At 45.1% G+C, this 114,331-nt stretch overlaps 1 protein-coding gene and 1 pseudogene across 2 annotated transcripts; one reads left to right on the top strand and one right to left on the bottom strand.

The window, feature by feature from the left end:
• Nucleotides 1–22,318: 22,318 nt before the first annotated feature.
• On the bottom strand, nt 22,319–97,435 carry MAVS (mitochondrial antiviral signaling protein). Of its 2 annotated transcripts, XM_077478004.1 has the most exons (10): nt 97,359–97,435; nt 72,068–72,196; nt 61,812–61,992; nt 59,200–59,579; nt 57,744–57,848; nt 42,958–43,050; nt 34,966–35,076; nt 34,696–34,779; nt 31,872–31,970; nt 22,319–22,948 (listed from the first exon to the last, which is right to left on the bottom strand). In XM_077478004.1, exons 2-10 carry the CDS (start codon nt 72,188–72,190, stop codon nt 22,328–22,330), a joined length of 1,797 nt encoding a protein of 598 aa, XP_077334130.1. In that variant the 5' UTR covers nt 72,191–72,196; nt 97,359–97,435; the 3' UTR covers nt 22,319–22,327. The 2 variants fall into 2 exon arrangements, with proteins under 2 accessions (XP_077334130.1, XP_077334131.1); XM_077478005.1 differs by lacking the exon at nt 31,872–31,970.
• LOC143979974 (U2 spliceosomal RNA) lies at nt 70,261–70,462 on the top strand (annotated as a pseudogene).
• Nucleotides 97,436–114,331: the final 16,896 nt, after the last annotated feature.

Below are 114,331 nucleotides of genomic sequence, written 5' to 3'. Positions count from 1 at the left end.
CACACCTTCCTAATACTGTGCTATACATCACACACCCTCCCATACTGTGCTATACATCACACACCTTCCTAATACTGTGCTGTACATCACACACCCTCCTATACTGTGCTATACATCACACACCTTCCCATACTGTGCTGTACATCACACACCCTCCCATACTGTGCTATACATCACACACCCTCCCATACTGTGCTATACATCACACACCCTCCCATACTGTGCTGTACATCACACACCCTCCCATACTGTGCTATACATCACACACCCTCCCATACTGTGCTATACATCACACACCCTCCCATACTGTGCTATACATCACACACCCTCCCATACTGTGCTATACATCACACACCCTCCCATACTGTGCTATACATCACACACCTTCCTAATACTGTGCTATACATCACACACCCTCCCATACTGTGCTATACATCACACACCTTCCTAATACTGTGCTGTACATCACACACCCTCCTATACTGTGCTATACATCACACACCTTCCTAATACTGTGCTATACATCACACACCCTCCCATACTGTGCTATACATCACACACCTTCCTAATACTGTGCTGTACATCACACACCCTCCTATACTGTGCTATACATCACACACCTTCCCATACTGTGCTGTACATCACACACCCTCCTATACTGTGCTATACATCACACACCCTCCCATACTGTGCTATACATCACACACCTTCCTAATACTGTGCTATACATCACACACCCTCCCATACTGTGCTATACATCATACCTTCCTATACTGTGCTATACATCACACATCTTCCTAATACTTGTTATACATCACACACCCTCCCATACTGTGCTATACATCACACACCTTCCCATATTGTGCTATACATCACACACCCTCCCATACTGTGCTATACATCACACACCTTCCTAATACTGTGCTATACATCACACACCCTCCCATACTGTGCTATACATCATACCTTCCTATACTGTGCTATACATCACACACCTTCCTAATACTTGTTATACATCACACACCCTCCCATACTGTGCTATACATCACACACCTTCCCATATTGTGCTATACATCACACACCCTCCCATACTGTGCTATACATCATACCTTCCTATACTGTGCTATACATCACACACCTTCCTAATACTTGTTATACATCACACACCCTCCCATACTGTGCTATACATCACACACCTTCCCATATTGTGCTATACATCACACACCCTCCTAATACTGTGCTATACATCCCACACCCTCCTAATACTGTACTATACATCACACCCTCCCATACTGTGCTATACAACACACACCCTCCTAATACTGTGCTATACATCCCACACCCTCCTAATACTGTACTATACATCACACCATCCCATACTGTGCTATACATCACACACCCTCCTAATACTGTGCTATACATCACATCATCCTAATACTGTGCTATACATCATACACCATCCTAATACTGTGCTATACATCACACACCATCCTATACTGTGCTATACATCACACACCCTCCTAATACTGTGCTATACATCACACCCTCCTAATACTGTGCTATACATCATACACCATCCTAATACTGTGCTATACATCACACACCATCCTATACTGTGCTATACATCACACACCCTCCTAATACTGTGCTATACATCACACCCTCCTAATACTGTGCTATACATCATACACCATCCTAATACTGTGCTATACATCACACACCATCCTATACTGTGCTATACATCACACCCTCCTAATACTGTGCTATACATCACATCAGCCCATACTGTGCAATACATCACACACCCTCCTAATACTGTGCTATAGATCACACCATCCTAATACTGTGCTATACATCACCCCATCCTAATGCTGTGCTATACATCACACACCATCCTATACTGTGCTATACATCACACCATCCCATACTGTGCTATACACCACACACCCTCCCAATACTGTGCTATACATCACACACCCTCCTAATACTGTGCTATACATAACACACCCTCCTAATACTGTGCTATACGTCACACACCCTCCCATACTGTGCTATACATCACACACCCTCCTCATACTGTGCTATTCTTCACACACCCTCCTCATACTGTGCTATACGTCACACACCCTCCTAATACTGTGCTATACATCACACACCTTCCTAATACTGTGCTATATGCCATACCCTCAGACACCATGCTACACATCACACCCTCCAATACTTTGCTATACATCACACCCTCCAATACTGTGCTGTACTGTCACATCCTATAATACTGTGCTATACGTCGCATCCTCTGACACTGTGCTACATATCACACTCTCCAATACTGTGCTACACATCACACCTCACATTCACTCCTTCCCTTGTTGCAGTAGTTCTGACATCAGCAATGTTGTGATGGAGGAGACAATGGACCACACATGTGGAGGGGGGTCTGAGAGCTCGCCCCTGTGAAGGTGGAGGTGAGCCGCAATGGCTGCAACATCCAGCATCCGATCAGCCAATGGCAGACAGCGCTGATCAGTGTGTTCTGGTGGGGGGGGGGGGGGTGTCAGAACACAAGGCACAGAGGGGGAGATTGGCACACTGTCATCGCTTAGTACGGGGGCCTCTCAGGTTTTTTTGGTTCTGCCCGCTGGGTTGTCTGAAAACAAACTTGTAACATTTTCCTAGAATCACCTCCGGCATGGGCAGTTTTTTGGTGAACTATGTCCTATCGGTGGAAGACATTTTTGTACCTCTCGAAGCCTGACTGAAAAGAGGTGGCATCATCCCGTTCTGCCTTTTTTGCTCGGACATTAATGCCCCGTAGACATGTGCGATTCGTTTCGTAGGAAAATTCGTAGGAATTTCCGGAAATTCATACGTTCGTACGAATCCGAAATACACATTTTTATGCATGCGAATTCCATACGAAATTTCGTTTACTAATTTCGGTTCCAAATTCATAACGAAAATTCGTAATTAATGAAAAGGTAACGAACCTAAAAGTTAAAACCCAGGAAGTCAGCACAGCACAGGGATGGTGGGAGCCCCTCATAATGAGCACAGCACAGGGATGGTGGGAGCCCCTCATAATGAGCACAGCACAGGGATGGTGGGAGCCCCTCATAATGAGCACAGCACAGGGATGGTGGGAGCCCCTCATAATGAGCACAGCACAGGGATGGTGGGAGCCCCTCATAATGAGCACAGCACAGGGATGGTGGGAGCCCCTCATAATGAGAAATTCATCATAACGAACTTTCCTTATTTTAACCACTTAACAACGGGCCCATAGCCGAATGACGGCTACAAGGCTGTTGCTTAACTCTGAGAGGCCGTCATATTTCCGCTCTCGCACGCCCCTGGGGCACGCACTGGAGAGCATCACGGATCACGGTACATCACGGCCGTTTACCAAATGACGGAGCAATCACTTGTAAACAAATGTTATGACGCCGGTTCCTCCCTCCCCTCTCTGTACCGATCGGTACAGCGGAGGGGGAGAGATCGGTGTCAGCAGCACTGTGGGTTGCATCTGCAGTGCCCACAGTGCTGCTCACCGACAATTAACCCCTCAATTCCCTGCCAATACTCTGCAATACCCAGCAATGTCCTGCTAATACTCTGCAATACCCAGCAATACCCTGCCAATAGTCTGCAATACCCAGCAATACCCTGCCAATAGTCTGCAATACCCAGCAATGCCCTGCCAATACTCTGCAATCCCCTGCCAATACTCTGCGATGCCCTGCCAATACTCTGCAATACCGAGCAATAATCTGCAATAGCCTGCAATACCCTGCCAATACTCTGCCATAAATTGCCATACCCAGCCATACTCAGAGATACCCTACAATACCCAGCCATACTCTGCAATACCCAGCCTTACTCGGTGATACCCTGCAATACCCAGCCATACTCGGTGATACCCTGCAATACCCAGACATACTCTGCCATGCTCAGCCATACTCTGATACCCTGCAATACCCAGCCATAGTCGGTGATACCCTGCAATACCCAGCCATACACAGTGATACCCTGCAATACCCAGCCATAGTCGGCGATACCCTGCAATACCCAGCCATAGTCGGCCATACCCTGCAATACCCAGCCATACTCGATGATACCCTGCAATACCCAGCCATACTCAGTGATATTCTGCAATACCCAGCCATACTCGGCCATGCTCAGCCATACTCGTGATACCCTGCAATACCCAGCCATAGTCAGTGATACCCTGCAATACCCAGCCATACTCGGTGATACTCTGCAATACCCAGCCATAGTTGGTGATACCCTGCAATACCCAGCCATACTCTGCAATACCCAGCCTTACTCGGTGATACTCTGCAATACCCAGCCATACTCGGCCATGCTCAGCCATACTCTATGATACCCTGCAATACCCAGCCATACTCGGTGGTGCCCTGCAATACTCGGTGATACCCAGCCATGCTCGGCCATGCTTGGCTGTACTCAGCCTCTGTATGTGGCCAGGCTCTGGAAGTCTCACACACGTGTTATCGCTGTACTCAGGCGGAGCAGGAGAATCTATTTTGGGGTGTCATTTTTGGTATGTACATGCTATGTGTTAGAGATATTGTATAAATGGACAACTTTGTATTAAAAAAAAAAAGCATTTTAACCACTTCCTGCCTGCCGGCCGTCATATGACGTCCTTGAATTTGTGCGGGGATATCTGAATGATGGGTGTAGCTACAAGCATCATTCAGATATCAGCTTTTTCAGCCGGCGATTCCCTACACCATAAGAACAATCATGGAGGCTGTTCCGCTGCTTGATCATTCTTACAGGAGGCGAGAGGGGACATTCCCTCCCCCCTCCCGCCGCCCTCTGGTGCTTCTACCGAATCGCCAATACGATCAAAGTCAGAATCGTTTTTTTATTTTTTTATTTCAGGCTTCCCAGCCTAGAGGAGAGATGCAGGGTCTTATTGACCCCATATCTCACTGTAAAGAGGACTTGTCATGCCATATTCCTATTACAAGGGATGTTTACAAGTGATCAAAAAAATTATTTTTGGGGAAAAAATGTCAAACTAAAATAAATAAAGTAAAATGAACAATAAAAAATAAAATTAAATTTAAAGCGCCCTTGTCCACATGTGCTTGCATGCAGAAGCGAACGCATACGTAAGTCCCGCCCACATATGAAAACAGTGTTCAAACCACACATGTGAGGTATTGCTGCGAACGTTACAGTGAGAGCAATAATTTTGGTCCTAGACCTCCTCTGTAACTCAAAACATGTAATCAGTAAAAAAAAATTAAAGCATTGCCTATGGGGATTTTTAAGTAGCGTCGTTTGGCGCCATTACACGAGTGTGTGCAATTTTGAAGGGTGACATGTTAGGTATCTATTTACTCAGCGTAACTTCATCTTTCACATTGTGCAAAAACATTGGGCTAACTTTACTGTTTTGTTTTTTTTAAAGCACAAAACAGTTTTTTTTCCAACAAAAACGCGTTTGAAAAATTGCTGTGGAAATACCGTGCGAGATAAAAAGTTGCAACGATCACCATTGTATTCTCCAGGGTCTTTGCTAAAAAAAACATATATAATATTTTTGGGATTCTATGTAATTTTCTAGCAAATACGTGATGATTTTTACATGTAGGAGAGAAATGTCAGAATTGTCATGGGTGCTCCAGAACGCCTGATGGTGCTCCCTGCATGTTGGGCCTCTGTATGTGGTCACACTGTGTAAAAGTCTCACACATGTGGTATCGCCGTACTCAGGAGTAATAGCAGAATGTGTTTTGGGGTGTAATTTGTGGTATGCATATGCTGTGTGAGAGAAATAACCTGATAATATGATAATTTTGCGAAAAAAGGAAAAAAAATCTTGATTTTGCTAAGAATTGTGGGAAAAAATGACAACTTCAAAAAACTCATCATGGCTCTTACTAAATACATTGGAATGTCTTCTTTCCAAAAAGGGGTCATTTGGGGAGTATTTGTACTTTTATGGCATGTTAGGGTCTCAAGAATTGAAATAGGCCTTCAGTCCTTCAGGTGTGATCAATTTTCAGATATTGGCACCATAGCTTGTGGACTCCATAACTTTCACAAAGACCAAATAATATCCACCAATTTGTACTTATTTTTACCAAAGATATGTAGTAGTATAAATTTTGGCCCAAATTTATGAAGAAAAATTACTAATCTGCTAAATTTTATAACAGAAACGAAGAAAAAATTTTTTTTTTTACAGAATTTTCGGTCTTTTTTCTTTTATAGCACAAAAAACAAAACACCCAGAGGTGATTAAATACCACCAAAAGAAAGCTCTATTTGTGTGAAAAAAAGGACAAAAAATTCATATAGGTCCAGTGTTGCATGACTGAGTAATTGTCATTCAAAATGTGAGAGCACCGAAAGCTGAAAACTGGTCTGGTTATTAAGGGTGTTTAAGTGCCCAGTGGTCAAGTGGTTAATGAAAAGTTTACGAATCCAATGAAAATGCGTATTTCGTACAAATCTGAATTGAATTTTGTACACGAATTACGTGTTTTTTTTTTCGGACGAAACAAAACGAGACTGTTTTTTTGACGGCGCCCATGTCTAACCCTGTACACACGATTCTAAAATAGGACGACAGATCGTCCCACTTTTTACACTTACTAGACGCAAGTCGCTAAAGTCACAAATTCTCGTACGACAGAAAAAAAAATCGGAAATGATGTGTTGTGTTTGTATTGTATTTTCCGACAACAACCGTACCGACTAAATGAAAAACATACAGTCTATATACAATCATACATTTTCCTGCTTGCCCGATCGAATAATAATCGGATGAACTGTCACGATCGGCTCTGAAAAGCTCTGTACTAATGATCCGATTATCGTACGATCGCGTAGAAAGCGGTATTTTTCGTCCGATGTTCGGAGCGTGTTTACAGACCATTAGACACTACGAGACAATTCTAACCCCCTCACATGCACTCTCTCCACTCCTGCAGTACCTCTGAGTACAGCGATGTTGTAATGGAGGAGATGGTAGACCACACATGTGCGGGGGGGGGTCTGAGAGCTCGCTTCTGTAAAGGTGGGCGGAGCCGTAATGGATGGGAGTGTCTTAGCAATATCCTAGCAACAAGACAGGATAGGGATGACACCATCTCTTGGAGCTTTGGGAGGTACGTAAATATCCTACACCTATATCAAGGGCAATATTCAAATTTAGTCAAAGCAGCACAGTTTGTTTTTATCTATAGACATATCTTTAGGCTGGCATATGCGGGCCAGATACCAGCTGGTATCGGCTGGTTCAACAGTAATTGGCTGACGTTTGGCCCATGTGTACAGCATCCTGATTGGCCTCTGCTGAACAAGCATGCTGGAAGACCACCATCCAAGCAATGGCTGGACAGCGCTGATTAGACGTGTGCATTGACAAAAAATGTGTTCGTTTTTGTTTTTTTCGGAAATTTGGAAATCCAAAGATTCGGATTTTCCGAATTACAAATTTTCGAATTTCCAGTTTTCCAAATTTTCTAATTTCGCAATTTTCTAATTTCTCAATTTTCGGAATTCAAAAATTTGTAAAAGTTCGAAAATAGGAAAAAAAGAAAGAAAATCGAATTCGAAATAATACCTAATAATAATTAATTATTTAATTATAGGTATTGTAATTTCCTTTCAAATTTGGTTGTTTGTGATAAATACAAATTTATCCGAAGTTACGAATTATCTGAAATAATGAATGCCGCATCTAAACAAATGGAATGGAACAAATTAATAATAAATAAAAATAATAAAAAGGTTGTGTTATTATTATTGTTATTTATTATTATTAGATCATTCCGTTTCAATCGTTTAGAGACGGCATTCGGTATTTCAGATAATTCGTAACTTCAGATACATTCGTACTCGTTATGTTCAATGACAGCCAAATTTGAAAGGAAATTACAATACCTATAATTTAATAGTTATTATTAGTTAGTTCGTTATTTCAGGTTTTGGAATTTTTGGATTTTCATTCTTTAGAATTTTCAGATGTTCATTCTTGTTTTCAGATTTTCAAATTTCCAAATTTTTGAATATTCAAATTTCCAAAAATGTTGAATTTCTGAAATTTTGAATTTCTGAAATTTCGAATTTCCCAATTTCCAAAATTTTGAATTTCTGAAATTTACAATTTTCCAATTTCCAAAATTTTGAAATTTCGAATTTCCGAAATTCCTAAATTCAGTCCACTTGGTTGAATGAAAAAAAACCCTTCTAAAGTGTACTTACTGTAGCTTTGCCAGCATAGGCAGTTTTTAGGTAAAGGTGAACTATGCCTTTAACCACTTCACCCCCCCCCCCCAAAAAAGAGCTTTCTTTTGATGGTGTTTGGTGCGGTTTTTATTTTTTGCGCTAAAAGCTATAGGCCAACTGACTAAAATCTGACGAACACCCCAATCTGCATTCCCCCCCTTAAAGCGGAGTTCCGTCGAAAGGAAAAAAATATTCTAAAATTTTAATATATGGACACTTACCTGCTCTGGGCGCCCGCAATGTCCTCACCCAAAGCTGATCCGGGTGGAGGCGCCGCCATCTTGAGTAAGAAACTCAGGAAGTGAAGCCTTGCAGCTTCACAGCCTGGTTCCCTACTGCACATGCGCGAGTCACGCTGCGCGATCTCACTGGTCCCTGCTGTCTTCTGGAACCTGTGTGTCTCCCAGAAGACAGCGGGGGCGGGGCCGGACATGGCATAGATTGCAGCATATACTGCGGTGATCTATGCCTGGAAATGGGAGCAAATACCCGGATTAGATAGGTATCTGCTACCCCTCCCCCTAAAAGGTGCCAAATGTGACAGCGGAATCCAAAAAGCGGAAGTTACATTTTTGGGGCATGTGGTTGAGGCAAAGGGGGTGTCCCCAGATTCAGATAAAATTCAGGCTGTGTAGGCTTGGACCACTCCAAAAACTGCTTTTTCTTGGGGATTGTGGACTAGTATCGCAGATTCATTCTGAACTTTGCTAGTGTTGCGGCCCTACTCACCTAGTTGCTGTGTGATCAACCTGCCCATAAAAAAGGAAAATCTTCCCCAAGTATTAATGAGAGTTGGGGGGGGCAGCACAGAGTGAAGCGTTTGAGACGCTCAAGGAAAAATTGACGTCTGCGCCCATACCCTTCCAGGTGTACACCGATGGCAGTCTCCAAGGCTTGGGGGCTGTAGTTGCTCAGGAGCAAGATAGGACTGAACGAGGGATGGCATATGCTAGACACAGCTTGCAATGTACAGAACGTAATTCAGCCAACTACAGCTCTTTTAAACTTGAGCTGTTAGCTATCAAGTCTCTGGTGAGAGGCCGGGTTGCTGAGAGGGCACCCCTTGCTGTGAGTGCAGCGTAACCCTGGGAGTGAGACAGGGAGTACGGTGCCCAAAGGTGCACGGGTTGCCGGATGCAGTTGCTGGGTAGCCGAGCCACTGGGGTGCGCATGTAAGTAGGCTGGGCAATCCTGCATGGAAGGGTTCCAGTGGAGCAACCAGGAGCAGGGTCAAGCCAGGCCATGGGTCATACACAACAGGTTCAATCCGATACGAGGTACAGCAGGATGAATCAGGAACAGAGTTGGTAGCCAGGCCAAGAATCAATACCGTGCGGACAGACAGAGGTACAGAAGTGCAGGTGGAAGTGTAGTCGAGTCCAAGCCAGGGGTCGGTGCAGGCGGAGAGCAGGGAGAGTCAGGCAAGCCAAGAAGTCAACAGGAATCAGGTAATCAAGAACAGGCCACAAGTACACGGGACGCGGGGAGCTGACGATAATCCAGCAACCTGTCAATACCATGTCTGCAACAGACTTAAATAGGCCAGCAGGCCCCAACTACTGTTGCCGTGCGCGCCTTCGCACGTTTGCGCACACGCCTGTGCGCTCTGGCGTGGCGCATCTGTGTGTGCCTGCCATATTGCACCGGCCTGTGCCCGTTGTCATGCACCTGTGTGCGCATGCGCCCAGGGGTTCGCCCAGAGCAACCATAACAGTTTCTGGCAGGATCGATTGCTTCCCTGACATTAGCGGTAGTCTGGGCAATGACCGAAAAGCTTGCTGAGTATTTGGTAGGTGGACAAGTGGACATCTATACTGAAAACAATCCTCTTGCCTACCTAGAAACTGTTAACCTTGGGCCTTGGAGCAACGTTGGGTGCAGTGTTACCAACTGCCCGTTGGGCAGCCCATAAATTTAAGCCCATTTTCGGGTTGCCCATTAAAGCCCGTTATGGGCAGTGGTGCTGGAAAAAATGATGGACGACCATGCAACTGCGCATGCACCACTCCGAAGCCCTCCGACCTCTGGAAGGCTTGTACACACACGGCCGGGCGGCACATGCGCAGTAACGTAATGGTGCCACCCGGCGCCATTTTTAACAGGTTCCCGGCGGGCAGAACTGCCACTTTTGGTCGAATTGCAAGCCGCAGTCCCAACCCTGCATGGTTCTCTTGCTTCTGGATAGGCCTTCAGACAGCCTAGCAGCCAGATGTGCCCGGTATAGGCCCCATCTCTGGCCTAGCAGCCCGGGCAGTACAACACACATCCACCCAGACAGCCGTCTAGGTGGCACCAAACATAGATCACCTGATGCCACCAAATATATAGACTCTCTCAGCAGGCCAATGGATTAAAAAAAAAACCCCTGCCCATTGGCTGGAATACTCCATATACCCATAACCTGACCTTGCCTTGCCCTTCTCGTATCTAGTACCACCAAGTACCCGGCCACCTAGTGGTAGAAAAGGAAAAGTGCAACAAGGCCAAATCCATAGATCTCTAGCAATCAACCAGGATAACTGTTCCTGCCAAGTAAATTTGTGAGGAGCAATCCTGCCACTCACAAGGGAAAAGCAGAGAAAACCACCCCTCTGGTGGTGAGCAAAGGAGAGCCCTTTGAATTACCGACCATGGACTTTCTGACAGTGGCTGAAACATCTGGGTTCTGCTATGCCTTGGTGTTCGTGGACCACTTTTCTAAGTTTGCCATTGTTGTGCCAACCAAGGATCAGACTGCCATTACCACAGCTAAACTGTTCTGGAAACATGTGGTGCAACCCTATGGGTGCTCCAAAGGGATTTTGTCTGACCAAGGCCCAAACTTTGAGTCTCAGGTGTTTTCTGAACTGTGTCGCCTTGGTGGCATTCGAAAATCTCACACCACCCCCTATCTACCCCCATGGCAATGGTGTCTGTGAGTGCTTTAATCGTATGCTGTTGGGGTTGATTCACACTTTGGAGCAAGAGCAACGACAAAGATGGCCAAAGTATGTCGGTGATGTTGTCTGGGATTATAATCAGACAGTGCATAGAGGAGCTGGTTATTCTCCCCATTTTTTGATGTTTGGCTGTTGCGCCCCGTTTACTTGTGGATTTATTATTGGAAACTCCAGAGCCCATCATATCAAGGATCCCTGATGTGTGGGTCCAAGACCATTGGAATCGCCTAGCTCGAGCTAAACAAATGGTGCTTGGGAGGCATTGGGATCTGGCTAACAAAAGTACTGTCAACTTGCTGCCACTAAAACCAGGAGACAGGGTCTTGGTGTGCAACCCCAGACACATTAGAGGCAACAAACTGAAGCCCAAGTTGGAGCCCTGTCCATATTGGTTTGAAAAGCAATCTTTTCCTGGACGGCCTGTGTATGAGGTTGTTTCAGAGAAGCCAAATGGGCCTTGCAAGAGAGTGCACCGTAACCTACTTCACCCATGTGTGCTCACTGCAGATTCACGGTCGGCTGAACCTGTTCCTGATTTTCCTCCATCTGCCAGATGGGATCCTCAATAGTGATTCAGCAGAGTGGTACCTACCCCCTCTGCCACAAATAGAGGAGTTATCCTCGGCTGAAAGAGCTACAAATAATCAGGCTCCTTCCATTCCTGTTGAAGCTGAGCCTTTTGTGGATGAAGTGTCGTCTGTTGGTTCTGATGTAGATGAGGAACAGTGCCCTGTGTCCCCAAAGGAAGATGGACAATTGCAAGTTCCGGTGCCTCGCTTTCCCACTACCAGGGGACTGAAACCTGTCAAGTATTCTGATTATGGGACTTGAACTGTTATGACTGTTTGCTTGTTATGCTATTGCTCTATTTAATTGCTTTTACCTAGGGGAATCCCGAGGACTGAATTTTAAGTGGGGGGGGGGGGGGGATGTAGGTATCCTCCTCACATACAGTTAGTTAACTGTGACAGGACAGTCTTGCTAGCTGAGAGGAGAAGTGGGACTACAATTGTATCATTCTTACTTTGGCATGCAGAAATGTCATATTATATCAGAATGTGTTTGTTTTCCTGCTGTTTTGTGAAATCCTGTTGAGGCTGTAACTTCTCTGAGCTTGTCTCCAGCAACCATCTTGGAGAAGCCTATGTTTTGATTGGTACCAAGTTCTCTCAAGATTTTGTCCACCATTTTCTGTTAGCTTATATAAAAGAGGGCTCAGCCGCCATTTTGAAGTGATGTGTATGGAATGAGTGAGGGAAAGATGCGCTACTTGTGAGGGAAAGATGCACTACTTGTGAGGGAAAGCTAGGCCTTACTCAGTGAGCGTGTTCCAGCCTACAGGGATTCTCATGAGTCCTGCCCATCAACACTGCTGCTGTGCTTGTGATAGAAGATCATCTAAGACAGTGGTGGGGTTGATTTACTAAAGGGAAATCCACTCTGCACTACAAGTGCACTGTAAGTGCAGACGCTGTAGATCGCTTTATATCTGAGGGGAAGCTATTAAATTGGGGGAAGCTCTGCTGATTTTATCATCCAATCATGTGCAAGTAAAAATGCTGTTTTTTATTTTCCTTGCATGTCCCCCTCAGATCTACATTTGACTGCACTTGAAAGTGCACTTGTAGTGCAAAGTGGATTTGCCTTTGGTAAATAACCCCCAGTGTGTCTTCCTGTCAAATCATCTCTGCGGCATCTGTGGAACCAGCTTATGGACACCAGCCTATGGCAAGTCATCAAAATGTGCCTTGTATACCACTGATGTGCCTGAAGAGAGGAATAATAACTACAGTGCCAGTATATTGAGCTGCATTCTTTATCTTTGGTGAATGGACTATGAATCTGTGCTTATATGATAACAAGAGAACTGTTTTCTCCACTTTCGTAAATATCATTTTCCACTCCGGCTTATCTGGCAATTAAAGTTACTTCATTTTTTATTATTTAAATGATTTATTTGGCAATATATACATACAGGGTATTCATGCATGTTACATAAGTTATACTTTGGCAGTAAAAACATGAAAACAGACATGGATAGACTAATTGGCTGATTCTGATGTAGATACCTGGGTGTGGCCTTCTTGTCAGGCCGTACGTCCTGGGGCTTTCAGGTGATACTTGTGCTATACCTCCGGATACCCTTAGATCTGTTAGATCTAGATTTAGGTGGTAGAGTTATGGAACCACCGGTCCCATGTTTTATTGTATTTGGTAGGACATCCTCTATTAAAATAAAGAAATTTTTTGTATCGGGGACTTCCATTAACTTAATTTTTTCACTCAGCCAGAGTGGGATGGATCGATCTCACCCATTTCCTTGCCACTACTCTTCTGGCTAAGAAGAGTGTTTCGTGTAGAAATATTTTTGTAAATTTATCTATTTCAGAGCCAGGAAATATCCCTAGTAAACATGGCTTTGGGTTCAGGGTGAGCCCATGCTATCATGGAAAAAATCAACAATCTGTTTCCGGAATTCCTGAATCATAGAACAAGACCATATTAGGTGGAGGAATGTGCCTGTATCCTGCTTATACATTGGGCAGGAGTTGGAATGATCCCTTTTTATATCTAGATATTCGGAGAGGTGTGCGGTACGATCGGTGTAGGATATATATTTGTGTCATTCTGTCAGAGAGCTTTGGGGATACTGCTTTACAGGTGTCTATGGCTTCGCTCCACTCCTCGTCCTCCATTACACCCACCTCCCTCTCCCAGCATGGTTTAATGTCATAGGCTAGTTTCATGGAGGAGGGAGTAATAAGCATATTGTAAAAGGACGATGTGAGTTTTTGGGGATCTGTGCTCTTTACTATGGCTATGATTGAGTTAGGGGAGGGTTGTGGGGCTGCATCTGGAAATTGTGCAAAGAGGGCATGTCGGATTTGAAGGTATCTGAAGAACATAGTATTTGGGAGTGTAAATTCTTCTTGTAGAGTATGAAATGTTTTTAAGTGCCCCGTCCGACAGAAGATGGTGTAGGTAGTGTATTCCTCGTGTGGACCAGATCTCAGGGTTAGGTATTGGGATAATTCAGGTAAGTTTTTATTGTGCCACAGTGGAGTGTAGTCAATAAGTGATATCTCCCGTCTGTAGTGGTATAAGATGGTATGTCTCCCGGCTGTTTGGGTTCCTCGTGAGCCCACTGCTATTGTACTAATAGGGTCTGTGTTGTGTTGTGTAGGTCTGTGGAGTTAATGAGTGCGCTCCAGGCTAACTTGTGCCTGTTGCTGCCGAAAACAAGTGGTTTAAGAAGGGTTTCGAAATATTTGAAAGGATTTGAGCGGAATGTATACTGGAGAGTGCCATAGAATAGATAGTATTTTAGGGATTAGAACCATTTTTTTTAAGTTGATACCTCCCCATATGCCTAATGGTAGTCAGGATCATATTTGTATTTTGGATTTAATTAATGTATACAGTGGTTCAATGTTGAGAGCGATGTAATCTGTCGGTGTTCTGGAAATATGAATACCAAGAGATACTTCATGGTACTTGCTCTGAGAAGGGGGAATTGTGTTTGTGTTTTAGAGGGTGGGAAGTGATCAATTGGAAGGATTTGGGACTTATCCCAATTGATCCTAAGGCCCGAGAATGATCCAAAAGGTTTGATTGTATCTAGTGCAAGTTTAAGGGAAGGGCCAGAATCCGCCAGGTATAACAGGGTATCATCGGCATACATGCTGATTTTCTCATCGAATGTTTCCTGTGTTAGACCCCGGATTTCAGAATTACTGCAAATGGAAATGGCCAATGGTTTTGCAGCTAGCGTGTATAGTAGAGGGGAGAGTGGACAGCCCTGACGCGTGCCTTTAGTGAGGCCAAACGTCTCAGACGGCCAACCATTGGCCACCACTCTTGCTGAGGATTCTTGATAAAAGGAGTCAAATCCATTTAATGAACTTGGTCCCAAAACCATATCCCTCAAGGCACCTCCACCGCCTTGGCAGTGTTGAGGGTCACCACTACGCGTTCACCTACGTTGTCGTGGGTGGCCTGTAGGTTAAAGTTACTTCATTTACAATACCACGCAGCGTGTTTTCCTCTATAATACATCCACACTAATTCCCCCGCTTACAAGGTTTTTATTGCTCCCATTAGGCAGATTCACCCTCTTTATTTTGTCCTGTTTACCATTAACATTGAAAATGAAAGTAAAGACAAGCTCAAATTTTAGGTTGTCCCCTGAAGAGTAATAGAGGGGAAATATTCCAATGGGGACACTAGTTCCGGTCACCTGGGGTCCCCAAAAAATCCCTTAATTTATCGGTATTATCTCACGTCCTGTTTTGGCTAAGGGACAGGAAGTGAAGTTAAACCTCCCAGAGTCTCCAATTGGACACAGATGGCAAAAAAAATAAACTGACAGCGGTAATAACCCTCCTTTATTCTAGCCAAAATGAAAAAAAAAAAGCTATACCTATAGTTCTACTTTTAGGGGGAAAAAAATGCAACTTTGAGGAGATTTCCTTCTCCGTCATCACTTAATTTTCCTTCGACTATAACCAAGATCGGAGAGGCAGAAGGGGGGGGGGAAAAAATCATTCAACTGTTTGATAGGTTAAATCTTTTAGGTAAATAAAACTTTGCCATAAATAATTAGAGAGCCACCGAAATTTCGGCTGGTGAAAATGGGGTTTTCAGCATTTTGCAGATACAGAAAAAGGTGCCGATAATTTACTTTTTTCTTTTTAAACTGACCAAGATAGCAGCCAGCAAGATTTTTAACACCACAACAGAAGCGCAACGGACCAGTGTGAAGACATACATAGAATTTAAAGTGATGCATTTTTCTTGAGCTTTTCTTGTGCTAAAGGTACTGAAATGGCTGACTATAACATCATATTTTTAAATTAATGGTATTAAAATTAAAAATATGAAATTTATAAAAATATAAAATTATATATGTTTTTTTTTTTTCAACTGTTAATTTCAGTTTCCTGAATTTCTGATTTCAGCTCCAAAATTTCCATTCAGTGCACCTCTAAATATAATAATTACAGGCACAGAGAAAGCAGTGATCGCAAATGGCTTTTTTTGTACTCCTTTACAAGCAAACACCATAAAGTGAACCTGATCTGCTCTAAATTACTTCTAAATGTAGCGCTACCTCCGCAAGGGTCGCTGGAACTTGCTTTCCCCATTGGTTTCCCTGACCTTTTAAGCCCCTCACTCCTGACACACTGGGTTCTGACATACTTCAAGCAAACATAAAATGCAAAGACACCAATAATTAGTAAGATTTGCAAGTCAACACTTTACTGGGAGAGTAAGTCAACCAGACTATAAAGGTTACAGGTATAACCCAATTTAAGTGATATTGCAGTAGAATGAGATCAGAACACACAATGAAGTAACAATAGCAATAAAGTCAAATAGCTATAATAATCAGGCTAAAACAGGATTAATGACCCTAGAAACAAGAGGGGGAAGATGAGACTTTTAGTCAGTCCACTCCCTCTAGGCCCTGATTCCACAAGAATTATGACATAAACAATATATGAGGTTTATGTAGGAGTTCCCCTTTAATAAACGGTTGTATATCAACAAGGAGGTTGTAATCTGCCACAGGCTCTATGAGTCTCCTGATGAAACAAGGTCCTTGGAGTATAGGTATCCTTGATCTTCAGCTAGCTATGGTGGGCCCCAGAGATGTTATTGTGTAGTAGCAGGCCAATCAGGCTGAATGTAACAGATGTTGTATTTTCCCCATCAGGTCAGTTGTAAAGGTGTCTGCATGCAGTTTCTTTTAGGTACAGTGTCAAGGATAAGATGGGTTTCTGCCTGCTCACCAATCTAGCCAAAACACTGGTACTGTGAGGCAGGATGTCTTTGCACATCTTCATGAATATGTGCTGCAAGTTGTGGTTCCTGACTGGCAACCTGTAGTCCCAGGAATCCAGCGATAACTGCGTGGGTGTGCAGTGGATATGAACCCTATCAGCGCCTTGTAATGCAGCCCTCATGGTGAAGGTGCCAGCCAACAGCATCTACAGTGACAGCCTCTTGCAGCTCTGAATCCCATATCCCAAGACAGACCAATTTATCTGCTTTTCCAGAATTCCTTTAGCCTTTCAGCACATTGAACTTGTAGTTTCAAACAGCATTAAAGTGGTTGTAAACACAAAAAAAAAAAAAAAAAAGTAATTAACCACTTTCAGACCGGACCATTTTGCTGGTAAATGACCAGAGGTCTTTTTACACTTTGGCACTGCGCTGCTTTAACTGGTAATTGCGCGGTCATGCAATGTTGTACCCAAACAAAATTTGCGTCCTTTTCTTCCCACAAATAGAGCTTTCTTTTGATGGTATTTGATTGCCTCTGCGATTTTTATTTTTTGCGATATAAACGTAAAAAGACCGCAAATTTTGAAAAAAAATGATATTTTCTACTTTTTGTTATTAGAAAAATCCAATAAACTCAATTTTAGTCATACATTTAGGCCAAAATGTATTCAGCCACATGTCTTTGGTAAAAAAAAAGTCAATAATTGTATATTTATTGGTTTGCGCAAAAGTTGTCACATCTACAAACTAAGGTACGTTTTCTGGAATTTACGCAGCTTTTAGTTTACGACTGCCTATCTCATTTCTTGAGGTGCTAAAATGGCAGGGCAGTACAAAACCCCCCCAAATGACCCCATTTTGGAAAGTAGACCCCCTAAGGAAATTGATAAGAGGCATGTTGAGCCCATTGAATATTTTATTTTTTTGCCTCAAGCGATTGAATAATGACAAAAAAAAAATTTTTTTTTTTTTTTTACACAAAGTTGTCACTAAATGATATATTGCTCACACATGCTATGGGCGTATGTGAAATGACACCCCAAAATAAATTCTGCTGCTTCTCCTGAGTACGGGGATACCACATATGTGGGACTTTTTGGGAGCCTAGCCGCGTACGGGGCCCCGAAAACCAAGCACCGCCTTCAGGCTTTCTAAGGGCGTAAATTTTTGAGTTCACTTCTCACTACCTATTACAGTTTTGAAGGCCATAAAATGCCAAGATGGCACAAAACCCCCACAAATGACCCCATTTTAGAAAGTAGACACCCCAAGCTATTTGCTGAGAGGCATGTTGAGTTCATGGAATATTTTATATTTTGCCACAAGTTGCGGGAAAATTACAAACTTTTTTTTTTTTTTTTTTTTTTTTCACAAAGTTGTCACTAAATGATATATTGCTCACACATGCCATGGGCATATGTGAAATGACACCCCAAAATAAATTCTGCTGCTTCTCCTGAGTACGGGGATACCACATATGTGGGACTTTTTGGGAGCCTAGCCGCGTACGGGGCCCCGAAAACCAAGCACCGCCTTCAGGCTTTCTAAGGGCGTAAATATTTGACTTCACTCCTCACTACCTATTACAGTTTTGAAGGCCATAAAATGCCAAGATGGCACAAAACCCCCACAAATGACCCCATTTTAGAAAGTAGACACCCCAAGCTATTTGCTGAGAGGCATGTTGAGTCCATGGAATATTTTATATTTTGCCACAAGTTGCGGGAAAATTACAAACTTTTTTTTTTTTTTTTTTTTTTTCACAAAGTTGTCACTAAATGATATATTGCTCACGCATGCCATGGGCATATGTGAAATGACACCCCAAAATAAATTCTGCTGCTTCTCCTGAGTACGGGGATACCACATATGTGGGACTTTTTGGGAGCCTAGCCGCGTACGGGGCCCCGAAAACCAAGCACCGCCTTCAGGCTTTCTAAGGGCGTTACAGTTTTGAAGGCCATAAAATGCCAAGATGGCACAAACCCCCCCCAAATGACCCCATTTTGGAAAGTAGACACCCCTAAATTTAGGGGTACACTAGTGAGACTAGGTAATAAATGGCGGGTGCCCTGAAACTATAAAAAAATAACTAACCAACCAGCGTCACCTGTAACAGTTATATGGTGATCACTGGTGAAAGGGTTAACTAGGGGGCAATCAGGGGGCTTTATGCGGTAGTATATGGGGGTCCCTGGCGCTATAAAAAGCTGCGGCGAACCTAAATACCTACTTGCCTAACTAGCGTCACCTGTGACACTAATACAGCGATCAGAAAAACGATCGCTTATTAGGCTGGGTTCACACTGGAGCGATGCGGGAACGCCACGAATGCGCGGCGGGTTCCCGCATCGCATGCCTCCCGGCGGCAGTTCACACTGCCCTATGCGAACTGCTGGGAGTGTCAGTGAAATGTTACTGACACCCCCAGATCAGTTCGCATATCGCAGTGCGATCTGCAAACTCGGATCGCATGGTGTGAACACCCATGCGATCCGATTCTGCTGCGGGCCAAAAAAAGGGTCCCGTGCGAATTTGCGGCGGGTGCGGCGGGTGTGGCGGGTGCGGCGAATGGCTGAACTCGAATCGCACAGAGATCGGATGTGATTTGCACTGCAGTGCGAATCACATCCGTTCTCAAACCGCTGCAATCTGAACCCAGCCTTAGTGACACTGGCGACGGGGGGTGATCACGGGGTTAAACCTTTATTGGGGGGGTTAGGGGGGTACCTTAGAACTAAAGGGGGCTAACCCTAACTGCCCTAACAGTTATTAGTCACAAATGACACCCGCCGGGTGATCAGGGGGTTAAACCTTTATTAGGTAATAAATGGCGGGTGCCCTGAAACTATAAAAAAATAACTAACCAACCAGCGTCACCTGTAACAGTTATATGGTGATCACTGGTGAAAGGGTTAACTAGGGGGCAATCAGGGGGCTTTATGCGGTAGTATATGGGGGTCCCTGGCGCTATAAAAAGCTGCGGCGAACCTAAATACCTACCTGCCTAACTAGCGTCACCTGGGACACTAATACGGCGATCAGAAAAATGATCGCTTATTAGGCTGGGTTCACACTGGAGCGATGCGGAAACGCCGCGAATCCGCGGCGGGTTCCCGCATCGCATGCCTCCCGGCGGCAGTTCACACTGCCCTATGCGAACTGCTGGGAGTGTCAGTGAAATGTTACTGACACCCCCAGATCAGTTCGCATATCGCAGTGCGATCTGCAAACTCGGATCGCATGGTGTGAACACCCATGCGATCCGATTCTGCTGCGGGCCAAAAAAAGGGTCCCGTGCGAATTTGCGGCGGGTGCGGCGGGTGTGGCGGGTGCGGCGGGTGCGGCGAATGGCTGAACTCGAATCGCACAGAGATCGGATGTGATTTGCACTGCAGTGCGGTGCGAATCACATTCGTTCTCATAAACCGCTGCAATGTGAACCCAGCCTTAGTGACACTGGCGACGGGGGGTGATCACGGGGTTAAACCTTTATTGGGGGGGTTAGGGGGGTACATTAGAACTAAAGGGGGCTAACTCTAACTGCCCTAACAGTTATTACAGTCACAAATGACACCAATGCAAAAAAAAAAAAAAAAAAATGACATTGGTGTCACTGTGACTGGGGGGCAGGGGTAATTGGGGGGGTGATCGGGGGGTAAAGGGGGGGTGTGAGTGTGCCTGGCATGTTCTACTGTGTGTGGGATGTGTTGGTGCAACTCACTGATCCGCTCTCCTCCGTGTCGGAACGAAAAATACCGACACGGAGGAGAGAATACATCACTTCCTCTCCTGTGTTTACATTACAGGAGAGGAAGTGATGTCACCGGGGATTTCTATTCGTCGGGAGCGATCGCGAGGGGGTGGCCATGAATGAATGGCCGTCCCCTCGTCCGGGATCGCTCCCGAACGAAAACCGACCGCCGCAGGCACCGGGCGGGGGCCCGATCGGGCCCCCGACCCGCGGGAGGCAAATCACGTACATGTACGTGCTTATGCCTGCCCGTGCCATTCTGCCGACGTACATCGGCGTTAGGCGGTCGGCAAGTGGTTAAGTAATAAACCCGAAAGACAAAAAAGCATAATGAGCTAGTATGCATCGCATACTAGCTCACTATGAAATACCTTAGATCAAAGCTGTTGCAGCGGTCCCTGCACACCGCTGTGACCGACGACATGTCTCCCAGAGTTATGTCCAGGTTTGCGGGCTCCAGCTCTGTGATTGGCCAGAGCCGCAATGACGTCACTCTCGTGCATTCGCGTAGGAGCCGCTTGTCACGGCATGGCTGCTGAAGAAAGGCACGAGCGGCCCGTTTCTTCAGTTTATATGTACCGATGATGTTGGCACATGTGGATACTGAGAATATCTCCTAAGCTGTGCAAGTTTAGGAGATATTAACGGTACCTACAGGTAAGCCTTATTATAGGCTTACCGGTAGGTAAAAGTGGTGTAACAGGGTTTACAAACACTTTAAGTCTAAGGTAAATCCATATCCCACAATCCTTTGCTATCACTGAATGACTTTTTCTCTGCATTGAGGAAGTGATGTGATTATTCCCCATGTTGAGCACTAGAGGGAACATGCTCCATGTATAGCATACAAAGGAGTGTCCCCTGATTGAAGGTAATAACTCAGCCAGCACTTGGCTACATCAAGATAACAAAACATCTAGAGTGCAGGTACCTTGTGGTGTCTGAAAGTTTTTGTGCTAGTCTTCGATCCATGTGTCAGACTGTACACAAGTCTTCAACCCCAAGTCGGCATTAAGCTACAACCCCTCACAATGCCAAGTCCTTCTCTCTGTCAAACTTCAGTAGGCAGTAAAGGCTCTGGCATTTGTCAGCTAGATGACGGGGCTTAGTGTTGGGACAGGATGGAGTTTAATCTTGACTTGGTCAAAAGCCGAGGCCAAATGTACATCCTGGGCTGAGAATCCAAAGATTTGCACACAAATTAACACAGATACTAGCGAACACCACTAGGTGCCTACACTCCATCATTTCTACTACCTTTAGAAGCACCATTAGAAATGTTAGAAGAGTTATTGTAACAGCAGAGGCTGTAAGCTCACACCCGTACCTGATTTTTCTTTTTAGCCTTCCCAAGGAAAGTATGAAAATAGTGACTTCCTCAGAGTCACTATTTGCATAACCATAGGCATGCCCCCTCCACCATTGTCCATGTCCATTCAAGTGACATGGCCCACAAAGCAGTGTATAAAACTAAGTACATGTTAAAATGATCAGAATCATAATGAATTGATTTAAGAAATTCTGCCGTGCCATTATGGGAAAAGAAAATTAAAAAGTGGAGTGTTCCTTTAGAGTCTTAGTTTTTGTATTTGAGCCATACTATATATATCGAAAGGCAAACAACAGCAGCTGAAAGTGCGATAACAAGGGGATCGTGCAGGTTGCTCTCCCTGGGCTTTTCTTTTTCTTTATTGGCCTTGCTGTCACTTGTCTCCCCGATTCCTGAGGTTCTTGTTCTCTTTTCCGGCACACTGTTTCCAGACATGAGGTCCACTGATGGGTTATCATTGTACTGAAGTCTGTAGTAACTCAAATCTTTGGAAATCTCAAAGCTGTCCTCTTCTGGCTGTTGTCTGCTTGGTTCCCTGCTATAAACAGAGCTAGAAGCTCGTGTAGGATCTTCAATTTCCTCTGGTCTCTTTGTAGGAGTGCTGCCTGAGCTTTTAATACTAGGTGTTCTTGGTAACACATCACGTGGTGTAGGACTTCCCTTGCTGGCCCTTGCGCCGGGTGATTCGGAAGAACTCGAACACTGTGAACCCCCATTGCTCGATTCATCCACACTTATCTCAAGTTCAGGCACCCTTGATAATGGAGGAACCTCAGTTTCTCTTGTGACATCTGCAAAGCCGGCACTATCATCCAGCACTCCTGGTTTGTCGACATTTGTTGGTCTACACGATGAGGGCTGCACGCTCTGCAAATGAATCACACAATTACATGAGCAGATCTTAACATTAGAATACATAATTGGAGAAATAGGCAGGCTGAAATACTAATGCCGCGTACACATGACCGGACTTTGACGGACTAGGTCCGACGGTCTTCCCGATGGACTTTCAGCGGAGGTCCCACTGACTTTCTGAACGAAACGGACTTGTCCACACATGACTGGACTAAGTCCGTTTGAAAGCCTGTTTGTTTTAAACGTGATGACGTAAACGGGAACAAACAAGGAAGTTCAATAGCCAGTAGCCAATAGCTGCCCTTGCGTCACATTTGGTCCATCGGACTAGTACACAGACGAATAGTTTGTTCCTGATTTTTAGTCTGTCGGACTTGAGTCCGTCGGATAGATTTGAAACATGTTTTATTTCTAGGTCCGTCTCACTTTTGGGGAAAAAAAGCTGGAGCCCACAGACGAACGAATTGTCCGACGGATTCCGGTCTGCTGGACTAAGTCTGCCGGAAAGTCCGATCGTGTGTACGCGGCATTAGGTTTTCAGGTGAATATGTTGCTCCAGGCTCTCTGCATTGCTTATAATATACCCAACATCCTAGAGAATTGATCAGGTGAGCTATGTGAATGGGGAGTATGAGTTTAGATTGGCTTATCCTTCTCTTGAGCACACATCATTTAACTAAATGCCTTGGCCCTTTTCACCCAGCATCGAAAGCATACAGGTCCCACACCAAAATCACCCAACACCACTACAATTTTTTTTTTAACTTGTGGACCCTTTCGTAGCCCCCATAGATCCCTTCTACCATCTATAGCAAGACCAGCAACTAATATTAAAGTGAACCTTTCATGACAAAAATACGCAGGCTACAGTTACTGAACCATTCTGAAAACGTTATTTCCCTGGTTATCATGCTTGGCCTCTTTCTTCAATACGTAGCGGACCTGAAGTCCATAAGAAGATAAAGGCTGACAACCTTTTCTTTGACTAACAAATTTGTTGCCGGTTAGTGAATAGTTAATTCTTTTGTCCAGTGGCAAGATATCTCAAGCACAGTATCCTTTGTAATAGAAGCGACTGTCAGAAATCCAAATAATAGTGTCACCCTCTCCTGATGGATTTTTAATTAAGTAGAACAGGGGTCTCCAAACTGTCTGAACAAAAGACCAGTTTACTGGCCTTCAGACTTTAGGGGGGCGAGACCGTGGTCATTGGGAGTAGAAATCATCCTGGCGTCAGTAGGCATAAACATCTTTGGTATTTGGATGTGAACAGTGCCCTATTGTTGGTGTCAGTGGGAAGAGTAGTGCCCTGTTGGTGTCAGTGGGAGGAATCCTACGCCATCATTGGTATGAGTGGGAGGAATCCTACGCCATCATTGGTATGAGTGGGAGGAATCCTACGCCATCATTGGTATGAGTGGGAGGAATCCTACCCCATCATTGGTATGAGTGGGAGGACTCCTACCCCATCATTGGTATGAGTGGGAGGAATCCTACCCCATCATTGGTATGAGTGGGAGGACTCCTACCCCATCGTTGTATGAGTGGGAGGACTCCTACCCCATCGTTGTATGAGTGGGAGGACTCCTACCCCATCGTTGGTATGAGTGGGAGGAATCCTACCCCATCGTTGGTATGAGTGGGAGGAATCCTACCCCATCGTTGGTATGAGTGGGAGGAATCCTACCCCATCGTTGGTATGAGTGGGAGGAATCCTACCCCATCATTGGTATGAGTGGGAGGAATCCTACCCCATCATTGGTATGAGTGGGAGGAATCCTACCCCATCATTGGTATGAGTGGGAGGAATCCTACCCCATCGTTGGTATGAGTGGGAGGAATCCTACCCCATCATTGGTATGAGTGGGAGGAATCCTACCCCATCGTTGGTATGAGTGGGAGGAATCCTACCCCATCATTGGTATGAGTGAGAAGAATCCTACCCCATCATTGGCATGAGTGGGAGGAATCCTATCCCATCATTGGCATCATTGGTATGAGTGGGAGGAATCCTACCCCATAATTGGTATGAGTGGGAGGAATCCTACCCCATAATTGGTATGAGTGGGAGGAATCCTACCCCATAATTGGTATGAGTGGGAAGAATCGTACCCCATCATCAGTGGGAGGAATAGTGTCCCATTGTTAGTGTCAGTAGGAGGAATAGTGCCTGTTGATGTCAGTAGCAGGAATTATGCCCCAATATTGGTGTAAGTGGAATAGTGTCTTGTATCAGGGGGAGGAAAAATGCCCCAAAGCCTGCATAAAGGCAAGTAAGGGGCTGCATCCAGCCCTCGGAATGCAGTTTGGAGACCACTGATGTAGAACATACCAACAGTTGTTGTCCAAGTAAAAGAGAGCAGGACCTTTATTGTGTCCATATAGGATGGGGCAGAGTCACACCTGCTACAATAGGGAAATCACATAGCTGGAGTCTCTGAAGCAGTAGTGGTCAACCCCACTTGATATAAGGACTTTAAGTCACTAAAGGGTGGCACACAACATTCAGTACATTTACGGCTACTGAAAGCTGTCAGAGATTGCAAGCATTCTATTGGAGTTGGAGATTAGGGATTATAGAGTACTTCAGGAGACAATTATGGACTGGAGACAAGTTACATGAGACATATATGGATATAGATCACAGCTATTACGGCTTCTATACAACTGCTGGCAATTGTGTGTCTAACAGATCCCTTAAAATATAAAGGATCAGAGGAAAAAAAGTGAGTGTGCTGAAAAAAGTAAGATAGTATAAAAGAACGACTAGAAGCCAGTTTAAATAATACTTAAACTGTCCTTAATAAGCATCAAAGCTAAGACTACTGGGACCCCAAGGGCCACACAAGTGCCAAAAGGGCCACATGTGGCTCCTGGGTCACAAGTTGGGCACCAGGACTCTAAAGTAATAAAAAAGCTGATGCAATAACCTAGTGCCCACCTAAAACTTCAAATTCTGATTAGCTTTTGGTATTGATATGCCCTTCTATGGTGAAAAATTAGGCCTAGGTACATTTTTCTAACATACACTATATTACCAAAGTATTGGGGCACCTGCCTTTACACACACATAAACTTTAATGGCATCCCAGTCTTAGTCCATAGGGTTCAATATTGAATTGGCTGACCCTTTGCAGCTATAAGAGCTTCAACTCTTCTTTGAAGGCTGTCTGCAAGGTTTAGGAGTGTGTCTATGGGAATGTTTGACCATTCTTCCAGAAGCACATTTGCGAGGTCAGGCACTGATGTTGGACGAGAAGACCTGGCTCGCAGTCAGCACTCCAATTCATCCCAAAGATGCTCTATCGGGTTTAGGTCAGGACTCTGTGCAGGCCAGTCAAGTTCCTTCACCCCAAACTCGCTCATCCATGTCTTTATGGACCTTGATTTGTGCACAGTGTGACAGAGCAAGGCTCTGTCCCTATGAAATTGGAGGAAAACGAGACGCAGACACAGAGTTTGCATATCTCCAGCCCTGTGTCTGGGTCTTGATGTTAACGAGCAGGGTGTGTGCCCAGCTGCATATAAGCCATATAAATGAAGGGCTGTTGGTGTGGAAGGAGGAGGAGTGTGAACAGCTTGCTGCTGGCTGAAGAGTGGTTTGCCCTGTGGGAGACTGTAGTCCGTGTAAGGGACTGGGAAAGGCTGACAACCTTGAGAGTCAGGAAGACTAAGGAAGTCGGTGAGTCCAGGGGGCTGGAAAGAGTTGACAAATCTGTTGGGAGCAAGCAGAGGAACTGTTGACAATTGAGAGCCAGGTGGCTTGGTATGTTCATTTGTGTGCTGAATGAATTTAAACCCCTGCGTGGGATTACTGGATGAACTAAATATTTTTGTTTTCTTATAATAAACGTGGGCTACCAGGCCCTTAACCATAAAACGCCTGCCTGATGTAGACTAAAACGTGCATCTACCAATTGTGCTTAATCACCCCAACATTACAAGTGGTGTTCGAATGCGGGCATGTAGACGGTGGAATCCGGGTCCTTGCTCCATGGTGAGTCGCATCAGGAACTACTGCTAGCTGTGTGTGGCAGCCAGGCGAACAGCATTGCGTATACGTTTATTTGATGGACTGTGTTGCATGCAGGTTGTGTACCTGTGAAGGAAGAATTAAACATCAGATTTTTTTTTTTCCTTTCTCTGCTGAGAACTGTTACAAGCTGCTGTGTGCATGTGATTGCAAGGATGAGGCAGTCAAAAAGCAAGAAGTTCATGTTTAATCAAGTTAAAGAGGATGTTGTTCCTGGCAGCCTGAGCCCAAAGGTGCCACAGCATGACGCAAGGAGGCCTCTGCGCTGCATCCGTTGTAGTGAGTGGGGACATGCTGTTGCCCATTGCCCCTTGTCACAGGAATGTTTGTGGAATAACCAAGCTGGATGGGAGGTTGATGAATTCTGGAGCTCATCTACTAATGATTGTGATCAGCTGTGTCCTCAGAAGTGGTATCCAATGGCAACGAGTGAGAGCCAGTCATGGAGGAGATGCCAAGAAGTGAGCTCAGCATGGTCTGAGAAGATGTCTCCACCTTGTAGGACCAGTAAAAAGGGGCCAGTGACATGTGAGACAGCGAATGAATGGTTCAAGCGGAATCGCAAAGAGTCGGGTGCACTGCAAGGGGCTGAGATCTTGGCCTCTGACTATATGCAACCCATGCAGCCTACAGAGGAGGTGGGAGACTTCCTTGTAAGATTTGAAAAAGTTGCTGTAAAGAGAAAATGGCCTAGGGACCGGTGGCCAAAACTGCTGCAAACCTTATTGCGGATAGAGTTCCGGTCGGTTTACCATTTGATGGATGGGGGCCAGGATGACTATCGCAAGTTTAAAGAGGAAATCCTTCTTAGAGGAGAGTTCCATCGTATCATGGGCCGCCAGCAATGCTCCAGGATGGGAGAAGTGTCGCTGGAAGTCCTAGGAATTGGAAATCCAGAGAAACGTAAGGTTTTCTGTCATGGCCACTTAGGCAAAGGGGTCAGTCCAGAAAGGAGAGTATATCAGCCTGAATCCTGCATGAGGTATAGCCAACCAGCTTTGGAGCGCAAGTCTGCAGTTACCCCTAGCAACAAGGATCTTGTGTTACCTACAGGGGGCGTCAGTGGGTCCAGAAAGGCTGCAGTTTTGCTCCCTGGCCACATGGGGGAGTCAGCCTGTGGAGACACCACACCAGTGAGACAACGCACTCAAGTGAAGGCTATGACATCAGCTGCAGGAACTGGTAAGACTGTTTCAGTTTATGATGCTGAATCCAGTGAAGTGGGAGTATGTCCAGTGGGGAGATCCGCAGTACAAATGGACATAGACTTTCTGCATTGTGCTACCCAGAGCAGTGGGGAGGCGCAGCGTAAAGCCCAACTAGACGCAGGGCTAAAGACTGAAAAGGACATGGGGACTCTGCATATGCCTGCTATGATCCAGCAGATGGCTGGGAAAATTGAGCTAGGGGTGACCAAAACAGTGCTGGTACCATGTTCCCTAGTGACAGCTGCTGCAGGGTTGCCCAGGGAAACTTCCAAGGAGCTTGCAGTGTTAGAGCAGAGAGTTTCCCAGGTCAGCTATGGAGCTGCCCAAATAGGCAAAAGTGCCCTTTACAGAGAGCAGGTGCTGTGAAGAGTCGCTCAGAGGTTATGGTGGCTCATAAACAAACCACAATAACAGCAGTTGTGTCTACATGTAATGAGAATGCTAATGATCGTACTAACAAAAGTGATACTATTGCTAAACGTGATGAGTGTAATGACATTGAAACATGTATTTCTTGTAATGTCATATCTGAGAGTGAGGTTGGTAATGTGTTCACTACCAGTGATGAGAGTAGGAGATCTCCCATGACAGGCAGAGGCACAGGATTGTCCATGGAAGTCTCATGGGGTTTCCATGTGTTGGAGTCAGAGGCTGCCCAGGATGGCTCTGGTGCTATGCTGGTGGAACAAGGGGGGACTAATTCACACAGTGAGAGCGAGTGGGCGCAGCCCCACAACCCTACATGTAGCCCAGTGGGCAAGGGGTTAATTCAGCCTGCAAAAGTTGAGTGTACAAAGCTGAATGTGTCTGTAATGCCACCAGAAAAAGGTGTTCAGAATGGTGTGCTGCACCAAGCTTTAGGTGATTAAGCATCACCCCAATGCAACGTTGATAAAAGTGTGGTGTTACAAAATGATGTATATAGAAGTGAGGAATGTGCAGTTAAAGCTAATGAATCCCAGGTTTCTGTGCGGCTTTCTACAGCAGGTGATGCAACACTGTGGAACGCCCATGGTGGAACCACAATGGACTGGGACAGCTGGGCCAAACAATTGCTAGCCATGCTGGATAGGGCTAGCTTAAGTAACAAGGGTGTGGACACAACTGCTATGCCAGACAGGGGGATCGCAGAGCCGCCGGTGGTTGAGGGCGTCCTGGTCCCTGCAAAGGTTGATGCCCTCCCCTCTGAAGAAACAGTTCAGGGCACTGGCATCGCAGATGTGTTGTCCACAGCTCCACAGCTAAATGATATGGAGTATCAAAGTGATAGTGTGACTTGTAATGACCTGCAGAGGCTCACCAACACTGGTGCAGAAGGGATAAGTGTGAGACATGTGTCTGACAGCTCTCCAGGGGAGCAACAAGCTGTGATGATGGGTACCTCCAAGGAGGATGAGGTCTCTTCAAATGTCTCACCCTCTCAACCTGCAGTCGCTGAGCCCCTCCATGTCTTGGACAGGGTAAAAGACCCTAGAAAGTTCTGTTGTTTAGACATGGGATGTTTAGAGATGACAGAAACCTTACTGGAAATGCTAGAGTTGGTAAAAATGAACTTGCTGTATACTTGGGTATCTCCACCGCAGTTGGACCAGGTGGTGCTGCGTAGCACCAATGGGTGGAGCCAAGTGGTACAGGCAGTGCTGGGAAACCTTGACCAACAGTGGAATTGGTGGGACCAATGGTTACCCATTTGGCACAGGATCTCCAGATTCTCTGTGAGCGTACTTCTAGTTATTGATTGGTATGGAAGGCACGCGAGAGAACTGCTTGAGATATCAGAGGTCTCTCCGTCTGATGCGGTGACTAGAAACATCTCTGCTGGTGTGGTCCGAGGTGTGGCGGAGCAGTTGTCAGTAGAGGGCGCAGATACTGCCTTACCCGCTAGGCCTCATGAGAAAGAACGGCCCAGAATGGACTCGGCAGTAGCAGAGATGCTTTCTGTCACTGGCCCAGAGGTACAAGTTAAGGTGCCTGGAGACACTGTGGAAGAAAGTGTTAATATTGGTTGCCATAACAATGTAATGTGTATACCTGAAAAAAATGGTTTATGCTTAGGTCAGGGTAGTTTGTTAGAACAGGTACCCATGGAGTGTTGGACAACGGGTGAGATGGAGCTGTGCTATGGTCCCGTCGGATGTAGTCCCTCCTCAGGTCTTCTTCTAACAAACACTGAATTGGAAAGCTGTGATCTGTTAAGAGTTCGTTCTGTAAACAATGATTTGGTTGCAGTGGGTACCAAGAGAAACTGTTTTAAACCTGAAATACCGATGGTGAAGGGTAAAATGAGTATTTGTAAGGTGAAAGGAGGGCTCAAGGAAGGCAGAGTTCCCCCAAGAAAAGTGAATAAGCCCAGGGACCCCAAAAGAAGAGGAAGGCTGAGTATAGGAAAATATAGGAACCTGTTAAGATCCAGGGGGGAATGTTCCTGGAAGCGCACCCGGAAAAAAGGTTGGGCCTACGTGGCTGACAGCCAGCACAGAGGTGTCCCAACCATCATGATGGGTGCTGGTGTTCCTCCCTCCGGATCGAAACAAAGGGGGGGGATATGTGACAGAGCAAGGCTCTGTCCCTATGAAATTGGAGGAAAACGAGACGCAGACACAGAGTTTGCATATCTCCAGCTCTGTGTCTGGGTCTTGATGTTAACGAGCAGGGTGTGTGCCCAGCTGCATATAAGCCATATAAATGAAGGGCTGTTGGTGTGGGGTGTGGAGGAGTGTGAACAGCTTGCTGCTGGCTGAAGAGTGGTTTGCCCTGTGGGAGACTGTAGTCCGTGTAAGGGACTGGGAAAGGCTGACAACCTTGAGAGTCAGGAAGACTAAGGAAGTCGGTGAGTCCAGGGGGCTGGAAAGAGTTGACAAATCTGTTGGGAGCAAGCAGAGGAACTGTTGACAATTGAGAGCCAGGTGGCTTGGTATGTTCATTTGTGTGCTGAATGAATTTAAACCCCTGCGTGGGATTACTGGATGAACTAAATATTTTTGTTTTCTTATAATAAACGTGGGCTACCAGGCCCTTAACCATAAAACGCCTGCCTGATGTAGACTAAAACGTGCATCTACCAATTGTGCTTAATCACCCCAACATTACAACAGTCATGATGGAACAGGAAGAGGCCATCCCCAAACTGTTCCCACAAAGTTTGGAGCATGAAAATGTTCAAAATGTCTTAGTATGCTGACGCCTTAAGAGTTCACTGTAACTAAGGGGTCAAACCCAACCCATGAAAAAACAGCCCCACACCATAATCCCCCTTTACCAAATTATTTGGATCACTGCACAAAGCAAGGTCCATAAAAACCATGGATGAGTGAGTTTGGAGTGGAGGAACTTGACTGACCTGCACAGAGTCCGGACTTCAACCTGATAGAACACCTTTGGGATGATCTAGAGTGGAGACTGCAAGCCAGGCCTTCTTGTCCACATCAGTGCCTGACCTCACAAATGCACTTCTGGAAGAATGGTCAAACATTCCCATAGGCACACTCCTAAACCCTCTGGGCAGCCTTCCCAGAAGATTTGAAGCTGTTATAGCTGCAAAGGGTGGGCCAACTCAATATTGAACCCTACGGGCTAAGACTGGGATGCCATTAAAGTTCATGTGCGTGTAAAGGCAGGCGTCCCGATACGTTTGGCAATATAATATATGTTTTTAAATAGAAGGAAAATAGGCATTAGCAGACTGGTCTCTTACCGACTCATATGTAGGTTGCTGCCGGTGCTGGTGTGCCGCTCCAGCATTAGCTCCAGACTCAGAACTCGACACCGGTGGACGCTGGGATGGTGCGGTGACCTTTATCACAATATATTTAACGTTATTACAGCAGAAAATAAAATGAAAGTCCAAGTGCAGTCAGAACTCTTTTACTTCTCTGTTTTTGCAATTTTGGATACAGTGGAAAAGGCTGCTGGGTTTTGGAAAAGGATTGGTGTCTGACCACACTGGGGAGATTTTCCATTACTTGTAATCTCATTGCTACCAGGACATGGATGGTGGGGTGTCCCTAAGGACTCGATCACCCCAGTCCCACTGGGCAGTATTGCCCAACACAGTCCCAAAGCAAATTCAGAGCAATTTGCATTATGTCCTATTTCTTCTGTTTGCACCAATGTGCCACATTGATAATTGTACAATAATGAAATAAAAATTAGGATAGGCCTCGTTTTTGCAAATCACATTCCATGTTAAATGAAGTATGAAGTCAACGTTAAAAAATGAAAGCACTGCGATGGGTACATGGGCAACATAAACCAGCTCACACTTCATCCACACCTTAATGTGAGCCCTCTGGTGTGAATTAGCTGTAAAACAGCGAGATACAAGCAGCCCTATTCATCGGACAGATTTTGGATATGTGTTTTTCTACCCTTTCAGCTTCATCCTTACAATTTTACAAATATTCGATATGAATATAGTGTTGGCATGTGCATGTTTTTGGCTGCGATGCTTCTATATTCTAACACAATGGGGGTTATTTATGAAAGGCTAATCCACTTTGCACTACAAGTGCAAAGTGCACTTGGAGGTGGATTCGCTATAAATCTAATGCCACGTACACGCGACCGGACTTTTTGACAGCAAAGGTCTGACGGAGTGAGTCCGTCGGACAATTCGATCATGTGTGGGCTCCATCGGACCTTTGCTTGCCAAAAATCCGGCAGACTTTAGAAATAGAACATGTTTTTAATTTTCCCACCGGAACTCCGCCGGACCGAGAAATCCGTTTGTGTGTATGCTAGTCCGACAGACAAAAACCGACGCTAGGGCAGCTATTGGCTACTGGCTATGAACTTCCTTATTCTAGTCCGGTCGTACGTCATCACGTTTGAATCCCTCAGACTTTGGTGTGATTGTGTGTGGCCAAGTCCGTTCATTCAGAAAGTACGTCGTAACTCCGCCAAAAGTCAGTCGGAAAGACCATCGGACCTAGTCCCTCGAAAAGTCCGCTCGTGTGTACGGGGCATAAGGGGTAGATCTGAAATGAGGGGACGTTCTGCTGATTTTATCATCCAATCATGTCTATGCTAAAATGCTGTTTTTTTAATTTTCCTTGCATGTCCCCCTCAGATCTACAACCTCGGGGGTTGTAAAGGTCATTTTTTTTTTCTTTTTAAATAACAAACATATTATACTTACCTCCACTGTGCAGCTCATTCTGTCCCTCGGCGGCTGTCTCGGCTCCCCCTGCAAGGACTTCTCACTCGCATGGTGAGGAGTGCTTGCGGGCGCGCTCCCATGATACAGCCGGCGGCCATAACCGCTCACTGTATCACTCGACCCCACTCCCCGGCGCACTGCGTGATTGGATGTGATTGACAGCAGCACGAGCCAATGGCTGTGCTGCTTGCAATCAATCCACTGTAACCAATCAACGGCCAGGCTGAGCAGCGAAGAAGATGTCGGAGGTGAGCTCGGCACTTTCGAGGGGTCAGGTAAGTAAAACAGGGGTGGAGGGAGGGAGCCGTCACTGTCGGATGGATGTATTTTCACCTTAATAGAATGCATTAAGGTGACATTTTTTTTACCTTTACAACCCCTTCAACATGTGTGCTTGAAATCTGGTCCGACGCAATGTTCTTAATAGACAACGTTGTCTCATTTTTAATTTCATTTAGGTGTTGTTGGTTCCAGTTCCTGTATTTCGATATATGATTGTGCATTATTTAAGCTGCTTGGTCCACCTGTGACTTCCTTTTTTCAGGGATTCCTTTCCTTGATTTCTTTTTCTCTGTATTTAGATTTTGAGTCACAGAGTCAGCAATATTAGGTATACTGCATCCACATATGCACTATTAATTTGTGGTGCAGTGTTTACACTTCAGTGAGCATATGGTATTTGCTCCCCTTGTTTCTATATATGCACAGATGCACAGGACTCTGCCAGGACCTAAAAAGGGGGCAGAGCCCTTCAGTAGATCTGTGCACTTGCCATAATGTTGGTTCCAGGGAGGGGGGGGGGGGGGTGAGAGATGTAGACATGGTGGGAACCCCTCATAATGGACACAGCGGGTGTACAGAACCCCGGAAACAGGTGGGAGCCCCTCAGGGGTACAGCCCGAGGAGGAAGTCAGCACAGGGATGGTGGGAGCCCCTCATAATGAGCGTAATGAGTCGACAACTGCCATACTGAGAAAGGTATTTTTTGCTTTTTAAATTCATCATAATAACAAACGTTCGTAATTGTTATGAAAAGTTAACGAACCTAACGAAAATTCATATTTCGTACGAATCCAAATTGAATTATGGACACAAATTACGAAATTACGAAATACGAATTAACGGCTAATACGAAACGGAACAAAACAAATTTATTGATGGCGCACGTCTAGGGGGGGGGGGGGGGGGCGGACAGATATTTCTCTTTAACAGACATTACTGGAGTACTGCAAAGAAGATGCACAAGGTCAGCAAAAAAAAAAAGGGGAAAACAAGTAGGATCAACATCTGCTATAACAAAACTATAATATGGCATGGACTATTTTGCAGTAAATGGTTGCAGAATTGACACGGTTCTTACCGGATTTGGGACAGATTTCACCGGGTGGTCTTGGCTAAAGGCACTTGCGGTATACTGCTGGCCTGGAGGAGGGGTAGAGGTATCCTGCGAGTAAAACAAATAGAGGTATTTGTATACAGTAGTTATTTATTGATAGAGAAAACAAGTAGTATGGAGCAGAGGTAAAGGGGCTAAGAAACCCGATAATGCATGGCACAGATATGGCACCTTGTAGAAGAAAGAAGTAGGAGGAAGGAAGGTTTGCAGGCTCTATCATGTTACACTTTTTACCTGTGAGTACCCAGGCACTCCTCTTTGCTGTGGCGGCGTCCAAGCTTTGTTAATTGCACCCATACTGCTACTAGGAGAGCTGAATGGACTGGACACATCACTTCCAACCACCTTTATAAAAACAGCAATGATGTCATTATCAAACGATAGCTACGGCAATCCACCTCTGCCCTCCTCTTGTTTGTTAGGAGGCCTCCCTTCTTAGCACCGTAATACTTATTTAAGTTTGCACAAAAAAAAAATACATTATGGCTTAATTTACACTTGCAATTGAGGGGCGGCAGTAGAAACTGGTAGTTACACAGTTAAATAGTAGGTGAGGTTGAAAAAAGACACAAGTCCATCAAGTCCAACCCATGTGTGTTATTATATGTCAGTATTACATTGTATATCCCTGTATGTTGTGGTCGTTCAGGTGCTTATCTAATAGTTTCTTAAAAACTATCGATGCCCCCCACTGCCTGTGGAAGGGAATTCCACATCCTTGCCACTCTTACAGTAAAGAACCCTCTACGTAGTTTAAGGTTAAACCACTTTTCTTCTAATTTTAATGAGTGGCCACGAGTCTTGTTGAACTCCCTTCCACAAAAAAAAGTTTTCTCCCTATTATTGGGTTACCAGTACGGTATTTGTATATTGAAATCATATCCTTTTTAGATTGTAATCTCTAACAAGCAGGGGCCTCTGATTCCTCTTGTACCAAACAATGTAATGTAACTGTAATGTCTGCCCTCATGTTGTAAAGCGCTGAGCAAACTGTTGGCGCTATATAAAACCTGTATAATAATAATAATAATAATAATATCCCCTCTCAAGCGTCTCTTCTCCAGAGAGAATAAGTTCAGTGCTCGCAACCTTTCCTCATAACTAATATCCTCCAGACCCTTTATTAGCTTTGTTGCCTTGTTTGTACTCTCTCCAGTTCCAGTACATCCTTCCTGAGGACTGGTGCCCAGAACTGGACAGCATACTCCAGGTGTGGCCGGACCAGAGTCTTGTAGAGCGGGAGAATTATCGTTTTATCTCTGGAACTAAACCCCTTTTTAATGCATGCCAATATTCTGTTTGCTTTGTTAGCAGCAGCTTGGCATTGCATGCCATTGCTGAGTCTATCGTCTTCTAGGATCTCCCTGGTCCTTTTCCATCCTAATTGAACTGGGTTTTTACTGCCCCGCCGCCCACCTAAGTTGCAAAGGTAGCCATACGGGGGTATACAGGTGCTGTTTCCATTGTGTCTGGGGGGCAGTGCAGCTCTGCACACACAACCCATTCAAGTGAATATGGAAACCGCGTGCAGTGCATGCATTGTGGTGCAGTGATGCTCAGCAGTGCAGGGAAACACTAGACATGTGCATTTCTTTTAGTTCCGAATTTGTTTATTAACAAATTTTGACAAATTCATTAATTCCAAATTTCGAATTTCGGAAAGTCTACATTTTGGAAAGTCTAAATTTCGGAAATTGTAGGAAATTAGAAAATTGGAAATTAGGAAATTTGAAAATTCCAAAATTTCTGAATTTTAGAATTTCGGAAAAAGCAAAAGAGTGAATGAAACGAAAACTTATGCTGCGTACACACGTAGCCAACTATCCGGCAGACTTAGGCCCCATACACACTATCAGATTTTCTGCTGACTTTTTCCTTCAGATTTACCAAAACCATGTAGTAGAAGGGCCTGCCTGATTGCATACACATTGAAACTCCTAAGGTTTGACCTCATATTATATGGTTTTAGTAAATCTGAAGGAAAAACTCAGCAGAAAATCTGATAGTGTGTATGGGGCTTTAGTCTGACGGACTGTCCGCCGGACTTTCCGAACGAGCTACTTGCCCACACACGGCACTTTTTCAGCAGACTAATACGGCGTACTAAGTCCACCGTACTTTTGAAATGAACGGACTCGCCCACACACGCGGACAAAAGTCCACTCATTTTGAGCGCGTCTCCAGGTATCCGGGGCCAGCGAAGGAGGCGTCGCTGGCCCCATCACCTGGTATGGACTTAAAGGAGAACCCCTACGCCGAAAAATCTGCGTTGGGGTCCCCCCCTAGGTCCACATCAGACCCTTGTCCGAGCACGCTACCCGGCCGGCCAGGAAAGGGGGTGGGGACAAGCGAGCATCCCCCCCTCCTGAGCCGTGCCAGGCCGCGTGCCCTAAACATGGGGGGTGCCTTGGGGAAGGGGGGGCCGCGCACCCCCCCCCCACCCCAAAGCACCTTGACCCCATGTTGATGAGGACAAGGGCCTCTTCCCGACAACCCTGGCCATTGGTTGTCGGGGTCTGCGGGCGGGGGGCTTATCGGAATCCGTGAGCCCCCTTTAATAAGGGGACCCCCAGATACCGGCCCCCCACCCTATGTGAATGAGTATGGGGTACAATGTACCCCTACCCATTCACCTGTGAAAAAAAAGTAAAAAAAAAAAAAAAACACAACACACAAGGGTTAAAATAGTTTATTGCACAGCTCCGAGGGTCTTCCGTCTTCAGGGGTCTTCTCGCCGGACTCCTCCGCTATCTTCTGCTAGCTCTTTTACTAGCGGAGGATGCTGTGACTGTGACATCATAATGGGCGGGGACATCATCGGGTGATGTCCCTATATAAGTCGCCGCGCACTGCGTCCCCATCATTGTGAGCAGAGACTGCGACGAGGCAACATCTGAAGAGAAGAAAAGAAGAGAAGAAGAGAACAAAAGAACAGAAGACGGCGACAGCGGCGACAGAAGACCGGGCCACCGCCTGTAAAAGAGCTAGAAGAAGGCGCGGTGGCCCGGCAAGAAGAACCGAAGAGGGGGACAGGACCCCCGAAGAGGGGGACAAGGCCCCCGAAGTCGGAAGAAGTGGGCGGCGGCGAAGAAGAAAGCCAGGCTCCTCAGCTAGTAAAAGAGCTAGCAGAAGATAGCGGAGGAGTCCGGTGAGAAGACCCCCTAAGACGGAAGACCCCCGGAGCTGTGCAATAAACTATTTTAACCCTTGTGTGTTGTGTTTTTTTTTTACCGGTGAATGGGTAGGGGTACATTGTACCCCATACTCCTTCACGTAGGGTGGGGGGCCGGTATCCGGGGGCCCCCTTATTAAAGGGGGCTCACGGATTCCGATAAGCCCGCCGCCTGCAGACCCCGACAACCAACGACCAGGGTTGTCGGGAAGAGGACCTTGTCCTCATCAACATGGGGACAAGTTGCTTTGGGGTGGGGGGATTGGACAAGGGTCTGATGTGGACCTGGGGGGGACCCCCATGCTGATTTTTCTGCGTAGGGGTTCCTCTTTAAGTCCATACCAGGTGACGGGGCCAGAGACGCCTCCTTCGCTGGCCCCGGCTACCTGGAGACGCGCTCAAAATGAGCGGACTTTTCTCTGCGTGGGAAAAGTCCGCTCATTTCAAAGGTACGGCGGACTAGCACACACAGGGCAGTACTGTCCGCCGAAAAGCGAGTCCGGCGGACAGATTGGAGTGCAAAAATACTTTCTTAGTCCACCGGACTTTTGGGTAAAAAAAGTCCGCCAGAGGCTACGCACGGGCAGATTGTCCGGCGGACTTGAGTTTGCCAGACTTTTCCACTGGATTGTTTGATTGTGTGTACGCGGTATAACACATTTTTTTTCAGTGCATGTCTAGGAAACACTAGTGTATGTAAACCGGAAAGCTGAAAGAGGTTGTAAAGGTAAAATTTTTTTCACCTTAATGCATTCTATGCATTAAGGTGAAAAAACATCTGACAGTGCCGGTGTTGTGCCATATAGTGTCCGGCCATCATATAGCGTCCCGACTAAGCTTCGGAAAATCTCCGAAGTTGAACGGCGCCTGCGCCGTGAGTGGAGGTGGTGGCCCCACCATCCAAGCGGACATAGGGTTGTGAATATTAGAGGGCCCCTCGCGGGCGAGCTTAGCTCGCCACGCTTCGGGCTCGGCCTCGCTGCGCTCGGCTCTTTTATATTCCTACTCTATGTTCACTTGGATAGTGGGGATGGAACCTGGACTCACGGCGCAGGCGCCGTTCATCCTCGGCAATTTTCGGAATCTGTGCGCAGTACACAGCGGACACTATCGGATGGGGGACCTTATATGACAAGACACCGGCCCCCCCAGCCCCCCATGTTTTACTTACCTGACCCCTCGAAAGTCCTGCGCTGGCCCCCAACGTCCTCTTGGCCGCTCAGCCTGGCCGTTGATTGGCTCGAGTGGATGGATTGAAAGCAGTGCAGCCATTGGCTCGCACTGCTGTCAATCACATCCAATGACGTGGCGCGCTGGCGGTGGGTCCGAGTGATACAGTGAGCGGCTATGGCCGCCGGCTGTATCACGGGAGCGTGCTCACAAGTGCTTCTCACCATGTGAGGGAGCTCGCATGAACGTGACAAGTACTTGCGGGAGGAAGCAGAGACAGCCGCCGAGGGACCCCAGAAGACCATGTTCAGGGCCACTCTGTGCAAAACAAGCTACACAGTGGAGGTAAGTATAACATGTTTGTTATTTAAAAAACAAAAAAAAAAATCTCTTTACAACCCCTTGAACTCAGGGAAAACATCTAAATGCACAGATGAAATATTGTACATGCATTGCAGCTAATTTACCAACAAAAATGATTTTTGTTCTGATCCCCATGACTAAGCTCCGGGGGGCGGATCAAAATGTGTTGGGGGCATGGCCTGGTCAGAGGCTGAGGTTGCCACTCCATCCATTCACTGCAGCAGGACATCATAGATGTGCAACTTCCAGGGGTCACCCTTCCTTTCTTGAACCTTTGCAGGAGCCAGGATGGTCTCCATCCCGTCTACATACCCCCTCCCTATGGAGCCTGAGCGGACCACACACTTTTCCCAGGGCACATTTTTGTTCTGTCCATCCAGTCCTGAGATTTTCACGGCTTTGATTATTACCCTGTACCAATTTTCCTTGGCTAAACTATAAAGATTCTGTAGATTTCCTGATGATCCTGCTTGTTTATGCTACCAATTATATCTACTGTATTTTACAATGTACCTCTAGAGGTGGCCATACATTTTAAGAATGTTCATTTGATTTTATAATCATCATTAGGGAGGTCAGATCATTCCAAAATCAAAATGTTAAAAGCAAGCGCAATTTTAAAGTACTTTTGAACAGTATTCATCAAGTAATCTAGTTTACTGCAAATTTTCATACGAATGTTTGTACAACCATTTTTTTTTAACCACTTCCCTACCCACACATTGTCATATGACGTCAGCAGATGGGATCTCCCATCCTGAGTGGGCGTCATATGAAGTCCTCGGCTTCCCGGCGGTATAGGAGCCGATGTGTGTGCCCAGCGGCCGCGATGTCCGCTGGGCTCTCGCAATCGCTCGGTACAGAGCAGGACCATGGATCTGTGTGTGTCTTGTCAGGGGAGAGCAAACAGACCGTGTGTTCCTAGTATATAGGAACACCTATCGGTCTCCTCCCCAGATCCGTCCCTTCCCCCTACAGTTAGAATCCCTCCCTAGATAACACATTTAGTCCCTTGATAGCCCCCTAGTGTTAACCCCTTCCCTGCCAATGACATTTATACAGTAATCAGTGCATTTTTATAGTACTGATCACTGTATAATTGTGAATGGTCCCAAAATAGTGTCAAAAGTGTCCGATATGTCCACTGCAATGTCAGTCACAATAAAAATCGCAGATCACCACAATTACTAGTAACAAAAAACTATAATAAAAATGCCATAAATCTATCCCCTATTTTGTAGATGCTATAACAAACCAATCAATATACGCTTATTGCCATTTTTTTCTTACCAAAAATATGTAGAAGAATACATATCGTTCTAAACTATTATTTTTTTATTTTTTTTAAATTGGGATATTTATTATAGCAAAAACTAAAAAAATATATATTTTTTTCAAACTTGTCGCTCTTCTTTTGTTTATACCGCAAAAAATAATAACTACAGAGGGGATCGAATACCACCAAAAGAAAGCTCTATTAGTGGGTACAGTGTAGCATGACCGCGCAATTGACATTTAAAATGTTACAGCGCTGAAAACTGAAAATTGGCCTGGGCAGGAAGGAGGTGGAAATGCCCGGTATTGAAGGGGTTTAAAAAATAATAATCTACAGATGAGCCCGATGTTCGAGTCGAACGTAAGCTCGACTCGGAACATCAGGTGTTTGCCCATTCGGCAGAATACTGAACATTATGTGGCGTTCGCGTCAAATTTGAATGGTGCGGAATGCCCCATAATGCACTGCCAGATGCTGTGATTGACTATTCATTTACATCGCAGGACACTTTTTTTTTTTTTGATAAAATGCCCTACAATGTCAATGAATCGTCAATCACAGCATCCGACGATCCAGAGAAAAAACAAACAAAAAAACTTTGCCTTGATGGAAGGTGTCCCCGCGACTGCCATCTTTACGCATTGACAAGGACAGAGCCACCCCGTGACGTAAACAGATGACTCTGCCCCCCCCGATGTCACATGACGTCAGAAGAGGGCGGGTCACTCAGTTACGTCATCAGGTGGCCCCGCCCTTGCCTATATAACAGCTGTCAAAGTAAAAAGTCGGCGGGACGACCCCCCATTGCGGCGGAGTTTTTACGTATTATTTATTTTTTTCTTCTCGGGACTGTCGGATGCCATGATTGATGATGGATTTACAATGCCGGACACTTTTTTTTTCAATAAAGGAATTGTGAATAACGGTCTGCTGTCGTTTTTTAACTTTGAAACTTTTTTTGGGGAATGGGTAGGGGTACAATGTACCCCATTCACATAAGGGGGCCAAGATCTGGGGGCCCCCTTTGTTAAAGGGGGCTTCCAGATTTTGATAAGCCCCCCACCCACTGACCCCCACAACAACCGGGCAAGGGTTACGGGGGATGAGTGAAAGAAAAAAAAAGTAGGTGTGGCGCTGTTCTTCTATGATAAAAACATATAAAATGTAAAGTGACTAGTGCTATAAATAGTATAAGACGATAATTGTGGTGCCTCTGGAACGTGGTTAGTTAAAAAAATATTGCTATTTTAATATGTTGATGCCAATGCAGTTGATCATATAAAGTACTATAGGGGGTTAAAACTCCTACTAATGTGTTTAAGTGGTGCTAGTTAATAAAATAGTGTAATATCTGTAATGTCACATTTAATTGATATGTGCAATTTAACACCCACATTAAGCATAGGGTCCACACGTCGAAATTATTATAAACTTTGTGCTGGTATAAACCTATCATGAAGTGATAAATACTCTACAATGCCACACTTAAAAGATGTGTGCAAATTAACATTCACATTAACCATAGAGTCCACACTTAAAACTTATTTAAACTTCGTGTTATTATGAAACAGTGATAAAGTGATAAGTGCTCAATAATTAAGTGTTCAGTGCTGGTTATCCACAAATAAAACGGTTGTATCTTCTCCTCTTAATAAAGTGTTGGCAGTGCAGGTGACAAATCTGTGCTCTTATTCAGAATGCACTCACTGGATACTTCTTACCCCACCTGGGGTACTAAACAGTCACAGTATTTGCCACTGTGTAGCACTCTGGGAGATAGGTCCTCATTTGTGGTATTGGCATTCCTCCATAGTTTAGTATGTAAAGAAGAGAAGGGTGCCCATAGCGCATTACCTCTTAAAAACCACATCAACATGAGGACAAGGTGCAAGCACCATCCCCGTGGCCTGGTACAGTTCAAGAAGGGGGGGGGGGGCTGCTCAGATAAGGGTCTGGTATGGATTTTGGGGGGACCCCCACGCCATTTTTTTTTACATTTAAGACTGGGGGGGGGGCGCACAAAGTTTCTTTTAATGATTTTTATCTATATTGCCGGGACCCGACAATACACTATAGCCGCAAGCAATTTTAAATGACATTTTTTCCTTTAGAAATGTCATTTTGCTGCGGTACTGTTATAAACTTGGGAAAGATTCGCTACTTTATAGGCACCTTGGTGGTTGCAGGAAATAAAATTGCATCATCTCTGGCTTGTCTTACAAAGAGAGAGGTAAAAATGTCTCACTTCTCGATTCACAGTAGTGTGCGGTAGATCATTGATGGCATCCTTCCTTGGAGTATTAACCACGGAGGTGCGCTTCTCCGTAGAATGAGCGACCTAGAATGAAATGACAGCATAGAATTCTTGCTCAGAAAAATTATAGTGGGAAAAATGATCCAGTGTTAAATGCTAGTAGCCAATCTGAAATTATCATTGAACAGTTTAGCACAGCCTAAAGAATGCACATATCATAAGGACATATCAAAAGGAACTCTCATAGCCTTTTGCACTGCAGCAACAAACCATCAGAAATGCATGTGTGGCACCAAGGGTGCAACTGTGTGATAGACATCCATATCAAAAGCATTATAGCCTATACTATGGAAAAGATGTTTGTGTACAAGAACGGGAGAGCCTTGGGCTTCCATAAACACTGGGATATCTGGAGAAACTCCCCAAATGCCTCTTCACATATATGATGTACAATTAACTCATCCATGATGAATACTAAATGACATAAACGTCTAAAGGGTTCCCCTCCATTGGTGATACTGATATTTACCCCAACCTATCAGAGAAGAATGTAGGACTATATATGACGAGAACCGCTAGCAAATGTGGATAGATCTATTCCTTATGCACGAGTTTCTGAGTTTGTTTATGAACTATTAACAATAAACACAAGTAGCTAGGGTTGCCACCTGTCTGGGATTCACCCGGACAGTCAGGGTTTTGAATCACGTGTCCAGGTTTCAGGCACACTGAAACCCGGACACATTATTCAAACCGGGCATTGGCTCAAGTAACCAAGATAGTTACATAAGTCTGTTGCCATCCAGGAGCTGCAGCTGGCTGTCTTGGGGCAAGTTCGGCATCACTGGGTGGCAGGGCGATGATGTCAGAAAGATCAATTTGGCCACACCCACTGTTCGCTGCAGCACGCTATGCACACCACATTACTACTCTCCTTGGGGCAACCAAAGGTGTCCCAGGCCGGCAAAGTGTTCGGGTTTGGCTTGAAGAAAAGGTGGCAACCCTACAAGTAGCTTTGTCATGAAGGAGCTCCTCAGCCTTCCTCCGGGGTCGGGGGTGGACCTCTCACTAATGTAGGTTTCAAAGCCTGCTCACAGTGTGCACCCAAAGGGGGTGACATGTTTTAGCTCACTGCGACACCATCTTATATTGCATTATCATAGTTGCCAACAGTCCCGATTTTCCCGGGACAATCCCAATTTTGGGACCCTCGTCCCGATCGGAGGTCCACGAATCCGGATTGGTAATGGTAAATAAGCTTCGAGAACTGAATTACTAAATTAATAAATAATTCCTATGTGATTATTTATATTATTCATCTCACTAAAATGTCTAAACATAATAATATGTAGCGCACTACTCCCTTGGGAGCTGCTGGTGTAGTTAAGTACTGCTGGTTTAACCCCCCGGTCTTCCACCCCACACGTGTAACAACAGACCCATTCAAACAGTTGAACAGTGAAGGTTTATTTTCTTGCTGCGGTCCATGGTGTTATCAGTAGTGCAAAGAAGTATGAGCTGCCTCTTCTTGTTCCATATTGAGTAGCTAAAACACTTTCCCTTAGCGAACTGGATGATGCCCCTCTGAAAGACAACTTGGTAAATTGGAATGCTGGAAGTCCCAGGCCTCACCTGCCTCTCTCGCCTCCTGCAAATCCTCGCCAGGCCAGTTCAGGAATGTCCAGGCGCCCCCGGTCTACTCCGTCCGCTTTGCAGCTACATCCCAATTCTTGTGCAATGATCCATCCAAGCCGGGATGCCTGGTTTATGTTCCCAGGGTTTCTGGTGCAGATTGTAGACTTGAACCATCCAGCTCTGAGGTCTCTGAACCCTCAGGCCTCCCAGTTAGGTTCCTGCTCTCCAGCGCTGGGGCCTTAAACCCCAGGCCTTTGAGACTGCTCCTGAAGGTCACATTGTGAAGCTTCTCTGGACCTAGTCTCTTCCCATCTCCCCCCAGGAAGCATGTGACCTCATTATATATGTATGTCCCGCCCCTGCCCATACAAATTAATGATTGGGCCAGGGCCATATACACTGCCAGCTCTTCAGTACCTGCCCTGCCTTCTTTCCAGAACATTACCCTGGAGAAGCAAGGGAGGTCTTCCAGGGTGGAGAACAGGTGGTCACACCCCCCTCTATTCTACTGCTCTTCCCAAACCCAGATCAACCCACCAGGGCTAAACAAAGAAACAGTAAGGCACTGGCAATTTCTCCTAATATCTACCTATTAGCACCCACCTAAAAGGTGGTGGGCGCTACAATATACTGTATAATGTTCATGCTGTGCACATGGGGATAGGAACATATTGTCTTATGCCGCGTACACACGACCAGATTTTTCGACAGACTACGGCAGTCTTCCCCACAGACTTTCGGTGGAGTTCCGGTGGACTTTCTGAATGAACAGACTTGGGCACACACAATCACACCAAAGTCCGATGGATTTGAACATGATGACGTACGACCGGACTAGAATAAGGAAGTTCATAGCCAGTAGCCAATAGCTGCCCTAGCGTCGGTTTTTGTCTGTCGGACTAGCATGCACACAAATGGATTTCTTGGTCCGGCGGGAAAATTTAAAACATGTTCTATTTCTAAAGTTCGCTGCATTTTTGTCAAGAGCGGGTCAGATGGAGCCCACACACAATCAAATTGTCCGACGGACTCGTTCCGTCTGACCTTTTCTGTCAAAACGTCCGGTCGTGTGTACGCGGCATTAACATTGCACTTGCATTGTGGCTCCTCTGATTTCTGTCACATGTGGACATGTGTTGGATAAGGAGGTTCTTGCAGAGCTTGAATTTTCCCTTGTGTGTGCAGAACTGCAGGCTTTCCCTTCATGCTCTGTGACACACATGACAGACTGCAGGATTATGTAGAGCTCAGCATTCAGTACACCTTCAGATAACATGCTAGTGTCCATAATGGGAATTCAGCACTGACAACAAGTGTTATATGTACTGAGAGGTATCTCTGGGAACAGAGCAGCAAACCATAATCTTCCAACATGTCATGTGTGACAGGCATGACAAATAACTTCAACCGCATATCTGTAAATACTGCTAGTGCTATGAGCAATAACAGTTTTTCTTCCTTCTCTCTCTCTGCTTGTTTTAGTAGTGAGTGAGCAGTAGGGGCCATAGCTATACCCAAGAGGCCCTAAAATCCAGCAATACTATGAAAAGTGATTTAAAGCGGAGCTCCACCCTAAAATGGAACTTCCGCTCATGGGAACCCTCCCCCCCTCCGGTGTCACAATTGTCACCTTTCAGGTGGGAGGAGGGGGGGTGCAGATACCTGTATAATAAAGGTATATGCACCACTTCCGGGCATAGATAGCCACAGATCCTGCGGCTAGCTACGCCACTTCCTGTCATCCCCCGCTGTCTTCTGCAAAACACAAGGATCCCAGAGACAGCAGGAACCGTCCGTATTGCGCAGTGCAAATCACGCATGCGCAGTAGGGAACCGGGAAGTGAAGCCTGATTCGCATACCGAAGATGGCGGCGGCAGCACCCAAGAGCCGATCGACAGATCGGCTTCAGGTGCCGACATCGCGGGCGCCCTGGACAGGTAAGTGTCCATGTTTTAAAAGTCAGCAGCTGCAGTATTTGTAGCTGCTGACTTAAAAAAAAAACAACAAAAAAAAAAAAAACGGCGGAACTCCCGCTTTATTGCCAGCTCCACTGCTGGGGACACCAGATGTAAAGGAGGGCTCCACTGCTGGGGACACCAGATGTAAGGAGGGGCTCCACTGCCAGGGACACAGATCTGTAAGGAGAGCCTCTGCTTCTGGAGGCACCTGATGTAAGGACGGACTCTGTTGGGGGATCCTGATGCAAGTACAGACTCTTTTGGGGGGACCTGATGGCATCTGGTGGCAGGCGATGTGGCAGGTGACACACTCAGGGGTCCCACTGGTTCTGGATTATGATGAGCTGAATGATTTCATTCTATATTACAATGTAATAATAGTAATAATCTACTTCAATCATCCTGAAACCATAACCACCATGGTGCCGGGATGATTGAAGCGCTAACACCAGGTATTTGGAGTATCTTTATCTGCTGATTTGTTAAACTCTGGAAAACACATTTATATTGTGGTGCAGGATCTGGGCCTGCTGTCCCTCCATCCCTGTTTCCTTCCCTCCTTTTTTCTCTCTCCCTCTCTCCCTATTTCCCCCTTTCTTTCTCCATCTCTCATTCATCTCAGACACTAACCACACCCCCATTTGAACTACGCCCATATAAACCACACCCACTGTTTACCATAAACCAGGCCCATTCTTTTGGTGCGATGCGTGCCACATTTTTATTTTTTACTACAAACGTATGCCCCCGCCCCCTAATTATAATGAATTAATGAATGAAATACTTGTATAGTGCACAATGCGAACTGAATCGCCTCTAGGCTCCGCCTACAGCCAAAAAAGTGTCCCTAAAAACTTTTTACAATGTTGGCAACTATGGATTATGAAGAGCCTGCATATGATTAGACATGCTTATACCTTGATAACCTACCTTGTGTTAATATCTTGTATACCTACTGTTTTATTTTGTACTGACTCCAACCAGTACTGTACTATCTAATGTAATAAAAAAAAAAAAAAAGAAGATTTATTGATTAACAATAGAGCATTAGAGCCTCTCCCCATGTATTTCCCCTCTCTATGGCAGTCTCTAGTGCAGAGTTGTCCAACAGGCCACCTACAAGACCTCCCATTACAATCCTCAGTGGAGTGTGAAGTGATTATCACAGCACTAAGCCAGATTGATCTCCTGCCCAACAGTGACAACATAGTTCCAATTTGGTTTGTTGCAAGTTGGCTGGTAAGTGAGCTGGGAATTTGTGTTTGTTTTTTGATATGCATAGCCCTTCCAGGTGCTCCTCACTGCAAAGGCCAGTTATAGGTTGCGGTGGTTGCCATTTGTTTATATAGTTCCACCTCCAACCACAGAGCCACAGCAGCAACTTTGGAGCAAGACAGACAGTAAATACTGAACACCTTGAAATTATGAAAACACAGGACCCACTGACACCAATGATGGGGCCTTTTTTTTTTTACTGCCCCTGACATTGAAGATGGGATTTTACTTCCACTGACACAAAAACGGGGCTCATTTCGCTCTCACTGACACCAACAGCAGGGTTTATTTTACTGCCACCAACAATGGGACTCATTTTACTTCCACGGACACCAACAATATGGTGCTTAGTCTATTTACACTGCCACCAACTTATTTTACTATGTAAAAAATTACTTGTGCGCTACTAGGTAAACAATAAGTGAATAAATAATATATTAAATATGCAAACAGCTGCAACTATGTATGCCATGTACACATGATCAGACTATCTGGTGGACTTTCCAGCGGAGGTCTTCCGGACTTTCCGTACGAGCGGACTTGCCCACACACGACGGACTAGATCCGGCGGACAATCCGCCAGACTTTTGGCAGAGGTCCACCGGACTTTTCAAATGAACCGACTTGCCCACACACGGAGTAAAGTCTGTTCAGGTAGACGGGACTAGCGAAGGAAGTCAATGTAGCCGCCTCCATCGGCGAGATTGACACCTTGCTAGCCCCGTCGCCTGGTATGGATTTAAAGGCTACACCGAAAAAATGGTGTGGGGGTCCCCCCAAAGACCATGCCAGACCCTTATCCGAGAACGCAGCCCGGCCGGTCAGGAAAGGGGGTGGGAACAAGCGAGCGCCCCCACCTCCTTCTGAGCCGTACCAGGCTGCGTGCCCTCAACATGGGGGGTGGGTGCTTTGGGGGAAGGGGGGGTCCTGCAGCCCACCCCAAAGCATCTTGTCCCCATGTTGATGAGGACAAGGGCCTCTTCCCGACAACCCTGGCCATTGGTTGTCGGGTCTGCGTGCGGGGGACTTATCAGAATCCGGGAGCCCCTTTAATAATGGGGCCCTCAGATTCTGGCCCACCACCCAATGTGAATGAGTATGGGGTACGATGTACCCCTACACATTCACCTGGGGGAAAAAAGTGTAAATAAAAAACACACAACACAGGTTTTTAAAGTAGTTTATTAGACAGCTCCGGGGTCTTCTTCCTACTTCGGGGGTCTTCTCATCGGGCTCCTCCGCTAGCTTCTGCTCTTTTACTAGTGGAGGAGCCCGGCTTTCTCCATCGCCGTCGTCTGGGAGTCTTCTCCTGCTCTTCGGTTCTTCTGCCGGGCCTCCGCTATATTCTTCCAGCTCTTTTACTAGCGTTGGCCCGGTCTGCTCTTTCGTTGCTGTCACTGCCTTCTTCTTCTTCTCTTCTTCCGATGTTACAGTCCCGGGGGATGCTGGGACTGTGACATCATAAGGGGCGAGGTCACCATGTGACATCACCTGGTGACCCCGCCCTTATGCATATATAAGTCGCCGCAGAAGAAGAAGGCGACAGCGGCGAACAAGAAGACCGGGCCAACCTAGTAAAAGAGCTGGAAGAAGATAGCAAAGGCCCGGCAGAAGAACCGAAGAGCGGGACAAGACCCCTGAAGTCGGAAGAAGACCCCTGAACGGTGGCGACGAAGGAGAAAGCCGGGCTCCTCTGCCAGTAAAAGAGCGGTAAAAGAGCAGAACATAGCGGAGGAGCCCTGCAAGAAGACCCCATAAGTCGTAAGAAGACACTCTGAGCTGTTTAATAAACTACTTTAAAAACCTGTGTTGTGTGTTTTTTATTTACACTTTTTTCTCCCAGGTGAATGGGTAGGGGTACATCGTACCCCTACTCATTCACATAGGGTGGGTGGCTGGAATCTGGGGCCCCCGTAGACCCCGAGAACCAACGCGCAGGGTTGTAGGGAAGAGGCCCTTATTCTCATCAACATGGGGACATGGTGCTTTGGGGTGGGGGGCACCCACCCCCCCCCCATGTTGAGGGCACGCGGTCTGGTACGGCTCAGGAGGGGGCCGTACTCCCCACTCTCTTTCCTGACCGGCCGGGCTACGTGCTCGGATAAGGTTCTGGTATGGACTTTGTGGGGACCCCCACGCCATTTTTTCGGCATAGGGGTTCCCCTTTAAATCCATACCAGGGCTAGCAAGGTGTCAATCTCGCCAATGGAGGTGGCGACATTGGCTTCCTTCGCTAGTCCCGTCTACCTGGAGTCACGTTCAAAACGAACTGACTTTAATTCATGTGTGGGTAAGTCCATTCATTTGGCGGATTTTGAGTCAAGACTTCTTTCTAAGTCCGCCGGATAGTCCGATCGTGTGTACATGGCATTAGTGATCTCACACTACAACAAAATTTATATTAAAAACAGTGGTGCACTTATTCTCTATACAAAATATTGTGGTCAATAAAACCAAAATATGGTATATAATATTTCCTAACCATATGCATTGGAAAAAAAAAAAAAAAAAAAAAACACGCAAAAAAGTAAAAAAAATAAAAAAAAAATAAAGATTTCACAATATATTTAAAGTTGATCACAGATAAAGTCCTGTGTTTGAAATAGGTCAAAGTCCTCCCAAAATTGACTGCTGCTCCAATGCATACCAATAGTAATATTTAATCCATGAAACCTGCACCTTCACCACCTAACCCGTGTATAATGGCCGCTCACCTTCAGGTTATGACCAGTTATGGTCCAATAAAGCCTTTGTATAATCCCACCATCTTAAAGCCTCGTACACACGATGCGATTGTTGGCAGGGGATTGCCTGTTGACAGACTGTTGGCCTAAAATTTGACCGTTAGTACGCTCCATTTGACAATTGTTGTCCAACTTTCTGCCAACAAATGTTGGATGGCATGCTAGTAAATTTTCAGCAGACATCGGTTGGTTGTTGGATTTTCTGATGGTCAGTACACAAGTTCGTCACACAAAAGTCGAAAGTACAAACACATGCTTGGAATCAATACTCACCAAACATGAAATTAGCAGAAGGGGCCCAAAGGTTGGTGCTCAAGAGCTGAAATTCCTCGTAGTACATCACTACGTTCGTGTTTGCTGGTTTGTTGGACGGACAATTGTGTACTGTTAGTATGCAAGACAAGATTAAGGCACATGCCCTTTTGACAAAAATCAGAAGCTTGGTTGGACAACAATTGCATCGTGTGTACGATCTTTGCACTTTTATTTCAAATTTTCCTTCACTTCCCCATCTTAGTCACGTTTGGGTCTTGTCTACTTTGCACGATTGTTTTGCACTAGTTTGTATTCACCCTTTCTTTCTTTTCTCTTTCTCTTTTTTACTCTTTCTATATATGGTGTTCCTGTTTGGTGTTGGTTTTCTCTCTGGGCATGTACTTGTTTATACTCTAACTGAGTGCAGCACCCTACTTTGAAATAGTAGGATTCACTGTGACGTACGTATACCCCTGACATGTGTATATTACTGACACTGCATGTGGGTACCTTCTATCTTTCTATACAGAAGTGATAGCTCCTAAATAGGGCCATTCTTTATATATATATATATATATATATATATATATATATATATATACATATATATATATATATATATATATATATATATATATATCTCATACTCTTCCTTTCTCTGTAGGTTGCCCGTCTCCCAATCCTGTTCATCCATACCCATACCCCCCTCCACTATTGTATTTTGGAGGTAGCAATAGGGATGTGATCCCTTGTAAGCCATTCACCCCTTGGATCCATTTTTCTTGCTCTCCCTTTGTGGTAGAGCTAGTCATTATTTTCCATCCGTACAAGATCGGCACATCCATGAAGGTTATGGGAGAAGTGACGGAGTCCTGTCCGGTCTTTTAAAGAGGATTCCCTTTGTGATTAATATAGGTATTTATTGTTACAATATACATTACTTGATCGCTAACTGTGCAATCTTACAAAGTTTGATGTATATTCTGCTTACAGCAGACCATCTTCAGCACAACACAGTGTATCATGTATGGATATATACTTATGCTTGTTTTTTCCCCCTTTCTATAATAGATAATAACCTTCTGAAGAAGACCCCTGAGAGGGTCGAAACGCGTAAAGGGTTTATATTATCTATACGCATATATCTTTTATTGTATTGATACTATGTTCCAAGCATTATAATTGTATGTATATGTGTACTTTTGCTTATACATGTAACACTATGCATTTTTATTCACATAGTGGAGCTCAATCCCTGACCACTGTAATCCTCCTTTTTTATCAATAAAATATTTATATTACTAGCTTTTTTGCAACATGTCAGTATCTCTTTACATTTAAATCTATTAGCTTCCACAGGTAATACATGCTGGTAAAAAGCCCCACCTTGGGGACACTTTTTCTTTTCTTTTTTGTTTGTAACATACCAGGGGTGATCAGCGCCCTCTGACCCTGTTTCTGGGGTGTTACCGTCCATTTTGTTTAGGGTCTGCAGGCATCCACCCAAAATGATCCGGATCTACTGCGGTCCCTGCTCCAATCAGCAAGCAATCTCTCACGTCTCACACTCGCATTAGAGACTCTTTCAACAGTGCATATATTTTTAAGACATTTGACGGCTACTCTCCTCCTTAACGTCCCTCCTGGTGTAGGAAACCCCGTAAATGATGTCACCGGCTCCACCCAACACATCGCAAAGAATTCATGTGACAAGTGACGCCGGTGACGTCATTTCTGGGGTTTCATACACCAGGAAGGATGGTGAGGAGGAGAGTAGCCGTCAAAGGTCTTAAAAATATATGCGGTGTTGAAAGAGACTCAAATGTGAGTGTACAATGTCATTTTTAATAAAAGTGGAAACTAATTTAAAGCTATATTGCGCAATGATATATTTTCATACATAGTTTGAGCAATTGTGAGACGTTAGAGATTGCTTGCTGATCGGAGTGGGGACCGCAGGTGATCCGGATCATTTCAGGTGGAAGCCTGCAGACAGTAAAGACAGTGGAATTATACAAAGGCCTAAGCCCTTGTACACACTGTCGGAGATTCCGACGGAATGTGTCCGATCGGACCGTATTGTCGGATAATCCGACTGTGTGTGGTCTCCATCGGACTGTTTCCGTCGGAATATCTGATGGACCAAGTTTTCCAACTGGTCTATAAAATTTTCCGACAACATGCTCCGATCGGACATACTCCGATCATGTGTAGCCTACTCCGACGGACAAAGTGCCACGCATGCTCAGATCAAATTCCTAGACCAAAGCTATTGGCTACTAGCCTGAACGTAGTCCCATCGTAACGAAATAATGTCATCACGTTATGTACAATCAGATTTTCCGACAACTTTGTCCGACCGTGTGTATGCAACAGTTTCGGACAAAATCCGAACAAAATCCAACGGATTTGGTTGTCAGAATGTCCGACCGTGTGTACAAGGGCTTATTGGACCATAACTGGTCATAACCTGAAGGGGAGCGGCCATTTCACTCGGGGTGGATGGTGAAGGTGCAGGTTTCACGGATTAATTATTGGTTATGGTTATGTTCTGTATGTATAAAATAGAGAAAAAAAGGAATGCAGATTTGATTTAGAAATTGGGCTGTTGTTTGAATTTTATTTGTAATATGAATAGTTAGAGATGTGTGTTATGCCTGTATATAAAATACTGTATTCCTGTGGATAAAGAAATAAAAAAACATATATATTATTATTATTAGCATGCACTGGAGCAGCAGTACATTTTGGCTGGCCAATTTGAAACACAGGACTTTGTCTGTGATGAACTTTAAAAAAATAAAATAAAAAAATAAATAAAAAAAAAACACTTTTTCACAAGAACTTTATTTTTTGGTTTATTTTATCATATTTATTTATTATTATTATTTTTTTGATCAAATGCATATGGCAGGTATATGGTTAGGAAATATTATATATCAAATTTCGTTTATGGACCACAATATTTTGTATAGATAATAAATACATCATTATTTTGAATATAACCAACTTATTTTACTGCCACCAATGAGGAGACGTGTTACTCCTATCGATGCCAACAATGGGGGTCCTTTTTACGCATATTGACATAAACAATGGGGCTTATTTTTGCTCAAACTAACACTGACAATAGGGCTTATTTTACTTTGACTGATACCAAAGATGGAAACTTCAGCGACGGTATGCAGGTGAGCAGAGGGGCCACTGAGGGTGGAGCTTCCTTATAGGGGGTTAACCCTTTTATAAGTATGTGTTTTCCTGGTTGTATTAGTATCCAAGCCAATGACCTGCAGTGTTCTGCTAGTCCTGTGGGCTCATCAATGAAAAGTCAAAGGATGATGACCCCAATGACGTATCACATCAATAACAAGGATAACAAGAGTGCAGACTTACCGTAGGGACTGAAACATCAAGTCCTATGAGCTCTACCCTACTAGTGACATAACTGCTAAATGCATTCAGGTTTTTAAATTTGACATACTTTAAACCTTTCCAAATGTACTTGCCAAATCCTTTTGCCACCTACATAAAACAATTTGTAGCCAGAAAGTCTTGAGCCCCCAACACTACCGGGCTCCATAGCATTTGCATGTTTGCTGTGACTATATTTATGCCTTATAAATAGAACTCTGTCAAGTACTGGGGCATATTTGCATCTCCAGGGCTATCAAGGTACTTGGGAAGATAAAATATGTACAGGCATCAGTGTTTATGAGAAGCTGAATTGAATGATTCTATTTTTAAGCAGAAGCCATACAACCTGCAAGATATCACAGCCAGTTCATAGACCCCTATGCTGGTAACACTCAGGTTATTGTGGACCTGAAAGGTGAAGGTTTAGATATGGTAACTGTGCTTAAACAGTACCCTGAAAAAATAAAAAAATAAAATGTACCTTTTGCCCTGAATTCTTCATAAAAATGCACAAACCTGGTATGTTATTGTGCATAGGTGCTCCTGTCTACAGTCTCATAGCTGTATATCTGTAATCTGTATTGTAAAATCTAAGGCACTGCTGCCTCTGACTGCTAGTCCCAGGAGAGTAGGATTGAGATTTGATCAATGTACTGTTCATTGGTTTTCCTTGCTGGAGGCTCTGACATAAGGAAGCAAAGCCCTGCCTCTACCAAGATGGCCACCTCCATACCCATTACACCCATTGCCCATTACAGATAAGAGCGGGTAAAGATCAGCTGCAGGGAGACCATAGGCAATATTTGTGACTACTCTATGCTTCTGCATGCTGAGGAAGCTGATATTAATACAGATCTAGGCGCTTAAAGCAGAGTTCCACCCAAAAGGGGAAGTTCCACTTGTCTGCCTCCTCCCCCCTCTGGTGCCACATTTGGCACCCTTTGGGGGGGTGCAGGTACCTGGTTTTGACAGGTACCTGCTCCCACTTTCGGGCGAGTTAGCTGCGGAAGATCGCCCCCCCTTCCCCCGCAGCCAGCCCAATGAGAGTGCAGCGCGCTTCGCGCATGCACAGTAGGTGTCCATGCTGTGAAGCCACAAGGCTTCACTGCCAGTTTTGCTTAGTGGAAATGGCGGTGGCAGTACCCCAGAGTCAACTGAAAAATCAGCTCAGGTGAAGACACAGCAGGATCCCTGGACAGGTAAGTGTACTAATATTAACCTCTTCCCATCCTGCGTATAGTCAAATGACTGCCACAAGGTGGCTCTCTCATCCTGGTCGAACGTCATATGACGTCCTCGGCTTCCCGGCCAATAGAGGGTGCGCACGTCACTCAGGAGCACACAGATCCACGTCCTGTGGTAAATCTAAAGGAAATTGGGAGCAGGGTGTGTGTGCTAATGAGATCATCTGGCAAACTGCTACTTGTGTCTTATTGGTTTTTACATCCTAAATCAAAATACCAAGAAGTCATGAATTTTCCTAACACACCAGAGACTAAAGGTAAGGCCTTGTTATAAAAATCAAAGAAAGCTTTTATTTTTCTGCAGATGTACAGTAGTGAGTGTAAAGCTTGTATAACAGTGCAAATTTTCTGCCCCCCTCAAAATAACTCAACACACAGCCATTAATGTCTAAATCCGCTGGTAACAAGAGTGAGTACACCCCTAAGTGAAAATGTCCAAATTGGGCACAATTAATAATTTTCCCTCCCCGGTGTCATGTGACGCGTTAGTGTTACAAGATCGCTCTCACTCTCTCATACTGGTCACTGAAAGTTCAACATGGCACCTCATGGCAAAGAACTCTCTGAGGGTCTGAAAAAAAGAATTGTTGCTCTATATAAAATGGCCTAGGCTATAAGAAGATTGCCAAGACCCTGAAACTGAGCTGCAGCACAGTGGCCAAGACCATACAGTGGTTTAACAGGACAGGTTCCACTCAGAACAGACCTCGCCATGGTCGACCAAAGAAGATGATTATTCAGTGTCATAGTCAGAGGTTGTCTTTGGGAAATAGCCATATGAGCGCTGCCAGCATTGCTGCAGAGATTAAAGGTGTGGGGGGGGGGGGGTCAGCCTGTCAGCACTCAGACCATACACCGCACGCTGCATCAAATTGGTCTGCATGGCTGTCGTCCCAGAAGGAAGCCTCTTCTAAAGATGATGCACAAGAAAGCCCGCAAATAGTTTGCTGAAGACAAGCAGACTAAGGACATAGATTACTGGAACCATGTCCTGTGGTCTGATGAGACCAAGACAAACTTATTTGGTTCAGATGGTGTCAAGCGTGTGTGGCGGCAACCAGGTGAGGAGTACAAAGACAAGTGTGTCTTGCCTACAGTCAAGCATGGTGGTGGGAGTGTCATGGTCTGGGGCTGCATGAGTGCTGCCAGCACTGTGGAGCTACAGTTCATTAAAGGAACCATGAATGCCAACATGTACTGTGACATACAAAAGCCGAGCATGATCCCCTCCCTTCAGAGACTGGGCCGCAGGGCTGTATTCTAACATGATAACGACCCCAAACACACCTCCAAGATGACCGCTGCATTGCTTAAGAAGCTGAGGGTAAAGGTGATGGACTGGCCAAGCATGTCTCCAGATCTAAACCCTATTGAGCATCTGTGGGGCATCCTCAAATGCAAGGTGGAGGAGCGCAAGGTCTAGAACATCCACCAGCTCTGTGATGTCGTCATAGAGGAGTGGAAGAGGCCTCCAGTGGCAACCTGTGAAGCTCTGGTGAACCCCATGCTCAAAAGGGTTAAGGCAGTATTGGAAAATAATGGTGGCCACACAAAATATTGACACTTTGGGCCCAATTTGGACATTTTCACTTAGGGGTGTACTTCCTTTTGTTGCCAGTGGTTTAGACATTAATGGCTGTGTGGTGAGTTATTTTGAGGGGACAGAAAATTTACACTGTTAGGCCGCGTACACACGGGCGGACTATCCGTCCAACTAAGTCCGTCAGACAATCCGACAGACAGTCCGTCCTACTTTAGAATGAACGGACTTGACCACACACACGACGAACAGACAGTCCGCTGAAAGCTTGCGCGATGACGTGTACGGCACGTACGACGGGACTAGAAATTCGATGTCCAATACACTGCAATGCAACCTTCGGCCGTGTAAATCCTTTCTGAGCATGCGCCATACTTAGTCCGTCGAACTAGCCTACTCACGAGCGGACTGTCCGCTGAAACCAAGTTTGGACGGACAATATTACGGATTCTTCAGTGTTGTCACATGAAAAGGTATAAATAAAATATTTACAAAAATGTGAGGGGTGTACTCACTTTTGTGAGATACTGTATATTGGTACATAGGAATTTAGAAAAAAAGAAAAAAGAAAAATGAACTTCGCCTTTAAGCTAGTTTCAGGTAAAATTCACTAGTTTCAGGTAAAATTCATTTAAAGGCTTTATAATAAATATATAACTGCATCACAGCCTATAATTCAGCTTTGACATGTCCTTGTCATTCAGATCTTACCTCTGGATTCTGTGACTTTTCTTGGAGTGGCTGTCTCATTGCAATATCCTGTTTTGCGGGGAGGGAAGATGCAACTGATGGATACTGCTCTGTGGGATTAGTAGCCTAAATTAAAATATAAAAATTACTTAAAAAGGAACACACATTCAGTTAAAGGAGAATTGAAATAAATAGGAGCCCATTCAAACATGCGATCCCGCAGCACACTTGCACTATGTGTGATGTATTGCAGTGCTATTCATTGTGAATGGCACCCCAATGCATTATACTGAAGATACAACAAATGACGCACCACTAAGCACATAACATGCACTGTGGTGTGCTGCAATGCTGAAAAAAAGGGCCATGTCTGTTTTTCAAAATGAACTGGCTGCCTGATTTCAATACACATTACCACACAAAGTAACACTTGTGCGTTAACATACCAATCAGCCCTAAAAAAAAACTTGACTATGCCCTTCACCCTATTGATGAAAACTGTTTAGACAAGCAGACCTCATATGCCACCAAGATCTTTTTCCTACTTGATTATTCTCTATAACCAGAGTGCATTAATAAGTGATAAGCTGAGCACAAACTGCAAGGAGATATGGGCAATGCATGAACTTTGAACCCGAAATGCTATGGGCAGTTGCCACCAATAAAAGGTCACGCTCCAGTAACATCACGTTCCTTTAAAAAAATATATATATAAGCTGTTGCATGCTGCAAGCTACTACCTGGAGATTAACCCGCTAATGCGTTTTACCCTCCTTCAGGTTCTACGATTAAGCCCAAAAATGGGTAAAACACATTTGAAGGGGAGTTCTCAAGGTGGGGGACTTTGAGCTTGCAAGAGCTGATATAATAAAGTTTTTTTTTTTTAAAAGACAGTGATGTTAATGGCGTGCAACCTATCGCAACTTGTGTGGAGTTCAAAAGGTGCAGGGGGTGCGAGCTCCTGAGGCTGGCGTGCCCACAGTCAAGGGGAAGGACCAGAGTTTGGCGCAGCAGAGATATTCTTTGATGACATTGTATATAATACCAAACATTTTAGTTTAGTTTTGGATAGAGTTGGGAAGAGTTAGCACCTCCATCAGGTTTTTATCGATCTCCATGTCTCTGCTTGGTAGACTCATCCTCTTTATTTGTCCCAAAGACCATTGTCATGGAACTAAAAGGGAGGGAAAAATCCAAAATTCTGGCTCAGTAGTAGGACATTTTTTTTTAAGGGAAACCTTGGTAAGGTGACTACTGTCAAAGAGGGGAATTCCATTGCGTCAGAATGATCTCCACTCAAGCCCTGTTGTGTCTAGAGACAGAAAGTGAAGGAAAATCCACCAATAAGACAAAGAGGGGAAAAAAAAATAAACAAAAAAAAACATGTTGGAGGTTTTAACTATTTTCTACTCCAAAACTGAAGGACGTTAAGGCTTTTGACATACTTTATTGCAAAAAGACCTTGAAAAGGACTCACCTCACTTAAAACGCCATGGCTTTCCACAAATAGTGGAAAGGGTGCAGTTTCTGGTACCGGTGTCTTAGATACGCCATCTGCTGATGTCCTGGTGTCCACTTCATCAGGCCGTCCAACAGCATGTGGTTTAGCCTGATATTCTGCAATCATTAGTGGATTTAGAGCCCTAGGTCGGGTGGATGGATCACTGATTTCTTGGGGCTGGACCCAGTTGGGAGTGGGAGATGGAGCTACTGGAGGACCTGGCTGTGGTTCTGGAGAGCTGGGATTCAGCTGCATTGGAAGACTTGCGTAATATCGTGTACTGTCCAATTGAGGATTGTCATAAGGATTGGGTGGTAGAGAATGAGGCGAGTAGGGAGGAGGAGGAGGTTCCCAAACTGAAAGTATATAAAATATACACACTTGGCTGGAGAAGTTAAAACAAAAACAAGTCTATTGACTTCAAACTTTTCAAAAATACATTAAAATCTTGGGTGAGCCAGAGCAAGGCAGAACTTTTAATAAAACATGGTCAAGCACACCCTATAAAGTTGTCTATAAAAAGTAAAGCCGGCCACTAAGTATACTCTCCGATGTAAATCTTTATTGGCTACAAATCAAATGACACAGTGTACAGACTGTGCCTGTTCACCTGATAGCACCCTATAAGGTCTTCTATACACTTTTTAGATATACTTAATGTATGCACTTGCTTCAGCCTGGGCTGCACATCATTGCTTTGGGCCAGCTTCTTGAGCCAATACTGGGACATGGCTGCATAATGTGTGCCAGCATATCCACTTGTAGTCTCTATCAGGGGTACATGTGGCATTGGGGAACAGCTGTCACTCCATAACAAGAAGTGCCACAAGACGGACCTTCGTGGCCAGATCACCAGGTATTATTTTAACTGAACACAACTTTTCAAAGATAACTGCATTCCTAAAAAGGCATTTGGTGCTTACAAAGAAGAAATGTTACTTTGTGGTTGTGGAGGATTATAATTTAATTTAAATGTATGTGCCCAGAGTTTAGCAAAGTCAAGATTTCCACCTGGTCCCTAACAACAATTGGATAAAATCCATACCTCCCATTTTTTTCAGATTGGAACGAGGGAAACCTATTAGCAAAAGTATGTAGACATAAGACACCCCATACAATGCCCCCTTAAAGGAAAATTATTAAAATAATATTGGTTAAACTCACAAGTGCTTTTTTTTTTTTTAAACTACTACTATTCTTTTATATTGTCTTTTGAAATTTACAAATGCAGCAATTTAGATGAAAGGTTTAGCACTGCGAAACACTATATGAAAGATAAAAAGTGCTTTTTTCTCAATTCTAATTTTATTTCAAGTTATTATAAAGTATTACACATATTTACATTTAAAAAGTGCTTTTTTATACAACTACAGTATATAGAGCTGATCAAAAGGAGGGACACATGAGGACAGAGGGACTGTTCCAAATTATTAGTGACAGTCCCTGGAAATCTGGGACATTTGGGAACTACGGTATGTAAATATACAAATACAATAAATGCAAACAATTTCATGAATCAATTATGATCATCAACAAAGTTGCCAGTTTTATCCATTAAAGGAAATCTGTATGAAGTCCTAACCCACCTGTCTAAAAATGCCAGCAAGCTGGCCATCATGCTGCCCCAATACTCGGCATCCCTGATACAAGTATGCAGATCAAGAGTTCTGAGTATACTGACTTTCACTGACTGCATGCTTGTTTCAGGTCATTGGCAAAGAAAAAAAAAAAAAACAACTGTGGTCACACCAGTAATATTTTCTCGTTCAAAATTTTTATTTTATTTTATGTTAAAATAAATTACATGTACAGAATATAAGACAAATTATGTGATACCAGAAATATAAAGTAGACATATTGAAGTACGGATGATACAAAGCAAAGAAGAATTTCAAGATATTCTCGTGGGAATGACAATAAATGGCCTTATATATTTTAGAATTTGAAAACATTCTTATAGCTGAGTTTTAAACATTTTAATCCCAAGAAAATATAAATATGTCTAAAAGAAAATATATGATTTTAAAGTTATGACCATAACTTCTAAAGTATGTTTATAGTAAGTATTATATAGTAAGGGAGGAACATAAAAGGTATATAGGAGGGGAAGGGGAGGGAATAATTCTCCGGAGGAGGTTTTATATATCATCTAATGTTGTAATTCTATAAAAAATCTTAATCACCATAATAAAACTCGGTTGTCAAAATTATCTGACGTATAATATTTAATCCAGGGTTTCCACCAGTAATATTTTCAATTGGAGGTTAGCAGTAGGGCTGTATTCATCATAATGGTACTTGGGGGCCAGTGCTTAGAAAGACAGATTTAGAGGGAGCAGCATTTTCAGACAGAGGATAACTATATTCCTAACTTCACTTCCCTCTCCTGTCTGTTCTGGACGTTTGGTCCTAAGGGTGCTTGTGCACAGAATGTAATGGGAGTAGACAGATAGTAAACAAGTGAAGGAACAGTGATGGTAGGCCCCATATCCTCATTGGCCCAGACGTAGTTGCACCCTGTAATTACATTTTAGCATCATACCCAGTATACCCCATAGGACAATTTTGATTGAATAGGTATTACTCACCATTCTTAGGTCTAAAAACCTTGTACTCATCCCGAAGCTTATAATACAGTTCACGATGCTCACAGTTCCACAGAGCTTCTAATAAATGGTTCACCCAATTGTCTCTCCTTCTCAGGTCATTCAGAAAATTAAACACTGTGTTTGCATTGCCTTCTCTATCCAGATGTCTATCTAGTTGCTCCTTGAAGAGAAAACATAACCAGACAAGTTTTATTCCAAAATGCATTCACTCTCACACCTCTCTATTTAGCTACCAGGGGCAATTGTGTGACTGTCTCACCGATGTATTGCTCAGTGCCTCAACAAGCAATCACTAGGTGCAATTGCTGTCATGTAAGGATTGGGCCTGATGTTAGCTTCAACCAAATCAACTTGGAGCTTGCATAGTTGTGTTGATAGGGGAAATCAAGCAATTTTCTTTGATTCCACCCGAGTCATCTATGGGCTGCTTCAAGTGAATATAAACAGATCGTATGAACAGATAGCACAGAATAGACAGACAGAATTTCAATGAACCTGTTGCTTTTCTCTGTATGCACCAAGTACAGATTAATTTAGGCCTCGTTCACATGTGGTATACTAAAGCTATACAGAGATACACAAGTCTCCCATGCATCCCCCTGTAGGCAATCCCATTGATGTCAATTGGGACTCAGCATCTGTATGGCTGCACATGCAGCACTCCCAAAGTGACATCCATACGAGTGCAGTTGCATGGCCCCAAAACGCACAATGGGGATGAACACTTGTCCATCTCCCTGTGGGTACGCATAGCCCTCTACGGATGTACGATTTAGTACACCCCGTGTGAACGAGGCGCAATATACACCCGTGTGAACGAGGCGCAATCCACACCCGTGTGAACGAGGCACAAGCCATAGATTAATGTTCTTGGGTATGCCCCCCCCCATGCTGAGATCTATGTAGCATGTGAAAACTATCAGTGCTCACTTGTGTGAGCTCCCCTCATCACAACCCAACCAGCATGGCTCCTAATTATGTGACCATTATGACAGCCAATCATGGCGATTACATGGAGGTTTGTTTACAAAAATGAACACAACTTTGATCTGTATACTCTGACAGCTGTCACTTTCCATTACAGTGGGTTAAAAAATATATTTTGTGTGGCCACCATTATTTTCCAGCACTGCTTTAACCCTCTTGAGTAGGGATGAGCTTCGTGTTCGAGTCGAACGTACGTTCGACTCGAACATTGGCTGTTCGGGCGTTCGGCGAAATCCGAACTCTTGGTCCGTTCGCGTCAAAGCAGTGCATTGCTGGCTCATGATTGGCCAAGCATGCACTGTGACCCCGCATGCTTGGCCAATCGCAGCGCCAGCAGCGAGGAGAGCCATGATTGGCCACAGGCATCCTGCCTGTGGCCAATCATAGCTCAGGCTGTGTAGTGCACGCCCCACACTATATAAGGCCGCCTTTGAGGCGGCCTCGTGTAGTGTGTTGGCATCTGAAGCAGTGGGTGTTCTGTGTACCTTCAACACAGTTACACACCAATCGTTTTTGGCTGATTTCCTATCTTGTTCTTGTGTAGTGGTTATTGTCTGTGCCCTGACCGCAGTATACACCACTATATTCACCTCACCTATATAGCTAGTGATCTAGCTTTAATAATAGAGCTTGCAGACAGTAGTGTCAGGAGATAGTGCGTGCTGTCTGCGTGCTCTGTACCCAGTACATACCGCTATAATCCACCTACATAGCTGTTCTCTATTTGGGCCCAATTGCCATCTGCAGGAGTTATTGGAAGTTGTGTGTGCTTCCAGCACAGCACAGTATACATCTGTATATACCCGTTTATCTCTGCTGTTCTATAAAAAAGGCATCTGCAGGAGTTAGTGGGTGTTGTGTGCCTCCAGCACAATATAAACTACCCAACTACTGTTTTACCCAACTCCCTTCAGGCCATTACCATGTCTGGAAGGCAAGCAAGGAGAGGCAGACAGGCGCGAGCCGATAAAAGAGGGCAAGCAGGCTCTGTGTCTAGAGACAACAGTGCTGGTCGTGGACGCGGTGCATTGTCATCAGCACGTGGCCATGGGACATGCTTGTCCTTTTCTGCAGCTGGACATGTTGAACCCGCAACATGCCAACGACTTGGTAGAGTGGATGACCAAGCCCTCTTCATCCTCCTCATCCTCTCTCACCCAGTCTCAGGGTAGTAGCAAAGCAGCTGCCAACACATCGTCGTCCCTCCTCTCAATGTCATCATCAGTGACTCCTTCCCTAGACCCACCACGTCCTCCTGAGGAGTCTCCTGAACTCTTTGAGCACAGTGTTGGGTACATGCTCCAGGAGGATGCCCAGTGTTTGGTGGGCTCTGATGATGACACTCAGCTAGAGGAAGGCAGTAGCGTGAGCGCAGAGAGAGGGGATGCTCAAGAAGGACAGCAATCTGGCAGTCAAGTTCCACAAGCTGCAGCATACTGCCAGGTTTGCTACAGCGATGAAGAGGGAGGGGATGATGAGGGCACTGACTCCACGTGGGTGCCTGGAAGGAGGGAGGAGGAGGAGGCACATGTCCAACGAGGCAGGATGCCCTCCGGGGGCCAGCTTAGGGGCAGCACACCGCTTGAATCACACCGCAGAGCTCCGCCTGCGCAGAGCGCTTCCTCTGCGCGTTATTCTAAAAGTTCTTTGGTGTGGGCCTTTTTTGAGACGAGTGCATCAGATCGCACCGCTGCTATTTGCAACATATGTCTCAAGCGTATCTCACGTGGCCAAAACATCAGCCGCTTGGGCACCACATGCTTGACCAGACATATGTTGACCTGCCATGCAGCTCGTTGGCAAGCGTACCTCAAAGACCCACACCAAAGAACAAAGCGGACCTCTCCTTGCCCCTCATCAGCTGGCATCTCCAACCCCACTAGACCTTCAGTCCTCTCTGAAACCTGCTCTGAGAGGAATGAAGGTGTAGAATTAGGTGTGTCACAGCCAAGTGCTTCCGGGAACTCTGCTAGTGGTACATCCACATCCGATTATAGCAGGCAAATGTCCCTGCCCCAGCTGCTGGACCGGCGGAAGAAGTTTACTCCCAGCCATCCACATGCCCAGCGGTTGAATGCTAGCTTGGCTAAATTGCTAGCACTTCAACTGCTGCCTTTTCAGTTGGTAGACTCGGCCCCCTTCCGTGAGTTTGTACAATGTGCGGTTCCTCAGTGGCAGGTCCCCAAACGCCACTTTTTCTCACGGAAGGCGATTCCGGCTCTCTACCGGCATGTGGAAGGCAATGTCCTTGCCTCGCTGGACAGGGCGGTCAGCGGTAAGGTGCATATTACCGCTGACTCATGGTCCAGCAGGCATGGACAGGGACGTTACCTGTCTTTCACGGCCCATTGGGTCACTCTTCTGGCTGCTGGGAAGGATGCAGGACAAGGTGCAGTAGTGTTGGAGGTTGTTCCGCCACCACGCCTCCAAAATGCTACTATTGGTTGTGACACACCTCTCTCCTCCACCCCCTCCTCTTCTTCTTCCTCCATGGCCTCTTCCAGTGCTCTGTCCTCAGAACCAGCGGTGCCCCGTAGGCGTTGCAGGGGCTACGCAAGTACGCAGGCAAAACGATGCCATGCCGTGCTTGCGCTGGTTTGTTTGGGGGACAGGAGCCACACTGGGGCGGATGTTTTGTCAGCTCTGCAGGGGCAGGCCGAGAGGTGGTTGACGCCACGCCAGCTTAAGCCAGGAATGGTGGTTTGCGACAATGGCACCAACCTCCTCTCCGCCCTCCGACAGGGACAACTGACCCATGTGCCCTGTGTAGCTCACGTCCTTAACCTGGTGGTGCAGCGGTTCTTGGGCAGGTACCCCGGCTTACATGATGTCCTGAAGCAGGCCAGGAAAGTCTGTGTGCATTTCCGCCGATCATTTAATGCCTGTGCTTGGCTGGCTGAGCTCCAAAAGGAGTTGAACCTGCCCAAGAACCGCCTTATATGTGACATGCCCACCAGATGGAACTCAACATTGGCCATGCTGCAGCGGCTGCACACGCAGCAGAGGGCCATCAATGAGTACCTGTGCGACTACGGCACCAGGACAGGGTCAGGGGAGCTTGGTTTTTTCTCACCACGCCAGTGGGGCATGATCAGGGATGCATGCACTGTCCTGTCACCGTTTGAGGAGGCCACAAGGATGGTGAGCAGTGACAGTGCATGCATCAGTGACACTGTACCTCTTGTGCACCTCTTGGAGCATACGCTGCGTGGAATAATGGACAGGGCACTTGAGGCAGAACAGAGGCAGGAAGAGGAGGACTTCCTTGCCTCTCAAGGCCCCTTTATCCAGACAGTGTTCCTGCTGTGCCACCCATCACACAGGAAGAGGGTGAGGAGGAGGAAGAGAAGGAGGAGGATGATTGTGTCAGCATGGAGGTGGAGGCTGGCACTCAGCATCAGCAGCAGCAGTCTTATAGGGATGATTTACAGTCCCAAGAAACACGTGGACTTGTACGTGGCTGGGAGGAGGTAGCTGCGGATCATGTTGTCCTTAGTGACCCAGAGGACTCCGGACCGAATGCCTCAGCTAACCTACGCTGCATGGCCTCCCTGATCCTGCAAAGCCTGCGGAAGGATCCTCGTATTCTTCGGATCAAGGAGAGGGACCATTACTGGCTGGCCACTCTCCTTGATCCACGGTACAAGGGTAAGGTTGCCGACCTTATCTTGCCATCGCAGAGGGAGCAGAGGATGAGACATCTCCGGGAGGCCTTGCAGAAAGCTCTGTGCAACGCGTTCCCAGAGACTGGGAGGTCACAAACTCCTGGTCCTGGACAACGTGTTGCTGAGGCATCAGTCAGAAGGAGCGGTGGAGAAGGTGGCCGTCTGACTGATGCTTTCAGACAATTTTTTAGTCCGCAGCCCCAAGGTATGATTGGTTCCAGCACCCATCGCCAGCGTCTAATTTACATGGTGCAGGAATACCTAGGGGCAAGGTCAGACTTGGACACCTTTCCCACCGAAAATCCTCTGGCTTACTGGGTCTTGAGGATGGATCACTGGCCAGAGCTTGCACAGTATGCAATTGAGCTACTGGCCTGTCCTGCATCCAGCGTTCTTTCGGAACGCACCTTCAGTGCTGCTGGTGGCTTTGTTACCGATCACAGGGTGCGCCTGTCCACCGAATCAGTTGATCGACTGACCTTCATCAAGATGAATCAGTCTTGGATCACCCACAGCTACCAAGCACCTGAAGCTGATGTAACCGAATAATTTTTTTTGAAATATCACATCCCTTCAAGACTGCCTATGCTGATGCTGAGTGACTGTCCTGTTATGTTGATTGTCTATCCTCTTCCTCCTCCGCTGATATGTTGGAAGAATATTTTTGGTTCTGGGTGATGCCAGCAGCCCAATTTTTCTGCCCCTGTTTAACAGGGGCGTTTAAGTACAATTTTTGATGCAATGCTTTGCAGCAGGGCTAATTCCTGCAATAAAACTAGAGTATATGGCAGAGGTTGCAGTGTGATGGCACCAGTGCCTAAGGCCCAATTTTTCTGCCCCTGTTTAACAGGGACATGTAATTACAATTCTTGATATAATATTTCACAGGAGGGCCCCTTCCTGTGCCCACCCAGAGTAACGGTGAGGACTTATAGTGTTGTGGCACCAGCACCACAACCACCAAAGGTCAATTTTTCTACCACTGTTCAACAATGGCATGTAATTACAATTCTTGATATAATCGTTCACAGCAGGGTGCTCCAGCGCCCACCAAGAGTCACTTTGAGGGCTTACAATGTTGTGGCAAAACCAACACCTTGTTCCGCCATTTCTGCAGAGCATATAGGGCAGGCCCCTACTTTCAAACATCCAACTTACAAACATCTCCTACTTGCAAACGCAAGGAGACAGCAGAAAGTGAGATGAAAAAAGATGGACGACAAAACAAATTATACAGGGGTGATAACCCTTCCCTATGTTTTCCAAAAAGCTTAAAAATAGTTTTTTTGACTGGAGCTACACTTTAAAAATGTACCAGTTGAAAATTACAAACAGATTCAACTTAACACAACAAACCTACACAGTCCCTGTCTTGTTTGCACCGCCTGTATACTGCTGTTCTGAGTATATAGGGCCTGGGGGCCACACGCATTTCCTTTTTTTAATATGGGTACGGGGTTCCCCTTAATATGCGTACAAGACCCAAAGGGGCTGGTAATGGGCAGGGAGGGCTACCCATGCCATTTTTCTGAATGATTTTCAACCATATTGCAGGAACCAGATATAACATTAAAACCGCAAGCAGTTTTAAATGGTGTTATTTCCGTTTAATGTCATTTTGTGCAGGGACTGTTCTAAACACGGGAAACACGTGGCACTTCACAGGCATACTACAGACACCCCCCAGGCACCATATTTAAAGGAATATTTCACTTTTTCACTTTAATCGTCATTAAAATCAGTGCTCCCGCCAAAACGGCCGTTTTTAAAACTTTATTTTGCATTGACCCATGTCCCCTGAGGCAGGAGTCAGGTCCCCAAACCCTTTTTAGGACAATATCTTGCATATTAGCCGTTAAAATTAGCACTTTCCATTTCGAACGTTCGAGTCCCATAGACTTCAATGGGGTTCTAAAATTCTTAACGAACGTGGGGTCCGTTCGAAAGTTCTGGTGCGAACCGAACCGGGGGGTGTTCGGCTCATCCCTACTCTTGAGCATGGAGTTCACCAGAGCTTCACAGGTTGCCACTGGAGTCCTCTTCCACTCCTCCATGATGACATCACAGAGCTGGTGGATGTTAGAGACCTTGCTCTTCTCCACCTTCCATTTGAGGATGCCCCACAGCTGCTCAATAGGGTTTAGGTCTGAAGACATGCTTGGCCAGTCCATCACCTCTACCCTCAGCTTCTTTAGCAAGGCAGTGGTTGTCTTGGAGGTGTGTTTGGGGTTGTTATGTTGGAATACTGCCCTGCGGCCCAGTCTCCAAAGGGAGGGGAATCATGCTCTGCCTCAGTATGTCACAGTACATGTTGGCATTCATGGTTCCCTCAATGTGTAATGTAGCTCCCCAGTGCTGGTGTCCAGTCAAATACTGTCCCCCATCGGATAGTGTACGCTGTGTACTGCGCATGCGCAGTACCCATGACAAGCAGATTCCGAAAATAGCCAAAGATGAACGGCGCCTGCGCCGTGAGTCCAGGTTCAAGCCCCACCATCCAAGTGGACATAGAGTTAGAATATAATAGAGACGAGCAAATTGAGGCCGTGCCCGAAGCGCAACGAGCGAAGCACTTGGATGGTGGGGCTTGCACCTGGACTCATGGCGCAGGTGCCGTTCATCTTCTGAATCTCTTTGTGCTCCGTAATGCGCAAGCAGTGCTCCTGCGCAGTACGCAGCAAACACTATTCAATAGGCGGACATTTTTTGACAGAAAACCAGCAGCACTCATGCAGCCTCAGACCATGACACTCCCACCACCATGCTTGACTATAGGCAAGACACACTTGTCTTTGTATTCCTCACCTGGTTGCCGCCACACGTGCTTGACACCATCTGAATGAAATAAGTTTAGCCCGCTTTCATCAGACCACAGGACATGGTTCCAGTAAACAATGTCCTTAGTCTGCTTGTCTTTAGCAAACTGCGGGCTTTCTTATGCATCATCTTTAGAAGAGGCTTCCTTCTGGGACGACAGCCATGCAGACCAACTTGATGCAGTGTGCGGCGTATGGTCTGAGCACTGACAGGCTGACACCCCCACCCCTTCAACCTCTGCAGCAATCATACATCTATTTCCCAAAGACAACCTCTGCATATGATGCTGAGCACATGCACTCAACGTCTTTGGTCGATCATGGTGAGGTCTGTTCTGAGTGGAACCGCTGTATGGCCTTGGCCATCGTGCTGCAGCTCAGTTTCAGGGTCTTGGCAATCTTCTTATAGCCTAGGTCATCTATATATAGAACAACAATTCTTTTTTTCAGATCCCCAGAGAGTTCTTTGCCATGAGGTGCCATATTGAACTTTCAGTGACAGAGAGTGAGAGCGATAACACAAAATTTAACACACCTGCTTCCCATACCTGAGACCTTCTAACACTAACAAGTCACATGACACTGGGGAGGGAAAAGGGCTAATTGAGCCCAATGTGGACATTTTCACTTAGGGGTGTACTCACTTTTGTTGCCAGTGATTTAGACGGCGCTTTACCGTCCTTTTTTGCGGAGCTTTTCAGCCACTAGCGGGGCACTTTTATCCCCCACTAATGGCTGAAAAAGGGTTAAAAGCATTAATTGTCTGTCATGGTGATCACATGATGGAGAACCAAGCCTATTGGTTCATGATCATTAGTCGAGTTATCATTGACAGCTGCTTATTGAACACAAATCACCATTCATGCCATGTTTTATGGATGTGGTTTTATTCACTGTTAAGAATTTGTTTATTCCTTGTCGTGATTAAAAAAATGCCACAAAAAGTAGCTTTTTCTGTACTTATCTTTCCTGCCTTTTGGCTAAGATCAAGTGTAGTATCTGTTATTATCAGTGATCCAGTAGGGGGTTGCTGTGCTGTCATTCTGGTCTGGCACGAGAGTAAGTGCACTTTAGTGTGCGTTTCACATGCATGTTTTTTGTTCACTTAATGGTTTTTACGTTTTTAGATTTTTGCACCAACGCAGATTAAAAAAAAATGTCTATCTTTCCTGCAACTATGCCATCGATACAAAGAGAGACGCCCATCACTGGAAATCAGCAAGAGCAGCCAACTATCTTGGGGGAAATAGGTTTTTGAGGGTGCACAAGTGTCGAAACAGAGAGCATTGAGAGCTTGGAAGAGCTCTGCTGAAGTCACGGTAAGTGAGCCACTGGAGGAGGCTCAGTGGAAGAGTATGGATATTGATGGAGAGTAGTGCTGCTTATTTATGGAAAAATTGTTCTCCTCATTACAGTTTCAACAGTCCAGCATGATATATAGCAATTAAATAAGTAGAATATATGCCACATTTTCTTCTCTTGTTTTGTTTCCCCCTTGGTCCCAGTCTTGGAAAGAGTGGTTCAGGCAATTGTAAACAAAGGCTTAATATCTGTTACATATAAGTCTCTATTACAAGGTACTTCAAATGTCGCGTACACACAACAGGACTTTCTGGCAGACTAGGTCCGATGGAATCATTCCGTTGGATAGTCCGATCGTGTGTGGGATAGTCCGATCATTTTTCTTTAAAAAAAAATCTGACAGACCTAGAAATAGAACATGTTTCAAATCTGTCCGACGGACTCAATACCTATTGGGAAAACCGTTTGTTTGTATGCTGGTCCGACGAACCAAATACGACGCAGGGGCAGCTATTGGCTACAGGCTATTGAACTTCTTTTTCTAGTCCCCTCATACGTCATTTCATTCAAAATGAAAGGACTTTCGAATGGACTTTAGTCCGTTCGTGTGTGGGCAAGTCCGTTCGTTTGGAAGTCTGTCGTAACTCCGTCGAATGTCCGTCGGGAATACCGTCTGACCTTTTCTGCTGGAAAGTCCGGTTGTGTGTATGCGGCATAATAAGTTTCATTGTCCATCAAGAGAAAAATGGGAGTGCGATATTGGTCCCATCTCTGACCATATCTGGGATAGGATTCTTCGGGCTCTTCCTCTTGTATCTTTTTCACCCTCATTTAGACTAACACAATTTTATATATTACATAGGGCGTATAGGACCCCAGAATTTTTGTTCAAAATTGGCTTAACAGTTGACTCGGCTTGCTCTAGATGTGGTAAACCGGGGTCATTGATACATCTATTATGCCGATGCCCGAAACTCCAGGAGGTACTAGGCAGAAGTAGTGGGTACACTTAATGGGATTTTAAATTTGAATCTTTCAGTGGATCCCTTAATGTGTCTACTGGGCTATCTTGATATCTTAGTTCTTAAACCACCAATGTGGTTTACTGTTGTAAAAACGCTTTTTGTGGCACGAAGACAAGTGGTCATTAGGTGGACCTCCCCTCAACCACCGACTATATCCGATTGCATATTTGGTCTGAATAGATCCATTTCCTATGAGAGGCATTTATTTTATTTTTATTTCTTAGGAGGAATTTGATACTATCTGGAAACCGTGGCTTGACCACATGGATACGGGACTGAGATAGGAGGTGGAAAGGAAGGGAATACTTTTATTTTTTGTTTTGATTTGATTTCAATGTTATTACATTTGTATTCATTTATTTTTTCCTTTTCTCTTTGTTTTTTTTTGTGTATATGTTGTTGTGATATTAAAAAAGTAAATAAGTAGAATTGGCTCTTACCCCATTGGAGATGGTAAAGGTTCCTCTTAACTGATTCAACATCTCATTGACTTTTATACAATTCAGCACATTAAGGTTTCTCCTTAAGTAATCATCGTAAAAATGGTCCTCAGCATACCCCATTCTTATCTAATAGGAAAAATAAAAACATACCATTAACATCTTCCTGTATTTTATTGGTCTATTATATAATTATAATGCTCAAGACCTGCAAATACCTCTACTACTTTCTAGTTATCTACTGATGTTATTTTTCTGCAATGTACCCAGACAGATACTCCATGGACCTTGTGCAGTGACTTCCACATAAAACTATGGACAATATGCAGTGACCTGCATTTAAAGATCCAATGGCCACGGTGCATTGCAGCAAAGAAATGTAGCACTAACTCCCGAGGAGCGGCTGTTTTTAATGGGCTTACCATTACCTTCCCTTAATTGCTCCTCGTGTCTAGGGGTTTCCCGTGGTAGATGGCCCAGAAACTTTAGAGACTGATGACAGACCCACTTAAAGGGATTTTTATTTGCAAAAACATAGTTAACAACAGCCTCTAGTGTAGGATCAGAGGATTAGGTGAAAAGTCCAGGTCCTCTTAGTGTCAAAGTCAATAATAAAGAACTTTCTTAATTTGAATAAATCCAGAGAATAGCCATTCACAGCTGGATGTTCACTCTAGTTGGATAGTCCCTCTCTCACAAGGCCTAGCAGCCAACAGGGTGCTTAAATCAGGAACAAGCCTCTGCCACAGACTTTGTTATAGAACATGAACAAGGAAACTTGAATACTTGTAGAACACTCGTGTGGTACCAGTATCTTGTAGACGGTCCGGTGATAACGCCCAAGATAGGATTCACTTAGGTCCTTCAGCTTTACCAGGCTCTTGCTAAGAAACCAACCCTTATGTGGCCTTCTCAAGAGTCCTCCCCTGGATAACTACGAAGTTGCTGGGCATCTCCACAACCTGAGATGGCACCGGACCACCTCCGAATCCTTTCCTTAGTTTCCTTGCCTCGGGCTAGCCAGCTTCGAGACATAAAGTTGGGTGGATCCGCACCCCAGGCCATAGGTGTCCTGGGGGCTGGTCAGAAAGACCAGGACCATGGAGTCAGAACATACTTCTGGACCGGAACCCCGAACCACGTGACATCCGCATCTTAAGTACCCTCTCCCAGAAAGCACATCAAGAGTGACACTCCCACTGGGCTGGCTCAGAGAGAAAGTAACCTTAAAGCACCCAACCAGACTGTTTCCATGACTGCCAGAAGAGACAGCGCCCCCTATGGCCAGGCCGAACACCCTACAATCCAGTCAGACTGATGCTGAGGTCAGAATTTTGAATAATTATACCCAAACCAAACTGCAGTTTAGGTGTAACGTTAAATTTCAAAAACACATAGAGTGTACTCTTCAGGAGCTGGAGCTACACTAACATCAGTAGATAAATTGAAAATAATAGAGACACTCACACATCTTGAGCAGCAGTATGTGTCCAAGCTTTGGAAGTTTACTTTGATGGATCAATGTCCACCTTGATGGCTGACGAAGATGGACTGCAATCCATAGAAACTTGGATAGAATAAACTTGTAAGGGCTAGATGAGGTGCAGTAGATCATCATGTCCTCCACGTTTCCCTCCTCGTTGGGCGCCAAACAAGGATCACATGAGAGGCCTACCCAGGGGTGGGTTCTTCTGGTCTACATTAACCACTTCAGCCCTGGAAGATTTTACCCCCTTCCTGACCAGAGCACTTTTTGCGATTTGGCACTGCGCTGCTTTAACTGACAATTACAGTCGTGTGGCGTTGCACCCAAACAAACTTGACGCCCTCTTTTGCCCACAAATAGAGCTTTCTTTTGGTGGTATTTGATCACCTCTACGGTTTTTATTTTGTGTGCTATAAACAAAAAAAAAGAGCGTAAATTTTGAACAAAACGCATTATTTTTTTACTTTTTGCTATAATAAATATCCCCCAAAAATATATAAAAAAAAAACAATCCCTCAGTTTATGCCGATATATATTCTTCTACATTTTTTTTTTTTTTACAAAAAAATATCGCAATAAGCATATATTGATTAGTTTGTGCAAAAGTTATAGCGTATACAAAATAGGGGATAGTATATAATTATATATATATATATATATATATATATATTTACATAGTAGGTTAGGTTGAAAAAAAAAAAAGGACACAAATTGTCTAATAAATACCCCTACCACTGGAAAGACGAGGGGATTTCTTACTTAGGAATCACTCTCACTAACAAAACAAAACAGTTATTTAAAACAAACTTTTTACCATTTAAGAAACATTTTGAAACAGATCTGACAACACTTAGTAAATTCAAATTTACATGGGCTGGTCGCCTGGCAGCTTTCAAAATGATGACCTTACCAAAATTATTATATCAACTCAGGTCCCTTCCAATATGTATCCCTAAATATTACTTTAAATCCTTACAAAGCAGTTTGGGAAAATATCTATGGAATGGCAAAAAATCCCGTTGCGCATACCATATACTAATTAAACATAGAAATATAGGTGGTGCGACTGTACCTGATCTACAGGATTATTATGACGCAACTCTTTTGACCCAATTGCAAGAATGGTTCTTGCCTACTCGTAAAACTTTATGGGGACAAATTGAGAAAGACATCACGCGACAGCCTAATATGCAATTCTGGTTACTTAGTAGGAAAGTTAAGTCCACAATTACAGCTCAATACCCACTAACGGTGAAAGCGGCGCTACACTCTTGGCAGAGAATCATCACATACAAATGGGATAAAACTCCAATCACAGTGTTAAACCCTCCTCTAACAATTATACCAACATTCATTCCTGGCGTACAAATACACGACTGTAATTTGGGTCGGGATATCAAACTTGGTTCCTTCTTCCAACAGGGCTCATTAAAGTCTTTTTCTCAGTTAAGTAATGAATTACAACTTCCGAAATCTGAGCGATCTACATATATTCAAATAGAAAAGTGTCTGCTACACAATCCACAACTCAGAGCTTCAATCCCGGTTAAAATATGGTCTTTCCTCAATAACCATGCCACCTCACAGAAAGGAGTAGCTACAATATACCCAATTCTAGGGGGGGGAAAAAGATACTCAGCAAACTACCTTCCTTCCTTAAATGGGAACAAGATTTGGGGCAAGACTTTTCAATTAAACAATGGATGGCTTCCCTACGAAGCATATATAGGGCCACTGCATGTGTTACACTATGGGAATTGGTACAAAAAATTGTTCAAAGACAATACCTGACTCCACATATTCTAGCAAAATTCAAGGGGAACTCGTCACCTAATTGCTGGAGAAATTGTACCCAATTGGGGACCCTATTTCATATTATGTGGGACTGCCCAAGCTTACATAACTGCTGGCAGGCAATCTCCCATTTACTCACTTCCGTAACAGGTATTGTCCTTCAACTTTCACCAGAACTAGCCATTCTGAATATGAATTTACATACGATTCCCAAACAATATCGTAAAGTAGTAACACATATACTTTTAGCTGCGAGACTATCCATAACTAGAAAATGGAAAACTGACTCTCTTCCTACTATAACAGAAGTTATAGAATTAACCCAACTCCACCACTCCTACGAATTGTTATTTCCTAATGACAAATCCCTATATATTAAGGAACAACAACTATGGGAACCTTGGAGTACATGGTACAAAAATTATACTTCCACAATTTAGATAATGCTGATTCTTTAATCATATAGAAGAAAGAACTCCTGTGCGTTTTAATATTTTTTGGATGGCTTTAAAAATAATTTCATAGCAAAGTGACAAATATATCACATGTCTGTTTATCTGAATTGAGCTGCGGAGTAAGAATAGTTCTTTATTTTCTTTCATAAAAGATAACTACTGTGTTTGAATTTCCTTTAGGATGTTGGCCTAGGTACTCCAGGACACAGATCCCTTTGAGGGGTGTCTTGGGGTCCAGAAGTGGCCGTTATCCATATCGCTATTTATAAATCTTACAATAATTATATTACGGACTTTATTATACAAGTTCTAAGAGACTTACTCTTGTTCGAGTCCCTTTATGACTATGAATATTAGATGCTTGGGAATACTACTTTATTCTTTATTGTGGACTATTTGTTACTATGCTATATTGTGTTGAGAAAACCCTGTCACTACATTATACTGTGTTATGTTACTTTTATTACTATATATTTTTTTTTTTTGTAACCCTTGTTGTAACTAACTCTGCTAAAAATCTCAATAAAAACATTTGAAAAGAAAAAGAAAAAAAAGACACAGGTCCAACCTATGTGTGTGATTATATGTCAGTATTACATTGTATATCCCTGTTTGTTGTGGTCGTTCAGGTGCTTATCTAATACTTTCTTGAAACTATCAATGCCCCTCGCTGAAACCACCACCTGTGGATGGGAATTCCACATCCTTGCCGCTCTTACAGTAAAGAACCCTCTATGTAGTTTAAGGATTAAACCTCTTTTCTTCTAATTTTAATGAGTGGCCACGAGTCTTGTTAAACTCCCTTTTGCAAAAACATTTTATCCCTATTGTGGGATCACCAGTATGATATTCTATGGCATTTTTATTATTATTATTTATTTTTTCTACTAGTATGGTGGCGATCTGCGATTTTTATTGGGACTGCGACATTATGGCGGACACATTGGATAGTGGCACAGTGGTCCCATTTTTGGGACCACTGCTATTTCTACAGCGATCAGTGCTATAAAATTGCATTGATTACTGTAAAAATGTCACAGTGAAGGGGTTAACCACTAGGGGCAGTGAAGAGGTTAAGTGTGTCCTAGTTTGTGTTCTAACTGAAGGGGGGGGTGGGACTGTGCAGGGGAGATGACAGATCGCTGTTTATACTCTGTATGAACAGACATCTGTCTGTTCTCCCCTTAGAGAACTGGAAACTGTGTTTACACATACAGATTACAGTTCTGTGTGCGCTGAGCGATCGCGGGAGCCCGGCGGTGATCGTGTCCGCCGGGCACTCGCATTGGCTCTGTGGACGAGCAGGGGGCGTGCGCAAGCACCCCCTAGTGGCCTCACACACGCGCCCCCTAGTGGCCACTGGTAAAGCGACTTTACATAATGTCGTTTCGCCCAGCCTTGCCATTCTGCCACACTACAACTGCGGCGGATGGTCGGCAAGCGGTTAAGCACTACAAATAGGCTCACTGCCTTTACTGAAACAACTGATTTATCTCTAATAAACTCTTTCAATGTTACTGTACATCACTATGGTCACTTTTGCAATTAGGAGGGACGGGGGTTTTGACTGGAGGTTAGTGATCATAGCAGAAGTTCAGTGTAAGAAATACACAGGAGAAAAATGCATGTTTATAAGGGGAGTGTAGAGGTGGGCGGGGAGTCTACTGACATCACCACTCCACCCACTGAGCCCTGGAAAACAGACCCACCCACAAAAATCTGCAGTTTTTCGGGTCTCATAGCAGACAAGGGGAGACATTTGACAGACAAGTACACATGCAGGGGGCATGTATATCCTTCTACATAACCAATATTGCAGTAGTTTAGAAAGTATGAGAGTGGGTTTACATCCACTTTGAAATGAATCTTTACCTAATAAAACAGATAATTTGCACCTGGCTCCTTTCTCCTCCAATTAAAGTAAAAGGTGAGAATGACGTTGTGCATACTGGTGCCTCCGGCGCCTGCATTCCACATATGCACAGATGTGTTGGAGAGCTCCAGGGCCTAACAGAGATCTGCAGCACACCTTTGCTAATGAGCAAAGATGCCGTAAGTTTGGAGGCTCCTGGACCTTAGCGTGTGCTGCAGGCCTCTGCAGGGTCATCTGCACATATGGTGGATTTTTAAAGATGGCCTTGCTGGGGGGTGGGGGGCGGGGGCGGGCATCAGCACTTTGGGTCCTAAAGAGTTCCTCTTTAGACTACGTTTTTATGGGTTGAACTAGATGGACTTGTGTCTTTTTCCAACCAGACTAATTATGTAACACACATTTCAAGAGTACCCCTCCCTGGAAACATGAACTAAATAAAGTGTATGGCTGTCCACATACTTTTGGCCATATAGTGCATACAATTTATTAAGCTGTCCTTGGTGGGAACTAAATGTAGGACACCAATGCAGCAACGTCATTCAGTGCTAATCTTTAAAGGTTACCATAATGGCTATATGTCTAGATCTATTTACAATGTGCACGTAAACATACATTCATTCTTACCACACCCTCCTACGTGCGCCTGTCACTCCTTATCTTTATGACACTTCACATACCTGCAAATATTTATTTCCAGACTTTCACTTAAGACAGGGCATGGGCAGAAATAAGGAAATCAGGACTCCTTGTACTGCTGAGATGAATACACAACAACATCACAGTCCCACTATAATGCCTTGTACACACGGTCGGACATTCCGACCACAAAATCCATCTGATTTTTTCGGACAGAATTTGTCCTAAACTGGTGTTGCATATGCACGGTCAGACAAAGTTGTTGGAAAATCCGATCGTTCAGAACGTGATGACGTTTGTTCTTTATGACGGAACATACGGAACGAGCATGCGTGCCACTTTGTCCGATCGGAATTCTCTACAAACAATGGGAAAAAGTCAGATCGGATTTTTTTGTCGGAAAATTTGAGATCCGGCTCTCAAATTTTTTCCGGCGAAAGTTCAGACGGAAAAAGTCAGATAAAGCCCACACGTGATCGGATTTTCTGACAATATAATCTGATCTGACCTTTTCCGTCGGAATTTCCGACCGTGTGTACAAGGCATAAATCACTGATCACTGCCAGTACTAGTAGATAAATAAAAATAGCTCATAGTTTGTAGATGCTATAACTTTTGCGCAAACCAATCAATATATAAGCTAATTGGGATTTTTTTTTACCAAAAATATGTAGCAGAATACATATTGTCCTAAATTAATGAAGAAATTAAATTTTTCATGTTTTTCTTATTGGATATGTTTTATAGCAGAAAGTAAAAAATATATTTATTTTTTCAAAATTGTCTGTCTTTTGTTTACAGTGCAAAAAATAAAAACTGCAGAGGTCATCAAATACCAAAAGAAATATCTATTTGTGGGAAAAAAGGGACATACATTTTATTTGGGCACAGTATCACACAATGTGCGACCAGGATGGTTGGATGGAATCCCAAATGCTTAACCTGCACCACAGAAAAACACAGGCCTGTGTCTGTGTGTAGAGATGCTCCAGAAGGATGAGAGAGAGAACATGGCCTATGGCCTGCATCTGTGCACATGGTCAAGGTGTGGGTTTGGCGCAGGAACCAATCATTGGCCTGAAGCTTTGCATGTAGGTGAGGAAGCTCAGCTGCACGTGCTGATCATGTATAATGGTAAAGAACAGCCTGCCTGTCACATACCTTAGGAGTGAGCCTGACGTGCAAAAGGAGAATTCTCGTACAACCCCGGCTCGGAGACCACTGGAGTTTAAACAGTGGTTGTGGGAGCACGGTGAGATAAGAGTGCCTGCAGGGTTCTCTTACCTGGAAGTGGTGGTGCCAGATGAGAAGCCGGAACAGCTGGTGCAGGAGTTCTGCAGATGCAGGGCAGCAGATGCAGGACAGCAGGTGCAGGTATGCTGTGGATGCAGGGCAGCGGATGCAGGTCAGCAGGTGCAGGGTCAGACAAGCCAGGTCATACACATGAGAGCAGTCAGCATAAACAGCAGGCAGAGAGTAGTCAGAGTCCAGGCTGGGTTTGGCAACAGGTAATCAGGTGTGTCTAACACGCGCAAATGCGCACATCCATGCGCGATGTCCCCAATTTGCACATGCGCATTGGCACACGTCTCCTAATGTGGGCAGTGCATCCCTGACAACCTCCGGGTGCCCAGAAGAACTTTCTTTTGAGGGTGGCTGCGAAAGAAGGCCTAGATTAACTCTTGGGCATGGACATTCTGCTTGGGTTCCCAGGAGTTCTCTTCTGGACCAGACCCCCTCCACTTGATCAGATATTGCAGCTGGTTTCCTCTTCTTCTACAATCCAAGATGGCCTCCACCTCAAACTCCTCATCCCCATTGACCATTACTGAATCATGTGGCCCGATCCCCTGTTTGGGAAGGAATCCAGCACTGCAGGTTTTAGTAGTGACACTGGGTGGAATTTCAGAAAATCAGGTAGAGAAAATGTAATTTCCTTTTCACCGGTAAGGGACCAATAATTTGGGTGCCAGTTTCCTTGCGGGGCAAGTCATTCTGAGGTTAGAGGTAGAAAGCCATACTTGATTGCCCTGTTGAAGGCACTATTCCCCTCTACTCTTCCTGTCAAACATCCTTTTATTAGTTGTCTGTGCCTTGATCATGACTTCCTGTAATAATTTGCTATTATGATTCAGGAAATCGACAATGTTCTGGACTGCTGGAACTGTGGATTCGGGAATGAGATCAGGTAGGAAGGCCATGTGAAATTCATAGTTATGCCGCGTACACACGAGCGGATTGTATGGCGTACTTAGTCCGTCATACAATCCGACGGACAATCCGTCGTAGTTTCCACTGAACGAACTTGACCACACACGGATACACAAACAGTCCGTCGAAAGCTTGCGCGATGACGTGTACAGCACGTATGAATATAGAAATAGGAAGTCCAAGACACAGCAAAGCACCCTTCCGCCGTGTAAATCCTTTCTGGGCATGCGCCATTCTTAGTCCGTCGAACTAGCATACTGACGACCGTACTGTCCGCTGAAACCAAAGTACGACGGACAGAATTTCGAAAAAAACGAATTCTTAGTACTCCGGACTGCACGCTGAAAAAGTCCGCTGAAGCCCACACACGAGCGGATTGTCCGCTGAAATGTGTTTCGACGGACTAAGTACGCCATACAATCCGCTCGTGTGTACGCGGCATTAGAGAAAAATGGCCTGTAGCCAAGTGACTGGCAATATTGAAGGCAAACTCCTCCAAGGGCAGTAATGCTACCCAATCATCCTGGACAAATGTAGTTAAACAATGGAGATATTGCTCAAGCGTTTGGGTCGTCCTCTCGGTTTGCCCATTAGTCTGAGGGTGATAGGCAGAGGACATAGACAGGTCGATCTTTTTTGGACCTTGCACTATGCTTTCCAGAAGCGAGAGGTGATCTGCACCTCTCTATGCGAAACAATGTTTGTCGGGACCCCATGTAGCCTTACAATCTCCTTTATAAAGACCTGGGCAGTTTCTGTGGCAGAGGACGTATTCTTCAGTGGCACAAAGTGAGCCATCTTAGACAGATGGTCAACCACTACAAAAATAGCCAAGCAACCTTCTGATGGGGTAAGTTCCACTATAAAATCCATGGCATTCTCCGGGGTCTTATTTTCCAAAAAAAGCTGCGCTAAAATGATCCAATAATACTTGTGAAAAATAGATAAATAAAATAAATGAATATATCAAACAACATTTAGAAAAAATATAATCCAAAAGTGTATGTGTTCAAATATTAGTCCATATCCCCATCAAAAATTTTCTAATTGTAGTCTCCACTGTGTAACACACCACACCAGTAAGGGAAAAGTGTCCTCAAAGTTGCAGAGACAGGCTTCCACCACCAACACTACTGCCGCTTACCAGCTAGACTGGTCCCATCACAGAGACCAGATATCGCCACAAATGAAACGCTCCTTCTGCAAATAAACCGCCTGGGGGATATATCTCTATTAGGCACTCAGTTCAGGTGGTTGGAGAGATCCTACAGCCACACCGCTCATTGCCCGGCACATATAGAAACGAAAGGGATCGCCATAGTGTAATAAATTCTTAAGTTTAATAAATAAAATAAAGGTTGCACTTACATCAAGCTGAAAAACAGTTCGCTGTGTTAAAAACAAGTTTGCCGGCCGGCTTCGTGAACGCTGCCCGTCGCTTCCGGGTTCAGCGTGGATCGCGGTGACGTCAATACGCCACTCCTCCCTACGCCGTTTCGTTAAAAGTAACGTCTTCCAGGGGCACGGGCGGCGTATTGACTCACCGCATTAAATAGCACTACATACAATTAGTTCCGCCCCACTCTGAGCTTCTGATGGCCATATCAAGTAAGGGCAAATCGCAATGTCGTATGGGCAGGTATAAGAACGTTTTCGCCACATATCATCAACTATATTATAGGCGATCGTATCCTAAAGCTTACACTGTCTACCCAAACGAAAAAAATCGATTTAGATCTGAAAAAACAATATTAAATCCGGGCAGGAATTACCTTAAACCCGACTAAATATCAGATATATACAGTGACCCAACGCTCAACATACTTTAAACCGGTTGGTATATTCAGAACTAAGTTAAAAATTAAATATATTAAAGAAATAATGTATATGTTATATAAAAAATAAAAATGTTAAAATTATTAATCTTATTGTAAAAAAGAAAATCGTTAAATTAATAAATATACTTATAGGACTACCAGCCACTAATATACATATCCCAGGGGGTCTCCCATAGAATATATATATATACCCTATTTAATTCAAAAAAATATTTTTTGTACATAATGTGCCAAGGACATTTTTTTGTATCTTATTCATCAGTTAGGCTACTTATATAAATATATATTTTCACCACACAGATGGTACCGCGAAAAAACCTTGCTTATTATGATAAAGCTGGGGTTCTCAAAAAACACCTCAAAAATATTTTTTTATTATTCTCCTTCCTCCCTTTTACAGAAAAAGAAAAAGAAAAAAACTAAAAAATTCCCTTCTTTTGTATGCCCGAAAAAATATATAAATAAAATACACCCCCCACAATTAGCCTGACTTGGGTCTTACAGAAACTCACAGTGGGTTCACAATATTTCATTTCATCAATTACCAACTAACTGTTATCAATAAAAGCATTAACATCCACTTCTACATTAAGACCATACGGGGTATAACACTGTACCCTATGTATCCAGGTCATCTCCAAATTAGATAATTCTCTCACCAGAGAGCTTCCCCTCCAGTGAGCACTGTACTTATCTATTCCCAAGAACAACGTATTAGCCGGGTTACGGTTGTGATGGATAGCATAATGTTTTGACACCGAATGGAATCTAAACCAGTTTTGTATATTGGTTAGATGTTCACCCAAACGCACCTGCATGGTGCGTTTAGTCCTGCCTATATATTGAAACCCACAGGGACATTGTAAAAGATACACTACCCCTGTGGAACTACACGTAATGAACGGTTCAATTTTATGTTCTCTAGATGTACTTGTGGAAATGAATGATTCCGTTTTCCTCTGCTTGTTTTTATTCAGTGCACAAATTTGACATTTGCGACACTGATGATAACCTGACATATTCTGAAAAAAAGAAATCTTTTTAGTGGGCGGATCAACGACATTCGGAGCAATTATATCTCGAATCGAAGGGACTCCCCTAAACACCAACTGTGGTCTGACTGGTAGGAAGGTTTTAATAATCCTATCATTACCCAGCAAGTGCCAATGCTTACGAAGCAGTTTTTTGATAAGGTAATGCTGAGTTGAAAATGTGGTGATGAAGGGTATAACCGGTCTCTCTCTCCTTTTCTTATTGTTATTTGGAACTGCAGTTAGTAAGATAGAGCGATCAATTTCTCCTATTTGCTGCATTATCTGATTCAATGACTCAACTTCATATCCCTTCTCTATTAGTCTGTTTTTAATTATATCTGCCTGTAACTTATAGTCAGTAAGATCAGTACAATTTCGCCTCATTCTTAAAAATTGGCTCTTTGGAACTGAATCCAACCACACATCATGATGGCAACTCCCTTTAGGTATAAACGCATTCCTATCCGTCTTCTTAAAAAAGGAGACGGTCTTAAGTGTATCACCACTCTTCCAAATGGTTAAATCCAAGAAATTTATTCTTTCTTGGTTCGCCTCATATGTAAACTCTATACCTCTCTCGTTATTATTTAAATACCCAAAAAATTCTTCCAACTCCAAAGCAGTCCCATCCCATAGGAGGAGGACGTCGTCTATATACCTAGCCCAGAAGGCCAGGTGAGGACTCCTATCCTTATAGATAACGTCCTCCTCCCACTTGGCTAGAAACAAATTGGCGAGACTGGGGGCATATTTCGCCCCCATAGCTACGCCACGAATCTGTCTATAATACTTCTGTTCAAACCAAAAATAATTATGGTTAGCTGCGTATTCCAAAAGGTCCATAATGTATAGTTGTTGCACCTTAGGTGTAGTGGAGAAACCTTCCAGAAAATATTTTACTGCAGAGATTCCCATAGCATGCGGAATTATAGTGTACAAAGAAGACACATCTGCTGTTACCAAGAAGGTGGGAGCACCTACTTTAAGTTCTGACAATAAGTTAATTACATGTCTGGTGTCCTTAATATATGATGGCATACGTTGAACCAAAGGTTGAAGGAAAAAGTCTTAGATGGTCAACCACTACAAAAATAGCCAAGCAACCTTCTGATGGGGTAAGTTCCACTATAAAATCCATGGCATTCTCCAGGTTCTGTTAGGAACCGGTAGGGGTCTGAGCAGACCCCAGGCCTTGCTTCTAACAGTCTTACTTGGGGTAAAGGTGGCACATGAATTCACATACTCCCTGCAGTTCTTTTGAAGATCTGGCCACCAAAACGTACACTGTATTAAAGGATCTTATGTATCCCGAAATGGCCAGCCATTGGATGGTCATGGCACAGACCTAACACTGTTATAAGATATCTTCTGGCACAAAGATCTTATTGTCCTTCAATAGTAGCACATCATTGCGTAACAGGATAATTCCAGGAGAACTGGGTATACTTGCTGAAGCTTTATTCAAGCCAGACAGATTTGTTTGCAAGAGTAGGAAGTTACCTTCTGATAAGATGGTATCCGTAGCTGAAACTTCCTCCCACCGTGCCTGGCGTAGTCTCAGACAATTGGCACCTCTCAGGTACTCCAGATTCTTATGGTCTGTGTAAAAGAGTATGGGATGCGCTGCTCCTTCCAACAGATACCTCCATTCCTCAAGTGCAGCTTTGATGGGCAGGAGCTCGTGGTCCCCCATGTCGTAATTCTTCTTGGCTGGAGAGCTTGCGGTAGAAGAAGGTTATTGGGTGCATCAAGTCCTAGAGACCCTGGCATTGGGAAATAACTGCCCCTACCACTGTCTCTGAAGCATCTACCTCAAATAGGTAAGGCAAAGCAGGATCAGGATGAATAAGGCTCGAAGCAGATGTGAAAAGTCCTTTTAAAGTTGCAAAGGCAGCCTCTCCAGTGAAACTGAATATTCTGTCTTGTTAGCTGAGTAAATCGGGGAAATAATACATTAATGCATCTTGTGCAGAAATTTACGAGGCCGACAAAGGGATGTACCCCCTTGTCTGAGGATGCAGGCCAGTCCAGAACGACTGCAACGTTCTGTGAATCCATCTTGAATCCCTCTGTAGATATTACTAGGCCTAGGAACTGAATACTCTGCTGCTCAAATTCACATTTCCCTGGTTTGGCGTATAGCCCATGCTGACGGAGCCGACAGAGTACGTTCTTTACATGTTCCCGGTGCTGCTCCAGAGATGTGGAAAACAAAAATCTAAACATCCTCTAGATAGACAATTAGGAAGATGTCCAAACAGTCTCTGAAAATGTCTTTGACTAAATGTTGGAAGGTGGCAGGGGCATTGCATAGGTCAAAGGGCATTACCAGATATTCATAATGTCCAAACCTGGTACGGAAAGCTGTTTTCCATTCATCCCCTGCGCGAATGCGGACCGGGTTGTAAGCCCCCCGCAGGTCTTGCTTGGTAAATACAGAAGAAGTCCTTAGTCTTGGAAAGAGCTCAGGCACCAGGGGCACTGGATACCAATTTTTGACAGTGATCTTATTTAATTCTCGGTAGTCCACACAGGGCCGAAGAGAATGGTTATTTTTTACACAAAAAAGATTCCTGCCCCTTGGAAGGTCAGATGAATCCCCTCTTGAGGTTTTCATCCACATATTCCTTTAGCACCTCTAGTTCTCGATCAGATAAAGGGAAGATTTGTCCAAAGGGGATCTCAGCCCCTGGGAGTAGTTTGATTGGACAATCATATGAACGGTGGGGAGGAAGTGTTTCAGCCCCCCCACTTACTGAAGACATCCAAAAATCCATGGTATGGTTCTGGCACAGTTTAATATATCTCTGATTCAGATTCCAGGTGCAACAAAAGGACCAGAAGTGCTGGGACGTGAAGGCAGGCAATGATGCTGGCAATAAGATGACTGGAACTGAATGTCTCCAGAGCCCAATCAATCTGCAGATTGTGGGCCTGTAACCAGGGTAGACCCTGGATGACTGGAAACAGAGGGAACACAATTGCATCCAAGCTTAACAGTTCTTTATGGTCTGTGGAGGTAGTTACAGGTAGAGGAGGGGTTTCCTGGGTCACTAATCTGGATTTGATATGAGACCCATCTGCCAAAAAGATAGAAAGTCCTTAAAGTCTTGGGCTGGAGTGGGGTGTGTTTTTGAGCTGCAAAGTTCAAATCAATGAAACAACTACATGCCCCAGAGTCAGTTATTGGGGTAACAGGTATTGTTCTTTTTGTAAGCTGGAAAGAGATGGGTGGTGTTGGCAAAAGAAGATGGGTAGTTGGAAGGAGAAATAGACAGACAGACATCAACGCAGCTTTGCTGGACATGAGCGAACGTAGTGGCCGGCTTCCTCACAATACAGACATAAGTTGTTCTGTCACCGGCAGAGTCATTCAGCTGACAGAGAAGGTCTTATCAATCCTAGCTGCATTGGTTTGGAGGTATCAGGCATCTGGTTAACAGGTACGGGTTTAGCTGGAACAGGACTGGCGGCAGCAGGGTAAGCAGGAGCTGGCACCCGGGTAACATCTAAGCTGCATGGGGCTGCTGGGTAGCTCTTTCTGTTCTGTACTCCCGAAGTCGTCAGTCTGGATAGACAAGGTGACTAGAGCCTCTAGAGTATTTGGAACACCAATCCAGGCTAGCTTGTCCTTTAAACCTTCAGACAGACCAAGGCGGAACTGGTGCCGCAATGTTCCACTGAGTATCCAGCGTCTAAAAACAGTCACATAGTCCTTGACCGCTCTGCGGCCTTGCTGGAGCGCGTGGAGGGCAGCTTCTGCGGTGAAAGTCCTTTGGGGGTCGTCATATTTGGCTCATCATATTGAAGAAAGATGACAACGAGTCCAGAACTACATGGCGTTGTTCAAGCAGATGGGCCCAAGTCTGAGGTTCACCCTGCAGCAGAGAGATGATGAACTCTACTTTGGTGACCTCTAATGAAAAAGTCTGAGGTTGTAATGAGAAGTATAATTCACATGGGTTGCAAAACGTGCGTACTTTGCTTTGATCCCTGGAGATCCTCTCTGAAATGGGGACCCTTGGTTCAGAAGGCAGCATCATCCCAGTGGGTGTGGTAGTAGTTGCGGCTGATGCCCCACCAGTGGAAGGGATTGAGACCAAAGAAGGGTTTGCAGCGGTTGCCAGGGTTGACACTTGTTCTTCCAATTGGACATAATCGTCCTGAAGAGACTTCACAGCTGAGTGAGGGCTGCGAGGTGCTGAAAGATGTCATCCATAGGCAACGTCCCTCTTTCAGGCTCAGTCATGGCTGTTTGATACTGTCACGTACCTTAGGAGTGAGCCTGAAGTGCAGAGGGAGACCTCTCGTACAACCCCGGCTCGGAGACCACTGGAGTTGAGACAGTGGTTGTAGGAGCAGGTTGAGGTCAGAGTGCCTGCAGGGTTCTCTTAACTTGAAGTGGCCGATGAGAAACCTGAACAGTTGGTGTAAGAGTGCTGCAGATACGGGGCAGCAGGTGCAGGTATGCAGTGGATGCAGGCCAGCAGGTGCAGGTATTCTGCGGATGCAGGACAGCAGGCTGGAGCAGGGTCAGACATGCCAGGTCATACACAGAAGAGCAGTCAGCGAGTAGTCAGTGTCCAGGCTGGGTTTGGCAACAGGTAATCAGGCCAGCAGACAGGAGGAAGCAGGGTCAAACAAGCCAAAGGTCAGGACTAGAGATAGCAGCATGGTCAGAAAGCCGGGTCAGTACTGGAACAGGATACAGGCACAGAACCAGGATTTCAGGAGACAGCTGCAGATCAAACAGCAAAGACCCAGCACCCCTGAGGCATCTTTATAGGCCACTAGGCGCCAAAGCGTGTCTACACAGGTGCATGCGCACATCCATGTGAGATATCCGCAGTTCGCTCATGTGCACTGGCACATGTCTCCTAACTGGCTAATAGAAGGAGCTGAAGCTCCGAGCGCATAGCCTGCCAGTCCCTCTTCCTTTCCTGTGACAAGCTCCTTCGGATGTGATCCTGTGACCCGTGACGTCTCTTCCATGCGTTCCACGCTGGTTATGGCTCCTCTCCTGTGGCCACAGGACGTGCTGCAAACCTGCCATCAACACACCACGCACCAGAAACCCCCTCTGGATTACCTATACAGATGAGTCTGTACTTTCCTTACTTCTTGTGAATGTTCTTGCATACCTTGGCATTAAAAATCAGCTTCTAATACTGCACTTAGGTGGCACTTCCTTTGTTCTCCCCTTCTATTTCTGTGTACAGAGCCAGCTCTGAGGAAGCAGCTGCCCTTATCATCCCACCATTATATTTAATCTGGGACTATTATTGTTCTTATGGACCAATGCCCTCCTTTTAATACAGACTCAGCAATAGTGATTTTTAATATTACTATTAGTCTGTTTTCTATTATACTATACCTTGCGCTCACAGTTACTGTTATCATTGCCCGCGCACCAGTGGAGAGCCTCTCATCTAGCTGCAGATCACTTACTCAGATATCTCTGCCTCTTCAGGTGTGGCCTCCTCTTCTTGTTGATGTGCACCTTTACATTAGACTAGCTCTCTATCCCCCAAGTTGACAGTCAAAGTATGATGCTTCCAAATCTCTTTGCTGTACCAACTACGAGTAAACAATAGTGTTTAGACAGACATCATTTCCACGCCTGAATTTAGATAGCCAAAGTTTGTCCAAGTTCCTCTGTGGGCCCCAGAGAGAAGAGTAAAAGATATGTAGCACCCTGGAGTTTAGGCAGGGCTGCTCCTCACAAAATTTACTTGCCAGGAGTAGTTATCCCAGTTGATTGCTAGAGATCTATTGATTTCTCCCTACGTTTGGGCTTGTTGCACTTTTCTATCACTAGGTGGCCGGGTACTTGGTGGTACTACATACTAGAAGGGCAATGCAAGGTCAGGTTTTGGGTATACGGGGTATCTCATCCAATGGGCAGGGTTTCTTAAATCCCTTGCATATATATATATATATATATATATATATATATATATATATATAATCTCCTGACGAGCAGGCACTATTGTTTTTGTAAAGTTAAGTTGCCTGAAGCCACAGTTGGGCTTCAGGATTATTTCTCTAAATTTCTGGTTTCAGTACCAGTCCAGCTGGGTTGCACTGGGTTCTCCTTGACCACAGGTGTCACTGTCACAGCCGGCAAGAGTAGAAACACAGTTTAGCTGGATGCATTGAATGCCACTTATCTCTCAGAACCAGCCCAGTGGGAGTGTTTTCCTGCTGTGCATTCTGGGGGGTGATATTTAAGGTGCTGGCGCCATGTTGGCGGGAGATTACTTTCTGTCCGTTTGGTTCTGTTGGTCCTCCTGAACCAGCCCCATGGCCCTCCTGGCCTGGGGTGCAGAACTATTCATCCTGTGTCTCTTTCAGAACCTACTGATCCAGGGATTGTCCGGTGCCATCTCATCAGAAGGGAGAGGCCCAGCAACTGAAGAACCCCAGGGGAGGACTCTTTCAGGGGAAGACCGTGCGCAAGGCTAGTTTCTCTGAAGGAGCCTGGAGACTTAGTTGAAGGATGCAACCTGGATCAACACCCATACGGTATCGCCGGATCAGCTGAGAGAAACTGCTATCGTATGTCAGTTCTTTAAATTTATCCGCATCCCTCAGTAACACTCAAGTGTATCTTGGCTTCCCCAATGACGTGAGGGTGACCCCGTCCCCCTCTGATGCAACGCAGGTTTCCATTACATCAGAGGGGGGCAGGGTCACCCACACGTCATTGGGGAATCCAGGCCTCCCCCCGCGTCAGAGGGGGCGGGGTCAGGTGACGGGTGGCCCCGCCCTCCTCATTTAAGAAATGTCAGGCTGCCGGGATCCCTGCAGTGTCTCCTCCGGAGGAGACAGAAGATGGATGGATTCGCTGCGCTGGAGTGAGAGATCACCCATTGCTGGATCAGATCATCAGATCATCCGTCGTTGGATAGCAAGAGTGGATTACCACCGCTGGAATCTTTTTTTAATTTTTAATAAAGAACTTTTTCAAAAGTGTGTTTGTCTTTAACATTTCTTTCTTTGTGAAATGGTAGGGGTACTTTTGTACCCCTTTACCATTTCAAACGGGGGGCCGGGATCTGGGGGTCCCCTTGTTAACAGGCAATGTACGAGTCGAACATGAGTTTGACTCAAACTCGAAGCTCATCCCTATTGGCTGCTAGGCCTAATGAGAGAGGTCTGTCAGGGGGTTGTTGAATCCAGTTGTGAAACAGTTTTATTCTCTGGGTGCTCTTAATATTTTCACCTTGCAATTTAAGTGCCTGAACTCACCCCTAACCCTCTACCCTCCATTAAGAGACTTTGTTTTTTCTAAAATAAATAACCCAAAAGAGGATTCAGTGTCAGTTTCAACATTCTTTGGGTCATTTACCACGGGATCACCAACACGGAGAAGCAAGCAGGTGAGGTAATGTTAAGCCCAAATCAAACCAGCAGCAACTTCGGGGGTCAGTGCTATATATATATATATATATATATATATATATTTATTTATTTATTGTGACAGTACAGTTCCCTGTCCTAGTGATTGTCACCCTGGGTTCTCAAATAGGCAGGTTGAGGGGCTCCAGGGGTATTTAATGTGGAGGAATCTGTTTTATCAGTAAAATCCACTTGGGGACCTGGAGTCCGGAGATTCCATAGCGTTATGGGTGAGACGGAATCTCCAATCCTGGGACCGGGTTTTTGGAACAGCCAGGACTTATAGCAGAGTCAGGATTAGGGTTCTGGGCTCCACCCAGAGAGACAGGAGGTCTCCGAGAGTGCAGGTGTGCACTAGTGAAAGCCAGAGACCCAAGTCTGAGGATCAGAGCAGTGAGGGGCTGCTTTCTAGATAGACACTGTGTGCATCTAAGACAGACAGTCTCAACCTTTTCAACACAGAGGAACCCTTGAAAGAGTTCTCTGGTCTCAGGGAACCCCGCTAAAAATTTGAAATCTACAACTCATGATACATTAGTGTGATGGTCATTGGGAAGAATTACCTCCTTGCAGATGGCTAAAAAGATCAATGGTGTGAGTGGGAACTTATCTGAGAGGCAGAAATGGCCCAATGCTGAAGGAACCCCTAGCAACCTCTGAAGGAACCCTAGAGTTCGATGGAACCCTGGTTGAGAATCACTGATCTAAGCAGATAGATGAGAGCCTAAAGTGGAAGGCCTGAGCAGCAAGGAAGCTGAAAAGAAGTACAGTAGTTGTACGGGAACCCTGTTATATGGCCAAGAGGGCTGAAATGTAAAGGCTAGGTGGCAGTACTGCTGAAAAGAGCCAGGTGGCTTGGCATTTTTCATTTATTGTTTTTGGGAGAAGAACCCCTGTGTGGGCAACCAAGTGCATGTATGAACTTTATTTTGTTCCTTTTAATATAAGTGGGCTACCATGCCCTTAAACTAAAGTTCCTGTTCGCTGTGAACTTACTGAAAAGGCATCTACCACTGAGACATACATACATACATACATACATATTCGGGTGCGGTCCGGTGATCTGCGTTCTGTGCCACCTGGACGGCTATCTGGGTGGAGGTGTGTTGTATTGCCCGGGCTGCTAGGCCGGAGAACGGGCCTATCCTGGGCACATCTGGCTGCTAGGCTGTCTTAGAGCCTATCCAGGAGAAAGCAGCCAAAAGTGACGGTTCTGTCGGCCGGAGAACCTGACGTGGTTGAAGGTAGAGGGGAACTGTCGCCAGTAAGGGACTATCCACCTTATTACCAGGGACCACAGTGAGTAACTGAAGCAAGTACCGGAGCAGTATTCTCACCAACTGGGGATGGTAAAGTATCGGGAAACTTCAGTGAGAATCAAGCCAGGGACCCAGCCAGTGGAGGTGACACTTGATGCCTTGTGCATCAAGCCAAGGACCGAGCATCCAAGTGAGTGTGAAGCTTGAGGTGTATCTGAAGTGCCAGGCTAGGGACCCAGCAGAGAAGCGGGGGTGACGCTTGAGGAAGATACCACCGTGAAGATTGGAGGAGCTCAAGGGATTCATTGGCACTGAGTCAATGGGTCTAGTGAGAGACCAGGAGCTCAGTGTATTGAAGAACTACAAGGAGCGATTGTTGTAAAAAGGATAGGAACTGTTAAGCCTTGGATTTGGTACTGTTGCCATAGGAGACAGCATTTCTACACATGCAGATGTGGCGTCTTGCTGGATGCTTTTCCCCACATGGCTGTCCTCCTATTGAACTCAGAGTCTGCCAATTAAGCTTGCAACTACCTAAGGGTGTCCTGGCCCTAACCCTCTTTCCCCCAAAAAGGTTTTTTAAGAGAAACAAACTTTCTTTTGCATCCAAGAAGAGTCTGGCGCCCAATCATTTTAACTATACACCCACCATGCCTAACAACCCAATACATACAGAAGGATGTCAGCTATCCCTGGCGGTTCTCATTAGATCAAAGGAGGTCTGGGACTTTGCTACATATAGTATGGTAGGGTGAGCGGCCTGTCGATGAATGTACAATTATTAGGCAAGTTGTCGTTTTTGAGGATTCCTTTCATCATTGAACAACTGCAGTGCTCTCAGTCTATCCAAAATGTTAATAAACCTCAAACCTAAATATTTAAGAAAGTAAAAAAAGTAAGGTTTTGGCTTTCTTAGGAGAATATCTATGTGTGCAGAATTATTATGCAACTAAATGAAAATGTAACATTTTTTTCCATCTCACTTGTTTATTATAATCTGTTAGGCTGGATTCACACCTATGTAGTTTTAATGCTTTTTGCATACTGCAGATTTGCACTACAGTCCATTTAACATGGTTTCCTATGGAACATGTTCTGTAGTGCAAAATGCAAAAAAGCACTAAAAATGCAGAGGTGTGAATCCAGCCTTAGTCTTGGTTCACACTGGGATGGCTTCAAAGTCGCCCAACTCTGAAGCGGCCCCGCACAGAGCGACTTCAGCGTGCAAACGATTTCTTTAATAGGAGTTAATGCAAGTCGCTCCAAAGTCAGTGCCAAGTAGTACAGGAACCTTTTTCTAAGTCGGAGCGACTTGAGTCCAATTAGAACGGTTCCATTACACTGAATGGAGCACGACATGTCAGGTGGCTAAGTCGCCTGACAGGTCCCCCCAGTGTGAACCGAGATTTAGTAAGTAAGAATAAACAAACAACTCAAAATTTACAAATAAACATTTCTGACATTTAAAAATAAATTCAGTGACCAACATAGCCACCCTTCTTTTCAATAACAGTCATATGCCTTCCATTAACGGAGTCTGTCAGTTTCTTCATCTGTTGATAATCAACTTTTTGTGCAGCAGCAACAACAGCCTCCCAGACACTGTTTAGAGAGGTGTACTGTTTTCCTTCACTGTAAATCTCCCATTCAGAAGGGCCCACATGTTCTCAATAGGGTTTAGGTCAGGTGAATAAGGGGGTCAAGTCATTCTTTCATCTTTAAGGCCTTTACTGGCCAGCCACGCAGTGGAGTACTTTGATGCATGCGATGGAGCATTGTCCTGCATAAATATCATGGTCTTCTTGAAAGATGCAGACTTTTTCCTCTACCACTGCTTGAAAAAAGGGTCTTCTAAAAACTGGCAGAAGGTTTGGGAGTTGATTTGGAGCCCATCTTCAATTTGAAAAGGTCAAACTAGCTCATCTTTAAATAATACCAGCCCATACCAGTACCCCACCTTCCCCTTGCTGGTGTGAAGGTCGAAGTGGAACTCTGTGTCCATTACTGATCTAGCCACAGGCACATCCATCTGGTCTATCAAGAGTCACTCATCTCATCAGTCCAGAAAACCTTTGAAAAATATGTCTTCGGATATTTCTTGGCCCAGTCTTGACGTTTCAACTTATGTGTCTTACTCAGTGGTGGTTCGGGCTTCAGCTTTCCTTACCTTGACCAGGTTCTCTGAGCACTGAACCCCTTGTACTTCTGGGCACTCCAGGTAGGTTACAGTTATGGAATATAACAGAACTGGAGGATAATGGGCTCCTTGTAACTTCTCCTCCTTGATTCTTCTCAAAACCTTGCCATTTAATTTGTCTTTTCTTCTCAACAAATTTCTTGGGACCCTGTGGACTGTCAGGTCACCTGAGGGCAGGTGATAGATGTATGCCATTGGGGTAAACAGTGCACCACTAAAGTAGTGGACCTTGCAGCTGACTGCCACAGATGGGGCTCTGGGTGGTTCAGGAAAGCAGGTCCTCTGGAGCACTGACACGGATCACACTGGGAGCTAAAGCATGAGATTCCCCAGGGGGCGGAGTTTAATCAGCAGGTGTTCACCAGAGCCCCTAGTGGTGGGGATGGACTTCACTGCAACTTGCTCCAGGTTGCGGACCTCAGGGTCTGCCAGCTCACGTTCACGGTAGGCTACTGAAGGATAAAGAGTGAGATACAGATGGGAACAAGTGATAGTCAGGAAATAAGCCAAAAGGTCGGGGCAACGAGCAGACGGGGGTAGTCAAGAACACGGCAAAGGTCAGGGTATGAAGCAGACAAGGATAGTCAAGAACAAGCCAAGGACAGTAAACAGAATCAGACGTAGCGCACACTTTGCCTAAGGAAAAAAAGCTGCCTAATAATTATGCACACCTTAATATAGGGTTTGATCTTTTTAGGCCACACCCTCCCTCATTACACAAATACACATCACCCGATATGCTTAAATGGAATAAGCATTCAAGTTTATACAGCTTGGAATTGGACAATATGCATAAAAATGATGATTTGATCAAAATACTCACTTGCCTAATAATTGTGCACACCGTGTACCACCCCTTAGTATGAGACTGGACCATTCACTCATTCATTCACGCAGTTTGTTGGTTTTTGGTATTGGCTAAATTCTTACTGTAGGACTGGGTCATAGCCATATCTACTTTATTTGGGGGGCAAACACTGGATCCTCTCTCTGTGTATCTGCCCAGTTGTACTTTTCCAGTACATGGAAAAGTTTCACCTGCTGCGAAAAGAAGATTGCTAGATTCCCCCATCAACACAGTCAGTGTTGATGGAGGAATCCCTCCCACGGAGCTATTGTGTTCTTCCAGCGGGGGGTGGAGGGCGGGTGCTGTTACTGCCAGGAGAGAACACAGTGATAATTGCTAGCAGCCATAGCGTCTGGCAATAATCACATGTAAATATCCTACATGCTGGTAGTTCCCAGGTCGATCAATGGATGGACTAGGGTACAATCAGGCTGCCCATAGATGGTTTGAATCTCGGCTGGTCCCTGCTAAATCTGCCAAGATTTAAACCTTTATGGCTTAAGGCAGTAAGTGGCTCTGTACCAACCCTACAGCCTGACATCCGAGCCAAAAATATCAAAGCACCCAGGTGTAAAATTCTTGGCCAAACAGTGAGTGTAGCCTATCACCTGCAGTCACTGTTTGGCAGCACCTAGTATATTCTGACAGCCGCTGGCACTGTAAGAATCCCTTAGCCTTAGCAGGAGTTTCGTCCATCTGCACTGTTTAGTGAGGAGGATAGAGCAATCCGTTATATTTTTATCGTTCAACGTGCTTGTAGACATGATGTGGCTGCAAAGAGACTGCAGGAGATCAGCAGCACTGAGATGTAACAAAGGATGAAAAAAAGGTAAAAAAAAGTATTTGACAAAATGGCAATGGCTGCAATTGTTGATACGCTGTGCTTTAGGTGGTCTAATGCTACGCCTGGAAAACATAATAAAAAAACAGAGGCACAGAACATATTGGCTGTTTCCACTGGACCTAAGTGGATCCAAACTCTGAAAACTAGATACAATGATGTGTATCTCTGGTGGGAAGTTTTATATACATATTTGCAAATATTATACATTTATTTTTATTTTTTTTACAAAATGTGTTATTATACATTCTTTAGCACAAAAGATAGTGGTATCCTAGCTGAAGTTGCCCCTTAAAATCCATGGATGTAAAACCACTTTTTCTTTCTCTTTTTTTAACTCTTTTCAGAGAAGAGTTATGAAAACTGGAGCGCAGAATCCTGGTGCAGCTCTGAATAGAAACCAATCAGCTTCCAGATTTTTGCCTAGGTCAGTGATGGTGAACCTTGGCACCCCAGATGTTTTGGAACTACATTTCCCACGATGCTCATACACTTTGCATTGTAGTTGAGCATCATGGGAAATGTAGTTCCAAAACATCTGGGGTGCCAAGGTTAGCCATCACTGGCCTAGGTCCACATTGGTCCGATTTTGCATGCGATTTGACAGGGTCAAATCGCATGCCAAATTGGCAGCAATTGCGGCGACTTTGCGGCACCGCGCCGATTCCCAAAAGTAGTTCCTGTACCACTTTTGGCGACTTTGGGGGGAAATTTGTATAGACATCTATGCAGGAACTCGCACACATGTCTAATCACCCCTGTAATCGGACTGCATTGCCAGGTTGAAATCGCACGGGTTCAGCTAACCTGGCAGCTAACCCGCAGCAATGTGAACCTAGGCTAAGTGTAGGTTCACACTGAGAGCTGAACTCGCATGATTTCATTCCCGCCTGCCTCAACTTCTGGGGCGATTTCAGAGAGGTCTATGTAAGTTTCTGCACCGATGTCTATGGAAATCCCCCCCCCCCCCCCAAAGTCACCAAAAGTAGTGCAGAAACTACCTTTGGAAATCGGTGGGGCGCTTTAAATGCGGCGTCGCACCAATTCGGACTGTGCCATTGCTGGCAATTGCTGCCGATTTGGCATGCGTTTTGACTTTCGCATGCCAATTCGCTCCAATGTGAACCAGGGCTTATTGTCAAAGCTTAATTCAACAAGCTGAAGTTAGAAGCTGATTGGCTACCGTGTACAGCTGCACCAGATTCTGAGTGCTCCAGTTTTAGTAAATCTCCCCCAATGGGTCACTTTGACCCTATTACAATTCAGCCTCCACTACCCACTGGCAGTCCATAAAAAGCCTTCGATCTATTTATAATGCTGATGATGATTGAGGTCATTGGCAGTACAAGGAAGGGCGGCATAGAATCAGCGACATATAATGAAAAACAAGTATGTAGCAAAAACATTTCCTGCACCTACTTGGTTCTGGCTGAGCCGGGTCACACACACCGCACCTTCAGTCCTGACCTCCCAATAAGTGAGTCACACTCTTCCTGCACAGCTAGCTATACAGCGACGCAAGCCTGGCAGCTGATTGGCTAGTCTGCCATGCAAGCCTAACCCCCTGCTTTGCATTGGCTGTTAACTCATCTGCGTGGAATTCATCTGTTAACTCTCTTGCAACCATGGAGGCTGATTTCCTCAAAGCAAGTAGGCTGCTCACTTGGCAAGGGATGTTTCCATCAGTGAATGAAGTGAAGCTCTGCTGAGTTTCATCATCCCAATGTGCAAGAAAAAATAGTTTTATCTTCATTTCTTTGTATGTGATTGGGTATTCTTTGCAAATTGAATTTTTGGCATATTAACCACTTCAGCCCCGGAAGGATTTACCCCCTTCCTGACCAGAGCACTTTTTGCGATTCGGCACTGCGTCGGTTTAACTGACAATTGCGCGGTCGTGCGACGTTACACCCAAACAAAATTGACGTCCTTTTTTTCCCACAAATTGAGCTTTCTTTTGGTGGTATTTGATCACCTATACTGTTTGTTTGTTTTTTGCTCTATAAACAAACAAAAAGCGAGAATTTAGAAAAAAAAAGATTTATTTTTAACTTTTTGCTATAATACATATCCAAAAAAAATATATATATTAAAAAAAACATTTATTCATCAGTTTAGGCCGATATGTATTCTTTTACATATTTTTGGTAAAACAAATCGCAACAATAAAGTTTGTAGAATTCACCTCCGTAGCATCTTTAAAATTTGCCTCTTTTTAACAAACGAAACCACCAAGCTCCTCATTCACCCCCTCATTATCTCTCGCCTTGACTATTGCAACTCCCTTCTCATTGGCCTGCCTCTCCATAGGCTATCTCCTCTTCAGTCTATCATAAATGCTGCTGCCAGACTTATCCACCTTACCAACCACTCAGTGTCTGCCAACCCTCTCCTCCAATCCCTACACTGCCTCCCAATCACCCAGCGAATTAAATTCAAAATACCAACCACAACATACAAAGCCATTCACAACTCTGCCCCGAGCTACATCACCAATCTTGTCTCCAAATATCACCCAAATCGTCCCCTCCGCTGTTCTCAAGACCTCCTACTCTCAAGCTCTCTAGTCTCCTCCTCCCATGCTCGTCTCCAGGATTTCTCCAGAGCCTCTCCCATCCTCTGGAACTCGCTACCTCCACTGGTCCGGCTATCCCCTACCCTTGCTACCTTCAGGCGATCCCTGAAAACTCATCTCTTCAGGGAAACTTATCACGTCTACAACTAATCTCCTACCACTTCCATCAGCTCATTCCCCACAGTTATAACGTTTTGTATCACCTGTCCCACCCTATTAGATTGTAAGCTCTTCTGAGCAGGGCCCTCCTAATACTCTTGTATTTTATTGCATTGTAACTGTATTGTCTACTTTTTATATTGTAAAGCACTGCGTAAATTGCTGGCGCTATATAAATCCTGAATAATAATAATAATAATAATAATAATAATAGGAGTATATTGATTGGTGTGCTCAAAAGTTATCGTGCCTACAAACTATGGGATAGATTTAGGGAGTTTTATTTATTTTTTGTTTTTACTAGAATGGCAGCGATTTTTATCAGGACTGCGACATTGCGGTGGATAACTCTGACCCCAAATGACACTTTTTGGGGACCAGGGACATTATTACATTAATCAGTGCTATAAAAATGCCCCAATCAATGTAAAAACTACACCGGCAGGGAAGGGGTTAACACTAGGGGGTGATCAAGGGGTTAAATGTGTTCCTTGGGCGTGTTCTAACTGTAAGGAGGATGGGCTACCAGGGACATGACAGAGATCGCTGTTCCCGATCACTGGGAACAGCAGATCTGTCATGTCTCCTGTTGGAACGGGGATTCGCTTGTTTACACTTGCAACTCAAAGTTCTGCCTCTGTACTAGGCAATCGTGGGTCACTGGCGAACATAGAGTCCGTCTGACCCATCGGAATGCTCCCTCAGAGGGAGAAAAATCGCGCTGCTTGCAATGCACGCCCACCCACAACTGCGCCTGCGCAAGCGGCCATACGGCTAAGGACGATTTGCGCAGGAGAGCCGACCTGCCACCGTATAGCGACGGCGGGTGGTCGGCAAGTGGTTAAATGAGAGTCAGTGGCTTGATTTTTTTTGGAAAGCTAATTTATCTAAGAGAAATTTCCAAAAAATGGCCTGTTGGGGGTACTTTAGAACAGGGTTGAGAGCCACTGACATATATCATTGTGCAAAAGTTTTAGGCAGGTGTGAAAAAATGCTGTAAGATACAGTAACTATAGGCAAAACGCTTTTTGTTTTTTTTCATGTGTGATGGAGAAAGAAAGGGTTATAACCCTTGTCAGATTTTTTTTCTTCACCATCTGCGTCCCATTGGGGAGATTTCCCTTCACTTCCTGGCTCATAGCCAAACAGTAAGTAAGATGAAAGTCCTGAAAATAAAGGGAATTCCATGGGTACCCCCAGGTCACCAGAACTAGTGTCCTCATTGGAAGACCCCCCCCCCCCCCTATTACATTTCTGGGGACAACCCAAAATTTGGGATTTTTTTTTACTTTCACTTTCAATGATAATGGTAACCAGGACAAATATAGAGGGGGAATCTCCCTAAGGCCCTTTTCACACGGATGGATAGAATGGTGCTTTTAGCTGCAGATTTTCTAGTTTTCTACCGCAGCTGAAAGCACACAATGCTTTCCTATGGCCCCATTCACACACAGCGTTTAGCTGCGATTTCATTACATGTGGTTCAGTGCGAATAGAAAAAATAGAATTGAATGCGTCCAGGTGCAATGTAGCGCAGCTATATGCACATAACCGCAGCTAATCGCAGTCTTTTGGGTCAACTGCGGATAGCAACGTGAGAAGGGATTCAAGGGACCAAAAAAATTAATTAAAAAACAGGGTTGCTATGGGAACGACTATATTAGATAACTGCAGCTGAACGCAACTGCACAGAAATGCACATAAACGCAGGTAATTGCACTGTATAAATGCAGCTGATCGCTGTGCCTGGAGTCTTGAATTTCACAGAAAAAAATAAACATGCTAAACTGCGGCAGAACAGCCGCCCGTGTGAAAGGGGCCTAACGGGGGCACAGACAGCAATAAAAGCTGACAGGTGTTCTAATCCATCTCCACTCTATCCAACTTAAAAAAAAAAAAAAAAAAAGTTTTGCCTTTAGTTATACTTTAACCACTTAAGCCCCGGACCATTTTGCTGGCCAAAGACCAGAGCACTTTTTGTGATTCGGCACTGCGTCGCTTTAACTGACAATTGCGCAGTCGTGCGACGTGGCTCCCAAACAAAATTTACGTCCTTTTTTTCCCCCACAAATAGAGATTTCTTTTGGTGGTATTTGTTCACCTCTGCGGTTTTTATTTTTTTGCGCTATAAACAAAAATAGTGACAATTTTGAAAAAAACGCATTCTTTTTTACTTTTCGCTATAATAAATATCCCCAAAAAAATATAAAAAAAACAATGTTTTTCCTCAGTTTAGGCCGATACGTATTCTTCTACATATTTTTGGTAAATAAAATTTAAAAAAATCACAATAAGCGTTTATTTATTGGTTTGCGCAAAAGTTATAGCGTCTACAAAATAGGGGTTAGTTTTATGGCATTTTTTTTTTTTTTTTGAAAAAGGAACGTTTATTGAGCATACAAAATACATAGGATGGCAGTAACACATATGGGGTGCAACATGCACCAAATATACGGATAGAAAACAGCTGCTAACAATACCACAGGCTGAAAAAAACGAGGAGGGGGGGGTTCTTTGTTTACAGGTTGCACATTACATAAAAAGCAAGGGGCAATGCGGTGTGTTCAGAAATGGGGGGGAAAGAGGAACTCAGAGGTTGGGAGTCATATACCGAGCCATAGTACATCCTACGCAAAGTAATTCGCAGGGAGGAGCAGGAAGCCATTATTATGAGGGCGAAGAGCCCACCTACAACCACGGAGACAGCTAGACTCGCCGGGCCGAACCCGAGTAGGTGTAAGGAGGCGTACAGACCACAAACTACACTAGTCGGTACATGTATCTGAATCCCCCATCCATTTATCCCATAGCTTGGCAAACTTGCCCGGGCAGCCTCTATGCATATACAGCAGTTTTTTATAGGGGAGAGTGGCATTGACAGCCGACTTCCATTGTCGGGCGGTGGGGGGCGCTGAGCGCAACCAGGTGCGGGCTATCTGCAGTCTGTTTTATGGCATTTTTATTAATATTTTTTTTTTTTTACTAGTAATGGCAGTGATCAGCGATTTTAATTGTGACTGCGACATTATGGCGGACACATCGGACAATTTTGACACATTTTTGGGACCATTTTCATTTTTACAGCAATCGGTGCTATAACAATGCATTGATTACTGTAAAAATTACACTGGCAGTGAAGGGGTTATGCACTAGGGGGCTAGGAAAGGGTTAAGTGTGTCCTGGGGAGTGTTTCTAACTGTTAGGGGGATGGGCTACGAAAGACACGTCACTGATTATAGCGCCGATGACAGTGTCACTAGGCAGAACGGGGAGATGCTTGTTTACATCAGCATCTCCCCGTTCTCCAGCTCCGTGAGACGATTGCGGGTATTCCCTCGGCGATCGAGTCCGCGGGACCTGCAATCCAACTCACAGAGCTCTGGGTAGGGTCGCGTGCGTGCCGACAGTGGCCCGCACGTGACCATGCGGTAGCAAATTCAAAAGGTACATACCTGTACACCCATTTGCCCAGCCGTACCATTCTGCCAACGTAAATGTACATGCAGCGGTGGGCAAGTGGTTAACAATGCTTTCAGAGATAGAAGTGTTACATTTATTCTTATCAATTAACAAAATGGAAAGTAAATGAACAGAAGAGAAATCCAAATGAAATCAATATTTGGTGTGACCACCCTTTGTCTTCAAAACAGCGTCAGTTCTTTTAGGTACACTTGCACACAAGTTTTGAAGGAACTTGGCAGAGAGGTTGTTCCAATCATCTTGGGGAACTAACCACAGATCTTCTGCTTCCTCAAAACCTTCTATCTCTTCATGTAATTCCAGACAGATTTGATGATGGCTCTGTGGGGGCCAAACCATCACTTTCAAAATGTCTTCTTTACACTGAAGATACACTATATTACCAAAAGTATTGGGGCGCCTGCCTTTACACACACACAAATTTTATTGGCATCCCAGTCCTAGTCTGTAGGGTTCAATATTGAGTTGGCCCATCCTTTGCACCTATAACAGCTTCAACTCTGCTGTCCACAAGGTTTAGGAGTGTGTCTATGGGAACGTTTAATCATTCTTCTAGAAGCGCATTTGTGAGGTCAGGCACTGATGTTGGACAAAAACGCCTGGCTCGCAGTCTCCGCTCTAATTTATCCCAAAGGTCTTCTTTTAGGTTGAGGTCAGGACTCTGTGCAGCCCAGTCAAGTTCCTCCACCCCAAACTCGCTCATCCAAGTCTTTATGGACCTTGCTTTGTGCACTGGCGCACAGTCAGGTTGGAACAGGAAGAGATAACCCAAACTGTTCCCACAAAGTTGGGAGCATGAAATTGTCCAAAATGTCTTGGTATGCTGACGCCTTAAGAGTTCCCTTCACTGGAACTAAGGAGCCAAGCCCAACCCCTGAAAAATCAACCCCACATAATAATCCCCCCTCCACCAAATGATTTGGACCAGTGTACAAAGCAAGGTCTATAAAGACATGGATGAGCGAGTTTGGGGTGGAGGAACTTGACTGGCCTGCGCAGAGTCCTGACCTCAACCCGATAGAACACCTTTTGGATGAATTAGAGCGGAGACTGCGAGGAAGACCTTCTCGTCCACATCTGTGCCTGACCTCACAAATGCACTTCTGGAAGATTGGTCAAACACTCCCATACCTTGTGGACAGCCTTCCCGGAAGAAGTGAAGCTGTTATAGCTGCAAAGAGTGGGCCAACTCAATATTGAACCCTATGGACTAAGACTGGGATGCTATTAAAGTTCATGTAAAGGCAGGTGTCCAAAACTTTTGACAATATAGTGTAGTTCTTAATGACATGGCTGTATGTTTAGGGTCATTGACCCACTGTAGAACAAATTTGGGGCCAATCATATGCTTCCCTGATGGTATGGCATGAAGGGTTAGTACCTGCCTGTATTTCTGAGCATTGGGGACACCTCTGATTCTGACCAAATCTCCAGCTCCATTTGCAGAAATTCAGCCCCAACTTACAAGGAACCTCCACCATTCTTCACTGTTGCCTGCAGACACTGGACCGGGGGGAGGGGGGTCGACTTCAGTACAACCAGCCAGAGGAAGCTCTAGGCAAAACTTAGACATGACGCCCCAAAGTTAACTGTATAAGGAGGCTACAATACAGTGGGAGGGTGAATAGACACAGTATAGGGGCCAGGGGGGTACAGTACACGGGGAGGGACGTGGATACAGTACAGGGGGGGTATAGTTCAAGGAGAGGTTAAGTGGACACCGTACAGGGGGGCAGGGGGGTACAGTATAGGGGCAGTAATGAATAACACAGATACGCTCTTATCAATCAGAGCTGCGCAGGGAAGCTGCTGTTACAGATCCTTACTATTCTAGCGGGCTGTCACTGGGCTAAATCTACAATGACTAAATGACTTCTCCCCCTCTACCTTCCCCTCTAGGGTTTCTGGCTCTCTTCCAGCATTTTGTAGGGGTTACGAACCCGGTGGAGTGTCCCCTTACAACAGAACTGGGCACAGTGCCCCCTTACATCAGAACCTGGAGAAGTGCCCTCCCTTATATGAGAACCTGGAAGAGTGCTCGCCTAAATTAGAACCCGGCACAGTGCACTCCCTTACATCAGAACCTTGTGGAATGCCCCCCCTTACATCAGAAACTGGCAGAGTTCCCTCCCTTACGTCAGAACCCGGCGGAGTGCACCCTTTACATCAGAACCTGGCGGAGTGCCCCCCTACATTACAACCCGTCACAGTGCCCCCTTACATCCAGGGCCGTCTTTAATATTAACTGGACCCTGGGCAAACATTTCCTTGGGCCCTCTCTTCCATGCAATTTTGCTCTCCACATGCTCTGAGACATACAATAAATAGTAGTTAGACTCAAAATCAGTTTACTGAATCAGATCAGGCAGCGATTGTGATTGGTTGCCAGAGGTTACAGTGTATCATTACCGCTCACTGACTGGCTGCTAGAGGTTACAGCTCACGTCCATACCGCTCACTGACTGGCTGCTAGAGGTTACAGCACACATTATAGCTCATGGTTATTTTCGAGAGGTTACAGCACATGACTTCTGCTTGTTGATTGGTTGTTAGAGGTTACTGCACATTATTACTGCTCACTGATTGGTTGCAAGAGGTTAGTGCACAGTATTACTGCTCACTGATTGGTTGCTAAAGGTTACAGCACATCATCTCCTCACTGCCTGCCTGCATATTCACATGCACCAAAATTCAGGGTGCTGGGGCACCATGTTATTTTGAATAAGGGTTCCACCTCCGATTTGCTTACTTTTGCAGAACAGGCTGATGTTAGGCTTAATGACCACAATTGTAAGCATGACCCTTTACCTCCCCAGTGGGCAGCATTCAGCAGAAGTAATGGTGAATGTGACCTCAGGGGGACATGATATACATATGAATGCCACCTCTATTTACATATCAATGCAATTTATTTACATGTAAACACAGAGCCTGCAGGTAAGCCATCTGCACACAACAATAGGGCATAGCTGGGCAGCAGAAGTTTACAAGACTAAAACTTCAAGGTATAAGGGAATTTAAACCAGGATAGTTTGCAAGTATGAGGCAGCCGCTTTTGGCCCCACAACAATGATAGGGCCCAGGGCAACTGCCCCTTTTGCCCTGCCTTAAAAACAGTCCTGCTTACATCAGAACCTGCCGGAGTGCCCCCTTACAACAGAACCTGGCGGAGTGCCCTCCCTTACATCAGAACCTGGCGGAGTTCCCCCCTTACATTAGAAAACGGCACAGTGCCCCCTTATGTCAGAATCTGGTGAAGTGTCCCCTTATGACAGAACCTGGTGGAGTTCCCCCCATACATCAGCGTTTAGTTAACCCTAAGTTCTAGATGGGGCAGAGAAGGAAGGGAGATGGGGAGAGTTCAGTGGTAGTGCAGAGCTCACTCACCCCAGGCTGGTCTCTGCAGGCTCAGACAGCGACAATTATAAAAAGCCAGATGCTTCAAATTTTCCACCCACACCCCTTTCTCAGGCACAGTACTATTCAGGGATTGGGTTGTGGGCTGGGCAGACACAGAAGAGAGGGGTGAGAGTAGGTGGAGCAAATTGATCTTTCTCCCCTCTCCTGTCCCATGGCTGGAGAGAGGGGGGCGGGTGCTGGCCTCTCCGGGAGAATGTATAAGGCACTGTTGAGCTTCAGAAGTGCAGCCCCCTCCCCACAGCTTCTTTAATTTGACACTTGTCAACCCTGCCCAGGGACAATATCTATGGCAGTAGGTGTTTGTCGAGGGGCACAAGCCACCGCAACACCCCCTAGATCCAGCCATGTGGAGGAGCAAAAGCAGCTATCCTCTCCCGACCGTGTGGGAGGGGATATGAGGGGCAGGGAACTGTCAGTGAGCTCCCATCCCTCCGTCAATGAGTCCCAATCGAAGCCCGCTATCTCTCCCACGGAGTCCGGACCGTGTAGATGTCTCACTGGTGCAGTTGAGCGGGTTTTACAGCATACTGGCCGGGATTCGACACCGTGCTGACAGTGGAGGAAGCCTTGCTGACAGCCTCAAAGGCGGGACTTAACTAGACAAATTAGGTGGGCGTGAGGCCCCTGTAAGTGTGAGGCCTTAGGCGAGCGCCTAATTAGAGATCCGCCTCTGCAACCAGCCTGCCCAGAGATGGATCAAATCTTGTTCATTCCCTGCTGAACCGGCCAGAATGTGATTCTTCTATGGGCAGCTTAAAGAGGTTATAAACCTCCATGGGAAAGTTGTACCTATAGGTAAGCCTATAATAAGGCTTACCTATAGGTACTGGAAATATCTCCTAAATGTGCGCCAGGAGATATTTACTGTGCTGATGATGTCTTCAGTGCATGCGCGCTGAAGGAATGGCCGCCCGTGCCATTTCTTCAGGCGAGTGTGCTGTGACCGGCGGCTCCCGCATGCATGCGCGGGAGTGACATCATGTGACTCCAGCCAGTCACAGAGCTGGAGTCCGTAGCCCCGAAAGGAAGACGGGCAAAGATGGATGCGGCCTGATCGGGGACGACGCAAGCTTCGTTTGCAGGTAAGTGTGATGCATACTAGCACATTATGCCTTTACTTTGCAGGGAAGAGGAAAGGAAGAAAAACCCACCAGGGTTTACTTCCTCTAAGGAAAATAAATAACACCGGGAATATAAATACAATAATACTGTACTTGGTTAAAACAACAACAAATGTGAAAGTGAACAATGCCTTTAATGACAGCTGTTTAAGAATAAACTATCTCTTGCAGGAATAACCCATCTGGTCTGACAGCAAATCAGACAGGGTCTGTCTGCATAGCTCCCAGCTGTCCCTGATTTCGAGGGACTGTCCCTGATTTGGCACAAAGTCCCTCTGCTCCTCATTTGTCCCTCATTTTGGTCTGATCCATACAGTTGTATATAAAATACACGTTTTGTCTTTCAAAAAGTGTTTCCCAGCGCTAAAACTTCCATCCAATTTCTAAATTGCTGCATTTGTAAATGTCAAAAGCCAATATAAATGAATAGTAGTGGTAAAAAAGCACTCGTGGGTTTAACTAATATTTTTTTTGTACATTTCTCATTTAAAGGGGTGTGGCAGGGGTGTGTCCTATGTCTACATACATTTTCTAATAGGTGTCCCTCGTTCCCATCTTAAAAAGTTGGGGGGTACGTGTCTGAATGAAAGCAATAGATCGTTTTGAAGTCCTATATGACATGAAACCCCCACAAATCCACTGGCAATCATGTTATCTTTATCTAGGCTTTAGGTCACAAGAGAAGGCTTAGTAACAGAGGTTTATTTTCCTGATAAGATCTACTATTGTACTTGAACTAGTGATGCAATGGGGTAATGCGGACAACCCCGTGTTTTTTTTCTTCAGATTATAGTGATGTTGTATATGAGGCAACCTGCCCTTGAAGATGTGCCAAAGGGGAGGCTTCGTCAGCAGGAAATTCCAGAAGAATTCCCCCTTTTCTATTCTTGCCAAACCGGCTGAGGCTACATGACGAGCAAACAGGAAGTGTCTTGAAAGTGAAAGTCAATTATTTCCATCACAGTTTATCAATAGACTAGAGAAATCTCTTTGCATGTTTTTAGTGAACTATAGCTTAACCACTTCAGATCCGCGCTATTGCCAAATGACGGCATTAGCGCGGACCTACATTTCCGGGACTACGTCTATTGACGTCGTCCCGGTTACGAGCGGCCTGCGCGCCCCCTGAGGGGCGCGCGCGGCGCGCTCTGTGATCGGCGAGTCCGTGAGACTCGCCTGATCACCGATCCGTGTAAGGGGTCGGTCCCGACCCCTTATCACGTGATCAGCTGTCAGCCAATGACAGCTGATCATGTGATAGAACGGAGCCGGTAATCGGCTATTATTCCTCCTCGCGCTGACAGCGCGAGGAGAGAAAAAAAAAGCCGATCACCGGCGGCCGTGATCGGGACATCAGTCCCGATCACGGCCATCAATACAAGGGACCACCTGCCACCTGCCTGTGCCCACCTGCCTCCCGCAGTGCCATCCTGAAGTAAAATAAAAGCAAAAGTAAGTGCCCCCCGTCAGTGCCCCCCGTCAGTGCCCATAGTGCCCACAGTGCCACCCACAGTGCCACCCCACAGTGCCACCCACAGTGCCACCCACAGTGCCACCCAATCTGCCTCAAAGGTGCTGCACCCCAGTGCCGCCCATCAGTGCCCATCAGTGCCGCCCATCAGTGCCCAGCAGTGCCGCCCATCAGTGCCCAGCAGTGCCACCTATCAGAGCCACCTATCAGTGCCACCTATCAGTGCCCATCAGTCCCATCTATCTGTGGTACCTATCAGTGCCCATCCGTGCCACCCATCCGTGCCACTTATCCGTGCCACCCATCCGTGCCATCTTATCTGTGCCCATCTTTGCCCATCAGTGCCGCCTTATCTGTGCCCATCGGTGCCGCCTTATCTGTGCCTATTAGTGCCGCCTTAACTATGCCTATCAGTGCCCACCGGTGCAGCCTATCAGTGCCCACCAATGCAGCCCATCAGTGCCCACCAATGCAGCCCATCAGTGCCCACCAATGCAGCCTATCAGTGCCGCCTAATCAGCGCACTTCAATGAAGGAGAAAAATGACCCGTTTGCAAAATTTTATAACAAACTATTAAAACATGATTTATTTATTTTTTTTTTTGCATCTTTTTTTGTTTGTTTAGCAAAAAATAAAACTCCGAGCTGTAACTAAATACCACCAAAAGAAAGCTCTATTTGTGGGAAAAAAATGATAAAAATTTCATTTGGGTACAGTGTTGTATGACCGCGTAATTGTCACTCAAAGTGCATCAGCGCTGAAAGCTGAAAATTGGTCTGGGACTGAGGGGGGTTTAAGTGCCCAGTAAGCAAGTGGTTAAAGTGGTTGTAAACCCTTTAGTCTTACCTGTAGCTGCACTGGATATCTCCTAAACCTGCACGGTTTAGGAGATATCCCTGTATTTGCATGTGCTGACGTCATGCCGCAAATGTGCACTTAAAGCGGGAGTCCACCGGGACTCCGCGTTTTTTTTTTTTCTAAAAGCCAGCAGCTACAAATACTGCAGCTGCTGACTTTTAAAATAGTGACACTTACCTGTCCAGCGCGCCCGCGATGTCGGCACCCGAAGCCGATCTCTAGGTCGCCTGTCGGGTCCTGCCGCCGCCATCTTGGGTATGGGAATCAGGAAATGGAGCCTTTCGGCTTCATTTCCCGGTTCCCTACTGCGCATGCGCGAATCGCGCTGCGCAATAAGGATGCTCCCCGCTGCCTCTGGGATCTGTGTGTTTCCCAGCAGGCAGCGGGGCACTTGCAGGAAGGGGCGGGCACTTGCGGAAAGGGGCGTAAGTTACGCCCCTTTCCGCAGAGAGCTATCCCGGAAGTGGCTGCAGTTACCTGGATTATCCAGGTAACTGCACCCCCCTCCCCCCCGAAAGGTGCCGATTGTGGCACCGGAGGGGGGGGAGGGTTCCGATGAGCGGAAGGTCCACTTTAGGGTGGACCTCCGCTTTAAGCCAACTGAAGCAATGGCAGTACGTGCCGTTGCTTAAGGCGGTGGCTCCCACACGCATGCGTGGGAGTGACGTCATCGCGGCTCTGGCCAATCACATCGCCTGAGCCGTGATACCCGGAAGCAAGCCCCGGGCGACATGTCGGCAGCCTGAGGGGGAGACGAGGATTGCTGCGGGTGGATTCGTTCTCGGGTAAGTAATTCATAATGAGCTAGTATGCTATGCATACTAGCTCATTATGCCTTTATCTTGCAGGGGGTGTTTTTTTTTATTTTATTTTTTTTGCAGGAGGGTTTACTTCCTGTTTAAAGGACAGTTGAGGGCTCCACAATTTAGCATGCTCACTGATTCATTTTAAAGTCTTACTACGATCTTTAACAGCTTGTTTGCATCCCAAATGAAATGATTGGACTGCCTGCACTGGGATGCACAGAACACTTGTGCATCCCTGTACGGGCAAACGCGGCCCATGCACAGGCCCACGTGGATGAGGCCTTTAAAGACACCCTGCTAGTTCTCTAAAGACCTGCACTCCCCTGCAATAGAAGACAGAGTATACCCCCTTCTCCGTCAACCCATTTCTACTGAATCTCTTCCATTATAACATTGCAGCCGCCTACAGCTTCTTCAACATTAGGCAGTTCAGGAATTATTCCAAGCCATGTGCTGGCTCCTTCCTGTGAACCCTGTGTCACTACAAATCTCAGAAGTGATGTAGGGCATGGAGGAAGGACAGGGTTACAAACCAAGAAAAGAAGACCAAACCTTCACCATACGTCCGTATGTATAGTGATTTTTAATCCAATGGCACTCCCAATATCAGAGGCTACTGCCGTAACCAACAAGCATATACAAAAAATATTTCCTTGGGGAGAATCACAAGAGAGGAGATCTCCCGAAGAAACAAAAGCGGCTACTATGGCTGTAACGGTAATTAAGGATCAAATAGTAGCAAAGAAAAATATTTTGCTAATAATTTAATTTATATGAAAAATCACATACAAGTTAAAAAAATTATGCTCAGCAAATAAAAGCTATGAAAAGCTGGTCTTGCTGGGTATCAGTCCATTTGAACACTACTTATGTATCAAAACATAGAGTGCATGATGCAAATAACATATATAGACAGAAACACACACTAGACAAACAAATAACAGAGATGGTCCGGGCGCCTAAATTACCATACATACAATGAAATCCAATGGACAAAATTGCCAATATTAGGTTACCAAAAAATATTGCTGATTCTATAGGATATCAGTGTATGTGTGGCCCCCATGGGGTGTGAAAGAGCTACAAAAACCAAAGTGCATTATTCATTATGTAGCGGATGACATTTGGGATCCAATGTCATGCACATGTAAATTTAGTTTTTGGCCTGAGAACAATAAAGGTTCTGAGGGTTAATTGTGTAGGTAGCCCTTAACACCAGTCTGGCCAGGCTATGTTTGGAAGTTCTGCCTGGTCATGTGAACGGTGAGGTGCACATGACAGGCTAGAACCAGGTCTGGTTGGATGTTTAGGTATCGGCCTTCTCGGAGCCAATCAGTGGGAGTGCCGGGGCCCGCTGAGGAGTCTGGGAAGGGGTACTTAAGGGGGTGTGGGTCACTTTTTCGGGGTTCCGGAGTTGTTCGTGTGACCCGTGTGGTCTGGTCTGGTTCCAGGACCGTAGTAGCCCCGTGAGGGGTCTGACACCTCGCAACATGTTCCTGTCAGTGGCCCCTGATAGACCTGCTTGGTCTGGGGTAGGGATCCGTCCGTTCTCGAGTATCGGAACCTGCTGTTCCGAGGCGCAGTAACTGAGGGAGGATTCAAAGTGTCCAGGTGTGCTCTCGGCTTGGAGGGACACCGCAGCTCGCGAAAAGTGACTGGGGGAGGACTCTTCGGAGGAGGGCCGGCAAGTGGCATCCTGAGAAGTGCCTGGCTACTGAGTTGGGAAGGACATTGACAAATTCACACTTTTCCAGTACCATTGAGGAGATGGAAAACGTTCCAGGTACAGAGGAAAAAGGTTCCTATTCACCCTCAGTTGATTGTTCAAGTTTGAGTCAACGTGCTGACTGCCATGATCTCTGGCTAGAGATCTGTTCAGCCTTGAAGTACCCAGCTGTGAGTGGCTACTCTCTGGGTGAAAATAGATACTTTGCTAGACCTGCAGTTCAAGGTGCCTAAGTTCTTCACCCGTGCCCTCTGTTCCCTAAGAGACTGTGTTAATTGAGAGTTCTTACTGCAAAATAAAACCTTTTAAATAGGACTTCATCTGTGTCAGTGTTCAAGTTGTTGGGTATCAACCCTGGGAACCCCTAGAAGTAGAAGAGCAGGCCAAGAGAAGGTAACCGGTAAGCCCATAAAGTCAAGGCCGCCCTGCAACGGGTTAAGGCCACTACAATTATATTCCTGATGTAAAATATTTCCAAACTGTAGGGCAAATCAGTTCATCTTTTGTTGTGCCAAGTCAATCAACCATATACGGTCAGATGCATATACATTAGTTGTTTCAAAAAATTCTTGAATAATATACTGTTATTTTAGCTGTGTCTAAATATCCAAGAAAAGTCACGTTCGAATGCAAGATAGCCACTGTTGAGCAACTATCTAGTTGCTAATTAATCAGGTGTCCTTAATCTAGGTTTTGTAAAAAGTGCAAGTACTTGTCATTTTTCATTGCTCATTATGTATGTAGTAACATCGTTCATTCTGTGACATGCCTATAAAGCTGTCTATAGATTTAGACCGGCATATGAATCATACACTTCACATAAAGCAAGTAGAGTATATCAAATGGCATTTCTCTACAAAGCAGTGGTTTTCTACATTACCGCTCCCCTTCACTGTACTGGTATGCTGACCGATACTTCCTATGTTGTCAGTGGGCTGAATTCCTCCGCTATATCCTTATTTCTTATATGTATATTTGTGTCCTCAAACTGAGAATTGGACCAGGATATTATGCGGCATGCTGCATAGAGCATTCACAGGAGTTCAGTGATAATCAAAGTGTCCAGGTCAATATCCAATATCCGGTATCCAGGTCAGTGTCAGCAAAAGGATGTATATGCCCGGCTCTTAGCGCACAGCTCTTCCCATCCCGTTCAACTCGGGGGATCTCTTAAGCGGCATCTCTGGGCCGTGATGACGTCAACGCGTTTCGCAACCTGGGTTATGTAGCTTCATCTGGATGGGGAGGGGAAGGAGTATACCTCTCCCTTTTATTCTATCGAGGTGAGTCCCCCCCTTCCTGATGTTAATTTCTTTAGAAGTTAATAAACAGGGACAAGCTAAAAAAAAAGCTCAGATTTTCATCTTCCATATGTTATTTGTTAGTTTATGCCCTCCTCATAGATTTAATTATTACATGTTTACAATTCATTACCAATCTATGGATGGAGCAACAACAGTGGGAGATCACAGGCACTCATACTTACTATCACATACGATCGAGACTAGCTTAATTAAATTAGAATAGAGACAGGATATTTATGCCAATAGTGAACGGTATAATAACAGGGCAAGCCGTCAGTATTGGACATCCATCATTCAGTCACTGTCAACCTCCAAATTGAAATTGCCCCGCATATGTACAATATAGTCAGGGGGTATTTATAGGGAAAAGAGCAGAAAATGGGAGAAAAAAAAAAAAAAAAAGGCGACAGCAGCACCCAACAGCTGATGAAAACATCAGCTGCGGTGCCGAGTTCGCTGGACTCCGGGACAGGTAGTGTGATGTACACGGGTGTCAGATCCCTGCCCTCCTCGCTAACTCACAACAAAGGACTGGTCAACCTCACACCATGCTGTCACTTACTTAACAATGCCACTCTCAGCTGCGCCCAGCACAAATATTTTCCAGCTTGCGGGACCACAATCTTGGTGCGAGCAGCCCGAGAACAATTGTCACTGGGCTAATTATGCAATTAACCCTTTAACTGCCACCACCCCCGTTTTAAAAGGCAAAGCCGGGGGAGACTTGTAAGCTTAGCAATGTCAATTATGATTTCAGAATAGGCGTCTGCAATATACACTGCCACCACAGACAGGTCTGCTCAGAGGCCTTACCCTAAAACAGTAGCGCTCTTGTAAGAGGCAGGTTCATTTATAGCTTGCATTAAGAGCTTTAGAGACAAGGTTAACACTTTTCAACATAAGGGTTTAATATGAAAAGGTCAAAGTTGATGCAAATAAACATTTGCAGAAAAAAAGATGTTTCAAGGAGATGACAATATACAGCCACAAAGAAATAAGGTAGAATTGGGAAGGAAGAATACTGGCAAGTAATGTCCGAGGGTTGATCAGAGTTCGATCGGTGAGCTGGGTAATCGGTTCTCAGACTTGACAGATGTTCCTGCTTGGATGGTAAAAGGAGAACTAACCATTGTCTTGGCATCTCCTCTTTTCTGTCAAATCAAAGGGGGTGTTGACAGCGACCAGTGACCAATCGTCTGGTCATCGTGTTTAGGGGTTGGTTGCTGGGAGGTGTTTACACTCATGACCCTGTCCCAGGTACACTTTGTGATACATAATCATATCTCTGCATCTCTAGTGTTTACAGAATCCATATTATTGTTCAGCATGAGATTTTCTTCAAAACAAATATAAACATATTCTCTAGTGTCTAGTCTACTTAGGAGGAATAAGGGGTACCAGTGGTTTACCATATGACCTGACATAGGGGTGTCTGGACTTGAAATATTACTAATTATCTGAGGAAACTAAA

Source organism: Lithobates pipiens, unplaced genomic scaffold (genome assembly GCF_037356315.1).
Source record: "Lithobates pipiens isolate NorthernLeopardFrog02 unplaced genomic scaffold, aLitPip1_a1.2 Scaffold_13, whole genome shotgun sequence".
In the NCBI taxonomy this organism is placed as follows: domain Eukaryota; kingdom Metazoa; phylum Chordata; class Amphibia; order Anura; family Ranidae; genus Lithobates; species Lithobates pipiens.
The sequence above is the reverse complement of the archived record's forward strand: the minus strand, read 5'-3'. Positions and strand labels throughout refer to the sequence as shown.

Bases quoted from the DNA above. Each gene is read 5' to 3' on its own strand.
- MAVS (XM_077478004.1), bottom strand. From the start codon at position 72,190: ATGGGGTATGCTGAGGACCATTTTTACGATGATTACTTAAGGAGAAAC. The intron at 61,993-72,067 runs GTAAGAGCCAAT...TTTCTCTTCAAG, and splicing joins CCTTTACCATCTCCAATGGG to GAGCAACTAGATAGACATCT. The intron at 43,051-57,743 runs GTAAGATCTGAA...ATTTCATTCTAG, and splicing joins AAAAGTCACAGAATCCAGAG to GTCGCTCATTCTACGGAGAA.